The sequence below is a fragment of the Mustelus asterias genome, chromosome 22, assembly GCF_964213995.1.
Source record: "Mustelus asterias chromosome 22, sMusAst1.hap1.1, whole genome shotgun sequence".
NCBI classification, from domain to species: Eukaryota; Metazoa; Chordata; class Chondrichthyes; order Carcharhiniformes; family Triakidae; genus Mustelus; species Mustelus asterias.
This window is the reverse complement of record NC_135822.1, coordinates 5,327,135-5,471,313: the sequence shown is the minus strand read 5'-3', so window position 1 is coordinate 5,471,313 and position 144,179 is coordinate 5,327,135. Positions and strand designations below refer to the sequence as shown.

General features: G+C 47.3%; 4 protein-coding genes across 11 annotated transcripts in view; 3 read left to right on the top strand and 1 right to left on the bottom strand.

Moving 5' to 3' along the window:
• kif1b (kinesin family member 1B) overlaps positions 1-9,321 on the top strand; it is a 237,337-nt gene extending 228,016 nt beyond the window's left edge. For 6 of the 8 annotated variants that reach the window (XM_078238676.1, XM_078238673.1, XM_078238670.1 and 3 more), the window contains 4 exons: positions 1,695-1,844; positions 1,962-2,154; positions 4,349-4,467; positions 8,887-9,321. In XM_078238676.1, coding sequence (XP_078094802.1) covers positions 1,695-1,844; positions 1,962-2,154; positions 4,349-4,467; positions 8,887-8,929 — 505 coding nt within the window. In that variant the 3' untranslated portion in view covers positions 8,930-9,321. The remainder of the gene's footprint in view (positions 1-1,694; positions 1,845-1,961; positions 2,155-4,348; positions 4,468-8,886) is intronic. The other 2 variants (XM_078238671.1, XM_078238677.1) reach the window with 2 other exon arrangements.
• Positions 9,322-22,631: 13,310 nt separating this feature from the next.
• pgd (phosphogluconate dehydrogenase) lies at positions 22,632-55,516 on the top strand. Its single transcript, XM_078238680.1, has 13 exons — positions 22,632-22,706; positions 32,491-32,566; positions 33,954-34,133; positions 38,417-38,482; positions 39,526-39,644; positions 41,928-41,997; positions 43,575-43,709; positions 44,673-44,862; positions 48,147-48,277; positions 50,164-50,297; positions 51,744-51,843; positions 53,140-53,262; positions 55,157-55,516. The coding sequence occupies exons 1-13, from the start codon at positions 22,699-22,701 to the stop codon at positions 55,274-55,276; spliced, it is 1,452 nt and encodes a 483-aa protein (XP_078094806.1). The 5' UTR covers positions 22,632-22,698; the 3' UTR covers positions 55,277-55,516.
• A 7,545-nt stretch (positions 55,517-63,061) lies between these two features.
• LOC144509821 (tumor necrosis factor receptor superfamily member 3-like) lies at positions 63,062-130,121 on the bottom strand. Its single transcript, XM_078238681.1, has 10 exons — positions 129,914-130,121; positions 97,125-97,149; positions 93,695-93,820; positions 89,145-89,285; positions 83,655-83,748; positions 73,027-73,130; positions 70,177-70,281; positions 68,453-68,478; positions 66,001-66,229; positions 63,062-65,304 (listed from the first exon to the last, which is right to left on the bottom strand). Exons 1-10 carry the CDS (start codon positions 130,034-130,036, stop codon positions 65,147-65,149), a joined length of 1,131 nt encoding a protein of 376 aa, XP_078094807.1. The 5' UTR covers positions 130,037-130,121; the 3' UTR covers positions 63,062-65,146.
• A 5,954-nt stretch (positions 130,122-136,075) lies between these two features.
• Positions 136,076-144,179, top strand: part of cenps (centromere protein S) — a 54,811-nt gene continuing 46,707 nt past the window's right edge. The window contains exon 1 of the mRNA XM_078238683.1: positions 136,076-136,239. Coding sequence (XP_078094809.1) covers positions 136,213-136,239 — 27 coding nt within the window. The 5' untranslated portion in view covers positions 136,076-136,212. The remainder of the gene's footprint in view (positions 136,240-144,179) is intronic.

The window sequence follows — 144,179 nt, the reverse complement described above, 5'->3', positions numbered from 1 at the left end:
GTTTTTATTTTTTTTAAACTTGCAGCAATGTGCCTTAATCTTATTTTTAAAGTAGTATCCCCTGTACCAGTGTGTACTTTTCCACTGTCTTATCACCTTATACTTGTGGCCTTTGACTGGACGGCTGGTTAGTGATGCAGAGCGATGCCAACAGTGCAGGTTTGGGCCCCATATCTAAGGAAGGATATGCTGGCCTTGGAAAGGGTCCGGAGGAGGTTCAGAAGAATGATCCCTGGAATGAAGAGCTTGTCGTGTGAGAAACTGTTGAAGCAAATTATGGACTGTGTCCCCCACACCACAAAGAGCTGATTGAGACAATTGAAACTCATTTCAGACAATCCTTACAGCAGTAGGAATGAAACTTCCCAAAGTCCATTTTCCTCTTTTTTTTTTTTCCCCTCTCCCTGCCCCTAAATGTGGTCAGTTTGTTTTTGAGGGTTGACCTACATTCAAAGAATGGAGAGCAATGGTCACAAGTGCAATCTAAATGTTCAGCCCATTCATTGTATCCTGTTTGTTTTTAATGTAGATACAAAGATCATTGCTCCCTCCCCGACCCCAGCAGCTGAAGTCCAGTCTTTTTGTCTCCTTTCTGTCTGCACATGGCCTACATCCTGAACTGACAGTCATTGCAATTCATAGAATTATTGAATCCCTACAGTGCAGAAGGAGGCCATTTGGCTCATCGAGCCTGCACCAACAATAATCCCACCTAGGCCCTATCCCCGTTACCCCACATATTTACCCTGCTAATCCCCCTGACACTAAAGGGGAATTCAGCATGGCCAATCAACCTAATCCGCACATCTTTGGAGCATGGGAGGGAACCGGAGGAAACCCATGCAGATGTGGGGAGAACATGCAAATTCCAAACAGACAGTGACCCAAGGCTGCAATTGAACCCGGGTCCCTGGAGCTGTGAGACAGCAGTGCTAACCACTGTGCCACCGTGCCATTACAGTTTATGTATTGGTAATAATTGCCTTGCTCAAGATGTCAACATCCCAGGGCCAAGTAACAAAAAGACTGGAAATATAATTGGAGCATTTTTCTTTCTCTATAACTCGGATACCTAAATTATTTTCTGTAAATCTATTCCAACTTACAACTGTAGTCAATCTTCAATTTCATAGAATCATAGAATCCCTACAGTGCAGAAGGAGGCCGTTTGGCCCATCGAGTCTGCACTGATCACAATCCCACCCAGGTCCTTTCCCATAACACCACATATTTACCCTGCTAATCCCCCTGACACTCGGGTCAATTTAGCATGGCCAATCAACCTAACCCACACATTTTGGACTGTGGGAGGCACCCGGAGGAAACACACGCAGACACGGGGAGAATGTGCAGACTCCACACAGACAGTGACCTGAGGTCGGAATCGAACCCGAGTCCCTGGATTTTTGAGGCAGCAGTGCTAGCCGCTGTGCTGCCCTTGTGCGGAAAAGAAGCCCCAATGATTGCCAATGTGTTCCATGCCCTTTATTCTGAATTATCATTATTTGGGGCTCCTTTATTTGTTAATGCATCAATTGCGAAGAACTTTCATTCTTACATGACTGATTCAAACTCTTTCTCTTTCCCATGTCAGTGTTGTAATGATTAAGCTCCAGGGTGCAATGTGGACATTTTCAGTTGGGTATGTTTCAGCCCTTGCTTCTTTGTAAGCTAAGACTATGCTCATATTGCAGGACTCCTGAGGCCAACTCTAGGTCTTCTAGTCCGTGCATGGAGTTTGATGGCTTCCCCATGGTTTCTCGAGTAGAAACTTCATACCTAGCCAGAGCGGGAAAGCACGAATTCCTGAACCTGCTTCCTGACATTGAAGAGATTAGGACTGGGTAAGAGCTTCTTGCTAGATTCCCAAATGATTTCCTCCAACTTATTCCAAGTATTTGTAAATGCTGCAATTGTATTTGACTTTTTTAATGGTCTGTGCTTCTTTTCATGCGCTTTAGTCCTGTGGTGTCAAAGAAAGGATATCTGCATTTCATGGAGCCTCAGTCTAATTCTTGGGTGAAGCATTATGTTGCCATCCGGCGTCCGTATGTGTTTATCTACAATAGTGATAAAGACCCCGTGGAAAGAGGTATTCTCAACCTGTCCACAGCTCAGGTAGAATACAGTGAGGATCAACAGGCAATGCTAAAGGTCAGTAAGTTGTTGCGTTGTTTATTTGTGTATGTCTTCACCACAGGAAAACAAATTCATTAAGACATAATCTATAGAGTCACCATTCATGAGTCACATATCATTGAAATCCCTAACTATTACCTAGCCATATGGGTTCAACGCCAATCCTCTGATAATGCTGGCTGCTGATTTTCTGCATTACCTCACTCTATCTTTAGGCATCCACCTACTCTGGTAATCCAGTACTCCTCGTGTACCATTTATACTTGCATTCTCATATTTTATAATCTATTGAAATGCGTAATTAAATGGGCGACACAGTGGTTAGCGCTGCTGCCTCTCAGCGTCAGGGACCCGGGTTCAATTCCAGCCTCGGGTCACTGTCTGTGTGGAGTTTGCACATTCTCCCCGTGGGTTTCCTCCGGGTGCTCCGGTTTCCTCCCACAGTCCAAAGATGTGCAGGTTAGGTTGATTGGCCGTGCTAAATTGCCCCTTAGTGTCGGGGGACTAGCAGGATAAATACATTGGGTTACGGGGATAAGGCCTGGAAGAGATAGTTGTTGGTACAGGCTCAATGGGCTGAATGGCCTCCCTCTGCACTGTAGGGATTCTATGATTCTATTCTGTGACTCCACAGCTACATAAGATATTCCAGATAAAACCATTTTAAGACTCTTTCCATGGTTCGGTCGGTAAAGACAGCAAGTAAAGTTGTGATGTGGCCATATAGAGCTCTGGTTTAACCCCTCTGCTGTGCAGGGTTAGAGTTGATCTTGGCTATGGTGCCTATCAGAAATAACAGTCTGTCATCTAAGGGGGCCTGATTGCTAACCAATGACACATGCTAATAAGTGTGTTTGTATGGATGTCAGGTGAGGGCAGCGTCAGTTTATGTTTCTACAGTCAAATTGTCAAATCAAGATGGGAAAGTAAGTTGTGAAGAGGACATCAGGAGTCTGCAAAGGGACATAGACAGGTTAAGTAAATAGGCAAAGAACTTGGTGGATGGAGCATAATGTGGGAGATGTGAGCTTGACCACTTCAACAGGAAGCATAGAAAAGCAACATCTTATTTAAATAGAGAAAGATTACAGGATTCTTGAGGGGTCACGAATGTGGAGATGCCAGCGTTGGATTGGGGTGGGCACTGTAAGAAGTCTCACAACACCAGGTTAAATTCTAACAGCCTTATTTGGTAGCAAGAGCCTTTGGAGCATTGCTCCTTCATCTGGTGAGTGTACAGAGGGATCTGGGTGTCCTGGTACATGATCAGAAAAAGTTAGTATGCAGGTACAGCCAGTAATTCGGAAGGCAAATGGAATATTGTCGTCCTTTGCCAGGAGAATAGAATATAAAAGTAGGGATGTTTTGCTCCAATTGTACAGGACATTGGTGAGACAACATCTAAAGTACTGTGTACAGTTTCGGACTCATTATTTGAGAAGGATGTGAATGTGTTAGAAGCTGTTCAGAGCAGGTTCACTCAACTGATACCTACGATTGGAGTGTTTGGGATGAGGAAAGGCTGGACAGGGTGGGACTGTATCCACTGGAGTTTAGAAAAATGAGAGGTGGTCTCATTGAAACATTTAACATTCTGAGGGAACTTGACAGGGTGGATGCTAAAAAGAAGTTTCCCCTTGCAGGAGAGACTGGGGATGCAGTTTAAAAATAAGCAGTCCTCCTTTTAAGATGGAGATTAGGCAATTTTTTCCTGAGGGTCTTTGCAATTCTCTCATTAAGCGAGCGGTCAAGGCAGGATTATTGAATATTTTTATGGCCAAGGTAGATAGATTCTTGGCTAACAAGGGAGTGAAAGGTTATCGGGGGTAGGCGGAATGTGGAGTGGAGGCCACAATCAGATCAGCCATGATCTCATTGAATGGCGGAACAGGCTCGAGAGGCTGAATGGCCTCCTCCAGCTGTTCATATCTTAGTGTATAAATCCTCTGCCACATTGTCAAGGCTCATAAAGATTGGCCACTTAGCTGGGCAGCCACTACCTATTGGACTGCAGCTTAGTAATGGTTCAGTACCTTCTGGAGAGATGTAGGAAAGGTTAAAATTGGTAGTAAAGAAGCATCTTCGATGATCACATTAGGAATGCAACATTCTTAATTGATGGTTAGAAGCGAAAGGTGAATAAAGCTCTCTGGTCTCAAGAGGCCCAGTAAATAACCATTTGTTAATTTATTTTTCCGCACTATTACAGACAGCCAACACATTTGCAGTGTGCACAAAACATCGTGGAATACTTCTGCAGGCAAGCAATGACAAAGATATGTATGACTGGTTGTACGCCTTCAACCCACTGCTGGCTGGCTCAATCAGGTAAACCCCTCACTTACCTTCCGGCAAAACTTCCTCTCATCCTCGTTCCTGCTCCCAATATCCTGGAGCTTGCTCTTGGAAAAGTGGGAAGCATCATTCGAATTAACAAATTTTCATTTTAATTGAGAGAGATGCAATTTAGTCAATTCACACCTTCTAGAAGTCAAATCGTTACAAGAACGGTAATTAACTTAATCTTTTCTTCATCTTGTTGGTTATTGGTAATCTTGTTGAGCAGTGAGCAGGCTTGTGCTGAAAGAGATCTTTTTCATTCATTGGGATATGGGTGATGCAACCATTTGTTGCTGTTGAGAAGATGGTGGCCAGCCACCTTCCTGAATGGGTGGGTGCTGTTAGGAGAGAGGGGGGTCCCAGAATCTTAGCCCAGTGACAGCGGAAGTCGGGACGATGCGTGGCTGATTGAGATGAAATGTCAATCAAAGAACAAAGAAAATTACAGCACAGGAACAGGCCCTTCGGCCCTCCAAGCCAGCATCGACCATGCTGCCTGACTGAACTAAAACCCCCTACCCTTCCGGGGACCGTATCCCTCTATTCCCATCCTATTCATGTATTTGTTCAGATGCCCCTTAAAAGTCACTATCATATCTGCTTCCACTACCTCCCCGGCAGTCAGTTCCAGGCACCCACCACCCTCTGTGTAAAAAAAAACTTGCCTTGTACATCTCCTTTAAACCTTGCCCCTCGCACCTATGCCCCTTGTAATTGACTCTTCCACCCTGGGAAAAAGCTTGATGCTGAAAGAATGTTTCCCTGGGTTAATTTGTTATAACTGATGTTTGATCAGCTCACTCACCATGTTTCCTCCCATTTTCTCTTGGTTGGTCACCCAAAAAATGAATCTCAAATCATCAAATCAAACTGGGCTTGCCTGCACTTGACTCGTTGAGTCAGTGCATTGTCCTTTCAGCATTGGAATTGGATGACCCATACCAAGGCGATGAGCTCTGAAGGTTCGAGGTGTGGAATAGTCTTGGGCTTAGGTTCTGGTGGGCGTGGGTCCATCGAGCACCGTGCTGCAAACTAAGATTGAAATGGCAGAAATGCCTGAGAGGTTGTGAAGGATAGCAGGTAATGGTAAATTGATGCAGTTCTAGAGGTGGGATTAAACGCAATATTAAAACATCAAGGGGGCGACACGGCGGCACAGTGATTAGCACTGCTGCCTCTCAGCGCTAGGGACCTAGGTTCAATTCCGGCCTCGGGTCACTGTCTGTCTGTGTGGAGTTTGCACATTATCCCCGTGTCTGCGTGGGTTTCCTCCGGGTGCTCCGGTTTCCTCCCACAGTCCAAAGATGTGTGGGGTAGGTTGATTGGCCATGCTAAATTGCCCCATACTGTCATGGGGACTAGCTAGGGTAAATGAATGAGGTTATGGGGATAGGGCCTGGGTGGGATTGTGGTTGGTGCAGACTCTGGGCCAAATGCACTGTAGGGAATCTATGATTCTAACTAGACTCTTCCTCCATATGTGACATGAGAACTGTTGAGGGCTGTTACAATGGTTTTCTTGTTGTATTTAAAAACTATTGTTCGCCTCAAGTAGCCAAACAAAGGAACAGTGTGGTTTAAAGATGATCTTTACTATAAACAGCTATAGGATCCATTCCGAGTGAAAAATACAAAAACACAAAGGCAATTAAAGTCTCAGCTTTGGTTACAAGTAATTAGCATATACCAGTAACAGAACAGGAGTTATCTCAATCCAATCATAGTTATGGTTACATCATGCATAAGTAAGGAAAGTGTCCAATTATGAGTGGCACAGTGGTTAACACTGCTGCCTCACAGCGCCAGGGACCCGGGTTCAATTCCGGCCTCGGGTGACTGTGCAAACTCTGTACATTCTCCCCCGTCTGCGTGGGTTTCCTCCGGGTGTTCCAGTTTCCTCCCATACTCCAAAGATATGCGAGTTAGGTTGACTCGCCATGATAAACTGCCCCTAAATGTCAGAGGGATTAGGAGGGTAAATATGTGGGGTTATGGGGAAAGGACAGGACCTGGGTTGGATTGCTGTCGGTGCAGGCTCGATGGGGCAAATGGCGGCCTCCTGCACTGTAGATTCTATGATCTATGATGATTAAAACTTGTGCATGTTATATCAAAGAACAATACAGCACAGGAACAGGCCCTTCGGCCCTCCAAGCCTGCGCCGCTCCCTGGTCCAAACTAGACCATTCTTTTGTATCCCTCCATTCCCACTCCGTTCATGTGGCTATCTAGATAAGTCTTAAACGTTCCCAGTGTGTCCGCCTCAACCACCTTGCCCGGCAGCGCATTCCAGGCCCCCACCACCCTCTGTGTAAAATACGTCCTTCTGATATCCATGTTAAAACTCCCCCCCCCCCATTACCCCTCGTGAACGTCACCACCGACCTGGGAAAAAGCTTTCCACGGTTCACCCTATCTATGCCTTTCATAATGTTATACACCTCTATTAGGTCACCCCTCATCCTCCGTCTTTCCAGTGAGAGCAACCCCAGTTTACCCAATCTCTCCTCATAACTAAGCCCTTCCATACCAGGCAACATCCTGGTAAACCTCCTCTGCACTCTCTCTAAAGCCTCCACGTCCTTCTGGTAGTGTGGCGACCAGAACTGGGCGCAGTATTCCAAATGCGGCCGAACCAACGTTCGTTCTACCAAAATGCATCACTTCGCATTTATCTGGATTGAACTCCATCTGCCATTTCTTTGCCCAAATTTCCAGCCTATCTATATCCTTCTGTAGCCTCTGACAATGTTCCTCACTATCCGCAAGTCCAACCATTTTCGTGTCGTCCGCAAATTTACTGATCACCCCAGTTACACCTTTGTCCAGATCGTTTATATAAATCAAACAGCAGAGGTCCCAACACTGAGCCCTGCGGAACACCACTAGTCACAGGCATCCAGCCGGAAAAAGACCTTTCCACTACCACCCTCTGTCTTCTGTGACCAAGCCAGTTCTCCACCCATCTAGCCACCTCCCCCTTTATCCCATGAGATCCAACCTTTTGCACCAACCTACCATGTCGTCCAGAAATGATAGCTATATCTCTGACCAATGGCATCTCAACCTCCTTTTCCACTGTTCCTTGTTCTAATGGACAGACATGAACTGCATCATTCGATTAAATTGTCCTTGAGCCTTATCAGGGCTTACTTAAATCAAAACCTGTCATTTGCACATAGTTTTCACTGAGGTTCAGCTTACAGCTTATGTGATTTTTAAACTTGTGATTTTTAACCCTTTCAAGAACCTTTGATCCTGATGCTGAAATGTCCCATTTTCCCAGTGCCAGCATCCTCATTCCTCCTCCTTTAGGTACCATGCCCTTAGGGTATTAGTGACCATGAACTTCCATTGAAATGGTCCATCATTATGCTTGGCAAAGCACTGCAGTGGTTTGTTCTGCAGTATGGCTGACCAGGAAGCTCTCCCACTCTTACCGTCTGCCATCAGGCATGTTGAGGGGGAGGCGATAACCTATTGGTATTATCACTAGAGTATTAATCCAGGAACTCAGCTAATGTTCTGGGGACCCGGGTTCGAATCCCGCCACGGCAGATGGTGGAATTTGAGGGCAATAAAAAATATCTGGAATTAAGAATCTGATGACCATGAAACCATTGTCGATTGTCGGGAAAACCCATCTGGTTCACTAGTGTCAAATAGGGAAGGAAATCTGCCGTCCTTACCTGGTCTGGCCTACATGTGACTCCAGAGCCACAGCAATGTGGTTGACTCTCAACTGTCCTCAGGCGACTAGGGATGGGCAATAAATGTTGGCCAGCCAGCGACGCCCATGTCCCACAAATAAATGAAAAATGAAGGATCTACAGGCTGATGATCAACCTGTTTGGCCCTGTTGTCAACTCACCTTCTGTGGCCATCAAGTCCTGAAGTGTGACTTGAACCCGGAGCTTATGATGCAGAGGTAGGAAGGAACTCTACCAACTGCACCACAAGACCCTAAATATCACCAAAAGTACAAACTTTGAGTTGGTGAGTTACAGATGGGAGTAATTACATTTTAGTATTTTGAGGCCTGCCATTTATTGATTTTTTTAAAAAGTAATTAAATGCCTTCAAATTTCTAGCACCTTAGGTCTGGAATTCCCTCCCTAAACCTCTCCAACTCTCTCCCTGGCTTTCCGCCTGTAAGATGCTCCCTAATGCCTGCTGTTTGATTAAGTTTTGGTGTAAATTAACAAATCTTTTTCTATTTACATTATCCTTAATTTATCATCCACATTTAGTTATGTAAAGTATTATAAGGTTACATGGTGCAGTGTCAGATTCTGCTTGGTAATGTTCCTCTGCGATGTTTTACTGTTGCCTGTCACTTTGTCACTTTTACAATTGTCGTGCAGATCGGTGGCTTCCAGTTACAAACTCTTGTTTTTGCCTTTTTAGGTCAAAACTCGCTAGGAGACGTTCAGGGCAGCAAACGATGTAAAAGGAAACCTTTCACCGAAAGCAAGAAATGAAGTAGTAATTCTGACTTGCCCATCAAACGAGTACAATTGTTGCTCTTAACCTTTTGTGATTCTTGACGGTTTCTCATGTACACGTGGCTTAACTCTCTTATCCGAGCACCTTTCTTTTCTCCCAGTTACCAAAATACCGCTTTTTCTTTACACCCATTCCAGATCTCGTAGTAGCATGTTGTAAAATAGTCAAGTGTGTGCACGATTCTCAGCACCTCTTTTCCCCCATGTTCGCTTTCTTCTCGTGTCTGTGGGATGTCCTTGTCTGTGTTTCCTGTCGAGCTGTAGCTTTTAATTTGCAACCATAGGGTAACTGCAGTTGACCCTCGGGGACTCGTTGCTGTAAGATGATGGGGGTGGGGTGGGGTGGGGGGGGCATGGGGAAGGAAGAGAACTTCAGGCTACTCTTCTGACATGAGATAGCTTATAAGGAGAGTATATACCTTCAGGTATATACCTTCACCTGCGCGTTCTGGAACATCTTGCACGGTAATCTCCAGTATTCTAGAATGTCACAGCTGCCAGAAGATTTTTGGAGTGAAGGTTTTTGGTGATTGCAGCAGCCGTGAACTTTGTTGGATTGTTAAATGTGGGTTGCTGGGGTCAGAGTGAAGTTCGCTCTGAGGAGATGTACTCCTCCTCCTTATTCAGTTGGCAGGAAAACTAGTCGATCTAGAAAGCTGAACCCACTTGGAATGGTGGGTTCACCAGTAACAGGAAGACAGCAGAACCCGCTGGGGGGAGCAATCTGGGTAAGACACTGCTATTTAGCACAAATGGCAGTGTTTGGAGGACTGATCCCCTGAGCTAAATATCTATCTTCTGTTTGCACGCATGTTTGAAGGCAAAAGGTTGCTGTAGGTTCCTCCTCACCTTTGGGTAAGAAAGCAGAGATAATGGCAGACTTTCGCAAATAGTTATCCAGACTTGACTTCAGCAATGCATGCAGTGCTCACCTTCAAGTGGACATAACCAGATACCTGCATTATTTCAGTGATAAACGCTTCCTAGCAGCGTAATCATCATCAATCAAGGGCAACATCCAAGAATAATTGACCCGAGGTCCGGTAACTCCACATCGCTGCTGTGCCAGACAGAGGGGTGAAAATACTCCCCAAATCCCGCAATATGCTGTATTCCTGCCTTCAACTAGATGCATTAGAAATAAAATTGCCTTCTAATCTGATATGCCACAATGAGGTACTTGCTAACCCTTTTAGTTGCTGGCCTTTGCCCATCTGATAACCTGCAGCTGAAGTTGCTATTTTAAAACTGAAAGGTGCAACTTAGAAAGTAATGAAAATGAAACCCTTCTGACCAGTATTCACCCCCGTGGCTGTACCAGTGAGCTTGCTGCATACAGATGTTGAGGCAATCCTCCCAACATCTCATCATGAGATCATCTTTAACGTGTTTCAGTCTCAACAGTTGGAACGTAGTTTTTTGGAAGGGGCTAGGATTTATTTACACATTATTCCCCTGAAGTTACACACACTCAATTTTTGCAATCCATTTTTGTATCTTGGCTGTCACTGATGCGTTCCTAAAGGTGTGTGCTAACGTGTTCCTTGCCAAATGCTTTGTCCCTTCCAGCAAACGAGGTGTAACACAAGCTGATCACAACCCTGTTTACAGGCAATTGCATGTCAGTATTTCTCAGTAGTTTTGAGCTTATTGTCTTAATGTCACCTTCCAGCCAAAATGAAACATGTCAGTTTGCATAACTGCAGGTTGATTGGAATAAATGATATTGAGGAAATATTGATTAACTACACAGTAATATATAGAGTGAAAACAGAATGGTATGTGATGATAAGCAAACTGTTTATTGAAAGAAAAATTAATACACTTAGGATACGATTGGCACACATTTAGCATTTTGTCAAACCTGAGCACTGCGAAAACGTTTCAATAATTGTAGTTTTGTCCTTTGATCTATTCCACCCAGCCCCCGAGGATAACATAGGCCTGGATATCTCGGCAACCTCCATTCAATGTGGGGCTTTCCCCTCTATTTATTTTCACATGTTGCTACGCGGGAAACATGTATTTCTAATGCATTATAGCCGCCTAATAAAGCGTGTGGCGTGGAAAAACCTTTCCACTAATGCCGAACGGACGTAAAGTGGAATCCGATGATGCACACAGACCTCGTGGTCACAAGCGGTAGAGATTAGACCACACTTGGCAAACCAGCAGAGATAACTCGGCATCGCTGCAGATTTATTTTTACCGTACATATGCACTTTTTCTTACCAATAATGGATGACCATGATATGCATAAGTAAAGCTCGATCAGATGGGATCCTAGTGGGGTTATCTACTGGATATTCTGGCAGTTTGTCCGCTGAACAGTTACCAGGAGACGTTAAGCTGCTTTACGTGCTAATCAGCACTGATTCGTGGAGTGGAGCTGAGGGGCATTAATAGTCTTAACGCGACAGAGAACCATATTGATGCTTGAATTGTTTACTACAAGAGTTACCAGGATGAAAGCTGCCTCAGCAAATCAAAAGTGAGAATTTCAGTGATAATATTTGATTAGTGTACTGTTTACAGTTTAATTTTATTGCAGAAGGAGCAGTGCTTCGAAATGAGAGGGAAGAAATGTCTAATCTTTGCTTTGAACAACTTAAATCAAAGAAGCTAAAGTGCTGAAACTGGAATTTCAATCCTTAGTACGCATCCTATCCCTTAAAATCCCAACTCGATTTGCGCTACCCTCAACTGATTTTTGTTCTGAAGTTTAATTTGTACAAAAGGATCCGAGAGTTTCTGAAATTTGTGTGGAAACATATTGTAGATTTTAAGGTAAATTCATATTCATTTGTACACAAGATATGCCTAGTCTGTGACTATAACTTATCATTGCTTCTCACACTATCATAATATGGAGCAAGTAATATTGGATACAACCTAGCTTCTGCAAACCTAGGTGACCAAATAGCAAACAATATTTATTTAAATACGTAGATCCTTTTAGATATAACTATTTATAATTAAGGTGTAACTTTATTCTCTGGTGCATTTTTTAAAAAACTGTTCGCTGAAGAGAGCCATTTAAAAAGAATGGAGGACGTGACTGAGGCTAGCAAACCTACAGATCATGGTCTGTGCTGGTGTGAAAGTAGGAGGTGGCACGGCGGCACAGTGGTTGGCACTGCTGCCTCACAGTGCCAGGGACCCGGGTTGGATTCCCGGCTTGGGTCACTGTCTGTGCGGAGTCTGCACACTCTCCCCATGTCTGCGTGGGTTTTCTCCGGTTTCCTCCCACAGTCCGAAAGATGTGCTGGTTAGGTGCATTGGCCGTGCTAAATTCTCCCTCAGTGTACCCGAACAGGCGCCGGAGTGTAGCGGCTAGGGGATTTTCACAATAATTTCATTGCGGTGTTAATGTAAGCCTACACTAAAACTTAAACAATGTATAGCTTCATAGTGTAAGGTGCCCAGTATATTAGTCTACAGAGGTTGTAGCATGCATAATATAGTCAATTGCTTATAAATGACGGCAGATGATTTAACTTTGAATTAATCCCTTAGTGTTCTGCATGGCTTTTAATGATCATGGACTATGCACCATTTCTACTGAAACGTAACTCAGCTATGTTTTGTCACGTGACTTGCATTCTATTCGTCAAAGCTTGAATATTGTTAAAGTATCACTTTTATTTTTAAATTTGTTGGATATAAAAGCTGAATCTAAACTAAAAGCTGGTAGTTATTCAGTAAGTACACTCAAATATCCGACTACAGTAGGACCCACCACTATTTATTATCTGCAATTCACTTGTGATAAATTTTCAAGATACAGATCTTAGCTGTGAACATGTATGGATTTTGTATTGTAAAGAGTCAGGTTTAAGTATGTATGCTCGGTCGAACCAGTATGATGAGTACCCTGAAGTCAGCCAACTTCCAGAGCACATGGTGAGATGGGTCATGCCAAAGGCCAGACAACCTCTTGAGCATGGGCAATGTGTGGAATTTTGGGAGATCTGAGTGAACCATACTTTGGTCAGCTAATGCTTCCGTGTCTAAAAAAAGAGACTCGTTCATTTTTGTACACTTAAGCACCAGATATTTTAAATCAGTGCATTTAAGCTGGAACAAGATAGATACAGATTCTTGGATGAAGTTTACAACTAGATAAAGGTACAATGAAGGATGCTGTAGGAGTAAACTTGAAGTCTTTACTTTCCACATTAGATACCAAATGAAATTTGCACATCTTGCACTTTTAATATCACATTTCCAACTGCATCATACCATAAGCAGCACTGCTTATAAGAACAAAGAAAATTACAGCACAGGAACAGGTCCCTCGGCCCTCCAAGCCTGCACCGACCATGCTGCCCGACTGAACTAAAACCCCCTAGCCTTCCGCAGACCATATCCCTCTATTCCCATCCCATTCATATATTTGTCAAGATGCCTATCTTTTAATGCCAACCTAATATTGGACAAAACGAAACCCCAGATACCTTCAAAATGTATAATGTACAGTTTAGTACGATGAGGGTGAAACTGCTTTAACGTATCAATTGTAATCTGATTCTATTTCTCATTTTCTTGAACAAGGTAAATACTTGGGTCTAAACTGGTAAGGGAAGTAAGATTTGCCCTTTGCTTAAATCTCGAAACCTTGTACCCGATCCTTAAGGTATGAAACCACATGAAAACAGAGTGTTAATTCTATCTGAGAGTTGGCCGTCTGCGCAGCTGGGAGAAATAAAACTCGCATTTTTGTTACTGCTATCAAATCTCAAATAAATAAATAGAGTCTCAAAAGTTACCAACCTCTTAGCAAATCAGATAAAGGGCACACACGTACAGCAGAATTGCTTAAAGAAAAATTTACTTGGCCTTCCGTACTTATGAACTGTACAAGAAAAGAAATCCAGGTGGATCAGTAAATATTTGTTGACCTGAGTAAATAGAATTCACAGAATAAGTGCGCTGCAAATTTTTATTTAGTACTGACTTTTTTTAAATTAACATTGTAAGATTCCCGTGTTGCAATCCCTTTTATCAACTCTTCCAAATAGTAAATGCAGCTTCTACTGGAGAGCAGAGTCTGTTCACATGTTAAACGTATCACGGATTCATCAAAGCAAAGATTCTCCCACCACCTCTCATTTCTAGCTTCTGTGTAATTTTTAGCGGGTGCACAGTGGATGCACAATTTATTTTGTATGAATTGTTTGCAGTGAATTGCACACTTTTTTTTAAAGGAGTAATTGTTTAGGAAGGGATTTGAAAATTGCTGTGGGACGTTGTACATTTTCTCAGCATAAGAGCCCTTTCCCCAGTACTGCACATTGGGAAATGAAACATACAACCAGTTGTTTGAGAGAGACTGTACATCTTTTTATAAAGTTTAGAGTAGGGTTACTGTATTCTAACAGTTGGGCTTTTTGTTTTTCCGATAAGCCAGACTGTAAGTGCTCTAGTACCGGGCTATAGTACTTAATGTGATCATTTATTTGAGAGCATTTTTGCGTGAAAATTTGAAATCTGGCAAACCCAATGATCAAATCCACTCTTAATATTTCAGCCACACTGAAGCATCCTGTACATTTGGGAATCACTGCTGAGATCGAATTATTTTGTAGATTTGAATCCGTGAAGAACTTGTACATAAATTAATGAGTTGTACCGTCTCCCTCAAAATAAAAAACTTGTGGGTATTGCCATTAAAAGGGAAAGATACTGTAGCTGCTGTCCATAGGTTTACTGAGTGTGCTGATAATCAGGAATTTACCTGTGTGTTTTTTTTCTAATTTTAATTTTGTCTGTTGTGGCTGGTTAACCACAATCCATTGTAGTTTAAGGGTAGTTTTAGTTGCAATTTATTGTGCTTCCTATCAATGCCAGACCCTTCAGAGGAGTGCATCAACACTGTACATTATTTATTATATTTTGTCAGGGTGGCTACACATTCATAATTTTTATTTTGTAAATATGTGTTGAACCAAGCTTGAGGTATAAAGACTTAAAAATGTAAATATTTCATTTATTTGTACTAATTATAATCCATTCGCTGTATAGCATAGACGTGTAATGCAGATATCTAATTCTGTGTATGGTAACCTGCACCACTGAACTGTTAGTGAATAAGGTAACAATAAAGGTACAACCAGAGCATAAATAAACAAAATAAACTTGTCTTGTTTTTATTTTTACTTCATAAAACACTATAAAGCAAGTAAGGGGAGATCTTATTGAAACTTACAGGAGACTGCGAGGCCTGGAGAGGATGTTTCCACTAGTAGGAAAAACTAGAACCAGAGGGCACAACCTCAGGCTAAAGGGACGATCCTTTAAAACAGAGATGAGGAATTTCTTCAGCCAGAGAGTGATGAATCTGTGGAACTCTTTGCCGCAGAAGGCCAGGTCATTGAGTGTCTTTAAGACAAAGAAAGATGGGTTCTTGGCTGATAAGGGGATCAGGGGTTATGGGGAAAAGGCAGGAGAATGGAGATGAGAAAAATATCAGCCATGATTGAATAGCGGAGCAGACTCGATGGGCCGAGTGGCCTAATTCTGCTCCTATGTCTTATGGATCAAAGGATGTTTCAAGTCATTTTCATTCTACCTGATTAAAAGATTTTTACATTTAATAGTGCCTATGACCCAATTTTTCCTTCCTCTTGTCAGTCTCATTCTTCTCCTCCAGCCCCCTACCCTGTGCTGCACAACTGAAAATGCACATTCTTAGAGGACTCAGATAGTCATTTTGTCAAGTGGCACCAAACCTTGGCCCTTCCACAGTATAAATGACTTGCTTACCAGCTGGTCAGATTAAATCTTTCAAGATCCGAGGAGCAACAATTTGGGCCAATTTTAAGCCATCACACCCCTGTCGCAGCCTACAAGCCATCACTGAGCATTACTATCTAAATGAAAGAGTTACCTGTAAGGATGGGTTCTAGTTTTAAGGGCTCTTGTATGCATTATTATTTAGATTGTGTCACAAGCCTAATAATTAACCTTTTACCAGTCGATTAAGCACCAGATTATTTTGTACATTAACTTTTTTTTTCATTTGTGGGACACGGGCATCGTTGGCTGGCCAGCATTTATTGCCAATCCTTATTTGCCCGAGGATAGTTGAGAGTCAACCACATTGCTGTGGCTCTGGAGTCACATGTAGGCCAGACCAGACCAGGTAAGGACGGCAGATTTCCTTCCCTAAAGACATTAGTGAACCAGATGGGTTTTTTATGACAATTGACAATGGTTTCATGGTCATCAGTAGATTCTTAATTCCAGATTTTTTTTATTGAATTAAAATTCCATCATCTGCCATGGTGGGATTCGAACCCGGATCCCCAGAACATTAGCTGAATTTCTGGATTAATAGTCTAGCGATAATACCACTAGGCCATCGCCTCCCCCCCCACGCCCGCCCATGATTTTTTTTATTTGATTTATTATTGTCACATGTACTGGGATTCGGTGAAAAGTATTGTTTCTTGCATGATGTGCAGAGAAAACATACCATTCATAGAGTACATAGGGGAGAAGGAAAGGAGTGGGTGCAGAATATAGTGTTACAGTCATAGCTGGGTTTTGGAGAAAGATCAGCTTAATATATGGTAGGTCCATTCAAAAGTCTGATAGCAGCAGGGAAGAAGCAGTTCTTGATTCAGTTGGTACACGATCTCAGATTTTTGTATCTTTTTCCCAACAGAAGAAAGTGGAAGAGAGCATGTCCGGGTGCGTGTTGTCCTTGATTATACTGGCTGTTTTTCCAAGGCAGTCAGAGTCGATGATGGGAGGCTGGTTTGCATGATGGACTGAGCTACGTTCACAACCCTTTGTAGTTTCTTGCGGTCTTGGGCAGAGCAAGAGCCATACCGAGCTGTGATACATCCAGAAAGAATGCTTTCTATGGGGCATCTGTTAAATGTTGGTGAGAGTCGTAGCTGACGTGCTGAATTTCCTTAGTCTCCTGAGAAAGTAGAGGCATTGTTGGGCTTTCTTAACTATAGTGTCAGCATGGGGGGACCAGGACAGGTTGTTGGTGATCTAGACACCTAAAAACTTGAAGCTCTCGACCATTTCTACTTTGTCTCCACTGATGTAGACAGGGACATGTTCTCACTACGTTTCCTGAAGTCGATGACAATCTTCATCGTTTAACTGACATTGAGGGAGAGATTATTGTCATCACACCACTTCACCAGATTCGCTATCTCTTTCCTGTGCTCTGTCTCAATAAAAATGAGAACTATTCTCTAAGGCTGTCCTGTGGCCTGACTTTATTTTGCATTATACTATCTAGCTAAAGTCACAGAGCCTCCCATCACTGAGCTTTGACCTATCTTGGACAGGAGTTGACATTTGCAGACAAAGTTACATTTCAAAGTTTTAATTGTGGATTTAAAATTGAAAAGAATCAACTGGCTTGTTGCGATCCAATCAGTATAAACTTGAGATCATATTGAGATACCAAGGGCGGCACGGTAGCACAGTGGTTAGCACTGCTGCTTCACAGCTCCAGGGATCTGGGTTCGATTCCTGGCTTGGGTCACTGTCTGTGTGGAGTTTGCACATTCTCCTCGTGTCTGTGTGGGTTTCCTCCGGGTGCTCCAGTTTCCTCCGGGTGCTCCAGTTTCCTCCCACAGTCCAAAGATGTGTGGGTTAGGTTGATTGGCCATGGTAAAATTGCCCCTTTAGTGTCCTGAGATGCGTAGGTTAGAGGGATTAGTGGGTGGATATGGGGGTAGGGCCTGGGTGGGATTGTGGTCGGTGCAGACTCGATGGGCCGAATGGCCGCTTTCTGTGCTGTAGGATTTCTATGATTCTACGAATTGCATTTGGCAGAATGAGATAGAGGACAAGGTGGAACCAAGATGCAGTTTCAGATCTGATGAATGTGCAAGATTGGAGTTTGTAATCAATTGTAGATCACAAGCAGGGAGTAGAATGATCAGATTAAAGCAACAATTGGATTAGAGCAAAGCTGTCAAAAATTCCCCAACCGTTGCAGCCGGATGGTTTATAGTAAAGACTTATTTGATCTCATTGACTGGGTATGATTTAAAGTCGGATACCCTTGTGGGGGGGTGGGGACAAGGGTCGTGAAGCAGAGCATATTGGCAATGGTAACTTGATAAATTCTGGGCACCAATAGCAATGGCTATGCAGTGTTTAGTGTTGGTAGAGGAATTATTGGCCTTGGTATTGGACAACTGATGGAGTAAATCTGGAGCAAAGATAAAAAAAACTCTGGGCAGTGGCATCTGTGGAGAGAGAAATCGAGCTGGATTTTCCCTGTGGAAACCATCAGACTCACAAGCTCCAAGTGTGGGAAACAGCTACTCACCTGGAGGCAGGTTCTCCAAGGGGATAATTCAGAAGGTACAACATAAATTCATTCCAAGGGGAGGACGAGGCAACCATGGCTGACAAGGGAAGTTCGGGATAGCATAAAAGCAAAGGAAAGAGCATACCGTGAGACAAGGAATAGTGGAAAACCAGAGGATTGGGAAGCTTTTAAAAGCAAGCAGAGGACAATTTTTTTTAAAAAGGCTGGAGAAGATGAAAAATGGGGATAAGCAAGCTAGAAATATAAAAGAAGATTGCAAGAGTATTTTTAGATATATAAAAGGTAAGAGAGAGGCAGGAATGGACATTGGACTGCTGGAAAATGAGGCTGGAGAAGTAGTAATGGGGGACAAAGAAGCGACAGAGGAACTGAATGGGTACTTTGTATCAGTCTTCACGGTGGAAGACACCAGTAACATGCCAGAACTTCGAGAGAGTCAGGGGGCAGAGGTGAATATAGTGGCCATCATTAAGGAGAAAGTGCTAGGGAAGCTGAAAGATCGGAAGGTGGATAAATCACCTGGACCGGATGGACTACAGCTCAGGGTTCTGAAGGAGATAGCTGAGGAGATTGTGGAGGCATTGGTGGTGATCTTTCAGGAATTACTGGAGTCAGGGAGCTCCCAGAGGACTGGAAAAAGGCTGATGTAACACCCCTGTTTAAGAAGGGAGGGAGGCAGAAGGGAAATTTTAGGCCAGTTAGTCTGACCTTGGTCATGGATAAGATCTTGGAGTCCATTATTAAGGATGAAATTGCGGAGTACTTGGAAATGCATGGTAAAATAGGGCTGAGTCCGCACGGCTTCACCAAAGAGAGGTCATGTCTGACAAATCTGTTACAATTCTTTGAGGAGGTAAGTTAGACAAAGGAGAGCCAGTGGAAGTGATTTATTTGGATTTCCAGAAAGCCTTTGACAAGGTGCCTTACAGGAGACTGCTAAATAAGCTAAGAGCCAATGGTGTTAAGAGGAAGGTACTGGCATGGATAGAAAATTGGCTGACAGACAGAAGGCAGAGTGTGGGGATAAGGGGGTCCTTTTCAGGATGGCAACCGGTGACTAGTGGTGTTCCACAGGGGTTGGTCGGTTGGGACCACAACTTTTCACTATATACATTAATGATCTGGAAGATGGAAATAAGGGCATGGTTGCTAAATTAGCGGATGATACAAAGATATGTAGAGGGACAAGTAGTGTTGAGGAAGTGGGGAGGCCTCAGGATGACTTGGACAGGCTAGGAGAGTGGGCAAAGAAGTGGCAGATGGAATACAATGTGGGAAAGTATGAGGTTATGCACTTTGGTAGGAAGAATAGAGGCGTAGACTATTTTCTAAATGGGGAAAGGCTTTGGAAATCTGAAGCACAAAGTGACTTGGGAGTCCTGGTTCAGGATTCTCTTAAGGTTAACATGTAGGTTCAGTTGGCAGTTAGGAAGGCAAATTCAATGTTAGCGTTCATTTCTAGAGGGCTGGAATACAAGAGCAGGGATGTACTGCTGAGGCTGTATAAGGATCTGGTCAGACCCCATCTGGAGTATTGTGAGCAGTTCGGAGTCCCATACCTAAGGAAGGGTGTGCTGGCCTTGGAGGGGGTCCAGAGGAGGTTCATAAGAATGATCCCAGGAATGAAGGGTTTGTCATATGAGGGGCAGTTGAGGAGTCTGGGGGGGGCCTATACTCAATGGAACTTAGAAGGATGAGGGGGAATCTAATTGAAACTTACAGGATACCGAGAGGCCTAGATAGAGTGGACGTGGAGAGGATGTTTCCATTCGTGGGAGAGAGTAGAACAAGAGGGCATAAACTCAGAGTGAAGGGCATAAACTCAGAGTGAAGTCCTTTAAAATTGAGATGAGAAGGAATTTCTTCAGCCAGAGGGTGGTGAATCTGTGGAACTCATTGCCACATAGGGCTGTGGAGGCCAGCTCATAAAGACACTCAATGACCTGGCCTCTCTGTCTTAAAGACACTCAGAGACAGATAGGTTCTTGATTGGGAAGGGAATCAAGGGTTACTGGGAAAAGGCAGGAGAATGGGGATGAGAATCATATCAGCCATGATTGAATGGCAGAGCAGACTCGATGGGCCGAATGGTCTAATTCTGCTCCTATATCTTATGGTCCATAGGATGCCCTCCAGCTCCGAAGCAACAGGGTGCCACTGGCAGTTAAGGTGAGAAGGCACCTTTTCCCAACTTTTTAATACCTTTAATAAAAAATCCCCATGCTGGCCTGAGCACTGGTCCCAGAATGTGGTCAGGAGGTCATCCCCAGGCAATAACACTGCTTCCTTCCTGCAGGGACCTGCACACTGACTGGAGAACCCTCAAATGGATATTAACTACCTGGATTACCACCCTCACAACTAGAAAATGCCTTGGAGGGGGCGGGTGGCATGGTGATGGGAAACCAACATTTTGGCATGAAATTGCATGTCTGCTTGCCTCCCCACCCATCCCCCCATCAGCACCTAAAGGTTGAGCCCAAAGTTTAGGTTGATAACCTTTGATCCGTGTGAATCAGGCTCTGGCTGAACTGGTGACTGATGATATCAAGAAGGCCGATACTCATTGGTTAAATCTGACGTTCCGGATTGACTGGGCATTTTCCCTTCTGCAGTTCTGAATAAGTCAGGTTGGACGCACAACGTTCACTCTGCTTCTATCTCCACAGATGCTGCCAGACCTGCTGAGCACCGTGTGTTTCAATTCCCATTTCACGGTGCTTATCTCATACCAACGAACTTAACTGCTAGCTGTGATGAGAGATTTAGCTCCACGACTCCCCCCCCCCCCCCCCCCCCCGCCCCCCCGCCCCCCCGCCCCCGCCCCCGCCCCCCCGCCCCCCCGCCCCCGCCCCCGCCCCCCCGCCCCCCCGCCCCCGCCATTAGTATGCAGGGAGAAATTTGGTATTAAAGAGAATTCCAGCTGGCCCCAAACAGAGCACGGTGGTCACAGTGGTTAGCACTGCTGCCTTACTGTGCCAGAAACCCGTGTTCAATTCCCGGCTTGGGTCACTGTCTGTGTGGCGTTTGCATGTTTCCCATGTCTGCGTGGGTTTCCTCCGGGTGCTCCGGTTTCCTCCCACAATCCCAAGATAGGAACATGGGAACAAAAGGCAGGGTAGGCAAATTCAGTCCTTGGAGCCTGCTCCGCCATTCACTCAGATCATGGCTGATCTTTGACGAAGAGCCATCCAGACGCGAAACGTTGGCTCTATTCTCTCTCCACGGATGCTGTCAGATCTGCTGAGATTTTCCAGCATTTTCTGTTTTTGTTTCAGATTCCAGCATCCGCGGTCATTTGCTTTGATCTTATTATATGGCTGATCTCTCCCTGGTTTCCAATCCACCTCCCCGCCTGTTCCCCATATCCCCTTGTTTATTAGAAATATATCTATCACCTTCTTGAAATATTCAACGATTTTCAACTCCCTGCCAGTCACCCCGCACTCAGCTCCCTGCCAGTCACCCTATGATGTGGAGATGCCGGCGTTGGACTGGGGTAAGCACAGTAAGAAGTCTCACAACACCAGGTTAAAGTGCAACAGGTTTATTTGGTAGCAAATACCATAAGCTTTCGGAGCACAGCTCCTTCGTCACATGGGGTGGATATCCACCCCATCTGACAAAGGAGCTGTGCTCCGAAAGCTTATGGTATTTGCTACCAAATAAACCTGTTGGACTTTAACCTGGTGTTGTGAGACTTCTTACTGTAGTCACCCTATGCCCAGCTCCCTGTCAGTCAGCCCGCACCCAGCTCCCTGCCAGTTGCCCAGCTCCCTCTGCCAGTTGCCCAGCTCCCTGCCAGTCAGCCTGCAACAGTTTTAACAACACCAGGTTAAAGTCCAACAGGTTTATTTGGTAGCAAAAACTGTTACTGTGTTTACCCCAGTCCAACGCCGGCATCTCCACATCATGTCAGCCTGTGCCCAGCTCCCTGCCAGTCACCCTGTGCCCAAAATGTTAAGTCATGTTGACTTGCAAGAAATTGCAGCTCAGGCCATTCGCCCCAAGCAACCGAGTGAAGATTGAGTCGATTGGGCCTGTCCCTGGCTCAGCGCCCCGGGGTGGGGCTGAGGGAGCTGGAGCTCAGGCCTGGGTGTGTGCCCGGGGCTCAGGCTGGGCGCCCGGGGCTCAGGCTGGGCTGGGTGCCCGGGGCTCTGGCTGGGTTGGTCCCCGGACCCGGGTGCCTCTCCCCGGGGCCACAATCGATGCAGTTTCCGCTGCTCCGGCCGCGGAGTTTCCGGGTGGCTGTGATTGACAGGCCGCGTTGACCAATCAGAGCGCGGCTTCCGGGAACAGGCCATGTAGCAATCTGGGAACCGGCCAATGGGAGGCGGGGGCGGGACCTGAATGTAACAAACGCGCAGAAGCGGCTTCTTGTAGCAACTGAGCAGAGAGATCACCATGGCTGAGTGAGTATCACCCTCACTGTGGGAGTATTACCCTGAGTATCACCCTCACTGTGGGAGTATTACCCTGAGTATCACCCTCACTGTGGGAGTATTACCCTGGGTATCACCCTCACTGAGGAAGCATTACCCTGTGTATCACCCTCACTGAGGGAGTTTTACCCTGTGTGAGCATTACCCTCATTGAGAGAGTATCACCCTGTGTGAGCATCACCCTCATTGAGAGAGTATCACCCTCATTGAGGGAGTATCACCCTGTGTGAGCATCACCCTCATTGAGGGAGTATCACCCTGTGTGAGCATCACCCTCATTGAGGGAGTATCACCCTGTGTGAGCATCACCCTCATTGAGGGAGTATCACCCTGTGTGAGCATCACCCTCGTTGAGGGAGTATCACCCTGTGTGAGCATCACCCTCATTGAGGGGGTATCACCCTGTGTGAGCATCACCCTCATTGAGGGAGTATCACCCTGTGTGAGCATCACCCTCATTGAGGGAGTATCACCCTGTGTGAGCATCACCCTCATTGAGGGAGTATCACCCTGTGTGAGCATCACCCTCGTTGAGGGAGTATCACCCTGTGTGAGCATCACCCTCATTGAGGGGGTATCACCCTGTGTGAGCATCACCCTCATTGAGGGAGTATCACCCTGTGTGAGCATCACCCTCATTGAGGGAGCATCACCCTCATTGAGGGAGCATCACCCTCATTGAGGGAGCATCACCCTCATTGAGGGAGTATTTGCCCCTGCCTGAGTGAGTGTTACCCTCAATGAGTATTGCCCTGTGTGTGACTATTATCCTTGGCGAGTGGGTATTGCCCTCAGTACCAAGAGTCTGCTCAGCGCAGGCTCTGCTGTCTCTGTGTTATTCACGTTATTTTATTTGCTGCTTCGTTCACATTTTTGTGTTTGTCTTCCTGGCTGATTCTGTACATTTGAATGCAGAGTTTACTGAGAATCTAGACAACTTCCTTTTTCCTTCTTCCCATATTCCTTTCTCAAGCCACTTTCCTCCATTTCTCTCTGGGTTTCTGGGCTAGCTGTCTGTTCCTGGAAAGGAAATGAGAAGATTAACGAGCTGCTCGGCCTTGCCCAGTTCTTGCCCAAATGAAGAGTTTCACAGTAACAGTTCGATGGAGCCACCATCAGTTAGAAATGGCCACACAGAGAGGATTGTCAGAACACGGAGTACAGCGGTTGTGTATTTTAATGAAAAGTTGCCAGAATGTTTGAAATGTTAAAGTACACGATGGAGTGGATGCTGGACTCTGGGATTAGTTTTGTATTCAAGGCGTCGTGCTGCCAATTCCCATTGTTCTGCTGCACTGGGAACTTGCTGCATGGGGAGAATGATAACATTGTAGTGCAGAAGGAAGCCATTCAGCCCATCAAGCTCCTGTTTGTTGGTTCTGTTCCCTTTCTACTTTCACGTTATTTTTCTTTTCTATTTATCCACTTTTTTCATAAGTTCCATTGCTTTTCACCTGCCGTCTCTCTCAGATCATTTGCTGATAACTGAAGGTTACTCTCAAATCTCTGCCATTTCTCTTGACCACTTTGATCAGGTTTTTATAAAATGCTTTTCTGGGCTCCGCTGTCCACCTTTGGGACAATGATGCAAAAGCTACTTTCTCCAAAGTCTCTCCTCCCTGGGGTCTGCGGGATAAGGAGTTTCCAACCTCCAATATGAAAAATATCCAATTGAGCACTTCCGTTAGCTGTCATAGACTCATAGAGGTTTACAGCATGGAAACAGGCCCTTCGGCCCAACTTGTCCATGCCGCCCTTTTTTTTTAAACCCCTAAGCTAGTCCCAATTGCCCGCTTTTGGCCCATATCCCTCTATACCCATCTTACCCCATGTAACTATCTAAACGCTTTTTAAAAGACAAAGTTGTATCCACCTCTACTACTCCCTCTGGCAGCTTGTTCCGGACACTCACCACCCTCTGCGTGAAACAATTGCCCCTCTGAACCCTTTTGCATCTCTCCCCACTCACCTTAAACCTATGCCCTCTAGTTTTAGACTCCCCTACCTTTGGGAAAAGATGGTGACTATCTAGCTGATCTGTGCCCCTCATTATTTTATAGACCTCTATAAGATCACCCCTCAGACTTCTACGCTCCAGAGGAAAAAGTCCCAGTCTATCCAGCCTCTCCTTATAACTCAAACTGTCTTTCCATCGATTTCCAAATGGAAGCACAGATTCAGCCAAACGCAGACGATCAGAATAATTCTGCTCTGAAAGGGAACAAAAATAACTTTAAAACTCAAACCGCAAAGTTAAACGGTTCTAAAGAGCCCCAGTAAATCTCAACCTTTCAATTTAAGAAATTGGCTGACTTGGTGAAGAGATCGACTTTGGTTTGTGAGGCTTTGAAGGAACTATTTGTGTTTTGAAAGCTGAAGCAGGAACAGTAAAAAGGAAACTGGCCGTAAATTTCTCTGACCTCGAGTTAAAGCTGTCTGTGAGCTGGACGAAAGCGGTTTTCCCTGTCTGGTTTAGTTTCTTAAATGAGATGTTATGTTGACATGTGGATTATTTTGTATATTGGTGCAGATGCACCATTTGTAAAATCCCTTTGTCAAATGTTCCTGAATGTCACGCATGCTTTCATGGGGATGTGCGTGCCACTGGCAAGGCCAGCATTTATTGCCCTGAAACTGAGTGGCTTGCTAGGCCATTTCAGAGGACAGTTAAGCGTCAGCCACATTGCTGTGGGTCTGGAGTCACATGTAGGCCAGATCAGATAAGGATGGCAGATTTCCTTCTCTAAAGGATATTAGTGAACCAGATGGAACCATTGGGTCCCTACACTGCCGAAAGAAGTCATTTGGCTCATTGAGTCTGCACCAACTCACCAAAAGAGCATCTTGCACAGGCCCAACCCCCCACCCTATCCCTGTCACCCCATGCATGCACATTACACCTAACCTACACATCTTGGGGCACAAAGGGGCAATTTAGCATGGCCAATCCACCTAACCTACACATCTTTGGACTGTGGGAGGAAACCGGAGCATCCGGAGGAAACCCACACAGACACAGGGAGAACATGCAAACTCCTCATGGACAGTGACCCAAAGCTGGAATCAAACCCGGGTCCCAGGCGCTGTGAGGCAATATTGCTTGCCACTGTGCCACCCACTATTTTTGCAACAATCTGTGACGGCTTCATGATCACCGTTACTGAGACTAACTTTCAATTCCAGATTTTATTGACTGAATTTAAATTCCACCAGCTGCCATGGTGGGATTTGAACCCAGGTCCCCGGCTCCTTTAAAACTGAGATGAGGAGGAATTTCTTCAGCCAGAGGGTGGTGAATCTGTGGAACTCTTTGCCGCAGAAGGCTGTGGAGGCCAGGTCATTGAGTGTCTTTAAGACAGAGATAGATAGGTTCTTGATCAATAGGAGGATTAGAGGTTATGGGGAAAAGGCAGGAGAATGGGGATGAGAATCATATCAGCCATGATTGAATGGCGGAGCAGACTCGATGGGCCGAATGGCCTAATTCTGCTCTGATGTCTAATGGAGCAGTAACCCAGTCTTTGGTTTACTAATCTAGTAATGTTACCACTATCTCCCCAAAAATGTTAGAAATGCCCCACTCAGTGGGTTGGTCAGACAGATGCTGATCCTTTTTGAGCATTGAATAAACCTTTCTCAAAAGGTATCCCATATTGCAATCCCTGACAGCAGTAATTGTAATATATAGCACAGACACAGTGGGCCGAATGGCTTCCTACTGTGCTGTAATGTTCTGGTGTTTCAGTGGCAGATGTGCAGGGAATCACTAAAGTTGAATCTTTGAATAGTACTGCTTTTGCAGAAAGTTGAAAGACCTTTAGTTCCTGATTTGATAGGTGGGGTGGTACTAGGAAATTCCAGGTCATAAGCTAACCAAATGACTGTGTTATTGCCTCATTATCCTGAGGATCCTCGTACTGTGTTTAAAGCTCTTGAGCTGTTTTGCAATATTGTATTTTGGGTTTTGTAACGAGCGTTTGGTTGAATATAACATTGTTCTCTGACTAGGGGAAGTTGTGCAAACGAGGAAATGAACATGAATAATCGAATTGAACTTGCCTCCTAACTAAAGCTGTAACATTCAAGGAGGGGCAAGGCATTGCAGTTACACAAGAGTAAACCGGCAATACTGAGCTGGGACAGACTTCATTGCACCTTTTACAAAACAGTTTTGCAATGACTTTTATTTTCCTTCCAGTTTTTCCACAGGTATGAAGATTCGGGGCGGCACGGTGGCACAGTGGTTAGCACTGCTGCCTCACACCGCCAGGGACCCGGGTTCAATTCCCGACTTGGGTCACTCTGTGTGGAGTTTGCACATTCTCCCTGTGTCTGTGTGGGTTTCCTCTGGGTGCTCCAGTTTCCCCTCACAGTCCAAAGACGTGTTGGTTAGGTGGGATTGGCCATGCTAAAATTGCTCCTTAGTGTTAGGGGCATTAGTGTGATAAGTACATAGGGTTATGGGGATAGGGCTTGGGTGGGATTGTGGCCAGTGTGGACTTAATGGGTTGAATGGCCTCCTTCTGCATTGTAAGATTCTATGATAATTTCCATTTATGGAATTTGAGAGCAAGCGCGCTCTCTCTATCATCCCCTGTCCCACCGAGTTGATCACTTTTTTTCTCAAAATATTTGTTGCTCATAAAATTTATAATTACGTTACAACAGAATGCAATAACATTCAACTTGTCGTATGGTAATGTATGAGCGAGGGTGCTGAGTGTTGCTGCTGATTCAATCTGGTTCAGGGTGCTGGAGTTTTTCAAGCTCCAGGGAAGAGGAGGAGGGGTTTAAGATTCTGGTCGAGGGGCAGAGAGGGGAGAGGAGGAGGGTGAACGCGAGGGAGATTGAGTGATCCTGTCCTCGCAGTGTGGACAGCCAGAAACCCTATCCTTTCCCCATTGTTCCAGGACAATTGGGGACGATCTCCAGCTGCCCGGGTCAGGGAACTTGGTCACTTATTAACTCAAACAAAACATTTCTTTTATTCATTCTTGGCACCTGGGCACCGCTGGCGGGACCAGCATTTATTGTCCATCCCGAAAGTCCTCTGAGTGGTGGGAATGATCTGCCCCTTGGCCTACTGGCTCAACAGGTGCCTTTCATTGGAAAAAATGTCATTACTTTCTGCAGAATATCTACTGAAATCATCTGAATGGGATCGTTCTCTTTTCCATCCCTTTGTACGGGCCAGGTGCCTGTTGTTATGGAACAGTTCTCCAGCCCCTCGTACAGTCCCCAGGTTTACATGAAGGACAGAGTTTCCCTCTGCTGATGCACAATCACTCGTGCGTTTACGCAAACAGTTTGGCCGTAAGCCAGAAATTTTCAGCCATTTCTCGTCAGTTTCTCTTGGGGATTGTCCGAATCCTGCCCATGATCAGAGTGCAATGTCTCAGACCATCTGAAGAAGGTGTGCCATTGTGTAATGTAGTAGAATAGAGCTGGACACTGATACTGTGCTATTGATATATTTATATTTAAGGGGCATGTTTAAAAATTCAACATTTTCCTATAGGCGGTCGGTATGTTTGGAAGGAATACAGCTCAGATGCTGGGAGAGCAAGATAATTACTTGTTGTAGCCATGTAGTGTTTACTTAGGAGGGAGCTAATAGATTTTTATTTACTTAATTTCCGCTGGGATTCTGAGTAGAGTGATTGACAGGGTCATGTGGTGATGTGGATTATGTGCAGAGAGAAAAAGTTTTGGAATAAAGCAATTTGGTTTGCAGCTGAAGCCTGGTTGAAATTAGGAGGATTTTGCAGACTTCTGGAACTCCCTCTCTGAAAGCTCAAAGATTGTTAACAAATGTTAAAGTAAATATGCCAGCATTCGCTAGCTATTTGTTTAACAGTGAATTTGATTTATGCATGAATGGTGCTTATTTGGAACTGAAACAGTGATAAGTTGGAAATTGAAGTTGTTTCTCTTCATTTTTTAACCATTGTTCAACCTCTAAGAGTTAAGCTGGTTCATTTTGTTAGCGTTATACTTAAACTGTTATTAAATAGAGTTTATTTTACTATTAAAGATCCCTAGTTTTTCTGCTGAATTACTCCCAGAGTGAACTATTGTATTGCCACATTTATGTCAAGAAGAAAGATGGTTAGGGTCTAGTCTGGCTTCCTAATGTAATTTAGGATTCTGGTCCGGGTCCTTAGCAACGCACCAAGGCCTGAAAACAAAAAGCTCAAGTTTTGGAAAGACTGTTGCATCATTTAATGTACCAGCTGACTTCCTGTCTGCATCCAATGCTACGATAGGGAGTTCAGAAGAAATTTCTTTATCCCGAGAGTGATGAGAATGTGGAACTTGCTACCGCAGGGAGTGTTTGAAGCAAATTGTCTAGTTAAGTACATAGATACTCGTGTACGCGAATGAGGGTCCCCTGGGTTACCATGGTAGATATGAATGAGAAAAGTGGGAGGAAACTTGAATGGAGCATATTATGGGCTGGCTGGGCTAAATCGCCTGGTTCTGTGCTTACAATTCCGATGATAAGAACCAACAAGTGACTAACTGAAATTGGGAGTCCAGTTCACTCTGAAAGGTCTTTTATATTATCCACTCAACTATAAATACCCATTCCTTGTGTAGCCCTCCTAACAAAGCCTGTGGGCAAGGAGTGGTGGTGGCTCAGTGATTATGTCACTAGGCTAGCAGTCCAGAAGCCCAGGCTAATGCTCTGGGGGACATGGGTTCAAATCACACCCGGGCAGCTGATGAAATTTAAATTGCATTCATAATTTGATTCTGTCCAATTAAAAGCTAATCCCAGTAATGATGATCATGAAGCCATTCTGAAAAGGACACACCCAACCCCCTCAAACCTGCAAACTCATCCTTACTAACATCGGGGGGTTTTCCGAAATTGGGAAATCGACTAGCTGAGCATCAGAATGACATCGCCCAATTCAGAGTTGTACCTTATAGACTGACCTAGACACTGCCATCAGTATCCCTGGGTACGTCCTGTCCCACTGGCAGGACAGACCCACCAGAGATCACCGTGACGTACAGTCAGGAGGGAGTTAATGCCAGACCCCCATGAAGTCTTATGGCATCAGGTCAAAAATAGACAAGGAAACCCCCTGCTGATGACCACCCACTGCCCTGCTCTCAGTTGATGAATCGGTATCTTTCCAAGTTGAACAACAGTTGGAGGGTGGCAAGGGCACAATGCATTCTGGGTGGGGGACTTCGATAATCGTCACCAAGAGTGGCTCAGTAACATTTCTACACACCGAGTTAATTAAAAGAACAGAGGCACCAGGCTGGATCCGCGGCAGGTGGTGAGAGCACCAACAAGAGGGGAAAAACATACTTGACCTGGATGAGTACTTGGCACACAACATTCAAGGCTATGGGCCAAGTGCTGGTGAGCGGGATTAGGTGGGCAGATCAGAGTCTTTCATGCAGATTCAATGGGCTGAAGGGTCTCTTCTGCCCTGTAGTATTCCGTGACCTCGTCCTTACCAATCTACCTGTTGCCACATTTTCATCCTGACCGTATCGGTAGGAGTGACCACCGCACAGCTCTTGTGGGGACAAAGTCCTGCCTTTATGTTGAGGGTACCCTCCATGTTGTGTGGCCCTCCCACCATGCTAAATGAAACATTGAATATCTCTAAACTGGGCATCCTCGAGGCACAGCAGCGGAATTGTGCTCGGCCACGATCTGTAACCGCGTGGCCCGGCATTACTCCAATCCACAGTTATCACCAAGCCAGGGGATCAATCCTGGTTCAATGCAGGAGGACGTGTCAGGAGCAACACCAGGCATACTTGCAAACGAGGTGTCAACCTGGTGAGGCTACCAAGCAGGACTACTGCGTGCCAAACAGCATAAGCAGCAAGTGATAGGCAGAACAAAAAGTCATCCCACAATCGATGGATCCGATCTAAGTTCTGCAGTCCTGCCGGATCCAGCTGCAAATGGTGGTGGACAATTAAACAACTCACTGGAGGAGGAAGTTCCACAAATATCCCCATCCTCAGTGATGGAGGAGCCCAGCACATCAGTGCAGAAGATACGGCTGAAGTATTCGCAGCAATCTTCAGCATGATCCATCTCGGCCTCCTCCAGAGATCCCCAGCATCACAGATGTCAGTCTTCAGCCAATTCGCTTCACTCTACGTGATATCAAGCAATGGCTGACGACACGGGATACTGCAACGGCAATGGGCCCTGATAATATTCCAGCAATAGTGCTAAAGACTTGTGCTCCAGAACTTGCCGCTCCCCTAACCAAGCTCTTCCAGTTACAAGACTGGCATCTACGCGGCAATGTGGAAAATTGCCCAGGTATGTCCTGTATACAAGAAACAGGACAAATCCAACCCACCCCTATTTAAACCCCCCCATCAGTCTACCCTTGATCATCAGTAAAGTGATGGAAGGGGTCATCGACAGCGCTACCAAGCAGCACTTACTCAGCAATAACCTGCTCAGTGACGCCCAGTTTGGGTTCCGCCAGGGTCACTCAGCTCCTGACCTCATTACAGCCTTGGTTCAGATATGGACAAAAGAGTTGAACTCCAGAGGTGAGGTGAGAGTGACTGTTCTTGACATCAAGGCCGCATTAGACCGAGTGTGGCATCAAGGAGCCCTAGCAAAGCTGGTGGAACTGGACTCAAAATCCAGAGACCCAGCGTAATGTTCGAGGGGCCTGGGTTCGAATCCCAGGCAGGTGGTGAAATTGGATTTCAATAACAATCTAATGATCATGAAACCATTGTTTGACAATCTGCCATCCTTTTCTGGTCTGGCCTGATTCCAAATCTACAGCGATGAAATGACCTAGTGAGCCACGCAGTTAGGGATGGGCAACAAATGCTGCCCTTGCCAGCGACGCCCACATCGCATGAAAACCGTTAAAACAGGATTGAAGCATGAATGGGCCGGCCCGGTAGTTACAGAGTGGTGAGGGTTCTATCGAAGGGTTAATTTGCCACCTTGCTCCCGTCTTCAGCCATTTCTTGATATCATGTGGAGTGAATCAAGTTGGCTGAAGACTGAAATCTGAGATGCTGGAGACCTGTGGAGGAGGCTGAGATGGATCATGCTGAAGATTGTTGCGAGTACTTCAGCCGTATCTTTAGGTCTGATGTGCTGGGCTCCTCCATCACTGAGGCTGGGGATGTTTGTGGAGCCTCCTCCTCCAGTGAGTTGTTTAACTGTCCACCACCATTCGCGACTGGATGCGGCAGAACTGCAGAAGCTCAATCTGATCCGTCGATTGTGGAATCACTTTTTGTTCCATCACTTGCTGCTTATGCTGTTTGGCACGCAGTCGCTTGGTAGCCTCACCAGGTTGACACCCCGTTTGCAAGTATGCCTGGTGCTGCTCCTGACACGTCCTCCTGCGCTGAACCAGGACTGATCCCCTGGCTTGGTGATAACTGTAGATTGGAGTAACGCCGGGCCACGCGGTTACAGATTGTGGTCGAGTACAATTTTGCTGTTGCTAATGGCCCACAGAACCTCGTGGATGCCCAGTTTTTAGACACAATATAATCTCGAGGAACCCCACCTGCTTAAACTGAGTACGTTCCAGCCTCTGGACCCCACTCTGATTATAACCCTGAAGCTTTGTCCGTTTTGTTTCTTGTTTCCTTGGCTTTTTTTCTCGTTTCCTTTCCTTGGAGTTCAGACGACAGCGATGCTGGCCATTCACGCCTCCTGATTAGAGGATAAATCTAAGCAAGATTAAGAAATGACCATGTTTTTTTCTCTCTCTCCCCCTCGCAGAGCTGATATCGCCCTCATTGGACTGGCCGTGATGGGCCAGAACCTGATTTTAAATATGAATGACCATGGCTTTGTGGTAAGTGTGAACTGAACGATGATTCAATTGCGTTTACTGTCACCTTGCTGTGCTCTCACTGGCTGCCGTGTTCCCTTAAACCACTGAGTGTGTTCCAAACGTTGCTCACTGAATGCGGATTGGTTTGTGTGACACGGGGACCTGGTGACAGGCTGTAAAATGCAAAGTTTTGCTTGTTTTTGTCCTTCTGACTTTGTCTGCCTCTCTCTCTCTGCTAATTTACCATCGTCAGAACCTGGCTGGCAAGCAGGCCATTGGCTATCAGAGGGTAAATGGGTTGTGCCAATTCTGTTTGTGCTAATTTCAAGAAGAAATTAGATATCGCTCTTGGGGCTAAAGGGATCAAGGGATATGGGGAAAGGGGGGGAAATCTGGATATTGAATTCGATGATCAGCCATGATCATAATGAATGAATGTATTAGAACCAGAGGGCACAACCTCAGGCTAAAGGGACAATCCTTTAAAACAGAGATGAGGAGGAATTTCTTCAGCCAGAGAGTGGTGAATCTGTGGAACTCTTTTCCGCAGAAAGCTGTGGAGGCCGGGTCATCGAGTGTCTTTAAGACAGAGATAGATAGGTTCTTGATTAATAAGGGGATCAGGGGTTATGAGGAAAAGACAGGAGAATGGGGATGAGAAAAATATCAGCCATGATTGAATGATGGAGCAGACTCGATGGGCCGAGTGGCCTAATTCTGCTTTTGTGTCTTATGGTTTTATAAATCAGTGGATGTTTCAAATCATTTTCATTTTACCTGGTTAAAAAACATTTGCATTTATATAGTGTCTATGACCCAATTTTAGGCCGAGTGGCCTAATTCTGCTCCGATGTCTTATGGAATAGCGGAGCAGGCTCGAAGGGCCGAATGGCCTACTCCTTCTAGTTTCTATGTTTGTGGGAGATGGTCTGGTTTATCTCTCGCTATCTCACCAACACGCATGCTCAGCCCACTCTCTGTATCCTTGTGAGCTTCTGTTTTTGAATGAATGTGGTTTTTCTGAGGGATTTTCTGCGTAAAGAAGGATGAGTCTTAGCAAGAGTTTAATGATGTAGGTTTTTCTCACGGTGAGGTGAACGGGATTGAAACTTGCTGAGTTTATTTCTGCTGAGGCCTGACGTCAGGGGCCAGATACAGATCAACTCCAGGAGTCTAAACTGGTCCAAATGTAGACTCTCCATGAATGTGAAGGCTGTTGTCCTGATCGTGAACTTGTTCTGCATAATCCTGCCGCTTGCTGCTCCCAACACTCCTGTGAAATAGTTTTAATGTCCTCATGGTGCAGGTTTCATTGTGTATTCCGACAGGGGGTGCTAGCTGTACAGGGTTGCACTGTAGTAAGGATGCGGTGTTGGAGAGAGTTAAGTTATTGTTGCTGTTGTTGTAGGTCTGTGCCTTTAACAGAACCGTCGCCAAAGTGGACAGCTTCCTGCAAAACGAGGCCAAAGGGACCAAGGTGATTGGCGCTCACAGCCTGGAGGAGATGGTTTCCAAGTTGAAGACCCCTCGACGCATTGTCCTTCTGGTCAAGGCTGGCCAGGCAGTGGATGACTTCATCCAGAAGCTGGTACGTTGAGTCCAGCGCAGATTGTTCAAGTTTCCGTTTGGGATTATTGTGCAAAATGGGATGGAGGCGATGACCGGAACACACTGCTGGGCGAGGCAGAAAAGGAAAAGGGTGTTTTTGATCTTTTTTTTTTGAGGGCTGTGTGGGGAGCAGGGGAAGAGGAGTGGTCAAGGTACCCACCCCCGTACCAAAACGCGCAACCTTTCCCCTTCCTTATTTCCCCATTGAGGCCAATTCCCAGCCCGTGTCCCTATTGGTTGATGTGGCCTTTGTTACTCATTCTGAAAGTCAAGATGCCAAACTGCTTGCTTCATCTCCCCTCGCTTCCTGTCAGGCAGCGTAAGCGGTGCTGTTACTGGGCTAGTAACCCAGAGGCCCAGACTAATACTCTAGAGATGCTGGTTCCAATCCCACCATGGCAACTCGGGACAGTTTTATAGTTAATTTGGACTAAAATGCTGGACTTATTAATCCTGAAACTACCGGATTTTTGTTAAAAACCCATGGGTTCACTGATGACCTGCAAGGGAGGAAATTGCCACCCTTGCCTGGCCTGGCACAATGTGGCTGCCTCTTATCTGCCCTCTGAAATGACCACTTGTATCAGCCCAATACAGAAAAGAAGCAGCGCCGTGGCCTGCCCGCCATCTGGACTGCGGCGGCTCAAGATGGCAGCGACCCATCACCATCTCGAGGGCAATTATGGATGGGTAACACATCCTGACCTTGTCAGCGACACTCCAATCCCCGAAGCACATTTTTAAATGTATCTGCAGAATGGCCACCAGTGAGCAGCCTGGGGGAGTGTCTATTGTATCCCTCGCACGTAGACGCTAAATAGATTAGCGTTGCAAAGCAGCGAACGGTTAGCAGAGATTCTTTATCCACTCCTTGCTGCACAAACACCTAACTGTTACTGTGATCAACTGAAGATAACTCAAACTTTGAGGGTATAACATCCAGCCCCAAATCTAGCTTGTGCAACGTGACACGGTCTAATGGAAGAACTTGTTCATCTGCAAATAGATATTTTCTCCCTTTTACATTGATTCTTTTAACTGGATGTGGGTATCGCCGCCCAATGCCAACATTTATTGCCTATCCCTAATTGCCTTCGCGATGGCAGTGGGTGAGCTGCCTTCTTGCACCGCTCCATGTGGTGTAGGTACACCCACAGTGATGTTAGGGAGGGAGTTCCAGGATTTTGACCCAGCGACAGTGAAGGAACGGCGATATGTTTCCAAGTCATGATGGTGAGTGACTTGGAGGGGAATTTACATGTGGTGGTGTTCCCATGTATCTGCTACCCTTGTCCTTTTAGGTAGCAGAGGTCGTGGGATTTGAAGGTGTTGTCTAAGGAGTCTTGGTGAGTTCCTGTAGTTCATCTTGTGGATGGTTCACACGGCTGCCAATGTGCGTTTGTGCCAAGGAGAGAACTTGGTTACAATATAAACAAAGCTAACTGAAATCTTTCCTTTCTAAACACGTTCCAACCATCAGATAAAAAGATTATCATAGTCTGAAAAATTGCCCCCATATTAGAGACAAAATGTAATTTGTATATTTTGCATATTTTAGTATGTAGGAGAATCTGGAGCTAGGGGTACCTGCTTAAATTAAGAGGTGGCTCATTTAGGGCAGAGAGACGGCACGGTAGTTAGCACTGCTGCCCCACTGTGTGGAGTTTGCATGTTCTCCCTGTGTCTGCGTGGGTTTCCTCCGGGTGCTCTGGTTTCCTCGAACAGTCCAAAGATGTGCTGGTTAGGTTGATTGGCCATGCTAAATGGCCCCTAATGTCAGCAGGATTAGCAGCGTAAATGAGGGTTACAGGATTAGGGCCTGGATGGTATTGTGGTCGGTACAGACTCGATGGGCCAAATGGCCTCCTTCTGCACAGTAGGGATTCTATGAATTCTTTTGAGAGTCCCTGGAACTTTCTTCCTCAAAAGGCAGTGATAGCAGAGTCTTTGGATGTTTTTACGGCAGAGTTAGATAGATTCTTGATTAACACGGGAGTGAAAGATTATTGGGGGTTGGCAGAAATGTGGGGTTGAGGTTATAACCAGGCCAGATATGATCCTATTGAATGGCGGAGCAGATTTGAGGGGCTGAATGGCCTATTTGTATATTCGTTGGTTACTGGTGCATTTTAGGAATGCGTTTCAGGTTTTCAAATATTTTGAGAACTGTTTATTTGGCCGCTAGTTGATTATTTGATCTTCACCAATTACATCTTGCCCTTAATGCAGTACAATTCTGGAAGCTCGGAGTTGCTGTTCGTTGCTGCTCCCCCGGGAGGAATGTCACTGCCGGCTGTTCCCTCGGGTTTTAACTACAGCTGAGGGAATGTCTGTCCTTTCCTGTAAATTTACAGTTAGGGTTCCATTTGGTTTTCTCACTGATCTTCCGTGTTCCACCTCCTATATCTGCTTTAGGAAATCATTATTCCTTCAATCTCCTCTCGGGGCCCAGTGACGTTTTGTCTAAGCATTGTGCTCTGTCCTCAGTCGCACTCTGGCATTGTCAACCTGATCTTTACAGTTGAATTCTAGAATGATCTAGCACAGGACGAGGTCATTTGGTCCATCATGCCCGTGCAAGCCCTCTGGTGTAGCTACCGAATCAATCCCACCTCCCTTCTCTTCCTGAAGGTGAAGTTTTCTCTTCGAGTAGCAACCACTTTTCTTCAATCTGTTTCTGCGCCCTTTCCCAATCACAACAACTAGCGCTGTTTTTTTGGGGGAGAAGAATTGTTTTTTCGTTTCATTAGAAGTGGCGGGAATTGAACTCGGGTCCCTGGCGCTGTGAGACAGCCCTGTGCTGTGAGACAGCAGTGCTAACCACTGTGCCACCGTGCCACCCTCTCTGTCCTAAATGGACCACCTCTTAATTTAAGCAGGTATCCCTAATTCCAGATTCTCCTACATAATAAAATATATAAAATATACAAATTACATTTTGTCTCTAATATGGGGCAAATTTTTCAAACTATGATATTTTTATCTGATGGTTGGAATGTGTTTAGGAAGGAGACATTTCAGTTAGCTTTGTTTATATTGTAACCAAGTCTGCTTCTTGACACTGCACAGTGACAGAAAGAGGCCACTCGGCCCATCGAGTCTGCGCTGGCTGAAAAACAAGCCTCCCACCCTAATCTCACTCATTTGGCCTGTGGCCCTGCAGGTTACGGAACTTCAGGTTTTAAATGAGGTGAGGGTTTCTGTCCCTACCATCCTTCCAGGGCACTGAGTTCCGGACCCCAGCAGCCCTCTGGCTGAAAAAACTTCCCTCATCTTCCCTCTAATCTTTCTCCCAATCGCTTTAAATCTGTCACTGACCCCTCTGCCAAAGTAAACACGCCCTTCCCATCCACTCTATCTGGGCCCTGCATAATTTTGTATATCTCAATCAAATCTCTCCTCAGTCTCCTCTGTAACAGGAAGAACCCCAGCCTATCCAATCTTTACATACAACCGCAATTTTTCCAATCCTGGGTGGCAAAATCCTCATAAATCTCCTTTTATTTTATTCGCCATAAACCAGTGCTGTCTGGTTAATCGCCATCAAAATAACTTATTTCTTTCCCCTACTGAAACCACCCCTAATATTAAACCATTGTTGGGTTTTCCTCGATCCAATCGCTACAATAAAACCTCCTTTGCTCCGAGGAGGAGCCTGGCCTCTGAATCCCATTTCATAGAATCCCTACAGTGCAGAAGGAGGCCATTCGGCCCATCAAGTCTGCACTGACCACAATCCCACCCAGGCCCTATTCCCATAGCCCCACACATTTACCCTGCTAATCCCCTGACACTAAGGGTCAATTTAAGATGGCCAATCCACCTAACCCGCACATCTTTGGACTTTGGGAGGAAAAAAGTTTATTAGTCACAAGTAAGGCTGACATTAACACTGCAATGAAGTTACCGTGAAATTCCCCTAGTTGCCACAGTCCGGTGCCTGTTTGGGTCAATGCACCCTAACCAGCACGTCTTTCAGACTGTGGGAGGAAACCGGAGCACCCGGAGGGAACCCACACAGACACGGGGAGAATGTGCAAACTCCACAGTGACCCGAGGCCGGAATTGAACCCGGGTCCCTGGCGCTGTGAGGCAACAGTGATAACCACTGTGCCACCGTGCCACCCCCTTTCTCCAGGTTTCGGCTGTGACTCTGGTTATACTGGAGGGGTTAGGCCAATCTCTCCTCTGCATCAGTGGTCAGATCTTTCTAATTATATTCTACCTCTGCTAATGGAATCGTTTTGTCCCCCCTCTCGTCAGGTCCCGCTGCTGCAGAAGGGTGACATCATCATTGACGGTGGGAACTCTGAATACAACGACACAACAGTTAGTATCGGATCTTCCAGAACCATCCGGTTTAACACACAATTTTAATATCCCCATCTCTTGGTCGATGGTGGGGGAGGGGAGGGTTTAGCAGGAGGGGAGACTCGGCGAGGGAGGGAGGGAGGTAGAATTCAATCCCCACTTTTAAAGTTGTGCCTCCTGTTGTTGTTCCTGTTACAATGGCCAATGCCTGTATTTCTAATGGATTTGACTCAACTAAACATGTCACACCGTGTGAGACCCTGGAGTAAATGGTGCTGCAGCATTACTAGTGCTGGGAGGGTGTAATTACACCACAATCCATTTACATTGGTAATCTCCATGATCCGTGTGGATTATGGGAGTATTAAAACTGACACGCGTGTCACAAAACGTGACTGAGTAACTTGATGAAACTTCACTAATTATTGAAAGATTGTGGTGAAACTCCTCCCAGGTGTGCAGTATTTCTGAGAAACGTTTAATGGAGAACCTACAATCTCTCCCCACCCACCCCAATCTTCTGGCAATAGCTTGTAAATTTGTTTATTGGTTTAAGTTTTTCTCTCCTTTTTTTTAATAAACAGCGATCCCAAAACCTGTACAGTTATTAAACCCAAAAAATCTGCAGATAAACTGTGTGCAAACCTCCCCAAAAGATTGTTAAATGTTCTCATGTTTTGCCTGTGTGGAATCCCTACAGTGCAGAAGGAGGCCATTCGGCCCATCGAGTCTGCACTGACTCTCTGATAGATAATCTCCGCACCCCCCTCCCTCCCCTTCCCTTCCCTCCCTCCCTCCCAGTAATCTTGGGACACTAAGGAGAAATTTACCATGGCCAATCCACCTAACCTGTACACCTTTGGACTTCTCGACTAAATTGTACAACATGTTATGGAACCATTGCAATCTGCACTGTAAACTGGAACGGGACATCCCAGAGGCACTGGAAGGTTTGGTAAATGCTGTGCTGCCCCAGGACCCTTTAATAGTTGAACTAAACGGTGTGTCTGTTGGTGCTGAGATGTGAACAATGTTCTTTATTTCTTTCCCCCCCCGGCCAGAGGAGATGTAAAGAGCTGAAAGCCAAGGGCCTGTTGTTTGTTGGGAGTGGGGTTAGTGGTGGAGAAGACGGTGCCAGATACGGTCCTTCCCTAATGCCTGGTGGCCACAAAGAGGCTTGGTATGTCATCATCCGTTTAATTCCAATTGCTTCCTGTTATTTTTTAATAATCCACAAAAGTGCTAGTATTTCTGAAATGCTGTTAATATTTGGAACTGAACTCTCGCTATACTGATTAATCTGTGAAGTGTTTCTGATATAAAATATCATCTTTAGAGATTAGTCGCTTTTCTCCTATTCCTCTGTTTGTTAATGCTTTAGTTCAAGAAGATTTTCCAACTCCAATTGATTCTGTGACGGTGGAATCCGGCGCTGTCGCTTTCACTGGATAATGAGTTTCGTGTCCACACCTCGAGCAGTGACTAACCCAGAGTAACTTTGTCCTTATTCAAGCCCGATTGCCCAGTCTCGGTGTGTGGCCGGTGAGGGAGGGGATATCTCTGCTTATTTACTATGGCCACAGTGGGGGCTACAGCTTCAGTCACTCACTTGCCCAGGATGGGGGACGAATCTGTTCCCATCGAGAGGCAGGATGATTTGCTGCTGTTCAGAACCCATCACCTGACCAAAGGATGGAAGGATTGTGGGGAAGAAGAGGGGGGGGGGGGGGGCTGCTCACCTACCAGCCAATCACAGATTGACATCTGAAGAGATCCTGGGGAGGCTCTGTTGCCCCAGGTTGATGACCTGGCACTAATCTGGAGCTGGCGAGGTGAAAAGCTCCACAATCTGGGATTTGTAAATTGTAAACCCTTGCTGTAGAGGGAGTACAGCGAAGGTTTACCAGGCCGATTCCTGGGATGGCAGGTCTGTCATACGAGGAGAGACTAAATTGGTTAGGATTATATTGACTGGAGTTCAGAAGAGTGGGAGGGGATCTCATAAAATTCTAACAGGGTTAGACAGGGTAGATTCAGAAAGAATGTTCCCAATGGTGGGGGAGTCCAGAACTAGGGGTCATAGTTTGGGGATGAGGGGTAAACCTTTTAGAACTGAGGTGAGGAGAAATTTCTTCACCCAGAGGGTGGTTAATGTTTGGAATTCACTCCCACAGAATGTAGTTGAGGCTAAAGCATTCTGAATTCAAGAAGAAATTAGATATCGCTCTTGGGGCTAAGGGGATCAAGGGATATGGGGGAGAAGGGGGGAATCAGGATATTGAATTTGATGATCAGCCATGATCAAAATGAATGGCGGAGCAGGCTCGAAGGGCCGAATGGCCTACTCCTGCTTCTAGTTTCTATGAGACAGTGCATCCTAATCTCCTGTGTGTGGGACTGAACACTCCTTCAGCACTGATCAACTGTGTTCAGGTTAGAATGCTGTCAGCAAAATCCTAACCGATTTGTTGTTCTGAGAATTCTGAATGTGTTTTCAGTGGGATTGTACACAATCATGCGAATTGTCACCCTCTCTGTCCCAGTAGTGATGCAGTGGGAAGCTCTGAGCAGATGGGAGCAGAACAACCTCATTTCAGAATGGAGTTGGGGAGAGTGAGAGATGGCCATTTGAAATCTCAAATGTGATTGAAACAAAGATTGGGGGCAATGAAAAATACAGTTTAAAATTTTATTTATTATTGTCACATGTATTAACATACAGTGAAAAGTATTGTTTCTTGAGCGCTATGCAGACAAAGCATACCGTTCATGGAGAAGGAAAGGAGAGAGTGCAGAATGTAGTGTTACAGTCATAGCTAGGGTGTAGAGAAAGATCAACTTAGAGGTAGGTCCATTCAAAAGTCTGACAGCAGCAGGGAAGAAGCTGTTCTTGAGTCGGTTGGTACATGACCTCAGAGTTTTGTATCTTTTCCCGACGGAAGAAGGTGGAAGAGAGAATGTCCGGGGTGCGCTATGTGGAAAATAAAATAAAATGTGGGATTCTAATTTTTTTACAAGCGGTGTTTGACCTCAACCAAGATTTAACAAAATTCGGGAAGAGTTCGTTCACCCAGACTAGAAAAGGAAATTTAACACACAAAGTTTGGTTAATGATGAGGAAACTTTGCAGTAAATGCCAAGTGTGAACTGTGATGTCCGTAATGTATTACCTGATTCACCGTGCTGGAGGGTCCTTTTTTATAAAAAATCATGGTGCTCCCGTGTGATGATGGATGAATATAAAGTTTAAATCATGGATCTTCTGCCAATGTTCATCTTTTGTAGGAGGGATGTTTGTTTCATTTGCCTCGAGGTCTTCAGAGTCTTGGTGACAACTTCCAGTGATTTTTGTTGAATGATTTATGAGTCTTTCACTAGTTGTGCAATGCCGTGTTACCTGGGGGGGAGGGGTGGGTGGACAGATTAGTCAGGTTCACCTCTGCTTTCTATCTACCTCTCTCAGGCCTCACATCAAGGGCATCTTCCAGAGCATTGCTGCCAAGGTTGGAACTGGCGAGGCCTGTTGTGAATGGGTAAGTCTCAATTCGGAAATCCGGATGTTGCATAATAAATATCCTTGACTTGCACTCTTGAAACTTTACTGTCCGGAATAAACTGGTGAGTGTTTGCAGTGAGCACTTGGCCAGTCGGGCGTGTGGAAGAGTGAAGCTCAGTCTTTGGCTGGGACACTGATCAGGATGTTACTCCACTGTTCTCATTCTGATGAATCTGTTGGATACCTTCAGAATCTGGAACGTTTGATTTTTCTTTTATCAAACTTCTTTTAACCTCCCCCTGGCATTGATGTGAAGCTGGATCTGTAATGTTTTGTCATTTATTTTGCAATGTCTGTCTGAGCATTGCTGAAAAAACTTGTCAAAGTTTTTCACCTTGCGAAGGAAATCGCCAAATTTATACTGAAGATTCAAACTCCAAGATTCAAGAGTGTCCAACATGAGACATGTTTTGGTTCTGTGAAGGGACAACATTTTGCTAAATAATTCTCAGTGTGCTAAGAATCACCCTGATAGCCAATGTAAGATTGTCAGTCGGGCTTGGGCCGTGTACTGGACGCTACGCATATTAATACACGGACCTGTTCTTTGCAGACAAAGAGGTGTTGCACCTGTTTCTGATAAACAAAATGCATGACTGAAAGCCATTTACTGGTCAATCCCTCAGGGCAACGCCTTGACTAATCAGAGTCGAGCTGTCTGGTTTTAAATTTCTCACAATTTTCGGCAGTTAACTGTCAGTCACCATCAACTGGTGCATTCTTCACGGCAAAGCCTCCACTTGCCAACTAATCTGCGCACTCTTCTCGTACAATGTAACTTTGTCGATTTCCCTTGCATTGTATTCTTGTGAAATGTCCTGATGAGTGAAGGTGAAAAACTTTGGCAAAAATTGTCCTTTCTTCAGCAACTAAATTTCCATTTGTTTTTTGACGAATGTAATTGGATGTGTATGTGCAAAACATCAGCCTGTGAAGTGGAATTTTGTCATCCTGGTTTTTGTTTCCTCCTCTCATGGGATGTGGGTGTCGCTGACTGGGCCAGCATTTGTTACCCATCCATAATTGCCTTGAACTGTCTCGCTCGGCCATTTCAAAATGGCAGTTAAAGAATCAACCACATTGCTGTGTGTCTGGATTCACATGTAGGCCAGACTGGGTAGGGATGGCAGATTTCCTTCCCTAAAGGACACTAACAAACCAGGTGATTTCACAGTGACCATTACTGCCATTAGTTTTCAATTCCAGATTTTTATTAATTGATTTTTAATATCATCAGAGGCTGTGGTGGGATTTGAACCCGGGTCCCCAGAGCATTAGCCTGGGCCTCTGGATTCACTAGTGTAGTGACATTACCACTACTGGGTAATGTCTTTGGGTTTTTATTCATAACTCCAGCATTGCAGTAAGAGGTTAGACAATTTTGAAATTGACATGATCATTAATTACTGTTTTTTTTTAAATCTTGGGTTCTCTTTTCTTGCTGAATTTGATGGAGATTGCAGTGCTGGATATGTGGTTGTTAAATTGTAGTGGTGTCTTGTAGTTTAGTGAAACTCGATGGAAGTGGTTCTGATCTCTGTTCTACTTCTCCAGGTGGGTGATGACGGAGCGGGTCACTTTGTCAAGATGGTGCACAATGGCATTGAGTATGGGGACATGCAGTTAATCTGCGAGGCTTATCACCTGATGAAGGATATTCTCCACATGGACCATGACGAAATGGCGAAGGTTAGTATGCTGTGCCTGTGCTGTTATAGCTCTGATCCAAGGACACACGTCTGCATAATCCAGGCACCTCCAGGATCTGAAACATTGATTTCTCTTGGTCTAAATGCTACTTTGTCTCCGGCCTTGAGATAATAGTTGGAATTTCGGAGTTTGATCCAGTGTTATTCCGCATCTCAATTTTTTTGTTCTCTTTTTGCCTCACAGCGCCAGGGACCCGGGTTCAATACCGGCCTCGGGGTCACTGTCTTTGTGGAGTTTGCACGTTCTCCCCGTGTCTGCGTGGGTTTCCTCCGGGTGCTTCCAGAGTATTAGCCTGGCCTTTTGGATTGAGTCCAATGACACTCTGCCACCATCTCCCCTTAGTTTGAATAGAAAATCTCAGTTTCTTCTCGCGTGTCCAGAGTTCTGAATCATATTATTCGTTATCTTGTTTTCCATTATCTGGGCGACACGATGGCACAGTGGTTAGCACTGCTGCCTCACAGCTCCAAAGACTTGGGTTCGATTCCCGGCTTCGGTCACTGTCTGTGTGGAGTTTGCACATTCTCCCCGTGTCTGCATGGATTTCCTCCGGATGCTCCGGTTTCCTCCCACGTTCCAAAGGTGTGCGGGTTAGGTTGATTGGCCGTGCTAAATTGCCCCTTAGTGTCCTAGGGTGCGTATGTTAGAGGGATCAGCGGGGTAAATATGTGGGGTTACGGGGGTAGGGCCTGGGTGGGATTGTTGTTGGTGCAGCCTCGATGGGCTGAATGGCCTCCTTCTGCACTGTAAGGATTTTATGATTTCTTTGTTTCTAGTTTTAATGAACTATGGTGGCTTAAAATTCTTTAATTTTTACGTGTTATTTTTGAGATGTCGTTGTAGAATTAAGTTGGTGGCGAATGCTGATTGTTGTTGTTTGTGTGGCTGGTTATCAAAAAAAAGGGGGGAAAGAAATCAGTGTGTTGTTTTATTCCCCCTCAGGCATTTCAGGAATGGAACAAGACGGAGCTCGATTCATTCCTCATTGAAATCACGGCAAATATCCTGAAATTCCGGGCTTCCGACGGGAGTCCCCTGCTGCCCCAGATCAAAGACTCCGCTGGGCAAAAGGGCACCGGGAAATGGACTGCTATCTCTTCACTCGAATTTGGAGTGCCGGTTACACTCATTGGTAAGGAAGAGTTGGTTTGAGTGCCGCTAAGTCGTGGTACCTGTAACTACACCTGTCGTCACCACCTACTGAGGGTCACCTAGTTTAGGATAGGGTTTGTGTAACCTGGAAACCAAACACTGACAACCTGCCCCGACCTATCTAGGTTAGCGGGGTAAATACGTGAGGTTACAGGGTAATCCTGGGTAAGGGTCGGTGCAGACTTGATGACACGGTGGCGCAATGCTTAGCGCTGCTGCCTCACAGCGCCAGGGACCTGGGTTCGATTCTCTGGGTCACTGTCTGTCCGAAGTCTGCACGTTCTACCCGTGTCTGCGTGGGTTTCCTCTGGGTGCTCCGGTTTCCTCCCACAGTCTGAAAGACACGCTGGTTAGGGTGCATTGGCCACGCTAAATTCTCTCTGTGTAACCGAACAGGCGCTGGAATGCGGCGACTAGGGGGATTTTCACAATAACTGCATCGCAGTGTTAATGTAAGCCTACTGGTGACACTAATAAATAAACTTTAAAATGGCCTCCTGCACGGCCCTGGGGATTCTATGACCTGCCCATACGGGTCAGCAAGATCCCATATTTGATCCCTGGACCGAGCGGAGTTTCTGAGTGAAGGAGGTGAAAAGCTGCAGGCGCCTCTGTCCCACTAGATTGTAGGAGGGAGCAAGATCGACCAGTGTGTCCCTCCAGGGACCTCTGGAAAGTGTGTGCGGACATTTGGGTGAGATTAATGGTGTGTTAATTTTTTTGTTCCTTTTCCAACTCCCCACAAAGTTTGCGTTTATATAGCACCTTTCACCGTCTCAGCATCCCACAGTGCTTCACAACAATGATAACTATTTAAATCACAGTCGCTGTTACAATGGCGGAAATGTGGCAGCCGATTTGTGCACAGCAAGCTCCCACAAGCAATAATGTGATAAATGAGCAAATAGATTTTACTGATGTTGATTTGATGGATGAATCTTGGGCAGGAGACTGGGAGTCTCTCCTGCCCCCCCACCCCCAGTGTTAAAGCAAAATACCCCATAGATGCTGGAATCTGAAACCAAACCAAAAAAATTGCTGGAAATACTCAGCAGGTCTGGCAACATCTGCAGAGCGAGAAACAGAGTTAACGTTTTGAGTCCGTGTGACTCTTCAGAGCTAAAGAGAGGGAGAAATGTGATGGATTTGATCCAGTTCTAAGAGGCAGTGCAGCGTGTGGAGAAAGTACAAGGTCGGGAATAAATGGGAAATGAGGAGAGCTTTGACAAAGCTGTCATGGACACAAGGCTAAGGAAGTGTTAGTGTTAAAGACTAAAGGAGGTGCTGACGGTGGTGTGAAGGTAAAATGGCGGAAATTGTTAACGGAGCAAAGGTCCGCATTCTGAAAATAAAACTTAGGAGCAAGTAACAGCTGGCCTTGTGGGGGGCATTGGGATTCAAAAATAGGGATCGAGATGGAGGAGAGAATTCATTGTCCGAAGCTGGTGAACTCGGTGTTAAGGCCAGAAGTTTGTAAAGTGTCTTCTGTATGAAGGAATCTTTACTTCCACCTGAGGGGGTCTCGGTTTAATGTCACATCTGAAAGACGGCACCTTTGGCAGTGTAGTGATATCGTTCTCTGAACAGCATGCATTGTGGTGAGAAGCTTAAGCCCACATCTTTCTAACCCAGTAGACATGAAGATTTGAACTAATAAGCACAGCCAGTAGGATTAACTCCCATCCTCCTAGAATCATAGAATCCCTACAGTGCAGAAGGAGGCCATTCGGCCCATTGAACTTGCACCGAGAACAATCCCCAGGCCCTATCCCCGTAATCCCATGCATTTACCCTGCTGGTCCCCTTGACACTAAAGGGCAATTTAGCACGGCCAATGCACCTAACCCGCATATCTTTCAGACTGTGGGAGGAAACCGGAGCACCCGGAGGAAACCCACGCAGACATGGGGAGAACGTGCAGACTCCACACAGACAGTGACCCGAAGCTGGGAATCGAACCTGGGTCTCCGGCGCTGTGAGGCAGCAGTGCTAACCACTGTGCCGCCCAACATTTTGGAAGGGGAAAGAAGGAGTGAAATGGAGTAGAGAATGGAAAACGATACACACGTCACAAAAACTAACAACACTGCCAGTGTTCATTTGGAGAGAGAATTGAAATGGAGGGAAAATCCTGTCCTGAATCTTGGTTAGAGCACATTTGAGAGAGTTCTGGTCTCTGTATTTATTTTAAAAAAGGATAGAGAAAAATGGGAAATTTGTAAAAGATTTACAAGGTTGACTGCAAAGCTGAAAGGCTGATAGACATTTCTATAGACAAGACAAGGTTGCGAGGTGACCTGATGAAGGATTTTGATATGAAGGGGTACGGTGTGGTAGATGTAGAGATGATCCCAATTGTAGGGGGCTCAAAAACTAGGAGTCCTAAATATAAAATTCTCCTGGCCAAGAACCTCCATCGGATGGCTCCATGATGATGCTGGGCAAAGTACTGCGGCGCTTTGCCATTGCCTTCTGCAGTGTGGCTGACCGGGAAACTCTCGCACTGTCACCATCTGCCATTGGGCATTTTGGAAGGATTTACAGGCTGCTGTTTGGCCATGTTATGAATCCACCTCTTCTGGTGTCCCATCAAGTCTTGAAGCGGGACTTGGACCTGGAGCTTCTGGACTAGAGGCAGGAAGCCACCCACCGTGCCCCAAGACCTCACAAATATGGCACGGTCTTTAATAAATCCAATAGGGAACTTGGATGAAACCCCTACCCAGAGAGTGCTGAGAATCTGGAACCCAGGGAAGGTTCCGGATTCCACGAGGGAGTACAGAAAAAGGTTTACCAGGATGTTGCCTGGTATGGAGGGTATTAGCTACGAGGAGAGATTGAATAAACTGGGATTGTTCTTGGAAAGACGGAGGCTGAGGAGCGGCGACCTGATAGAAGTTCATAAAATTATGAGGGGCATAGATAAAGTGAACAGGTGGAAGCTTTTTTCCAGGGCAGAAATGACAATTACAAGGGGGCACAAGTTCAAGATAAGGTGAGGGAGCGGGGGGGAAGGTTCAGTGGAGATGTGCGGGGGAAATAGAGGGAAGCTCGATAGGTGCCTGAGGGAGGGGGGAACAGGAATACGCTGATGAGGTTTGATGAGAGTTGGACGGAGGCTTGACTGTAGGATTGGGCTATTTGACTCGAGTGGGCTCACGTGTAGGATAGGTTTGGGCTATTTGACTCGGGTTCCTGTGCCGCAGACTCTGTTAGTAACCAGCGTGGTTTATTGTTTAGTAACCAGCGTGGTTTATTGTTTAGGTGAGGCTGTCTTTGCCAGATGCCTGTCCTCTCTGAAAGATGAACGGTTGATAGCTGCCAAGAAGCTATCGGGACCTAAAGACCCGAAATTCTCTGGGGATAAGAAGAAGTTTCTGGAAGATATCCGCAAGGTGAGGTTAATGAAGAAGTGTTTGTGGTGCGCGCTGTATTTCAGGTCTACAATCTTGGTGCTAAAACCAGGCGAGGAAACTTGCAGACAGTTCATTCCCCCACAATCTCGGTAAGAATCCAGATGTTTTGGGGGGACAGTGGTGGGTTACGCGGACTCCTCCTGGTTTGTTTGCTCAGTTACTGACCGTGTAGAGGTTTAGGTCACGTGCCGATTTGACCAGCTGGTCTTTGAGAAGGGTTTTCCGGATGATTCCTCTGCTCTCGGCGGGCATGGAACCGTCCTGGGTTCCTGGTAACCATGGTAACCTGCTGGGGTGGATATCCAATGAGAATAGGGTTGGGCATTTGGTGGAATAATCTGCCCTCGCCCACAGGCCAATTGGGAGGGGGGTGCGGTGGGTGAGCAGCAAGGAAGAAAAAATATATTTTTTTTTTAAGTGAATAATCATCCCAACTGCTAAAGATCTTATTTTACATAAAATATTTTCATTTGAGTTTGACTTCCTGCAGTGCCAAGTCCCTGGTTGAGAGGCGAGTGTGATTATATCCCTCTGAATGTTATCGGTGGAATTTGCAGAGGGATTTTCAACCTCTGCCGATACGGGAATTGAACCCACGCTGCTGGCGTGCATCAGCCAGGACTGCGCAAACAATTGCATTTGGCCGGCACGGAGATCGAACTCATGACCTCACTGTTGTTAGCACCATGCTCTAACCATCTGAGCTAAGCAGCCTCACTCTACCTCAAAACCCCCCGCAGGGGAACTGAACCCCGGTCTCCAAGATGACCGGCTGCAGGAGAGCTGGCTCGCAATCATTTACAATACCGCTACACCAGCCGCTCCTTAAGGACGGCCTTGGATTCACTTCAAGGAAATTCACACAGCTGTGCTTGAGTCCAGAAGTGGAATCGATTCGGGTTGCCAAGCAACCTAACTTTTAAATGAGTTAAGGTGCTGCATTTTCAGCCTGTGTGTCTGTCTGGTGTTTGAAGATGAGTCATTACCCTGCGTCTATCTTGATGCGACTGTTATGAGCAGCACAGTAGCACAGAGGTTAGCACTGCTATCTCACAGCGCCAGGGACCTGGGTTCAATTCTGGCCTCGGGCCATTGTCTGTGTGGAGTTTGCACGTTCTCCCCGTGTCTGCGTGGGTTTCCTCCGGGTGCTCCGGCTTCCTCCCACACTCCAAAGCTGTGCAGGTTAGGTGGATTGACTGTGGTAAATTGACCCTTAGTATCCCAAGATGTGTAAGATGGATTAGCAATGGGAAATGCATGGGTTGAGGAATAGACCTGGGTAAGACGCTCTTTTGGAGAAGTGATGCAGACTCGATGGGCCAAATGGCCTCCTTCTGCACGGTAGGGATTCTATGGATGTCCTCTTCCCCACACACATGGGGCGGCATGGTGGCGCAGTGGTTAGCACTGCTGCCTCATAATACCAGGGACCTAGGTTCGATTCCCGGATGGGTCACTGTTTGTGTGGAGTCTGCATGTTCTCCCTGTGTCTGTGTGGGTTTCCTCCAGGTGCTCCAGTTTCCTCCCACAATCTGAAAGACGTGCTGGTTAGGGTGCATTGGCCGTGCTAAATTCTCCCTCCGTGTACCCGAACAGGTGCTGGAGTGTGGCGACTAGGGGGTTTTCACAGTAACTTCATTGCAGTGTTAATGTAAGCCTACTTGCGACACTAATAAATAAACTTTTAAACGTGATGTTCTTGTGTAAATTGTTTAGTTTAACAGCCCCAAGTACAGGTAAAAATTGCTCGTCTATAATCCAACTTCATAAGTCATTGTACAGGCGAGAGGAATTTATCAGTCTATAATGGTGTGGTCCATGTGTGTATATTTAAAGTGCTGAGTATCTTTTTGTCCTGCTTACAGGCTCTCTACGCTTCGAAGATTATCTCCTATGCCCAGGGATTCATGCTGTTGAGGCAAGCAGCTAAAGAGTTTAGCTGGTCTCTGAATTATGGTGGGATTGCCCTGATGTGGAGAGGTGGCTGTATCATCAGGAGGTGAGCGAAGCAACCTGCATTTATGTAGCGCCATTTGGATGGGAATTTAGGAGGCATGGTTCGTAAGTTTGCAGATGATACCAAGATTGGCACACTGAAGAAGATTATCTCGGATTGCAACGGGATCTTGTTCAATTGGGCCAGTGGGCTGATGAATAGCAAATGGAGTTTTATTTAGATAAATGCGAGGTGATGCATTTTGAGTAAGTCCTGCCATGGTTAAATCTACCAGTTAATGGCAGGGCGTTGGGGAGAGTTGTAGAACAAAGAGGTCTAGGAGTACAGGTTCATAGCTCCTTGAAAGTGGAGTCACAGGTGGACAGAGCGGTGCTTGGTTTCATTGGTGGGAACATTGAATACAGGAGTTGGGATGCCTTGTTGAAGTTGTACAAGACCATTGGTAAGGCAACACTTGGAATATAAAATAATGAGGGCATAGATAAGGTAGATAGTCAACACCTTTTTCCAAAGGTAGGGGAGTCTAAAACTAGAGGGTATAGGTTTAAGGTGAGAGGGGAGAGATACAAAAGGGTCCAGAGGGGCAGTTTTTTCATGCAGAGGGTGGTGAGTGTCTGGGACAAGCTGCCAGAGGTAGTAGTAGAGGCGGGTACAATTTTTTTTTAAAAAGCATTTAGACAGTTGCATGGGTAAGATGGGTTTAGATGGATATGGGCCAAATGTGGGCAATTGGGACTAGCTTAGTGGTTAAAAACTGGGCGGCATGGACAAGTTGGGCCGAAGGGCCTGTTTCCATGCTGTAAACCTCTATGACTCTCTGGCACAGTGAAAGATCCAGAGGGGCTTCACAGGACTGTTATTGAGTAAAGTTTTACAGTGAGGGGTATTAGTACGGTTGAGCAAAAGCTGTCGAATGGGTGGGAGCCAATGAATGAAATTGTACATAACTACCTGCTGTCAATTATCGTTCGCAATTTTAAACATTAGAATTCTTCCCAAATCTAATAGGAAAAGATTAGATTTTTCTTCAGTATGGGATTTGGAAGTTGTGAGCTTCATAAACTTTGGAAAGGTCTTCAAATGAAATTTGGGATTTCTAGATTTCAGTCGATCCTGCAGTCAGTACGAGAGGGAAATCGACTCAATTCAAACTCCCGTGTGTGTTTGTCATTTTCAGGTAGTGTTTCTGCAGTTATTGTGCTGTATTGGGGCGAATGGGATCAAAGGTTATGGGGAGGAAGCAGGATGAGGCTATTGAGTTGAACGATCAGCCATGATGGTGATGAATGGCGGAGCAGGCTCGAAGGGCCGAATGGCCTCCTCCTGCTCCTGTCTTTGGGTATCTGACACTGTATTGAGGCTCGGGTCACGGGTTCCTGGGGAACAGGATATCCTTTCCAGCTATTTTCATGCACACATGCCCATTCTTTTTAAAAGGAAGACCTTGTTACAGGAAAGTATCTGTAAGAATTGTTTCTCTCTCTTCAGTGTCTTTCTGGGAAAAATTAAAGACGCTTTTGATGCAAATCATGAACTGCAGAACCTGCTTCTAGATGACTTCTTCACCACGGCTGTTCAAGATTGTCAGGTATTTACACACTTAACTGAAGCAGTTTTAATGTTATAGAATTATTATTGAAATCTGAAACTTGTATAAATACATTGTGGCAATAAAAAAGTGAGAAGAATCTCAGAATCCCTGCAATGTAGAAGGCCATTCAGCCCATTGAGTCTGCACCAACTCTTACCCAGGCTTACGCTATGTTCCCATGTATTTATCTCGCTAATCCCCCTAACCTGCAAATCCTGGGACACTAAGAGGCAATTTAGCACGGCCAATCAACCTAACCCGCACATCTTTGAACTGTGGGAGGAAATCGGAGTACCCGGAGGAAACCCACGCAGACACGGGGAGAACGTGCCAACTTCACACAGTCACCTGAGGCTGGAATTGAACCCAGGTCCCTGGCGCTGTGAGGCAGCAGTGATAACCAATTTTGAAACAGTACTCACTATAAACCAGCATCTCTCTCACTGTGGCCAATGCTAAGTGATCCATTGGTGCATAATTTTTGAGATGAATCTGTCTCGCTTCATTGTGACCTGCTGACGTGTTACTAATTCCCTTGGACAAAGGAAGCATTAATGTGAAAAGGCTTTCCCTTTGCACAAAGTCAATGAGTGTAAACAGGCTTCGGAATGTTCTAGTACGTCTGGCTTCTCCAGCGCTTTGGACTGAGTTTGGTTTTGGATTTGGGCTGTGTTCACACAGCAGTGTTGGTGTGAGGCTGAGGCTCCTTTCGTAACTGACAAAAGGGTGCTATGGTGGCACAGTGTTCTATTCCAGCCTTGGGCCACTGTCTGTGTGGAATCTGCACGTTCTCCCCGTGTCTGCGTGGGTTCCCTCCGGGTGCTCCGGTTTCCTCCCACAGTCTGAAAGACGTGCTGGTTAGGGTGCATTGACCATGCTAAATTCTCCCCCCGTGTTACCCGAACAGGCACCAGTGTGGCAACTCGGGGATTTTCACAGTAACTTCATTGCAGTGTTAATGTAAGCCTACTTGTGACTAATAAATAAACTTTATCAACTTTAAAATAATGTCATATGGACAAAATTCTTAAACCTTCGGACAGCATCTGTCAGGAGAGAAATAGAGTTAACGTTTTGTCAGAACTAGTTGTTGACCTACAATGTTAACTCCCGTTTCTCTCTCCACAGTTGCTGCCTGACCTGCTGAGTATTTCCAGCATCTGAAAGCATTTTGCTTTTGTAAAATATCTCTGTCTCCCCCCCCTCCCCCCACCCTCTCGCTTGTCCTCCACCAATTCTCCGAGTTGTGCAGCGTGGATTTTTCCGGATTAACGCTGAATGTTGTGTCTGCAGGAATCCTGGCGCCGTGTTGTCAGCACTGGGGTACAGATGGGCATTCCAATGCCTTGTTTCAGCACAGCTCTGTCCTTCTATGACGGTTACAGACACGAGAAGCTGCCAGCGAACCTTTTACAGGTAAAGAAACGGCAGGTTGTGATATTTATAAATGCCCCCCCCCCTTTCCGTGTAGTATGGACATAATGGGCCGAAGGACCTCCTTCCGTGCGGTAAAACTCGATGGACGGTATTTTACCACTTTTAGTCCGTGTCGGGCGGGCGTGGAACTGGGAAGTGGGCGTGTTTTCAACCCCCTCCCACCCCCCCCCCACCGCCTCGCATTCTGGCTGCAAAATTCTGAGCCAGCCTGTTACTCGCTGCAGAAGACTTTAGGCGGGGCTTAACACGCCCAAAAGCCTGCAGAGGGAACTAGTGTGCACGTGCAGGCCTCTGATGCTGCACATGCGCATTAGCAGCAGCAGGGGCCTGACAGACAGAGTGGTCAGGCTCCTGCTACTGCCTGCAGGCAGCCTGAAGCAGCAATTGTGGGGGGGCCTATGGCCTTAGATGCAGCCCCTGCCGACCCCCTTCCTTCCCCCACCGATCGCGGCCCCGCTGCCCTCCCCCCACCAATCGCCGCAGAGTGGCAGCGGGCCCCCTCCCCCGCGCCCCCCCCCCCCCAATTAGTTACTGCCCAGTGGGCATCGCCCAGGTGCCAGGGTGGCATTGCCAGTCTGGCACTGCCTAAGGGGCACCCCCTTGCCCTCTGCCTCCCCAGGGGGGGCCTCAATGGCCTCCGGTTCCACCAGCGAGGCCCCGTCGACTGCTCCCCGTTCATGGGGAGAGTGTTTAATCCTCGCCGGCAAGAACCTTCCCCGGCGAGGGCATAGAGGGGACCGAGCCCAGACGATTGAGCGCCGGCCTTGCTAATGACATTTAAATGCTTATTTAAGTACATTTCAATAAATTAACCTGCCTCTCGCCCATTTCCGGCAAGAGGCCGACTGCACCGGAAATCCTATTGTCGTAAAATGGCACCGGTCGCAAAAACCGGCACCAATCACGCTAATCGCTTTGTGCCCCACTTTGCGACTGTGTCGCGTCCGAAAACAGGCGCAACACGATGGTAAATCCTGACTGATGACTTGAAGATGGAGGGGAGGGTCATCTAAAGTTGTTGAACTCAAGCCTTCACTAGTTGAATTGGCTAGTCTTTTGGCGTCTGATATTTCAGCACATCACAAACGTTGACGCTGCAAGATACTCGCACACTTTCCTGACAAAGGATGTTCTCCCTCTAGAGGAAGCGCAGAGGATGTTTACCAGACTGATACCTGGGATGTATGAGGAGAGATTGAGTCGTGTAGGATTGCATTCGCTGGAGTTCAGAAGAATGAGGAGGATCTCTTAGAAAACCATAAAATTCTAACAGATCTAGACAGGGAAGATGCAGGAAGGATGTTCCCGATGGTGGGGAAGTCCAGAACCAGGGGTCACAGTCTGAGGATACAGGGTGGACCATTTAGGACAGTGATGAGGAGAAATCTCTTCACCCAGAGTGGTGAGCCGCTGGAATTTCCTACCATACAAAGTTGTTGAAGCCAAAACATTGAATGTTTTCGAGGAGTTAGAGCACTTGAGGTGAAGGGAATTACAGGATATTGGGGGATGGGGGGTGGTGGGCTCATGCTCCTATTTTCTATGTTCCTATGTAAAGAAAAGACATGTTTCCCCCCCCAATCTGTGCTGTGACACAATGATGGCCATTGCTGCCACGACTTGTACGAGAAGTGAACCCTCTTTAGCTGCAGCATCACCACATTCCGCCTTTACTGGCACCTGAGGGCCCAGAGTGAACCCAGTATCTTAGCAACAAAAGCTTATACACTGAAACTGCCCAGGGTTTGACTGTTGTCTTTTTACTGGGGATTGGGTTAGGTTTGGAGTTTGATTTAATCTGTTGGGGAGGGGTTGAGGATTGAGTTTGTTGGCCCCACGGGGCCCATTAATCTGAACATTGTTTTGCCCCCAGGCGCAGAGGGATTACTTTGGTGCCCACACCTACGAGTTGCTGTGCAATCCGGGGACTTTCATCCACACAAACTGGACAGGTCACGGTGGAAATGTCTCCTCCTCTTCGTACAACGCGTGAGCTACAAACAGTTGGCACTAAAACGTTTTGGTAAAATAGCATTCCATGAGAGTAGATATTTTAAACAAACAGAAACTGTAATTTTGATTATTGTAACTTGAGGGAATTCCCTGCTATCTTGTGCTGGTGTCCCATTTAGAGCCACGGAAGTTAACTTACTGTAGGATTTTCAGTATGATCCAAGTCTTTGCGACTAATTGAAAAGTTTTGATGAATAATAAAAATCTGTCTAAACTGTGACTTTTGGCTTTCAATTAAAACCTAATTATTGCTTCTCTGCAGTAACTGTACAAGATAACATTTTTAAGAGTAAAAGTGTCACAGACAAGGCCCAGTATGTTTTGTCCAACCTTAATTGCCCCTTGAGAAGGTGGTGATGAGCTGCCATCTTGAACCGCTGCAGTCCATGTAGTGTAGGTACACCCACAGCGCTGTTAGGGAGGGAGTTCCAAAATTCTGACTCTGACAGTGAGGGAACGGCCGATTATAGTTCCAAATTCTGAGGGCAGTTGAAATGGACAATAAATGCTGGCCTTGCTAAGGACACTTATCCCAAGAATAAGTATATTTAAAAATAAAGGTCAAACTGGTGTGTGGCTTTAGAGGGAAACCCCCCACCCGCACCCCCATGTCATGCGTGTGCTGCCCTTGTCAAAGAATCCACTCATTCGCCCCATCGGGTCTGCACCAACTCTCTGACAGAGAATCTTACCCAGGCCCTATTCCCGTAAGCCCACACATTTACCATGACTAATCCGTCTAACTGAGCATCTTTGCCCTTCTAGACAACAGAGTGCGGGGATGAAAGGTGCTGTTAAGGGGAGTGTTAGTCATTTCCTTGTTGCAGTGCATCTTGTAGATGTTTGTCAGTGGAGAGGGTGCCTTGTCCTAGATCTGATGTTTTGCTTTTTCTGTAACCTTTACTGATTAATAAAATTCACCAAACTGCATGAAAGTTCTCATTTTGATTCATTCGTGAGCATCGTTGGCAAGGTTCGCATTTATTGCCCACCCCTAATTGCCCTCAAAGGTGGTCATTTGCTGCCCTCTGCGGGGATGGGGGGGGGGGGGGAGGAGAAAGCGCTCTTGGCGGGGACGGGCGGGGGGGGGAGCGCGCTCTGCGGGGACGGGCGGGGGAGGGCACACACTAGGGGAGGGCGCCCTCTGCGGGGAAGGGTGGTGGGGGGAGGGCGCCCTCTGCGGGGGACGGGCAGGGGAGGGCGCCCTCTGCGGGGAAGGGTGGTGGGGGGAGCGCCCTCTGTGGGGACGGGCGGGGGAGGGTGCACTCTGGGGGGAGGGCGCCCTCTGCGGGGAAGGGTGGTGGGGGGAGGGTGCCCTCTGCGGGGGGGGGGGGGGGAAGGCGCCCTCTGGTGGGGGGGTGCGCCCTCTGCGGGCGATTGGGGGGGGGGAAGGCGCCCTCTGTGGGGACGGGTGGGGGGGTGCGCCCTCTGCGGGCGATGGGGGGGGGGGATCGCCAACTGGAGATGTAGTTCTAGGATTAAAATGTGCACCAGAGGAGTAAAGGTTGGGGCCACTAATACCCGTACGTTATCGAGAGATTTGAATGATCAGAGCTGCAGGATATTTAACTTGGTGAAAATGGGGGCCGGCTGCCTTCGTGTAAGTGAGGAGAACATTGACATTTCAGGAATTTTTGGGAAGTTGGAAATTAATGAGTGCCATCACTTCTTGAGGTGAGGGCAGCCGTTCCACACCTTTACTTCTCAATCTCCGAGGAACCTGAATGAAGATTAGAATGTTGGGAACAGGCCCTGTTACAAAGTGACTGCAATGAAAGGGGGTCTGTTTGACCTTCCACCTCCCCTCCCCTCCACACAGCACCTTTCTAAGCTCACTGATGTACTGGAGACAAAACCTGCCTTAGGGAGAAAAATGAGGAAAAGATCAATGTGGCTCCCAGATAGTTTTCATAAATACATGTATATTTTAGGGGAAATCCTATTGAGGATAGGCGGTGTATAATTGTATATTCCATATACTATTTCTCAAAAGGAATTTGAATGTAGGAATCTAGCATTTCCACGGTGCTCGCTGCCTTCAGATAGATTTCCAAAGACTCCTGACAGGTCATTAGATATGAAATCTGAAGATTGACTGCACAGAGACCAGGGTGACGCCCTGGACCTCTCCTTGATAAAGCTTCTTGAAGCTGGGCTGTGGGGCTGTAATCTTCCCCGTGAATCAGTACTGCTACCTAGTGGCTGACAGTGGGAGAGGCGGCACCACTTCCTCCCATCCGGCTGACGCAACTGGTCAGCCATGTTGAGCTGTTCTATCCCCTTGAGTGACCAATAGAAAACCTGCAAATACTTTCCCAAAGCACCTTCAACATTCCAGTTGTGGTTATGGGTATTTTTTTTACAGACATGAGGGAGCCACACGCTGTGTGTTGAAGGATGGCGTAAGTGAGGCCAGAAGATTCGATGATATTTGGGGATTGGACTGTTTCTCTTTTGGTCTTTAATTGGGGAAACATATCTTCAACGCGCTCTGACAGTTTCCAGCCTGTCTCCCCTTAACTTCCTGTGGAAGTGAGTGTCCAGTAACACACTTCATAATGGCTCACTTCCAGAGACACAGTAAGAGTTTTAACAACGCCAGGTTAAAGTCCAACAGGTTTATTTGGTAGCAAATGCCATTAGCTACCAAATAAACCTGTTGGACTTTAACCTGGTGTTATTAAAACTCTTACTGTGTTTACCCCAGTCCAACGCCGGCATCTCCACATCATCACTTCCAGAGACCCAGACGGGCTTTAATAGTATCCCTACAGTGCTGAGAGGGGCCATTCAGCCCATCGAGTCTGCACTGGCTGTCTGAAAGAGCATCCCACCCAGGCTCTCCCCTCCACCCTCTCCCTGTAACCCCCGTAATCCCACACAGTTACCAAGACTAATCCACCTAACCTGCACATTTTTGTGCAGGAGTGTGGGAGGAAACTGGAGCACCCGGAGGAAACCCACACAGACACGGGGAGAACGTGCAGACTCCACACACACAGTCACCCAAGGCTAGAATTGAACCCGCTTCCCTGGCGCTGTGAGGCAGCACTGCTGTTAACTTTAGGATAGTAATGGACAAGGATGAGTGCTGTCCTACGGGCAGGGTGCTAAATTGGGGGAAGGCTGACTATAGCCGGATTAGGCAGGAATTGGTGGATGTTGATTGGGAGAGGATGTTCGAGGGTAAGTCCGCGTCTGGCATGTTGGAGTCTTTTAAGGAACTATTGATAAGGCTGCAGGATAGGCATGTGCCTGTAAAAAGGAAAGATAGGAAAGGTAGGATTCGAGAGCCGTGGATAACCAGGGAAATTGAGGATCTGATTAAAATGAAAAGGGAGGCGTACGTTAAGTCCAGGCAACTAAAAACAGATGGAGCTCTGGAGGAATACAGAGAGAGTAGGAAAGATCTCAAACGGGGAGTTAGAAGGGCAAAAAGAGGTCACGAGATGTTCTTGGCAGGCAGGATTAAGGAGAATCCTAAGGCATTCTATTCATACGTTAGGAACAAAAGAGTTGTCAGGGAGAAAATCGGACCTCTCAGGGACAAAGGAGGGGAATTATGCTTAGAACCCAAGGGAATAGGGGAGATCCTAAATGAATACTTTGCATCGGTATTCACGAAGGAGAGGGGCGTGTTAACCGGGAGTGTCTCGGAGGGAGGTGTTGACCCATTAGAGAAAATCTCCATTACAAGAGAGGAAGTGTTAGGTTTTTTAGGGAACATTAAAACTGACAAAGCCCCAGGGCCTGATGGCATCTATCCTCGACTGCTCAGGGAGACGAGAGGTGAAATTGCTGGGCCTCTGACGGAAATCTTTGTCGCTTCTTTGGACACGGGTGAGGTCCCTGAGGATTGGAGGATAGCGAATGTGGTCCCGTTGTTTAAGAAGGGTAGCAGGGATAACCCAGGAAATTATAGGCCGGTGAGCTTGACGTCCGTGGTAGGGAAGTTGTTGGAGAGGATTCTTAGAGACAGGATGTATGTGCATTTAGAACGGAACAATCTCATTAGTGACAGACAGCATGGTTTTGTAAGAGGGAGGTCGTGCCTTACAAATTTGGTGGAGTTTTTTGAGGAAGTGACAAAAACGGTTGATGAAGGAAGGGCCGTGGATGTCGTCTATATGGATTTCAGTAAGGCATTTGACAAAGTCCCACATGGCAGGTTGGTTAAGAAGGTTAAGGCTCATGGGATACAAGGAGAAGTGGCTCGATGGGTGGAGAACTGGCTTGGCCATAGGAGACAGAGGGTAGTGGTCGAACGGTCTTTTTCCGGCTGGAGATCTGTGACCAGTGGTGTTCCGCAGGGCTCTGTACTGGGACCTCTGCTATTTGTGATATACATAAATGATTTGGAAGAAGGTGTAACTGGTGTAATCAGCAAGTTTGCGGATGACACGAAGATGGCTGGAATTGCGGATAGCGAAGAGCATTGTCGGGCAATACAGCAGGATATAGATAGGCTGGAAAATTGGGCGGAGAGGTGGCAGATGGAATTTAATCCGGATAAATGCGAAGTGATGCATTTTGGAAGAAATAATGTAGGGAGGAGTTATACAATAAATGGCAGAGTCATCAGGAGTATAGAAACACAGAGGGACCTAGGTGTGCAAGTCCACAAATCCTTGAAGGTGGCAACACAGGTGGAGAAGGTGGTGAAGAAGGCATATGGTATGCTTGCCTTTATAGGACGGGGTATAGAGTATAAAAGCTGGAGTCTGATGATGCAGCTGTATAGAACGCTGGTTAGGCCACATTTGGAGTACTGCGTCCAGTTCTGGTCGCCGCACTACCAGAAGGACGTGGAGGCATTGGAGAGAGTGCAGAGAAGGTTTACCAGGATGTTGCCTGGTATGGAGGGTCTTAGCTATGAGGAGAGATTGGGTAGACTGGGGTTGTTCTCCTTGGAAAAACGGAGAATGAGGGGAGATCTAATAGAGGTATACAAGATTATGAAGGGTATAGATAGGGTGAACAGTGGGAAGCTTTTTCCCAGGTCGGAGGTGACGATCACGAGGGGTCACGGGCTCAAGCTGAGAGGGGCGAAGTATAACTCAGACATCAGAGGGACGTTTTTTACACAGAGGGTGGTGGGGGCCTGGAATGCGCTGCCAAGTAGGGTGGTGGAGGCAGGCACGCTGACATCGTTTAAGACTTACCTGGATAGTCACATGAGCAGCCTGGGAATGGAGGGATACAAACGATTGGTCTAGTTGGACCAAGGAGCGGCACAGGCTTGGAGGGCCGAAGGGCCTGTTTCCTGTGCTGTACTGTTCTTTGCTAACCATCGTGCCGTCCAAAATTGTTGATTAATACTTGGAGGACAAAGTTGGAAGGTTATGGTGGGTGGGGGTTGGAGAAGGAAGTGGGATTAAATGGGTTACCCTCTGAACGAGCTGGAGCCTGGGCTGAATGGCCTCCTGTATTATACTGTGCTACAGTTTGAGATGTCTCTGTCCCTGGCAGCTAATGTTATTAAGGGTGTGAGAGGTTGAATGCCACCATTTTTTTGCTGCAATTTATTGCACATGACAACAATAGCAAAAAGAGGTAGATATTTATGGGCTATTTTGTTTGAACTAATGTAATGCCTTTCCCCCCCCCCGCCCAGATATCCCCCTCTAATATCATGAGGCACGCACCTACTCACTGTTATATAAATGACTTGACCCCAGATGCCCTGATGGGATCAGGTCCAAGGTTACAAGTGGACAATGGTCCTGTAAAATGTGAGGAAATGTAACCTTTAACACAGTCATTCAGTGCCTAATGAGGGAGAATCTGGCAATTGTCTCTAATAGGGAGAGAATGTCTGTCCTGGTCATTCATCAGTGGCTCCAGAGGGTAAATTTGGAGCAAATCTCGCAGAGTCCTCTTGATTATCTCTCCCCCTATTTTGGGAACATCCCTGATCCGTTTGGTGCTTCCCTGTGGAGTGAAGATTGAACTCTGTTCTAACATCAAGCCCCGTTCATTTATCACTCCTGTTCTTGCACTGGCTCCTAATCCAAAGCCTCTGTTTTAAATTCCAATCCGTGTTCCATTGCCTTTGTGATCTCACTTTTCCCCATCTCTGTGACTTCCTCCAGTCCTACGACCCTTTTTAAAAACTGTACTTTGGCCTTTAGTACATTTCTCTCCCTTTTATCCACTTTGGTAGCAAAAACAGGAAGGCAGATTATTATCTGGCTATAAATTGAGAAAGGAGAATGTGAAACAAGACTTGGGTGTCCTCGTACACCAGTTGCTGAATGCAAGCATGCAGGTGCAGCAGGTGGTCAAGAAGGCAAATGGTATGTTGGCCTTCATAGCAAGAGGATTTGAGTACAGGAACAGGGATATCTTGCTGCAACTAAACAGGACCTTGGTGAGACCACAGCTGGAATATTGTGTGCAGTTTTGGCCGCCTCATTCATATCGAGAGGGCTAGAATTCAAGAGCAAGGATGTACTTCTGAGGCTTTATAAGGCTCTGGTCAAACCCCATTTGGAGTATTGTGAGCAGTTTTGGACCCCATATCTAAGGAAGGATGTGCTGGCTTTGGAAAGGGTCCAGAGGAGGTTCACAAGAATGACCCCTGGAATGAAGAGCTTGTCGTATGAGGAACGATTGAGGACTCTGGGTCTGTACTCGTTGGAGTTTAGAAGGATGAGGAGGGATCTTATTGAAACTTACAGGATACTGCGAGGCCTGGATAGAGTGGACATGGAGAGGATGTTTCCACTTGTAGGAAAAACTAGAACCAGAGGGCGCAACCTCAGGCTAAAGGGACGATCCTTTAAAACAGAGATGAGGAGGAATTTCTTCGAACAGAGAGTGGTGAATCTGTGGAACTCTTTGCTGCAGAAGGCTGTGGAGACCGGGTCATTGAGTGTCTTTGAGACAGAGATAGATAGATTCTGGTTCATGGATTATGGGGAAAAGGCAGGAAAATGGGGATGAGAAAAAAATTAGCTGTGGTTGAATGGCGGAGCAGACTCAATAGGCCGAGTGGCCTAATTCTGCTCCTATGTCTTATGGTCTTATCTGAGGAAAGATGTTCTCATTATAGAGGGAGTGCAGTGAAGGTTTGCCCAGATTACTGTAATTATATCGTCATTCATATAAGATTCCTTATTCGTATATACTGTAGAGTGAAGGGTGAATGGTTATGTTAATGACAGGGTTGATGCTGAGGTAAGCCTGATGTCGAGAGGCAGACCAGTCTGTCCTGAAAGTCAAGTCCTCGTCATGAAGTCTTTGGAAATAGTTATTAAATAGTTTCAAGAAAAGCTAAATACTGACTAACCCAAAGTCCTCTCATAGAATAGGCAAAACCTCAAGATATGGAGACACAGAATTTATAAAATGGGAAATGGGTTGATTGGATTAATCAGGCCCAATTGGTGAAAATCCTTCATATAATCAATAATCCTAATCCTGGTGCGCACTCTGTGCCCATTTCCTTTCCGTCAAGCACCTCTCAAGCCAATGCTGACATGAGTGCTACCTCAATAGTTTTCTAGTCAGGTGATCTACAATCTCACAACCTAAAACTCTGCCTGCTCTCTCTGCTAAATCTCCTGCATGTTTAAGCTTGTATCCACGCCCCCTTGTTTTTAAACTCTTCAGATACTGGTTAATAGTTGCTGTTCCTGATAAATCCCTCTATCAAATCACCCACCTCCGCAGCTCAGGAACGGCCTACACTTCCCCAGGTACCCTGGCTAACCCTGAAGAAGAAGCAACAATCCTGCCAGTCAGTCAGATGGTGAACAATATTGTGTGGAACAGAATAATACAATCAATTTTATTTATATTCAATGTACAGAAGTGATATTTCCAAATGCATAATTCTATATTTAAAAAATATCACTTGTTCTATACAACAAAGATCCAGTTGTTGCAATAACTGGATCTAAATTACACAAAACTAAAGGACAACATTTCTGGAGTTCCTACAAGGATCATTGAAAATTTCTACACTTGGTATTTACATCTCTAAAAATCCACATCTCTGAATATCCACATCCCACGCACAAATAGCTCTAAGGAGAAAATATTAATCTGCATTTATATAGCATCCTATTGTGTGTCTTGAATACCTGAGGGGGCTTCTGGTACGATGATTTATTTGGAACGGCAGCTACTATTGCGGAGCGTGCAACTACTAGCGACATTTTGTGCTCCAGGTTCTACAAATGAAATAAATAGCCATAAGGATCCCTAAGGTGCAGACGGAGGCCATTCGGCCCATCGAGGCTGCACCGACCACAATCCCACCCAGGGCCTATCCCCCATAACCCCATGCATTTACCCTAGCGAGTCCCCCATCTCAAGACACTAAGGGGCAATTTTAGCACGGCCAATCAACCTAACCTGCACATCTTTGGACTGTGGAAGGAAACGGGAGCACCCGGGAGGAAACCCACACAGACATGGGGAGAATGTGCAAACTCCACACAGACAGTGACCCAAGCCGGGAATCGAACCTGGGTCCCTGGCACTGTGAGGCAGCAGTGCTAACCACTGTGCCACCAAATGTAACTAATGAAATAAATAACCAATTGAATTGTGCCTGCTGATTTGCGCACAGCAAGATCCCACAGGCAGTGATTATGTTGCTGATCTGATTTGAAGATGACGTTCGAAGAACAACTAGGGACCAGGCCTCTGGGTAAAACTCCCCTTCTCTTTGCAGTTGTGCAGTGAAGTCCTTTACACCCATCCGAGGGGGCAGACCGGGTCATGGTTTAAGACCTCATCCAAACATGGTGCCTCTGACAGTGTAGCACTCCCTCAGAAGCCGTTTGGAAGCATCGCTTTAGATTTTGTGCTGAAGTGTGCCAGGGCAGTGTCCCGTTCCTCTGATGGTGGGATCCTTAGCGATGACCTGAACCACCAGTTCACAACATTCTCACTCTAACGTTTTGTTGAAAGGATAGAATCTCTGACAATGTGATTGGGAGATTCAGGGACGTAGAGATTGGAGGTAAGGAAGCCAATGCATCGATGTGAAAACTATACGAATGAGCTACTAATGCTCATGAGGGGAGAGTTTATCTGGTTTAATTGGTGAGTGTATGCATCTCATTTCATAGAATCATAGAATCCTACAGTGCAGAAGGAGGCCATTCGGCCCATCGAGTCTGCACCGACCACAATCCCACCCAAGCCCTATTCCCACAACCCCATGCATTTACCCTAGCTCGTCCCCCTGACACTAAGGGGCAATTTACCATGACCAATCCACCTAACCCGCACATCTTTGGACTGTGGGAGGAAACCCATGTAGATACGGGGAGAACGTGCAAGCTCCACATAGACAATTTCATAAACCGCATTCCATATGAAAAGGAATTTTCAAATTGTTTTAATTTTTAAAACGTCTCTCTGCTAACGTTCAGGAAGGCTAACAGATGTTTTTGTTACTATAATTTGAAACTGGAAAATCCTTGGAGATTTATTTTTAAGTCTGGTTCAAGCTGTAAACCGCAATGAAAGGAGCTTTCCATCACAGACGATGCCATCGGTCCATGTATTGAGTGGATGATTTGACCTCAGTAAAGATCCCTTGGTGAGATAAAAGATTCTGGTGTGTGTGTGTGTGCGTATGTGACGAGTATTCGCACTGATTTAGTTGTTTCCAGACAATCAAATTGCAAGAGCTACAGTTTTGAACAATCCTCAGACACGTCTCCTCGCTCTGATCCCGAATAGATTTCTAACAATAAAGACGCTAAACAGGTCAATAACGCAATGGAAGAGTCACCTCCAAACTGTCTCCCATTGACATTGTATCGACAATTTGTTCAGCAGGAAGCTGAAATTTAGACAGAAATGCAATGCGGTCGATATTTATTGCTATCTATAGACATGTTTGTTTCCTGTCTTTAGCCTCAATCATTATTGATTGGTTATACTGTTTTTGACTCTGCTCTTCAATGGGAAAAGAGGAACTCGAGTTTCTCCCATTTTCTTGCACTGGAAATGGAATGTTGTCCTCCGCATTGTCTTTTGGGTGAACTGAGGAGAGACAAATGAATGTTACAGTTACCATCTGTAATTTAAAGGTTATTTATTAGTGTCACAAGTAGGCTTACATTAGCACTGCAATGAAGTTACTGTGAAAATCCCCGAGTTGCCACACTCCGGCGCCTGTTCGGGTACACACAAATGTCATGGTCATGACCAGGTCACTTCTAGGCTGTTTTGATTGAGGAAGAATGTTGGCCCGGACACTGGCGATACATCTCCTACTCTTCCTCTAAATAGTGCTGCAGAGTGTGTGGGGGAGAAAAGGCGAGGACTTGATTTAACATCTTATTCGAAAGATGACACCCCTGAACTTGAAGCACTCTCTCAATACTGCACTGCAGCATCAGAGTGGACTTCTATGACCTTGGGTGGAATTTTCCCATCCCGCCCACCATGGGAATCGTAGCGGGCGGGACACGGACAATGTAAAGCTCCGTTGACCTCGGGCGGGATTTTCCGGTCTTGGGGCGAGCGCGGCCGGAAAATCCCGCCCCGAGTCCCTGGATGGGAGTTGAACCAAAACCTTCGGATTGAGAGGTAAGAATGCTACCCCTTGGATGACAACGAGAAGCAGCAGGACACAGATCATTCCTGTCTCAGTGACCCCGTTCCTGTGCGAGGTATTCAGCGAGAGCTGGCAAAAGAGAAAGAGAAACAGGATTAAGAAAAAAACCTCACACTCACCAACAGTTGACACAGCCTCATTGTCCCGAATTTCAGATTTGTATTCCAGCGTAGGAGCCTCGGTTTTTTTCTTGTCTATCAATGGGATCATCACTGCCGTGGGTTTCGATTCCAAGATCATGTCCTCCTCACAATGTTCCCCAATCTCTGGCACTGATGCCACACTGATCTCGGGTTCATTATCACGACCTTTATAAAGATCACTTTTAAAACCACAGATGCAAATAAACTGTTTTTAGACAAAAAGAGGAACATGAGATGTATTTTACAGAGAAGCATTTAATTAAACACACTTTATAAAATAATTGTTTGACTTTTCAACTCTTCCACTTTTTGAGAAAGTCTAAATATAGAATCATAGAATCCTATAGTGCAGGAAGGAGGCCATTCGGCCCATCGAGTCTGCACCAATCACAATCCCACCCGGGCCCTATCCCCATAACCCCATGCATTTACCCTACCTCGTCCCCTGACACTAAGGGACAATTTAGCATAGCCAATCAACCTAACCCATGCATCTTTGGACTATCACTTAGATTGGGGGTTGAAGATCTTTTTTTCATTTGTTCTGGTGATGTGGGCGGCACGGTGGCACAGTGGTTAGCACTGCTGCTTCACAGCTCCAGGGACCTGGGTTCGATTCCCGGCTTGGGTCACTGTCTGTGAGGAGTTTGCACATTCTCCTCGTGTCTGCGTGGGTTTCCTCCGGGTGCTCCGGTTTCCTCCCACAGTCCAAAGATGTGCGGGTTAGGTTGATCGGCCGTGCTAAAATTGCCCCTTAGTGTCTTGAGATGGGTAGGTTAGAGGGATTAGCGGGTAAAATATGTAGGGATATGGGGGTAGGGCCTGGGTGGGATTGTGGTCGGTGTAGACTTGAAGGGCCGAATGGCCTCTTTCTACACTGTAGGGTTTCTATGATTTCTATGGGTGTCGCTGGCAAGGCCAGCATTTATTGCCCATCTTTCATTACCCTTGCTGGTGAGCTGCCTGCTTGAGCCGCTGCAGTCCCTGTGGGGTAGGTACACCCCCAGTGCTGTCAGGGAGGGTGTCCCAGGATTTTGACCCAGTGACAGTGAAGGAACGGCAATATATTTCCAAGTCAGGATGGGGAGTGACTCGGAGGGAAGTCCAGGGATGAGGTTTCACAGACATTGTAGACCATCTCAAAATGGTCGTCTCTCCCAGCCTTGTTTTCCTGGCTGCAGGTGTACCTTCAAGCAGAGGGTAGTCAGCTCATAGGAACTAGGGGCAGGAGTAGGCCATTCAGCCCCTCGAGCCTGCTCCGCCAGTCAATACAATCATGGCTGATCTCATCTCCACCTTCCTGCCCACTCCCCATAACCCTTCAACTCACTTCTCATTAAAAGCCTATCAATCTCCTCCTTAAATTTGTTCAGTGTTATAAGTGACTTCATCATTGCCATTCCGACACCATTGAGCAGCACTCTCTACCTGTGTTAAAACACACTTTTGCAGACGATATCTTGCCCAAGTAGAGAGAGCGCAGAGGCTCCAGTATAACTCCCAGTTTGACAATCCTCTAAACCAGGTACTAATTTATAGCAAGTAAACGCACAGGCTGTGACAGCGCAACAAGATAGTAATCAATCTACTCACACCTCAGGTTATTATAGTAACACTAATCCAAAATCTGAAATGGACAAAAATAATTCCGACTTTTAAAAAATACACCGGGATGGCCTGGGCAAATGTTTTTGGATGCTAAAAATCAGAAGCTAGCTGCGCCTGTTTGGTCTAATCAATAGATTGATTTCAAGAAGAAATTAGGTATAGCTCTTGGGGCTAAAGGGATCAAGGGATATGGGGAGGAAGGGGGGATCAGGATATTGAATTTGATGATCAGCCATGATCAAAATGAATGGCGGAGCAGGCTCGAAGGGCCGAATGGCCTACTCCTGTGTTTCTGTGTTTCTCGATGCAGAAAAATGGGCGCCACAGGGCCCATGCTTGAAATAACCATTTTGAGTCAGAAGAAGCCCATAATGTCTGCACGGAGCTCCACCTGCGATCATGGGTTGTGCTGAGCCGGCCTCTCCATGTGAAAACCTCAGGTTAACGTGCGGACACAAAGGCGGGCCTTAAAGGGCCACTCCCAAAAAGTTTGTTAAAACTTCAGGCTTACCTGAATGTAGAGCCTGGGAGAGCAGGTAGCATTTCTCCTGGCTCCGCAGCCAAACCGTGCAGGATGCTGGTGGGTACTGGAGTGAAGGTCCCACCAAGCAGGAGATTTATCCCAATTCCACGATTGCGGAATTTTGGGGCAAATAAATTCAAGCACTTTCACTTTTCTTCTTGGTCAGGCCGTTCCCCAGCAAAGATATTTATATTAAAGTATTTTAAAATTTGTGACCCCAATTCACCTTTGATCAATGAACAATCAATAAATAAAACAGCGATTAAGCCACCAGATTCACTTGTGAAAGACATTTACCTTCAATTTCACCAGCATTCCAATTCCTAAAAGAGATAAACACAAAGAGAGACAAGAGGCAGAATCGGTTAAAGAGGCAGCGATGACCCTGGAATTTTGACGTAACAAACCATCTTGTTGCAATGTTTCCAAACATTCCAAGTCTATATTTTTTTACACCAAGCTTCACAAAGAGTATGCACCAATCCACTGCATCATATTGACCAATTTATAAAAAATGTTGGCAGCAGTCAGTAAAGGCGTTGTCTGGTATGAATTAGAAAAATTCAAATGAGCATTTTGCTCACTGTGCACATACCACAATGCTTAACAAGCCAACGGGACACCAGCATTGACTCCAGGTTTGCAGTTCCTATTAATTCAACTTATGGCAACTGGCGGGGGGGGGGAGGTGACACGGTGGCACAGTGGTTAGCACTGCTGCCTCACAGTGCCAGGGACCCGGGTTCAATTCCCGGCTTGGGTCACTGTCTGTGTGGAGTTTACACGTTCTCCCTGTGTCTGCGTGGGTTTCCTCCGGGTGCTCTGGTTTCCTCCCACAGGCCGAAGATGTGCGGGTTAGGTGGATTGGCCGTGCTAAATTGCCCCTGAATGTCAGGGGGATGAGTTAGGGTAAATGCATGGGGTTATGGGGATAGGGTGGGATTGTGGTAGGTGCAGACTCAATGGGCCAAATGGCTCCTTCAGCGCTGTAGGATTCTATGACCAGACTAAAACCTGAGGAAAGCTTCTGATTGGTCACAAAGCATTTTTGTCTGTCTTTACTGTCACTTTGCTAACCTTTCTCCCTGATCCCAAAGCGATTTCACCCCCACCTCCCCATGGTTGCCTCTATCTTTCCCCTCCTGCCTCCGATTTCTCCTTCCTTGTCAGCCTCTGGTTCTTACCTACTTGTGACAGAGCTGTCTTAAGGTTCCTTTGAAATAGAAAAATAGAGGAAAGGATAGTTCACTTTCTGATGAGGTTATAGAGCTGCAGATGAGGAAAATCAATTACACTCATTCACGAGAATTAAACACAAGTTGCATATCATTGAAATCCATAGAATCCCCACAGTGCAGAAGGAGGCCATTCGGCCCATCGAGTCTGCACTGACCACAATCCCACCCTGGCCCTATCCCCGTCACCCCACGTATTTACCCAACTAATCCCTCTAACTTACACATCCCGGGACACTAAGGGGCAATTCAGCACGGCCAATCAACCTAACCCGCACATCTTTGGAGTGTGGGAGGAAACCGGAGCACCCGGAGGAAACCCACGCAGACACGGGGAGAACGTGCAAACTCCACACCCGAGGCCAGAATTGAACCCGGGCCCCTGGTACTGTGAGGCAGCAGCACTAACCACTGTGCCAACGTGCTGCCCCTAATATATATTACTCATTTATTGAATTTTAAGTTTTACCAGCTGCCATGATAGGAATTGATCCCATGTGCCCAGATCATTAGCCTGGGTCTCTGGATTACTAGTCCCAGTGACATTACCGCTACGTCATCATTTATTGTCATCTTGGGACATCTTGGGACACTAAGGGGCAATTTAGCATGGTCAATCCACCTAACCCGCACATCTTCGGACTGTGGGAGGACAAGTGGCAGAACAAGGTGAAATAGTTGAATACGCCAGGTTTTGTTGGAAAGATTTACATTATCAAACACTAACACTCAGAATTCTAACCAGCGTGTATGATGAGTAGAAAGACAATTAGTCTTTATCCTTACCTTGCTTTTTGGGTATCCTGCAGAAAGATGATCTCACTATTACTATGATGCACAGAATGGACAAGGGGAACAGTATCCACATCATAAATGAAGTCAAAGGTCTTCCTGAAATAAAATCGGATTTTGGAATGTGAAAATATTGTTAAACAATTGAATAATTATGTGATATTTTTCCAACTTGCACTGACCTAGGACAACCTCCCCGATAAAGTTTTTAAGTTAATTTATTCGTCACAAGTCAGCTTACATTAACTCTGCAATGAAGTTACCGTGAAAATCCCCCAGTCGCCACACTCCGGCACCTGTTCGGGTAACACTGAGAGAGAATTTAGCACCTAAATAAACCAATGCACCCTAACCTGCACATCTTTGGACTGTGGGGGGAAACCGGAGCATCCGGAGGAAACCCACACAGACACAGGGAGAACGTGCAGACTCCACACGGATAGTGACCCAAGCCGGGAATTGAACCTGGGTCCCTGGCACTATGAGGCAGCAATGCTCACCACTGTGCCACCCCGGCTGGATAAGGTAATCCTTCATAAATCAGCCATGATTGGATTGAATGGCGGGGCAGGTTTGAAGGCCCTGGTGGCCTAATCCTGCTTCTGTTTCTTGTGTTCTTGTGTTCAGGCAGTTTTTTATATTTTTCAAATGCCTCTCTTGAGTCCAGGAACCTATAAAATAATGAGGGTATTGATAAGGTAGATAGTGAACATCTTTTCCCAAAGGTAGGGGCATAGGTTTAAGGTGAGAGGGGAGAGATATAAAAGGGTCCAGAGAGACGATTCTTTCACATAGAGGGTGGTGAGTGTCTGGAATGAGCTGCCAGAGCTAGTGGTAGAGGTGCGTACAATTTTGTCCTTTAAAAAGCATTTCGACAGTTACATGGGTAAGATGGGTGTAGGGAGTTATGGGCCAAATGTAGGCAATTGGGACTAGCTTAGTGGTTAAAAAAAGGGCGGCATGGACAAGTTGGGCTGAAGGGCCTATTTCCATGCTGGAAACTCTATGACTAATTTATCAGAGCCCTTTGAAAAAGTAGCAAGCAACATGGATAAGGGGAATCTGTGAATGTGCTGTGCTTAGATTTTTAGAAGCTATATAAATGCAAGGTCCTTCTCTCTTTTTGATTAGTAATCTCAGATTTTAACCCAACCTTTAGAGCCCTTATGAGTTGTCACGCTTCAAATTTAATGAATAAATGAAAAGGCAATGGCCGGAATTCTCCGGTCATTCACGCCGGTGGGATTCTCCGATCCCCCTGGCAGCGTATCCCTGCCCTTGGGTTTCCCGCCGGCATGGGGTGATGTCAGTGGGAATTCCCACTAACAGCTCCAGGAGCAGATAATCCCACCACGAGCAAACAACACGTCACCTCCCGCCGGCAGGAAACATGCGGCTGGGAGGACGGAGAATCGCGCCCAAGATCTTGGTTCAATACATCTAGAACAAAATCTGAGGGTCCCCGAATCAATTTGTTTAATTTCCCCTTAAGATAATGACTCAAACAGTTTGGAAAGGTACATTTCGGTCTATCTTATGAATCTGTGGAATTCCCTGCCCAGTGAAGCAGTTGAGGCTACCTCATTGAATGTTTTTAAGGCAAGGATAGATAGATTTTTGAACAGTAAAGGAATTAAGGGTTATGGCGAGCGGGCGGGTAAGTGGAGCTGAGTCCACAAAAAGATCAGCCATGATCTTATTGAATGGCAGAGCAGGCTCGAGGGGCCAGATGGCCTACTCCTGCTCCTAGTCCTTATGTACTTATGTACTTAGAGCGAAGCCTGGCTGATGTTGCCAGCTCTTCCTCATGAATTACAATGGGCATGTTCAGAAAAACAACTGAATTTGTGTCAAATTTCCGAAAACCAGGCTTAACCCTGGGTGCAGAGAATGAAAGAATTATATTTATATGGCATTTTTCAGAATCTCAGGACATCCCAGAGCAGTTTACAGACAAGTAAATTGCTTTGTAATGTAGTCATTGTTGCAGTGTTGGAGACACAGCAGCCAAGATGTACACAAGATCCCACAACAGCAATGCAATAACCACCAGGTGATCTGCTTCTATGATGTTGGTCAAGAGATAGATATGGGGCAGGACATTGGGTGATCTCCTCTGTCCTTCAAAATGCCATGGGATCTTTTACGCCCATCTGGGAGGGCAGATCGTGCCTCAGTTTACTGACTCATCTGGGCGACCGTGGGACTGGAGAACAGCACCGCCCACAGAGTGATATAAAGGTCACATGGCAAGGAATCTGGGGCATGGATCATAGAATCATAGAATCCTACAGTGCAGAAGGAGACCATTTGGCCCATCGAGTCTGCACTGACCACAATCCCGCCCAGGCCCTATCACCATAACCCTGTGCATTTACCCTAGCTAGTCCCCCTGATACTAAAGGGCAATTTAGCATGGCCAATCCACCTATGCCGCACGTCTTTGGATTGTGGGAGGAAACCAGAGCAGCCGGAGGAAACCCACGCAGACACGGGAAGAAAGTGCAAACTCCACACAGACAGTGACTCGAGGCTGGGAATCGAACCCAGGTCCCTGGTGCTGAGGCAGCAGTGCTAACCACTGTGTCACCGTGCCGCCATGCAGAGACCTGTGTAGAAGTCAGCATGGAGGTAGCTCCTAGATTGGGCTATACTGTGTACACACACACATTATATATAGTTATGTGTTACCAAGAAACACTATCCATTCTTACAAACCTCTGAACCTCTTTGCGAGAGCTACTGAACAAACCCTTACAACAAATTCAAAATGAAATCTTAAGTTACACAGACTAGACATTCAAGCATTATTTTGTTTTTATAAAAATTGCATTTAAAACCTACTTATTTCTTGTGGTTGATTTGGCAGCTGGGTAGGTAGAACGATACAATAGTTGTCAAATGTGCTGTTACCTTCTATGTGAAGCTTCATCCCCAACAGCGTACAACTATAAAATATATTGATCAGTCAGTGCATTCTACACAGTTACTGTACATTCAGTCTGTCTATTATTAAACAAGTCAATTGGCTTGACTATTTTCTTCACAATATTCATCTATAGACATCAGCTGTATAAACGTTCATTAGTAAAGTAAAGTTTATTTATTAGTTACAAGTAGGCTTACATTAACACTGCAATGAAGTTACTGTGAAAACCCCCAAATCACTACACTCCAGTGCCTGTTCGGGTACACTGAGGGTGAATTTAGCATGGCCAATGCACCCTAACCAGCACGTCCCTTGGACTGTGGGAGGAAACTGGAGCACCTGGAGGAAACCCACGCAGACACAGGGAGAACGTGCAAACTCCACACAGACAGTGACCCAAGCCGGGTTTCGAACCCGGGTCCCTGGCGCTGTGAGGCAGCAGTGCTAATCACTGTGCCACCATGCAGCCCCCAGATATAGATAATGGACACAGGAATAATTCAGGGTGGAAGCTATGCCCCAAATACTGCCATGTCAGTGTATTTTAAATAATGTTATAAGGGGGATTGAAGCTTTGTGCACCGACCTCATGTGCCGGTGTGAAGTGTGAGCACTGCACTCTATCAATGCAAGCTGTATTCAGGGGCAATCAATTTTTGATTTGATTTGATTTATTATTGTCACATGTATTAACATACAGTGAAAAGTATTGTTTCTTGCACGCTGTACAGGCAAAGCATACCATTCATAGAGAAGGAAACGAGAGAATGCAGAATGTAGTGTTACAGTCATAGCTAGGATGTAGAGAAAGATCAACTTAATGCGAGGTAGGTCCATTCAAAAGTCTGACAGCAGCAGGGAAGAAGCTGTTCTTGAGTCGGTTGGTACGTGACCTCAGACTTTTGTATCTTTTTCCCGACGGAAGAAGGTGGAAGAGGAATGTCCGGGGTGCGTGGGGTCCTAAATTTTGCCGGCTGCTTTGCCGAGGCAGCAGGAAGTGTAGACAGAGTCAATGGGTGGGAGGCTGGTTTGCGTGATGGATTGGGCTACATTTACGATCTTTTGTAGTTTCTTGCGGTCTTGGGCAGAGCAGGAGCCCATACCAAGCTGTGATACAGCCAGAAAGAATGCTTTCTATGAGGGAGATGGTGACATAATTTGGGGAGATGGTGGCATAATAGTAACATCACTGGCCTAGTAACCCAGGAACCCAGGTGAAAGGGTAAATAATCACATAAGCTGCTACAAGAAAATAAAAGGTCTTTATAAAAGTCTTCATTGATAAGCACCAAGGCCTTTAGTCTGAGAGAATTCATTTAATCAGACATCTGGAACTGGAGGAAGGGAGTGATATCCACAGACACAAACTGGGACATCAATGATAACTTACTGAGTGGCACGGTGGCACAGTGGTTAGCACTGCTGCCTCACAGCGCTAGGGACTTGGGTTCAATTCCCAGCTTGGGTCACTGTCTGTGTGGAGTTTGCACATTCTCCCCGTGTCTGCATGGGTTTCCTTTGGGTGCTCCGATTTCCTCCCACAGTCCAAAAGACGTGCTGGTTAGGGTGCACTGAACAGGCGCCGGAGTGTGGCGACTAGTGGAATTTCACAGTAACTTCATTGCAATTTTAATCAGATTGTGATTGTGATTAATAAATAAACTTTACTTTACAATGATGGATTATATCAGCTAACATGATTAAGTCTTCATGCTGATTGGATATTATAATTAAGCAGATATGAGGTGATTGTGATTGGTTTTAATATCTGTATCTTATGAATGATGTAACCCTAATCAATAGCTGTGAGTGGATAAAGATAACTCCTGTACCTTGATTGGTATATGTTAATTACTTGTAATTGAATTTGAAACTACTACTGCCTGTGTATTCCTGAATTCTGGGCTCTGGCTAGTTACCAGCACAGACCTATGACCTCGCTATAGAGCTTGATTAAAACAGCTGTTTAAAAGAACTTGAAGGGTAAAATTGTGATCAATTTAGATGCTGACATCAAAGCCTGCAATACTAGGCTAATGCCCTTGGGTCAGAGGGTTCAAATCCCACCACAACAGCCGGTAGAATTTAAATTCAATTCATAAATCTGGAATTGAAAGCTAGTCTCAGTAATTGTGACCATGAAACTCTCATCAATTCTCATTAAAACTTACCTGGCCCTTTAAGGAAAGAAATCTGCTGTCCATACCTGGTCTGGCCTACATGTGACTCCAGACCTATAGCGTAATATGGCTGACTCTTAACTGCCTCCTGAAATGGTCTAGCAAGCCACTCAGTTCAAGGGAGCTTTAGGGATGGGCAACACATGCTGGCCCAGCCAGCCTCACCCATGTCCCATGAATGAAAAAAACAAAAGACCTGAGAAAATTAGGAGAGCCCATTTGTGGGTGCAGGGGAGGTGTGGATTAGGGAAGGACACAATAAATGCCCTTTGTACGGAATGGTGAGGCCTGAGGAGACTCTGATATTGGGCCTTGGATCTCACTGTATTAGATCAAATGGCCGGAAAAGGATGGAGATGGCAGCAAAGAAATCAAACTGCTCCGAGCTGGCAGCCCCCTTCAGCTGAGTGGATCCAGTCTAGGGTGGGCTGAGTGAGGTGCTGAACATCACAAATGGGCCGCAAGTAGGGGTGAGGGGTCAGAGGCCTGGATTGAATAGGGGACATCTGGAGTTGCAGTAGTCAGGGAGGTTGGGGGTTATGGATCTTGAGTGTCATTGAGTGTCTTTAAGACAGAGATAGATGGGTTCTTGATTAATAAGGGGATCAGGGGTTATGGGGAAAAGGCAGGAGAATGGGGATAAGAAAAATATCAGCCATGATTGAATGGCGGAGCAGACTCGATGGGCCGAGTGGCCTAATTCTGCTCCTGTGTCTTACGGTTTTATGAAGCCAGGAACCAGGTGGGACCCTTTAATTTGGAGATGGAGCACTGTGCCTCTCTCCTGAAAGGCTCCTTATCGTATTCGCATTGCAAAGAACTTGAACGCCAGTTTCTCTGAAAACAGCTTTCCAAGGTTTCCAAGAAAACCAATGGTGGAGTAGGGACACCGAGCAAATGATAAACCAGTATTTGCCAATGCGAAGCCCTGTGGGAGCCCTGTGGGCTAAGGACACCTCTTTACCTCTTGTTTGCCCGCATTCAACATGGTGACAGCTCTAACCTGAAGGGCATGCAGGCTTCCTGTCCACCATTTTGGGGTCTAAGCTGTTCATATCACCCAGTCAGTCATTCTCAATAGCTAGAAATAAAATGGTTTCGGTTCTTGTGACTTAATGTGAACTGGCAGCATGAGGATGAGCCATTCACACTGCGATCACCAGCGCCTATTCTGGTCTGCCGAATGCAACGGGACTGCCAGTGGATGTCAGTACAATCTGTGTCATAGAATCATAGAATATCATAGAATCCTCCAGTGCAGAAGGAGGCCATCTGGCCCATCGAGTCTGCACCGACCACAATCCCACTCAGGCCCTATCTCCTTAACCCCATTTATTTACCCTGCTAGTCCCCCTGACAGTATGGGACAATTTAACATGGCCAATCCAGCTAACCCACACATCTTTGGACTGTGGGAGGAAACCGGAGCACCTGGAGAAAACCCACGCAGACACGGGGAGAACGTGCAGACTCCACACAGACAGTCATCCGAGGCTGGAATTGAACCTGGGTCCCTGGTGCTGTGAAGCAGCAGTACTAATCACTGTGCCACTGTGTTGCCCACTCGTGGGGGCAAGTGAGTCAGTTTTTGCGCTTCCTGATGACTGTGCTGGAATGTGGATGGTTGGGTGCGGACAGGACTGAGCTCACAAACCCTCTCCTGCTGCTGAAAGAACCACTGGTACCCACTGCCCAAGACCACCAGCGAATAAATGGCCAGTTGAGCAAAGATAGACTGAGGATTGCATTCCAGCTGACAACACCTGCAGTAAGATGGTGCAGTGCAGTACCACATTGCCAGTGACCGTTTAGTGGAAATGTGAGTTACAGGAATGTCCTCAGAAGGCAATAGTCTTGAAATGATTATTTTGTATGGTATTGGAATCAGAAAAGTGAAATAAAAATCTGCAGAAGTTGAAATCTGTTGCCAAAGATAAATGAAAATGCTGGAAGTGTTCAGGCAGTGCCTTTGGAATGAATAGAATTTCTGACTTACACAAACCTCGTCAACATATTCGCCGGAGTTCTACCACCTCGCCCACCATAGAGTCGGAGCGGGCAGGGCGGACAACGGAAATGTCCATTGACCTCGGGTGGGAGTTTCCGGTCTTGCTCGAGCGAGGCTGGAAAATTCCACCCATTGTTTATATTGTTGTCTGAAAGTCACTCCTATGAATTCAAAAGCAGCACGGTGGCACAGTGGTTAGCACTGCTCTCTCACAGCACCAGGAACCCGGGTTCGATTCCAGCCTTGGGTCACTGTCTGTGTGGAGTTTGTACGTTCTCCCCGTATCTGAGTGGGTTTCCTCCGGGTGCTCCGGTTTCCTCCCACAGTCCAAAAATGTGCGGATTACGTGGATTGGCCATGCTAAAATTGCCCCTTGGTGTCAGGGGGATTAGCTAGGGTAAATAGGTGGGGTTACAGGGATAGGGCTTGGGTGGGATTGCTGTCGGTGCAGACTAGATGGGCCTAATGGCCTCCTTCTGCACTGTAGGGATTCTATTCTATTCTATAAATCCTTCCAGATGATTATTCTGTATATTTCCACCTGAAATTATGGGTGGCACGGTGGCTAGCATTGCTACCTCACAGTGCCAGGGACCCAGGTTTGATTCCTGGCTTGGGTCACTGTCTGTGTGGAGTTTCCCTGTTGTACCCCGTGTCTGCGTGGGTTTCCTCCGGGTGCTCCGGTTTCCTCCCACAGTATGAAAGACGTGCTGGTCAGGGTGCATTGACCCGAACAGTGCCAGAATGTGGCTGCTAGGGGAATTTCACAGTAACTTAATTGCATGTTAATGTAAGCCTTACTTGTGACTAATAAATAAACTTTAACTTTTATTTCACATTGCATTTTAAACCGCAGGCTGTAACCTCGTTGCAAATGGAAAGCAAAGCACCTTATCTCCCACCTCTTGACGCTGTACAATCTCTGTTGCCCATCAAGTGCAAAGGTTTCAGCAATGAGTTGATAAGAGAGATAGGGTCTGACAACAGAAGTGACCCAGTTCTCAAATAGGCCCTCACTTTGTGCATAACCTGCTTTCATAGCGTCAGTGTTTGGTAACGTAAATCTTTCTAACAATCCTGGTGTATTCAACCATTTTCAGTCTGTCCTCCACATGCCCCTGAGGTTTCATCAACTGCCTTTCACTACACAGTAAAAGCTGCAGTCTGGGTTGTTCCCACAGAAAGCTGCTCTCTGTAAGCAATCCTTCCGCAGATACCCTGGAAACTGAAGTTTATGAATTTAATGGTGTTTTAATTCAAACGTTTTAGATGATTTGTGACAGCAACGAAGGCCTGAGGAAGGAAAAGGAGGTGGAGTAGCTCCGTTAATTAAAGATAACATCAGGGCGGGAGTGAGAGACAATATAGGCTCTAAGGAGCAGAATGTGGAATCGTTGTGGGTGGAGATAAGGAATAGTAAGGGGAAAAAGTCACTGGTGGGCGTGGTCTGTAGGCCCCCAAATAATAACTTTGAGGTGGGTCGGGCTATAAACAAGCAAATAATGGATGCATGCAAAAACAGAACAGCAATAATCATGGGGGATTTTAACCTGCATATTGATTGGTTGACTCAAGTCGGACGCGGTGGACTTGAGGAAGAGTTCTTAGAATGCTGTCGGGATAGTTTCCTCGAACAGTATGTTACAGAACCTACGAGGGAGCGAGCTATCTTGGATCTGGTCCTGTGTAATGAGACAGGTAAAATTAATGATCTTCTTGTGAGGGATCCTCTTGGAATGAGTGATCCCAATATAGTTGAATTTCTAATACAAATGGAGGGTGAGAAAGTAGGGTCCCAAACCAGTGTCTTCTGCTTGAACAGAGGGGAGTACAATAGGATGAGGGCAGAATTGGCTAATGTAGACTGGGAGCGCAGACTAGTTGGTAGGACAGCTGAGCAACTGTGGCGGATTTTTAAGGAGATTTTTCTTGGTACTCAGCAAAAATATATTCCTGTGATAAAAAAGGAATGTAAGAAAAGGGATAACCAGCCGTGGATAACTAAGGAAATAAAGGAGAGTATTAAATTAAGAACCGATGCGTACAGAGTGGCCAAAACTAGTGGGGAATTAGAAGATTGGGAAAGCCTTAAAAAACAACAAAGAACTACTAAGAAAGCGATAAAGAAAGGAAAGATAGATTATGAAACTAAACTAGCACAAAATATAAAAACTGATAGTAAAAGTTTTTACAAATATATAAAAAGGAAAAGAGTAGCTAAAGTAAACGTTGGACCCTTAGAAGATGAGAAGGGGGATTTAATAATGGGAAACGAGGAAATGGCTGAGGCCTTAAACAAGTTTTTTGTGTCGGTCTTCACAGTAGAGGACACAAATAGCTTACCGAAAATTGATGGTCGTGGGACTGTAGGGGGTGAGGTCCTAAAAACGATTACTATTACTAAAGAGGTAGTGCTTGGTAGGCTAATGGGACTAAAGGTAGACAAGTCCCCGGGCCCGGATGGAATGCATCCCAGGGTACTGAAAGAAATGGCAGAAGTAATAGCGGAACTGTTGGTTGTAATTTATCAAAATTCGCTGGACTCTGGGGAAGCCGGCTGATTGGAAAACATCTAATGTGACGCCACTGTTTAAAAAAGGAGGTAGACAAAAGGCGGGTAACTACAGGCCGGTTAGCTTAATGTCCGTAGTTGAGAAATTGCTGGAATCCATCATTAAAGAAGAAATAGCAGGACACCTGGAAAAAAATGGTTTGATCAAGCAGACGCAGCATGGATTCATGAAGGGAAAGTCGTGTTTGACGAATTTACTGGATTTTTATGAAGATGTAACGAGTGCAGTTGACAGAGGGGAGCTGGTGGATGTGGTGTTTTTGGATTTCCAGAAGGCGTTCGATAAGGTGCCTCACAAAAGGTTGCTGCAGAAGATTAGGGAACACGGAGTTGGGGGTAAAGTGTTAGCGTGGATTGAGGATTGGCTATCTAACAGGAAGCAGAGAGGTGGAATAAATGGGTGCTTTTCTGGTTGGCAGTTGGTGACTAGTGGCGTGCTGCAGGGATCGGTGCTGGGGCCTCAACTATTTACCATATACATAGACGATTTGGAGGAGGGGACCGAGTGTAGGGTAACAAAGTTTGTGGATGATACAAAGATGAGTGGGAAAGCGAATTCCGTGGAGGATGCGGAAAGTCTGCAGAGAGATTTGGATAGGCTAAGTGAGCGGGCGAGGATCTGGCAAATGGAGTATAACGTTGACAAGTGTGAGGTTATCCACTTTGGAAGGAATAATAGTAAAATGGACTATTATTTAAATGGTGAAAAATTACAACATGCTACTTTGCAGAGGGACCTGGGGGTCCTTGTGGATGAATCGTAAAAACTCAGTTTGCAGGTGCAGCAGGTGATCAAGAAGGCAAATGGAATGTTGGCCTTTATTGCGAAGGGGATGGAGTATAAAAGCAGGGAGGTCTTGCTGCAATTGTACAGGGTACTGGTGAGGCCGCAACTGGAGTAGTGTGTGCAATTTTGGGCCCCTTATTTGCGGAAGGATGTATTGACCTTGGAGGGAGTACAGAGAAGGTTCACCAGGTTGATACCGGAGATGAGGGGGTTAGCTTATGAGGAGAGATTGAGTAGATTGGGCCTGTACTCGTTGGAGTTTAGAAGGCTGAGGGGAGATCTTATAGAGACATATAAGATAATGAAGGGGCTAGACAGGGTAGAGGCAGAGAGATTCTTTCCACTTAGAAAGGAAACAAGAACTAGAGGACACAGCCTCAAAATAAGGGGGAGTCAGTTTAGGACAGAGTTGAGGAGGAACTTCTTCTCTCAGAGGGTAGTGAATCTCTGGAATTCTCTGCCCATTGAAGCAGTGGAGGCTACCTCGTTAAATATGTTTAAGTCACAGGTAGATAGATTTCTGATCAATAAGGGAATTAAGGGTTATGGGGAGCGGGCGGGTAAGTGGATCTAAACCTCTATCAGATCAGCCATGATCTTATTGAATGGCGGGGCAGGCTCAAGGGGCTAGATGGCCTACTCCTGCTCCTATTTCTTATGTTCTTATTTAAGCTGGCTCAGATTTCGTGTTAAATTAAGTCCTGCCTTGCTTGCCAATGATGGCACCAGTCAGTGGGATGTCCCTAAATCACTCCTGTACAAATTCATGTTCAGACAACTCCGTCTAATTCTGCAGCACTGCCAGTAAATGAAAGGCATATTCTGAACAGAGTGTCTGTCTGATCCTGGTGCCAGTTTTATTACAGTCCTGGCTGAACTTTCAACATTCTTCAATATTTGGGAGATGTCAATGAGCACAGCTCCATTCCCTCTAACTCACCATTCCAGAGAATCATACACTGCAGTATAGAACAAGAGGTCACAGGTATAGGCTGCAAGGCAGTGGATTTAAAACTGAGATGAGGAGGAACTATTTCTCATAGAGGGTGGTGAATTTGTGGAACTCATTGCCCCATGGAGTCTGAATCGTTGAATGGTTTCAAGAAGGAGATAGATATATTTCTGATAAAACCCGGGTTAAAGTGATATGGGGAGGAACAGGTGGGGGGGGGGGGGGTGGGGGGGGGGGGGGGGGTGGGGGGGGGTGGGGGGTGGATTTGAGACCAGGGAGAGATCAGCCATGGCGGAGCAAGTTCGGAGGGCTGAATTGCCTCCTTCTGCTCCTAATTCCTATGTTCCAATGTTCCAGAGGGAGACGAGTCTGTGCCTGCTCTTTACAAAGGCTATCCCATTAGCTTAACTCCCTCTGCACTGATCCTACCACCTTGCATATTTTTAACTATAGAGCCCATTCTGTTTGAGAGATACTCGAGAATCTGCCCCTCACACCCTTTCTTGGCTTGGCTCTCAGTACAGCCCTGACATTTGGTAAACACAGCTGCAAGAAGACCCACTTGTTTGGAATAAGATGCACATTTCCTGGTTTAAAAACTGCAACCTGATTCGAGGGTCTCTCATGCTTGAAAGTTAACCAACTGCGACATAAGTCAAGCAAAACCACAAAAGCTGTCGAAGCTTTTTGTCTTGCACTCATCAGGACAGGTTCACAAGAATACCAAATCCCAAAGGGAACACAATTTATACTTTTTTAACAGTTTATGTAATTTTTAATCAGCGGTCTCTTCTCATGCAGTATAAATTGTTGTTCCCTTGGAAATTTGATATTCATAATTGTGTTCCTGATAATAGTAAATGTCCTCCTTCTGTGCTGTAAACAGTTCATGATTTTATACGCTAGGAATTCACAGATGTGGGGAGGGGGGAGAGTGTAATGCAAATTAGGAGGAACGGTGGGGGAAGGGAAGATCAGAGATGCATGGACTAAAGAAAATAAGGATCATTGGATAACTCAGTGAAACTAGATAAATATTTGAATAGGAAAAATTGCAGGGATATGGGGAAGAGCAGGGCAGGAGGACTAACTGGACTAACTCTTCAAAAGACCAGTTGCAGCGTCAATGGGCTGAATGGCCTCCTTCTGTGTTGTACAATTCTACGATCACGTACTGCACTGGCTTCTGTCTGCTTTACAGAGATGAGATGAGATCTGTGCATCGGCCCGAGAATATAAAATATTCCACATCTAAGTTTGATCAGGTGAAGAATGTTGGGGACAAAAGCACTTTCCAAAGTTATGTGTTAAGTGTGTATTATCAAGGCCGTGCATCAACACAACACACTGGTGATCAGCTTGTCAATAGACCCCATAGGGCCAATAAACCCTTCCCGGTGTGTGGTGTGGAACACAGAGCTCCAGACTAGATTAATCCAGAATTTTGTATAACTATAACTTAACATGTCTTTGTCTTTCACTGTACACTAATACATGTGACAATAATAAATCATATCAAATCAAATTTAACCCATTTGAGATAAAGGCCAATGCTCCGTTAGCCTTTCAAGTGCCTATCCAGTAACTTTTAGACCCCTAAATCTCTCAGTGCCACCACAGCTCCAAGCAAGAAATACCCTGGTCTATCTTTCTTAGGTCTAAGTTCCATGACCTCGCACATTCTCACATTAAATGTTGTCTGCCCCAGATTTGCCCACTGAACCTTTCAGTGTCTCTTTCTAACCTTCTGCCCCTATTTACACGATTTCCTAACTCAGCAACCCTGTAATGTTTCTCTCCATCCCTTTCTCGAAGTCACTGATGACCAAGTTATAATTGATCCTTGGACTTCTTGGCTTGGGTGCGGTGCAGCCCAAGCATTGCCCAGCCGAGGTCCAATCTAATTCCAACCCCAGTCGTTCCACAGAGTTAACGAGGTGCAATGAGCAGCAACATGACTCATGGTCAGTCAGTCAGCCACACTGGAAACATTCTCCATTCGCTGTAGATGCCAAAGAACTCGGAATTCAAGAGAATGACTTACTTGGTGTGAGGTTGACATTTCAATGCTTCCATGGTATCCAGGAAGGTACCCAGGGGACACGGCTGGCATGCTTGTTTGTAGTATTCTTGTTTATCTTAAAAGGACAGCATTGAATCATAAACAAAAGCTTTTAAATCTTTTAACAAGAACAGCGTCTTGGCACTTGTCCCCGTCACTTCCACCGGCACCTCCCATTCCCCCCACTGCCTCTCCCCTTTCTGCCCTCGCACAGCTTCAGCCTCTGCCCTCCCCCTTCTGCTCAGCAATAATACAGAGTGAACACTCCTTCTGCTCTACGATAAGAAATGATGTGGAGATGCCGGCGTTGGACTGGGGTAAGCACAGTAAGAAGTCTCACAACACCAGGTTAAAGTCCAACAGGTTTATTTGGTAGCAAATACCATAAGCTTTCGGAGCACAGCTCCTTCGTCAGATGGAGTGGATATCTGTTCTCAAACAGTGCAAACAGACACAGAAATCAAATTACAGAATACTGATTAGAATGCAAATCTCTACAGCCAGCCAGGTCTTAAATGTACAGACAATATGGGTGGAGGGGGCATTCAACACAGGTTAAAGAGATGTGTATTGTCTCCAGACAGAACAGATAGTGAAATTCTGCAACCCTGCCACAGCAACCGCTGCAAGACGTGCCGGATCATCGACACGGATGCCATCATCTCACGTGAGAACACCATCTACCAGGTACACGGTACATACTCTTGCAACTCGGCCAACGTTGTCTACCTGATACGCTGCAAGAAAGGATGTCCCGAGGCATGGTACATTAGGGAAACCATGCAGACACTACGACAACGGATGAATGAACACCGCTCAACAATCACCAGGCAAGACTGTTCTCTTTCTGTGGGGGAGCACTTCAGCAGTCACGGGCATTCAGCCTTGGATCTTCAGGTAAGCGTTCTCCAAGGCGGCCTTCACGACACACGACAGCGCAGAGTCGGTGAGCAGAAACTGATAGCCAGGTTCCGCACACATGAGGACGGCCTAAACCGGGATGTTGGATTTATGTCACATTATCAGTAACCCCCACAGCTTGCCTCCTGGACTTGCAGAATTTCACGAGCTGTTCTGTCTGGAGACAATACACATCTCTTTAACCTGTGTTGAATGCTCCCTCCACCCACATTGTCTGTACATTTAAGATCTGGCTGGCTGTAGAGATTTGCATTCTAATCAGTATTCTGTAATTTGATTTCTGTGTCTGTTTGCACTGTTTGAGAACAGATATCCACTCCATCTGACGAAGGAGCTGTGCTCCGAAAGCTTATGGTATTTGCTACCAAATAAACCTGTTGGACTTTAACCTGGTGTTGTGAGACTTCTTACTGTACGATAAGAAAAGCATCTTAATCTCACACCGTAAGAGATAAGACCCAGAGTGTATCCTTCCCTGGCTTTGTGACAATATCAAGCATGCAATGAATCAAACTGATTTCCCCATCCATTAACAGCTGAGTCATGCTGCAAAAGGACTTTTTCAACAATCTCTCTGGCCTGACCAAAAAAAGGTGTGTGCTCGATTGTCTTTGAGCAACGGTACTTACAGGTGCAACATTCCAAGCCAATCTGTTGTGCTGTAATGTGTCTTTGTAATGCATTACCCAAGAAGCTGACATCCACACAGACACAACAGATTGATTTCAGACTAGTGTGCACTGATTGATTTTATATCGGTGTACACTGATTGATTTTATATTGGGGTACACTGCTTGATTTTATATTGGGGTACACTGATTGATTTTATATTGGTGTATACTGATTGACTTTATATTGGTGTACACTGATTGATTTTACATCGGTATACACTGATTGATTTTATATTGGTGTATACTGATTGACTTTATATTGGTGTCCACTGATTGATTTTATATCGGTGTACACTGATTGATTTTATATCGCTGTACACTGATTGACTTTATATTGGTGTACACTGATTGATTTTATATCGGTGTACACTGATTGATTTTATATCGGTGTACACTGATTGATTTTATATTGGGGTACACTGATTGATTTTATATCGGTGTACATTGATTGATTTTATATCGGTGTACACTGATTGACTTTCTATTGGTATACACTGATTGATTTTATATTGGTGTACATTGATTGATTTTATATCAGTGTACACTGATTGATTTTATATTGGTATACACTGATTGATTTTATATTGGTGTACATTGATTGATTTTATATCGGTGTACGCTGATTGATTTTATATTGGGGTACACTAATTGATTTTATATCGGTGTACATTGATTGATTTTATATCGGTGTACACTGATTGATTTTATATCGGTGTACACTGATTGATTTTATATTGGTGTACACTGATTGATTTTATATCAGTGTACACTGATTGATTTTATATTGGTGTACACTGATTGATTTCATATTGGGGTACACTAATTGATTTTATATCGGTGTACATTGATTGATTTTCTATCGGTGTACATTGATTGATTTTATATCGGTGTACACTGATTGACTTTATATTGGTATACACTGATTGATTTTATATTGGTGTACATTGATTGATTTTATATCAGTGTACACTGATTGATTTTATATCGGTGTACACTGATTGATTTTATATCGGTGTACACTGATTGATTTTATATTGGTGTACACTGATTGATTTTACATCGGTATACACTGATTGATTTTATATTGGTGTACACTGATTGATTTTACATTGGGGTACACTGATTGATTTTATATTGGGGTACACTGCTTGATTTTATATTGGGGTACACTGCTTGATTTTATATTGGGGCACACTAATTGATTTTATATTGGTGTACACGGATTGATTTTATATTGGTGTACACTGATTGATTTTACATCGGTGTACACTGATTGATTTTATATTGGGGTACACTAATTGATTTTATAGCGGTGTACATTGATTGATTTTATATCGGTGTACACTGATTGATTTTATATTGGTGTACACTGATTGATTTTACATCGGTATACACTGATTGATTTTATATTGGTGTACACTGATTGATTTTACATTGGGGTACACGGATTGATTTTATATTGGGGTACACTGCTTGATTTTATATTGGGGTACACTGCTTGATTTTATATTGGGGTACACTAATTGATTTTATATTGGTGTACACTGATTGATTTTATATTGGTGTACACTGATTGATTTTACATCGGTGTACACTGATTGATTTTATATTGGGGTACACTAATTGATTTTATAGCGGTGTACATTGATTGATTTTATATCGGTGTACACTGATTGACTTTATATTGGTATACACTGATTGATTTTATATTGGTGTACATTGATTGATTTTATATCAGTGTACACTGATTGATTTTATATTGGCGTACACTGCTTGATTTTATATCGGTGTACACTGATTGATTTTATATTGGTGTACACTGATTGATTTTACATCGGTATACACTGATTGATTTTATATTGGTGTACACTGATTGATTTTACGTTGGGGTACACTGATTGATTTTATATTGGGGTACACTGCTTGATTTTATATTGGGGTACACTAATTGATTTTATATTGGTGTACACTGATTGATTTTACATCGGTGTACACTGATTGATTTTATATTGGTGTACACTGATTGATTTTACATCGGTATACACTGATTGATTTTATATCGGTGTACACTGATTGATTTTATATTGGTGTACACTGATTGATTTTACATCGGTGTACACTGATTGATTTTATATTGGTGTACACTGATTGATTTTGCATCGGTGTACACTGATTGATTTTATATCGGTGTACACTGATTGATTTTATATTGGTGTACACTGATTGATTTTACATTGGGGTACACTGATTGATTTTATATTGGGGTACACTGCTTGATTTTATATTGGGGTACACTGCTTGATTTTATATTGGGGTACACTGATTGATTTTATATTGGTGTACACTGATTGATTTTACATTGGGGTACACTGATTGATTTTATATCGGTGTACACTGATTGATTTTATATTGGGGTACACTGCTTGATTTTATATTGGGGTACACTAATTGATTTTATATTGGTGTACACTGATTGATTTTATATCGGTGTACACTGATTGATTTTACATTGGGGTACACTGATTGATTTTATATTGGGGTACACTGCTTGATTTTATATTGGGGTACACTGCTTGATTTTATATTGGGGTACACTGATTGATTTTACTCTGGTGTACACTGATTTGACTCTGGGATACACTGTTCTCGTTATGAGATTGCGATCTGCAGAAACTAATTTCTTGTCTTTGGAAGTTCTTTACATTTTGATGAAAATTGTTCAGCATGGTCTAAGCACAGCTGCCAACATAGGTTTGAAAAATGACATTCAAGTCAACAGCCCCAATGAACACGGTGCCACAGAAGTGATTGGAAGGGAAATTCCAGCTTTTAAAAATGATTTTGATGTTTGTGATCTGCTGCCAAGCTGCAAACCCACATCAAGAGGGGTGTGGGTAGGGGAAACCAGCACCCAGCAACTCTGCACCCTCACTAATGGTTCCCAGTAGCTAGTTGCACCAAACAACCGGAACCCCAGAATTTGAACTTGGCAGCCTCGAGCAGCCCATCAGCTTCAGCTGATTCACACATTCTGATCACTTAATGGACACTTTTAACACCTTTCTCAGCCTTAGAGTCATAGAATCCTGACAGTGCAGAAGGAGGCCGTTCAGTCCATCGAGTCTGTACTGACCACAATCCCACCCAGGACCTATCCCCATAACCCAACGTATTTACCCTGCTAATCCACCTGACACCAGGGGCAATTTAGCATGGCCAATCCGCCTAACCCGCACATCTTTGTAGTGCGGGAGGAAACCGGAGCACCCGGAGGAAACCCACACAGACACGGGGAGAACGTGCAAACTCCACACAGACAGTGACCCGAAGCTGGAGTCAAACCCGGCTCCCTGGCGCTGTGAGGCAGCAGCGCTAACCACTGTGCCACCGTGTCGCCTTCTTCATCCTCATTTACATTCCCTTTGTCTAATTATAGCCCCCTCCCCACACTCATAGTATAAATCTCTGCTGAGTCTCTTTGCTCTCAGCTCTGACGAAGGGTCATCCAGACTCAAAACATTGGGTCTATTCTCCCTCCACGGATGCTGTCAGGCTTGCTTAGATTTTCGAGCACTTTCTGTTTTAGCTTCAGCTGGCGTGTTATGGAGGCATTGCCCCAATCTAATAGGCACAAAGTCTGGGGACAGATGAGGCAGAAGATTAGCAAGCCAATGGCTCAGACTGCAGAGACTTGCAAGGCGTGTGGCATACCCAAGGGCAGGGTCATGATACTTATCTTGCCAATCACGTGAAGAGTCTGCTCTCTCACACAGTGTAAATCCCATTGTCATAGAAATAGCAAATCTGCTGCTGGGAGTAGCTACAAGCAGGCCAGTAGGAGGAGGGAGAAAATCAGACATTTCAGTGAAGCGGACCATACCTGGAGAGATTAACTTCTTATCATCACATTTCTTGCAATGTTCACACTTGGTTGGGTCTTCAGTACTGCAGTAATGATGGGGAGGACATTCACATTTCCGGTTTGTTGTGGGGGTGCATTGGACAGTCTGGACACTGTTACCTGTCGAGGAAAAGGAAAACAGGATTTAAAGTTTATTTATTATTGTCACAAGTAGGCTTACATTAACATCGCAATGAAGTTACTGTGAAAATCCCCTAGTCGCCACACTCCGGCGCCTGTTCGGGTACACTGAGGGAGAATTTAGGATGATCAATGCACCTAACCAGCACATCTTTCGGATTGTGGGAGGAAACCGGGGCACCCGGAGGAAACCCACGCAGATACAGGGAGAATGAGCAGATTCCACACAGACAGTGACCCAATCCAGGAATCGAACCCGGGTCCCTGGAGCTGTGATACCGCACCGATTTGGGGAGGGAAGTGATTAGTGATGGAAAATAATGTACTCTATGGCTGTGGCCTGTTCTTGCATTCAAATACCACAGTATTCCATCCAAAATTGCTTTATTAGGAAAGAACAGGTGCAGATTTGGGCTGTGTGACGTCAAAGGTATGATGGCCTTGAGGGAGCATCATGAGTGGGTCATGGACACAAACATCAGGAACAGGATAAGGCCATTCAGCCCCTCCAAATAGTTTCATCATCCAATCCGATCATATCCCTCGAGATGCTATCTTGGAAATTCTAGAAGCTACAGATTGCTCCTTTCCTTCACTCATCTCCTCAATTCTTCTGTTTTACCAGCAGCAAGTAAGCCCAGCTGGTTCCTTAATCCTGAAGAAGGACTTCAGGATTACGGAACCTGAGCGGTGCGGTGGCATGGTGGTTAGCACTGCTGCCTCACAGCGCCAGGGACCCGGGTTCGAATCCCGGCTTGGGTCACTGTCTGTGTGGAGTTTGCATGTTCTCCCCGTGTCTGCGTGGGTTTCCTCCGGGTGCTCCGGTTTCCTCCCACAGTCTAAAGATGTGCAGGTTAGGTGGATTGGCCATGATAAATTGACCCTTAGCGTCAGGGGGCCTAGCAGGGTAAGTGCAAAAGGGTTTTGGGGACAGGGCCTGGGTGGGATTGTGGTCGGTGCAGACTCGATGGGCCGAATCCCCTCCTTCTGCACTGTAGGATTCTATGATTCTATGATTCTAAGGACACCTCTGTTGCCTGATTCAAAAGCAGCAGCATGAAAAATGCACTGCAGCCCCTCACCAAACCTTCTCCGACAACACCTTCACAACCTGTGATCTTTACCATCTAGAAGCACAAGGGCAGCAGGTACACGGGAACACCACCATCTGCAGGCTCCTTTCCCCAAGCCACTCACCATCCTGACTTGGAAATATATCGCCGTTCCTTCATTGCTGCTGGGTCAAAATCCAGGAACTCCCTCCCTAACAGCACTGCGGGTGTACCTACACCACACAGACTGCAGCATTTCAAGAAGGCAGCTCACCAACACCTTCTCGAGGGCAAAAGGAATGGGCAATAAATGCTGGCCAGCCAGCGACACCCACATGAATGAATTTAAAAAACGTCAAATAGATCTCAATTGTAATCGCCTCATCCTGATACAATGATGTACTGCCCTAAAGCCACATCACTCTTGCTGAGAGTCGTCTTATCTAAGTCAATGCTTAATTTTTCTTTCGTTCGTCAGACATGGGTGTCACTGGCTGTGCCAGTATTTATTGCCCATTCCTAGTTGCCCTTGTTCAGAGCGCAGTTGAGAGTCAACCACATTGCTGTGGCTCTGGAGTCATACGTAGGCCAGACCGGGTAAGGACGGCAGATTTCCTTCCCTAAAGAACATTAGTGAAGCAGATGGGTTTTTCCGACAACCGACAATGGTTTCATGGTCATCGGTAGATTCTTAATTCCAGATATTTTTTATTGAATTAAAAATCCACCATCTGCCGTGGCGGGATTCGAACCCGGGTCCGCGGAACATTATCCGAGTTTCTAGATTAATATTCTAGCGATAATACCACTTGCCCATCGCCTCCCCTTATTTCAGCCGAGGCTCCACTACAGGGAGACAGGGCCTACTTTAAGTTGAACAGCCGCAGCCTGATGATGTCTTCAGATCATGCACAAACATGTTGGGGGACCCCCTGCACTGTCTGCAGTCTGGCAGCAAAACAATAGCAGGAGGTGTTAACGGGCCAGTAGCAGTTATGATATGTCCAACAACACTACTTGTCAGAATTCCTTGTGGACCCTGAGGCAGGTCAGGATTGTTCCCCCCACACCTCGGATCATAGAACCCCTACAGTGCAAAAGGAGGCCATTTGACCATCGAACCCGCACTGACAACAGTCCCACCCAGGCCTTATTGCCGCAACCCCACATAATTAACCCATTAATCCCTCTAACCTATGCATCCCAGGACACTAAGGGGCAATTTAGCATGGCCAATCCACCTAATCTGCACATTTTTCGGACTGTGGGAGGAAACCGGAGCACCCGGAGAAAACCCACGCAGACATGGGGAGAACGTGCAAACTCCGCACAGACAGTGACCCAAGCCAGGAATCGAAACCTGGGTCCCTGGCGCTGTGAGGCAGCAGTGCAAACCGCTGTGCCACCGTGTCGCCCATAGCGGGGAGGTGATGTCCTAGTGGTATTATTGCTAGGCTACTAATCCAGAAACCCAGCTAATGTTCTGGGGACCCGGGTTCAAATCCCGCCACGGCAGATGGTGGAATTTGAATTCAATAAAAAAAATCTGGAATTAAGAATCTACTGGTGACCATGAAACCATTGTCGATTGTTGGAAAAACCCATCTGGTTCACTAATGTCCTTTAGGGAAGGAAATCTACCGTCCTTACTTGGTCTGGCCTACATGTGACTCCAGAGCCACAGCAATGTGGTTGATTCTCAATGTCCTCCGAAATGGCCAAGCAAGCTACTCAGTTCAAGGGCAATTGGGAATGGGCAATAAATGCTGGCCCAGCCAGCGACACCCATGTCCCACGAATGAATTTTTCAAAAATCCAATTTACCACAAGGAGTTCTTGGACCACCCAGGCCCGGCCTCCCCACCTTGATCACTGTGGAACGCTCAGTCCTTCCATCCCCCCCATCATCGATCTCTAAATGCCCCCAGGTATCACCTCCAGTGTCGGGTACTTTTCCCACATGCAGGCCAGCTATTGGAACTCATCAAGCGTCGAGTGGAAATTCAGGAACTGTTACACTAACGACGCCATGACATTAAGGTCGGGAAGGTCACATTCCCCAGCTTCTCTATCCCATTCCCGACATTCTGTGCACTATTCACATCCCCCTTTCAAACTCCCAGTCAAAGAATCGCAATCTTAGAAACCAGCAATACAGGAACAAGACAATGAACCCACGAGTCTGTGCTGCTGTTCCCAACATTAGCCAATCACAATAATCCCACTCTCTTCTTCATTCCCCTTAACCCATATCCCCAATTTTCAAGAAAGTGAAGTTAACGTTTATTTATTAGTGTCACAAGTAGGCTTACATTAACACTGCAATGAAGTTACTATGAAAGTCCCCTAGTTGCCACACTCCGGCGCCTGTTTGGGTACACTGAGGGAGAATTTAGCCCGGCCAATGCACCTAATCATACAGCTTTATAGAACCTTAGTTAGGCCGCACTTGGAATATAGTGTTCAATTCTGGTCACCACATTACCAGAAAGATGTTAAGGCTTTGGAGAGGGTACAGAAAAGATTTACCAGGATGTTGCCTGGTATGGAGGGCATCAGCTATGAGGAGAGGTTGGAGAAACTTGGTTTGTTCTCGCTGGAACGACGGAGGTTGAGGGGCAACCTGATAGAAGTCTACAAGATTATGAGGGGCATGGACAGAGTGGATCGTCAGAAGCTTTTTCCCAGCGTGGAAGAGTCAATTACTAGGGGACATAGGTTTAAGGCGCGAGCGGCAAGGTTTAAACAAGATGTACGAGGCAAGTATTTTACACAGAGGGTGGTGGGTGCCTGGAACTCACTGCCGGAGGAGGTAGTGGAAGTGGATACGACAGAGACTTTTAGGGGAGTCTGGACAAATACATGAATAGGATGGGAACAGAGGGATATGGTCCCCGGAAGGGTAGGGGGTTTTAGTTCAGTCGGGCAGCATAGTCGGTGCAGGCAGGCTTGGAGCTGTAATTCCTGTGCTGTAATTTTCTTTGTTCTTTGTCTTTCGGATTGTGGGAGGAAACCGGAGCGCCCGGGGGAAACCCACACACAGACATGGGGAGAATGTGCAGACTCCGCACAGAGAGTGCCCCAAGCCGGGAATTGAACCCAGGTCCCTGGCGCTGTGAGGTCGCAGTGCTAACCACTGTGCCACCGTAACAACCTAAATTACTTTCAAAAGAAATTGTGGACTCCACCTTAATCAACATACTATAGATATCGTTTCTCCTTGCCTACACAATGTCATCGAGGAGAGGTGAGCATGTTTGTATTGGAATAAGCTATCTTCAGCTTCAAGAGGATAGTGAAGAATTAAAGCAGCTACTTGAGGGTTTCAGTGTTTACCTGTGCAGCGCCCATAACATTTGCGACATTTGTTCACGAAATTCTCCTTCTCGGTGTACGTTCCTTCCTCACAGGAGGCACATTTCGTTTGATTTTTGCTTGAGCGTGATGAAGCAACGTATTTACCTTCCACCAGAAGAAGAAGTAGGTAAATAGCCAAATATTATATAACGCCAGAGCCATAATGCCTCAAAATATTTCTTCAGGTGCACTCATTGCAATTAGCATGGCCAATCCACTTAACCAACACGTCTTTCAGGCTGTGGGAGGAAACTGGAGCACCCGGAGGAAACCCACGCAGACACGGGGAGAACGTGAGGTCCAATAAAACGGCAGTGGCCAGTTAATCCAACCTTGGTTGGTGTTGCCTTGGAAATGAATGTTGGTCAAAGATCCTGGAGAGTGCTGGCCCTTTGTAAAGCGGCACGGCGGCACAGTGGTTAGCACTGATGCCTCACGGCACCAGGGACCCAGGTTCAATTCCGGCCTTGGGTCACTGTCTGTGTGGAGTTTGCACGTTCTCCCCGTGTCTGCGTGGGTTTCCTCCGGGTGCTCCAGTTTCCTCCCACGGTCCAAAGATGTGCGGGTTAGGTGGATTGGACGTGCTAAATTGCCCCTTAGTGTCAGGGTAAATACGTGGGGTTACGGGGATAGGGGCTGGGTGGGATTATTGTCGGTGAAGGGTCAATTGGTTGAATGACCTCTTACTCCACTGTAGGGATTCTATGAAAATGCTGTTAGATTTTGTTATTAGTTTCTGCTGGACTGGTTAGGACCTGTGAGTGGGACTTGAACCTTCCAAACAAACTGGCACTGATAAAATACTCTGAATTAAAGGAAGAAATTAAATAGATTGTGTTAGCACACAAAACAAAAATGATGCGACGATGATTCAAAGGTTAAAAGGTCAGGGGAAGATGTTCATTTTCACAACTTTAGTTACGATTACTTTTATCACTGAAAACTAAACCCACATCACTCAGTACACTGTGGTCCACACTGCTAAAATAGTCAAATTAAAATAGTTTATTTACATGCCTACTAATAATAACCAAAGGTTTGACAGGCTAGGAAAGGAGTATATCATAGAATCCCTACACTGCAGAAAGATGCCATTCAGCCCATCGAGTCTGCACTGACTCTCCAAAAGAGCATCTTACTCAGGCCACCTCACCCCATGGTCAATCCATCTACCCTGTACCTACCTTTCTCTACACCCTAGCTATGACTGTAACACTACATTCTGCACTCTCTCCTTTCCTTCTCCTCTATGTACACCATGAATGGTATGCTTTGTCTGTAGAGCTTGCAAGAAACAATACTTTTCACTGTATCCCAATACTTGTGACAAAATAAATCAAATCAAATCAAAACCCTGCACATCTTTGGACACTAAGGGGCAATTTACAATGGCCAATCCACCTATCCCACACATCTTTGGATTACATAGAATGGGAACAGGCCATTCAGCCCAAACGGTCCATGCTGGTGTTTATGTTCCACATGAGCCCACTCAAGTAGAACATAGAACATAGAACATTACAGCGCAGAACAGGCCCTTCGGCCCACGATGTTGCACCGACCAGTTAAAAAAAAAAACTGTGACCCTCCAACCTAAACCAATTTCTTTTCGTCCATGAACCTATCTACGGATCTCTTAAACGCCCCCAAACTAGGCGCATTTACTACTGATGCTGGCAGGGCATTCCAATCCCTCACCACCCTCTGGGTAAAGAACCTACCCCTGACATCGGTTCTATAACTACCCCCCCTCAATTTAAAGCCATGCCCCCTCGTGCTGGATTTCTCCATCAGAGGAAAAAGGCTATCACTATCCACCCTATCTAAACCTCTAATCATCTTATATGTTTCAATAAGATCCCCTCTTAGCCGCCGCCTTTCCAGCGAAAACAATCCCAAATCCCTCAGCCTCTCCTCATAGGATCTCCCCTCCATACCAGGCAACATCCTGGTAAACCTCCTCTGCACCCTCTCCAAAGCCTCCACATCCTTCCTGTAATGTGGGGACCAGAACTGCACACAGTACTCCAAGTGCGGCCGCACCAGAGTTGTGTACAGTTGCAACATAACGCTACGACTCCTAAATTCAATCCCCCTACCAATAAACGCCAAGACACCATATGCCTTCTTAACAACCTTATCTACTTGATTCCCAACTTTCAGGGATCTATGCACACATACACCTAGATCCCTCTGCTCCTCCACACTATTCAAAGTCCTCCCGTTAGCCCTATACTCAACACATCTGTTATTCCTACCAAAGTGAATTACCTCACACTTCTCCGCATTAAACTCCATCCGCCACCTCTCGGCCCAACTTTGCAACCTGTCTAAGTCTTCCTGCAAACTACGACACCCTCGTAGTAGAACATCCCAACCATTTCTCGGGCTGCAGTGGATTAGATGAGCGCAGACAAGGAGGGAAACCAGAGACATTTGGGCCTGCGCAATAATTAATGCTTTTATTTATATAAGACTTGCATTTATATAATGCTTTTCACAACCCATGATGTCTCTAAGCCAAGGAAGCATTTTTTGAAGTGTAGTCACTGTTGTAAAGCAGGGAACACAGTTGCCAATTTGTGCACAGCAAGCTCCCACAAACAGCAATATGATAATGACCAGATAATCTGCTTTTGTGAGGTTGATTGAGGGATAGAAGTCACCAGAATAACTCCCCCGCTCTTTGGATAATATTATCGAATCTTTTGGATCCACTTGAGATGGTTTGGTATCCCATCCAAAAGACAGCAAGCTCAACAGTGCTGCACTCTCTCAGTCTTGGGGTGGCACGGTGGCACAGTGGTTAGCACTGCTGCCTCACAGCGCCAGGGACCCGGGTTCAATTCCAGCCTCAGGTCACTGTCTGTGTGGAGTTTGCACATTCTCCCCATGTCGGCGTGGGTTTCCTCCGGGTACTCCGGTTTCCTCCCACACTCCAAAGATGTACTGGTTAGGTGCATTGGCTATGCTAAATTAACCCTAGTGTCAGGGTAAATATGAGGGGTTACGGGAATAGGGCCTGGGTGGGATTGTGGTTGGTGCAGTCTCAATGGGCCGAATGGCCTCCTTCTTGTACAGTAGGAATTCTATGAATCTATGATTCTATAAAGCAACAGCCTCGACTATGTGCTCAAATTTCTGAAGCATGGTTTGAACCCACAACCTTTCTGCCAGAGTGCTACCACTATGATAAGCCAATTATACGAAGATGGTATCTTGTGGATATGCTGCCCTCAGACTGAGGTCAAGTTCGAGCAGCAGAAATTTCTCCTCAGATGATATTTGCTTTCTGATATCTGTCCGTTTTCACAGCAATAAATTTTCTTATGTCATCAAACACTAAATGCAAAGCAAGAACAAACACAGAAAGACAACCAATAGTCTCAGAACAAAATGGTTCTTTTACCTGGAGGACACTTTTGCAAAGTCACCTGAAAAATACCAAGAAGATGACACAAGTTAGAACTTCAGACAGTGAGAGTGGACTGACCATCACACAAAGTGCAATAACATTCAGGTTTTCTACATTGATCAGGTTGCACTCTGAGGTGCTGCAATACAGTCAAGGTGATGGCGCAGTGATATTGTCACTGGACTAGTAACCCAGCGGCCCAGGATGATACTTACAGACCTGCGTTCAAATCCCATCGTGGCAGATGGTGGAATTTAATCTCAGTAAACATCAGAATTAAAGGCTAATGATGACCATGAAACCATTGTCATAAAAACCCATCATAATGTCCTTTACAGAAGGAAATCTGATGTCCTTCCCTTGTCTGGTCTAAAGCAATGTGGTTGACTTACAAATGGCCTAGCAAGCCATTCAGTTTTAAGTTTATTTATTAGCGTCACAAGTCGGCTTACATTAACAGTGTTAATGTAAGTGTATGTAAATCCCTTAGTCGCCACACTCCAGCGCCTGTTCAGGTACACTAAGGCAGAATTTAGCATGGTCTATGTACCTAACCAGCACATCTTTCAGACTGTGGGAGGAAACCGGGGCACCCGGAGGAAACCCATGCAGACAGAAAGAGAACATGCAAACTCCGCACAGTGAGCCAAGCTTGGAATCAAACCCGGGTCCCTGGTGCTGTGAGGCAGTAGTGCTAACCACTGTGGAACTGTGCTGCCCACATTACAAAATCACTACAAAAGGAATGAAACCAAATGGACCACCCCACATTGACCTAGGAGCCAGAAACAAGAACGGCAAACCTGGCTCTGTCGACCCTGCTAAATCCTCCTTACTAACATCTGGGGGCTTGCGCCAAAATTGGGAGAGCTGTCACACAGACTAGTCAAGCAACAGCCTGACATACTCATGCTCACAGAATCATACCTCATGGATAATGTCTCAGACGCCACCATCACCATCCCTCAATATGTCCTGCCCCACCAGCAGGACATACCTTGCAGAAGTGGCGGGCGCCACAGTGGTATACAGTCGGGAGGGAGTTGCCCTGGGAATCTTGAACATTGACTCTGGACCCCATGAAGTCAGAAGGCACCACGACAAATATGGGCAAAGAAACCGCCTGTTGATGACCACGTACGGTTTCCCTCTCAGCTGATGAATCAGTACTCCTCCATGTTGAACAACACTTGGAGGAAGCACTGAGGGTGGCGAGGGCACAGAATATACCGTGGCTGGGGGGCTTCAATATCCATCGCCAAGAGTGGCTCGGTGGTACCACCGCAGACTGAGCTGGCCAGGTCCTAAAGAACACAGGCTGCTAGACTGAGTCTGCAACAGGTGGTGAGGGAACCAACAAGAGGGAAAAACAGACTTGACCTCATCCTTACCAACCTGCCTGCCACAGATGCAGCTGTCCATGACAGTATTGGTGGGAATGACCACCGCACAGTCCACGTGGGGACAAAGTCCCGTCTCCACATTGTGGATGCCATCCATCATGTTGTTTGGCACTACCACCGTGCTAAAGCAGCACCTTCCAAACCCAGGGTCACTACCATCTAGAGCAGCAGATAACCTGGGAAATGGCTGCAGTAGGGGGTCTTCTGCAAATTGGGGCGAATGGGATCAAAGGTTATGGGGAGAAAGCAGGATTAGGCTATTGAGTTGGATGATCAGCCATGATCGTAATGAATGGCGGAGCAGGCTCGAAGGGCCGAATGGCCTCCTCTTGCTCCTATCTTCTATGTTTCTATGCAAATTGTTGATGGTCAGATATTTACGACTTTTTGGTAAACATTTGCCTCTAAGCACTAGAGGGCACTGTAGTATGCTAATATTAAAAGAAATAAACAGCCTTAGACTTTAGCTTCATCAGTAATAGAAGTAACACGTCCTCGTTAACTTGACTTGGCAACAATAGATGAGCGGTTCTATATAAAATCCAGCCCTTCACCACATTGGTCTAGCATTCAGCCTCTCTCTGTGAAAACATTCACAGGACTGTGCATTAATTTGTGGTGTCTTATTGGCAGCTCGTAAAACACACTCCATCGATGAATTTTTAACTCGCCGTTTACCCAGGAATATTCAGATGTGTGGAAATATGTGCAAATTAAATCTGCGTTGAAGTTGGTACCAATTTTTCACAACAATTTGATGTTAAAGGTGCTGTTGGTAGCAGGTTTGCCTGTTTAATATTAAGAACCAGCAAATTGTAAATTTGAAGCCAGGCTTTGTGTAAGACTCTCACACGTCCTTCCCAAGTGAGACTGAAGTGAAGTGAAGGCCAGATCCTAATTTGCATTGTGCAACGCCAAGAATGGAGCTGAGGGGTGGGGTGGGGCGTTGCAGTGGAAAAACAAGTGAAAACAAGTGAAAAAATAGTGACTGGTATGACGGCAATCTCAGGTTTTAAGAGTTTCAATCCTCTGAAGTCTTGAATTTTTTTTGTTCATTTGTGAGGCATGGGCGTCGCTGGCTGGCCAGCGTTTATTGCCCATCCCTAGTTGCCCTTGGAGGGCAGTTGAGAGTCAACCACATTTCTCTGGATTCACATGTAGGCCAGACTGGGTAAGGACGGCAGATTTCCTTCCCTATAGAACATTAGTGAACCATTTCCGACAATAGAACATAGAATATAGAAAAGCGACAGCACAAACAGGCCCTTTGGCCCACAAGTTGCACCGAACAATTTCCTTACCTTCTAGGCTCATCTATAACCCTCTATCTTACTAACCTCCATGAACCTATCCAAAAGTCTCTTAAAAGACTCAATCGAATCCGCTTCCACCACCACTACCGGCAGCCGATTCCACGCACCCACCACCCTCTGAGTGAAAAACTTACCCCTAACATCTCCTCTATACCTACTCCCCAGCACCCTAAACCTGTGGCCTCTCGTGACAACCATTTCAGCCCTGGGTAAAAGCCTCTGAGAACCCACTCTATCAATATCTCTCAACATCTTATACACCTCTATCAGGTCACCTCTCATCCTTCGCCTCTCCAAGGAGAATAGACCTAGCTCTCTTAACCTATCCTCATAAGGCATACCACTTAATCCCAGCAACATCCTCGTAAATCTCCTCTGCACCCGTTCTATGGCTTCCACATCCTTTCTGTAATGGGGCGACCAGAACTGGGCACAGTACTCCAGGTGCAGCATCATCTCCCAATTTCTAAACTCAATTCCTCTATTGATGAAGGCCAGTATTCCATATGCCTTCTTAACCACAGCCTCTACCTGCGACGTCGCTTTGAGCATCCTATGAACCCGGACCCCAAGATCCCTCTGTTCTTCCACACTCGACAATGGTTTCATGGTCATCAGTAGATTCTTACAGATGTTTGTTACTGAATTCAAATTCCACCATCTGCCGTGGCGGGATTCGAACCCTGGTCCTCAGAACATTAGCTGAGTTTCTGGATTAATAGTCTAGCGATAATACCACTAGGCCATCGCCTCCTCTGTTGGGGAATTGGAGTAAGGAAACTGACCGTGATGCTGCATGGCTGGAGTCATGCCCAAATCCTGCAGACCAATGCCAGGAAGTGGATTGAGGCTCTTTGTTGCAAATAGTTAGCTCAGACATAATCGGGCCTGGATTGGGAGTGATGTAGAAATGTGAATGCCGCCTGGCTGACTGGCTCATGAACCAAGCCCAAAAGCGAATGGGCAATGTAAAATTTAGGACAATTGCGTGTTTAATGGGCTTAATTTCCCATTAATCTTATTCCCTTGTTCTTACTTCTATTTTTCCACTTCTCCAATCTCGCTCTCCATTAAGTCTCCAAACCACCCCCTCCCCCCGCCCCCCTTTTCTGGGCAACTGCCCCGTTCTCAGGTGGTCCTTAACCATCTGTACCTCTGTTCTGCCATTCACACATTCAGATCACTTAATGGACGCTCTTCACACCTTTCTTTGTCCTATAACAGCCTCACCGCACCCTCACAGTATAAATCTCATTTGATTTTCTTTGCTCTCAGCTCTGACGAAGGGTCATCCAGTCTCGAAACGTTGGCTCTATTCTCTCCCCACGGGTGCTGTCAGACCTGCTGATGTTTTCCAGCATTTTCTGATATTTGTTTCAGATTCCAGCATCCGCAGTGATTTGCTTTTATCTTAACTGCCCTTTAGATTGTCGGCGGGCATTGTTCCGATTCCCACACATGCTGCTGACTGTAATACCACGTGAAGGTTCCATGACATCAGGGTGTGTGCCCAAAGTCCTCTCGCATAATTTGACACGAGTTCGGGGTCAGGCCCCCTCAAGCTCTGTAAAATCCTGACCAAGCACGGCTGTAACTTACGCATCGTAATACATGAACCTAAATTGGGCGGCACGGTAGCACAGTGGTTAGCACTGCTGCTTCACAGCTCCAGGGACCTGGGTTCAAATCCCGGCTCGGGTCACTGTCTGTGTGGAGTTTGCACATTCTCCCTGTGTCTGCGTGGGTTTCCTCCGGGTGCTCCGGTTTCCTCCCACAGTCCAAAGATGTGCGGGCTAGGTTGATTGGCCATGCTAAATTGCCCCTTAGTGTCCCGGGATGCATAGGTTAGAGGGATTAGTGGGTAAATATGTAGGGATATGTGGATAGGGCCTGGGTGGGATTGTGGTTGGTGCAGACTCGATGGGCCGAATGGCCTCTTTCTGCACTGTAGGATTCTATGATGATCTAATCTTAAATCTGACCCCAATATCAAAGCTAATCAAATTATCAGTTATATTCTGAAATGATTCCATGTCACACGTGCCCATTAAGGCAATCTGCGATCACTGATCCTGAAACTGGAGGAAAACATTGGTAGAAATGTGTGAGTGCCATTGTGTATCATGACATCCCTGTCAGTTGTGACTCCTGACTGACGTATAAGACACCACAACTCACATTGGCATCAATAGAAATAGAATTCCCAACTTGAACCAAGTCTTTTGATTACTGATCTACATTAGCTCCCAGACAATCATTACCTAAAATTCTTATCCTCACGCTGCACCTCTTCCTGGCTCTGTAACCACCTCCAGCTCACCAATTCCTCCAATTCGAATTACTTCATTCATTCATTTCCAAATTCCTTTGTCCCATTATTGGCAGCTGCCTGGACCCTAACCCTAATTCAATCCCAGACTTCCCGTCACAACATTCTCCTTCAAAACGCTCCTCAATATCTTAAAGTTTATTTCTTACTTATTAGTCACAAGTAGGTTTACATTAACACTGCAATGAAGTTACTGTGAAAATCTCCTAGTCGCCACACTCCGGAGCCTGTTTGGGTTACACTGAGGGAGAACTTAGGGTGGCCAATGCACCTAACCGGCACGTCTTTCGGACTGCGGGAGGAAACTGGAGCACCCGGAGGAAGCCCACACAGACATGGGGAGAATGTGCAGACTCCACACAGACAGTGACCCAACCTGGGAATCGAACCCGGGTCCCTGGCGCTGTGAGGCAGCGCAGTGCTAACCACTGTGCCACCTCTTTGACTGTGCATTCAGTCACCAGATCGAATATATCCTTCTCTGGCTTGCTACCAATGCTTATCTCCTTGTGAACCACCTTGGAATGTTTTACTGCTTTAATGGCGCTATACAAATTAAAGTTTGTTGTTAATTTCTTTGATCTGTTTTTTTTTTCTGGTTTCTGAATAAGCAATTTCATAGCAGAGCCCAGAAATTACAAAATGGTGTGGTTTTACTATTTCACAAATAAATGCAAATGGCAGTATTAATAACACTTCTGTGAAATGGAAAATGTCATTCATATGTTTGGTGTGATGTAGACCTTTGATAAAACCACCCCCACTGTTCTGTCGTTGTTGATAATGTCATCAAAAACCTGCTATAATTTACATTCCTTTAACCCAGTACAGCCCGTGCGTCACCAAATGCATCTCCCCCTCTACTCCCCTTCCAGCATTCCAAATAGACTGTTCACCTCCCCCCCTATCCCGCCATGACACTTTGTCCCACTTCTCAATTACTCCCACCACCCCCCCACGGCGGACTGCACCCATCCCTCAGTTTCTTTGTGATGTGGAGGTGCCGGCGTTGGACTGGGGTGGACACAGTAAGTAGTCTCACAACACCAGGTTAAAGTCCAACAGGTTTATTTGGTAGCATGAGTTTTCTGATTTTTTTGATTTGATTTATCATTGTCCCATGTATTAACATACAGTGAAAAGTGTTGTTTCTTGCGCGCTTTACAGACAAAACATACCGTTCACAGAGAAGGAAACGAGAGAGTGCAGAATGTAGTGTTACAGTCAGAGCTAGGGTGTAGAGAAAGATCAACTTAATACAAGGTAGGTCCATTCAAAAGTCTGACAGCAGCAGGGAAGAAGCTGTTCTTGAGTCGGTTGGTACATGACCTCAGACTTTTGTAACTTTTTCCGAAGGAAGAAGGTGGAAGAGAGAATGTCTAGGGTACGTGGGGTCCTTAATTATGCTGGCTTTGCTGAGGCAGCGGGAAGTGTGACAGAGTCAATGGATGAGAGGCTGGTTTGCGTGATGGATTGGGCTATATTCACAACCTTTTGTAGTTCCTTGCGGTTTTGGGCAGAGTGGGAGCCATTCCGAGCTGTGATACAACTGATAAAGGAGCAGCACTCCGAAAGCTTATGCTACCAAATAAACCTGTTGGACTTTAACCTGGTGTTGTCAGTTTCTTTGTGTTCTCTCACCTCCCCATTTATCCATCCAGCATTGTCACTCGCCCCAATTCTTATACAATGTGATGCATCACCCGGATCCATTGGCTAACTATATGGGACAAGTGACACATCAACATCCTCAGATAGAGATGCTGAGACTGGAAACTTGCGGATCAAAGAAGAACAAAGAAAATTACAGCACAGGAACAGGCCCTTCGGCCCTCCAAGCCTGCACTGACCATGCTGCCCGACTGAACTGAAACCCCCTACCCTTCCGGGGACCGTATCCCTCCATTCCCATCCTTTTCATGCATTTGTCAAGACGCCCCTTAAAAGTCACTATCGTATCTGCTTTCACTACCTCCCCCGGCAACGGGTTCCAGGCACCCACCACCCTCTGCATAAAAAATCTGCCTTGTACATCTCCTTTAAACATTGCCCCTCGCACCTTAAACCTATGCCCCCCAGTAATTGACTCTTCCACCCTGGGGCAAAAGCTTCTGACTATCCACTCTGTCCATGCCTCTCATAATCTTGTAGACTTCTATCAGGTCGCCCCTCAACCTCCATTGTTCCAGTGAGAACAAACCAAGTTTCTCCAACTTCTCCTCATAGCTGATGCCCTCCCTACCTGGCAACATCCTGGTAAATCTTTTCTGTAGCCTCTCCAAAGCCTCCACATCCTTCTGGTAGTGTGACGACCAGAATTGAACTCTATATTCCAAGTGCGGCCTAACTAAGGTTCTATAAAGCTGTAACATGACTTGCCAATTTTTAAACTCAATGCCCTGGCCGATGAAGGCAAACATGCCGTATGCCTTCTTGACTACCTTCTTCAGCTGCATTGCCACTTTCAGTGACCTGTGTACCTGTACACCCAGATCCCTCTGCCTATCAATACTCTTAAGGGTTCTGCCATTTACTGTATATTTCCTATTTGTATTAGACTTTCCAAAATCCTGGTGACACAATGACAAATTTCTCTGACCCATGTTGCCTTTAATTCATCAATGACTGATCCGTGAGAAGCCTGACCTGGTGATTGTTCTGACTGTTACTTAGTTACATGGGTAAGATTGGTATAGAGAGATATGGGCCAAAACGCGGACAATTGTTTTATTCATTCGTGGGACATGGGTGTCACTGGCTGGCCAGCATTTATTGCCCATCCCTAGTTGCCCTTGTTCAGAGAGCAGTTGAGAGTCAACCACATTGCTGTGGGTCTGGAGTCACGTGTAGGCCAGACCGGATAAGGATGGCAGATTTCCTTCCCTAAAGCACATTAGTGAACCAGATGGGTTTTTCCGACAATTGACAATGGTTTCATGGTCATCAGTAGATTCTTAATTCCAGATTTTTTTATTGAATTCAAATTCCACCACCTGCCGTGGCGAGATTCGAACCTGGATCCCCAGAACATTAGCTGAGTTTCTGGATTAATAGTCTAGAGATAATACCATCAGGTCATCGCCTCCCCCTAAATTGGGACTAGCTTAATGTAAAAACTGGGCGGCATGGACAGGTTGGGCCGAAGGGCCTGTTTCCATTCTGTAAACCTCTATGATTCTATTTTCATTTTCCTATGGCTGATTCATGTCCCTTTCTTTTGCATTCAAGGGTCTTAAGCAGCAGTCTGTGACCATACCTGGTCCTCAGAGGACCTCATTCCTTCTGAGGGTGCACCATTATAGGTTATACAGTCAGGCACCGTCCAGCAAAGGGCCGAGCTGGACTGACGGGTATCCACTGGTGATTCACAATTCACAAGAGAGAACACAGTGGCACAGTGGTTAGCACTGCTGCCTCACAGTGCCAGGGACCCGGGTTCAATTCCCAGCTTGGGTCAACTGTCTGTGCAGAGTTGCATGTTCTCCCTGTGTCTGTGTGGGTTTCCTCCGGGTGCTCCGGTTTCCTCCCACAGCCCGAGGGATGTGCTGGCTAGGTGCAGTGACCCGAACAGGCGCCAGAGTGTGGCGACTAAAGAAAATTCACAGTAACTTCATTGGAGTATTAATGTAGGCCTTACTTGTGACTAATAAATTAACTTTAACTTAACTGTTTTGTGCAAAGGGGATTGGGTGTGGAGGGGTGAGGGTTTTGCAGGGGAGGGGTGTGGAGGGGTGGGGGCTTTGCGGGGGAGGGGTGTGGAGGGGTGGGGGTTTTGCAGGGGAGGGGTGTGGAGTGGTGGGGGAGGGGTGTGGAGGGGTGGGAGTTTTGCGGGAGAGGAGTGTGGAGGGGTGGGGGTTTTGCGGGAGAGGTGTGGAGGGGTGGGGGTTTTGCATGGGAGGGGTGTGGAGGGGTGGGAGCTTTGCGGGGAATGATGTGGAGGGGAGAGGGGTTTGCAGGGGAGGGGTGGGGGTTTTGCAGGAGAGGAGTGTGGAGGGGTGGGGGTTTTGCAGGAGAGGAGTGTGGAGGGGTGGGGGTTTTGCAGGGGAGGGGTGTGGAGGGGTGGGGGTTTTGCAGGGGAGGGGTGTGGAGGGGTGGGGGCTTTGCAGGAGAGGAGTGTGGAGAGGTGGGGGTTTTGCAGGGGAGGGGAGAAGCTGCTGGAGGAAGTGGGTTGCTGGTTTCCATTTTTTATATTATTTCTAGTCTGAGTCACACTTCTCAGGTTCAAGAGCCACATCGCTCCCAGCTTGAAGGTGTGCTTCAGGTGCCAATGTCTTCTTAATTACATCGTTACGGTGTATGGCAATGACATTGTTAAACAGGTGATTGTTTTTTATACGCCTATAAATGGGGATATCTGGGACACTTGTGTGTTGGAGTAGTGTTGACTGCGAACTAAGCCAATAAACTCTCTCTCCGGCAAAGAGAGCTGCTGTATCTTTGTTTTAATTTCACCACATGGTGTGAATCCAGTTAATATCAGATGTCCGGATAGATCTGGTGGTGACTTCCAATACCCTGGGATCCTGGCATCATCTGAGCTTGGAGGAAGCCCCATGTGATTGAAGTTTCCACTTTTATTTTGAGTATTCTTCAATGTTCTCATTACCAGAAGACACTTCAACACCTTGGCCAAGCTCCACCTCTGGTACTCTCTCCTGCACTGTGTTGTGTAGGACACAGCACAACATTCTCGATATCCAGGCACGTGAAGCACACCTTCAACCTGGTGGCCATGTAGCTCTTGCTGTAGCAGTTGTGAGCCTCACTGGTGGGTGGCATGAACAGGTTTGCAGTCGGTCTCCCAGCAGCCAGCCTTTTCTGCTCCCTGATACAACGAGGTTTGAAATTTTGGACTTCTGTCAAGTAAAAGCACTGTGACAACTCCAGAGGAATTCAGCACAGCTGCATGAACCTCTTCCTGCGGCAGCCACCAGTTGTACACTGATGGAATGAATCATCATAGAATCCCTACGATGCAGAAAGAGACCATTCGGCCCACCAAAAGTCTGTACTGAAAGAGTCATAGAATGTCATAGAATCCCTACAATGCAGAAGGAGATCATTCGGCCATCAATTCTGTACCGACTCTCTGAAAGAGTATCTTACCCAGGCCCATCCTCACATCCCTGTAACCCAGCATATTTACCATGACTAATCTACCCAACCTACACACCCTTGAACATTAAGGGGAGATTTAGCATGGCCAATTCACCTCCTTCAAGACCTGGTGGCCAGACATTGCCCATCGATGTGTAAGTCACCATTGCTCTTAATTTCTTTGACTCCGGCTCCCACCAATGAACCATCAATTCAGGAGCCTGTCTGTGGTGGACCTCAGTTGTGCCTTTGTCCTATATGGCCCACCGTTGTGTGTTTGTCATGCCTGGACACATCCCCTCCCGGTTCGGTTCCTCCCCTCGGCACCTAGTATAAAGGTGGCTGTCTCCTCCCCCTTGTTCAGTCCAGGTTGGTTATTTGTTGGGATGTGCTCCTGATTCTGTTGTGAATAAAAGCCTACAGTTGTATTGGCACACAAGTAGTCTTTCGCCTTATTGATAGCGCATCACTGTCAATCAGCTGCACTATTGTGTAAGGGAGGTCACAGGTGAGTTGTTTGCCAAAGCTTCAACCGATGTTCATCTTCCCCTGCAATGACTGTGGGGAGCACCCGGAGGAAACCCACGCAGACATGGGGAGAACGTGCAAATTCCACACAGACAGTGACCCAAGGCTGGAATCGAACCTGGGTCCCTGGTGCTGTGCGGCAGCAGTGCTAACCACTGTGCCGCCCAATGATACCCCTTGCAGTTGGGAAAAACTTCTGGTTCATCTGGTGGTCCTCGAATTAGCACGTGTGTCACGCGTGTACTTATGAGAAGCTGGAGACACAAATCTGACTGCCTGCTCAGCCTGGCTGTTAGATTGCAGGGGAAGATGAACATCGGTTGAAGCTTGGCAAACAACTCACCTGTGACCTCCCTTACACAATAGTGCAGCTGGTTGACAGGCTCCTGAATTGGTGGCTCATTGGTGGGAGCCGGAGTCAAAGAAATTAAGAGTAATGGTGACTTACACATCAATGGGCAATGTCTGGCACCAGGTCCTGAAGGAGGCTGATGGAGTCTGTGACCACTTGCGGTGTCAGTCTGAATCTGCAGAAACACTACTCTGCCCATAAGCAAGAAAACTGAATCTCTCTCTCTCAACCTCCCACAGGAGTAGTTCCCCCAAGCCTCAGCACCACTCTTCTTCGCTCCTCTCCACTCTATTCTGCTCTCTGCTGTTCTTCAGATCTGCGTTAAATACCTTTCTGCCATGTACCACTTCCATGCTCACTTGCAGATCCCACCAAGGTATGACCTTGCTGTCATGGCTTCTGATTGTCTTCCTTGTTCTATGTCCTACAGGAAACATCCATCCCGCTGTCCAACACACCAATCAACCTCCGCCACATCCTGATGTCGTTCATTTGAAACTCATGAAATGTGGTTATGATCACAAGGATTCACTGCAAAACTGGCAAGACAGCTATAGGGACTCAAGCCTTTATTCACATCAGACAATCAGAACTTCAAACACCCTCACAAAGTGCCACTCAACCTCAACTCACTTTCACTGCTGTGTTTCCTTACCCTTCGGAAACCCATGGTGGAGGCAAGTCCAGACCTCAACTGATATCTCATCAAGCACTCTGTATTGCCAGGTGATAATGATCAGTTCAGGCAAGATAATGGAAGAAGCCAGAGAGTGGTTGTGGAGGATTGCTTCTCTGAGTGGAGGCCTGTGACTAGTGGTGTGCCACAGGGATCGGTGTTGGGTCCATTGTTGTTTGTCATCTATATCAATGATCTGGATGATAATGTGGTAAATTGGATCAGCAAGTTTGCTGATGATACAAAGATTGGAGGTGTAGTGGACAGTGAGGAAGGTTTTCAAAGCTTGCAGAGGGATTTGGACCAACTAGAAAAATGGGCTGAAAAATGGCAAATGGAATTTAACGCAGACAAGTGTGAGATATTGCACTTTGGAAGGACAAACCAAAGAAGAACGTACAGGGTAAATGGTAGGACTCTGAAGAGTGCAGTTGAACAGAGGGATCTGGGAATACAGGTACAGAATTCCCTAAAAGTGACGTCACAGGTGGATAGGGTCGTAAAGAGTGCCTTTGGTACATTGGCCTTTATAAATCGGAGTATCGAGTATAAAAGTTGGAGTGTTATGGTAAGGTTATATAAGGCATTGGTGAGGCCGAATTTGGAGTATTGTGTACAGTTTTGGTCACCTAGTTACAGGAAGGATGTAAATAAGATTGAAAGAGTGCAGAGAAGGTTCACAAGGATGTTTCCGGGACTTGAGAAGCTGAGTTACAGAGAGAGATTGAATAGGTTGGGACTTTATTCCCTGGAGCGTAGAAGATTGAGGGGAGATTTGATAGAGGTGTATAAGATTTTGATGGGTATAGATAGAGTGAATGCAAGCAGGCTTTTTCCGCTGAGGCTAGGGGAGAAAAAAACCAGAGGGCATGGGTTAAGATTGAAAGGAGAAAAGTTTAAAGGGAATATTAGGGGGGGCTTCTTCACGCAGAGAGTGGTGGGAGTGTGGAATGAACTGCCGGATAAAGTGGTAAATGCGGGGTCACTTTTAACATTTAAGAAAAACTTGGACGGGTTCATGGATGAGAGGGGTGTGGAGGGATATGGTCCAAGTGCAGGTCAGTGGGACTAGGCATAAAATGGTTCGGCACAGACAAGAAGGGCCAAAAGGCCTGTTTCTGAGCTGTAATTTTCTATGGTTCTATAATGATTAACACCAGAAAGTTACCCTCGAACAACTCTGTTAAATTCAGAATTGGGCACTTTGGACGTGGGATGGTGTTGGGTGTGAGAATTTTGAATTTTTCACCTTGTTGCCTATTGCTCTGGAGTCACATGTAGGCCAGACCGGGTAAGGATGGCAGATTTCCCACCAGTTCTCGTGAGTTAAGACATTCCCTGATTACATTCTGTCCACTGTCTTAACAGTGATGTTAATTCACTCAAAATAAACAGGTTTACCTCCCAGTAGCACAGTGAGGGACGTTACTCAAGTGAGTTAGATCATTTTTTATTCTTTCCTGGGATGTGGACAAGACCAACATTTGTTGCCCAACCCTAATTGCCCTTGAGAAGCTGATGGTGGGCCACCATTGGAGTCCATGTGGTAAATGTACATCTATAGTGCTGTTAGGGAGGGAAGGAGTTCCAGGATTTTGACCCAGCAACAGTGAAGGAACGGTGATACGTTTCCAAGCCATGATGTTATTTGGCTTGGAGGGAAACTTGCATGTGGCGATGTTCCCACGTGTCTGCTGCCCTTGTCTGTCTAGGTGGTAGAGGTTACGGGTTTGGAAGCAGCTGCCTTGGTAAGTTGCTGCAGTGCATTTTATAGATGGTACACACTGCTGCCACTGTGTGTGAAGGGAGTGAATGTTTAAGGTGATGGATGGGGTACCGGTCAAATGGGCTGCTTTGTCCTGAACGCTGTTGAGCTTCTTGAGTGTTGGAGCTGCACTCATCCAAGCAAGCGGAGAGTATTCCAACACACTCCTGACTTGTGTCTTCATTCATTAATATCATGAACATTAATTTCCAGGCATTTACATAGAGATGGATATATAAAATCATAAACAGCTTTTCAGCAGCACGGTGGCAGAATGGCATTGCTGCTCATTGCGCCAGGGACCTGGGTTCGATTCACCGCTTGGGTCACTGTCTGTGTGGAGTTTGCACGTTCTCCCTGTGTCTGTGTGGGTTTCCTCCGGGTGCTCCAGTTTCTTCCCACAGTCCAAAGATGTGTGGGTTAGGTGGATTGGCCATGCTAAATTGCTCCTTAATGTCAGGGTGACTAGCTAGGGTAAATGCATGGGGTTATGGGGATAGAGCCAGGGTTGGATTGTGGTTGGTGCAGACTCAATGGGCTGAATGGCCTCCTTCTGCACTGTAGGACTGTAGGATTCTAGGATTGTATGATTCTATGAACTGTAGCCACAAAATACTAGAGCAAAGCCAATATCTTCCCTCAACAATTTTTTTTATTCACTCGTAGGAAATAGGTGTCGGTGGCTGGCCAGCATTTATTGCCCATCCCTAGTTGCCTGTGGCTCTGGAGTCATATGTAGGGTACACTGGGTAAGGATGGCAGATTTCCTTTCCTAAAGGACATTAGTGAAACGGTTGGGTTTTTCTGACAATCGACAATGGTTTCATGGTCATCAGTAGATTCTTAATTCTAGATACATTGCGGCCCCGTTATAACGCGATGGTTGGGGTCCATAAAATGTTATCGCGAAAAAAGCAGGGTCGCGCTAAATCGAGGTTCAAGAAAATCATCGTTCAAACTTACCCAATGTTGACCTAACATTCTAAAACGCCCCTATTATTGCCCTATTTGACCCGTTTTTTTGCACGTTGCTACAGTAGAAATTAAAACACAAATTAATTTTTAGTAAAGCTTTTTAATAAACAAAACAACAACAGTTACGTTACGGACGATCTCGGCGTCCGTCAGATGCTCATATGTTGGGCATTCGTCGTCGGCAGAGTGCCACTGGTGTAGCTCTTCTTTGCTGCATTCAGACAGCTTCTCTGCCTCACGCACATCTTCCTCTGTGAAGCCGTACAAATCTGGCTCGTCATCATCTTCCATGGTGGATTGGCGTGATGAAAAGGCCCTTTCCCCAGCATTTCTCTACACATGACGAGCTGACTGGTGGAGCGTGGTGGGAACAGCGGGGCGAGCGAGATTTGCCAATCATGAGCGGAAAAAAAAGTGTCCAATGATTCATCACGTTATATCCGAATTCACGCTAAATCGGGGCGCGTAAAATCAGGGTTCCACTGTACTTTCTTTTTATTTAATTCAAATTCCCCATCTGCCGTGGCGGGATTCGAGCCGAGTTCTCAGGTCATTAGCTGAGTTTCTGGGTTAATAGTCTAGCGATAATACCACTAGACCATTGGCTTCCCCTATTCAGTTGCCTTGTGATTATAGTCTAACGGAATAACAACCATCTTCTTCCTGATTCTGAGTTTCACATTTTGCCTTGCACCCACTGGGCGAGTAGTTGCTGACTTCTGTAAAATTTCTGTCCAAATTTTAGCATCAGGAGACAGGGCAGACTCCCAAATCGAGGCAGCACAAATTAGGAGTTTTTATTTACCGTCTAGCATTCCTATAATCAGGAATACACTGTTTGAAAAAGCAAGGAATTCAACATGGAATTTAATATGTACTTAAAAAGTAGAAATTAACAGGGCTATTGGGAAAGGTCAAGGGAATAGGACTGATCATAGAGTCATACAGTACAGAAGAGGCCCTTCAGCCCATCGGGTTTGTATCAACAAAACTACACTAATCCCACATGCCTTGGCTCATAGCCTTGAGTGTTATGACATTTCAAATGCTCTTCCACGTACTTTGTAAAGATTGTGAGGTTTCCTGCCTCCACTACTCTCCCGGGCATTTCATTCCAGACTCCTACCATCCTCTGGGTGAAAAGGTTTTTCCTCAAATCCCCTCTGAACCTCCTGCCCCTCACCTTAAAATTATGCCCTCCCATTATTGACCCTTCAACTAAGGGGAACAGCTGTTTCCTATCCGCACTGTCCATACCCCTCATAATTTTATACACCTCAATCAGGTCCCCCTTCAGCCTTCTCTGCTCTAAAGAAAATAGCCCAACCCTATCCAGCCTCTCCCCATACCTCAAAGATTCCATCCAGTGCCAGATTTAGGCATAAGCTAAACAAGCTACAGCTTAGGGCCTCACAATCCGCAGGGGCCTCACAAAATTTCAGAAGGTTGCTCATTGATCCACTGGGCAATAATAGGTTGCTCATTGATCCACTGGAGCAAGCTGAGAGGGGTGATTGAAAAGCAGCAGTGCTGGTAAGAGATTAATTGGATTAATTGAATTGTTTATTTATTTAATTAGTCAGCTAGTGTGTGTATTTTTTTGGCCTTTACTTTAACAGCAGTTTTTCAAGTTTAAAGTGAAAACTAGAAGTAGGCAGCAAAGGAGTCTGGGAAGGGTTTTTATTTTAACTTTAAAAGTCAGTTACCTGGGTGGTTCCCCCTCATTGATCCACTGGAGCAAGCTGAGAGGGGTGATTGAAAAGCAGCAGTGCTGGTAAGAGATTAATTGGATTAATTGAATTGTTTATTTATTTAATTAGTCAGCTAGTGTGTGTATTTTTTTGGCCTTTACTTTAACAGCAGTTTTTCAAGTTTAAAGTGAAAACTAGAAGTGGGCAGCAAAGGAGTCTGGGAAGGGTTTTTATTTTAACTTTAAAAGTCAGTTACCTGGGTGGTTCCCCCTCATTGATCCACTGGAGCAAGCTGAGAGGGGTGATTGAAAAGCAGCAGTGCTGGTAAGAGATTAATTGGATTAATTGAATTGTTTATTTATTTAATTAGTCAGCTAGTGTGTGTATTTTTTTGGCCTTTACTTTAACAGCAGTTTTTCAAGTTTAAAGTGAAAACTAGAAGTGGGCAGCAAAGGAGTCTGGGAAGGGTTTTTATTTTAACTTTAAAAGTCAGTTACCTGGGTGGTTCCCCCTCATTGATCCACTGGAGCAAGCTGAGAGGGGTGATTGAAAAGCAGCAGTGCTGGTAAGAGATTAATTGGATTAATTGAATTGTTTATTTATTTAATTAGTCAGCTAGTGTGTGTATTTTTTTGGCCTTTACTTTAACAGCAGTTTTTCAAGTTTAAAGTGAAAACTAGAAGTGGGCAGCAAAGGAGTCTGGGAAGGGTTTTTATTTTAACTTTAAAAGTCAGTTACCTGGATGGTTCCCCCTCATTGATCCACTGGAGCAAGCTGAGAGGGGTGATTGAAAAGCAGCAGTGCTGGTAAGAGATTAATTGGATTAATTGAATTGTTTATTTATTTAATTAGTCAGCTAGTGTGTGTATTTTTTTGGCCTTTACTTTAACAGCAGTTTTTCAAGTTTAAAGTGAAAACTAGAAGTGGGCAGCAAAGGAGTCTGGGAAGGGTTTTTATTTTAACTTTAAAAGTCAGTTACCTGGGTGGTTCCCCCTCATTGATCCACTGGAGCAAGCTGAGAGGGGTGATTGAAAAGCAGCAGTGCTGGTAAGAGATTAATTGGATTAATTGAATTGTTTATTTATTTAATTAGTCAGCTAGTGTGTGTATTTTTTTGGCCTTTACTTTAACAGCAGTTTTTCAAGTTTAAAGTGAAAACTAGAAGTGGGCAGCAAAGGAGTCTGGGAAGGGTTTTTATTTTAACTTTAAAAGTCAGTTACCTGGGTGGTTCCCCCTCATTGATCCACTGGAGCAAGCTGAGAGGGGTGATTGAAAAGCAGCAGTGCTGGTAAGAGATTAATTGGATTAATTGAATTGTTTATTTATTTAATTAGTCAGCTAGTGTGTGTATTTTTTTGGCCTTTACTTTAACAGCAGTTTTTCAAGTTTAAAGTGAAAACTAGAAGTGGGCAGCAAAGGAGTCTGGGAAGGGTTTTTATTTTAACTTTAAAAGTCAGTTACCTGGGTGGTTCCCCCTCATTGATCCACTGGAGCAAGCTGAGAGGGGTGATTGAAAAGCAGCAGTGCTGGTAAGAGATTAATTGGATTAATTGAATTGTTTATTTATTTAATTAGTCAGCTAGTGTGTGTATTTTTTTGGCCTTTACTTTAACAGCAGTTTTTCAAGTTTAAAGTGAAAACTAGAAGTGGGCAGCAAAGGAGTCTGGGAAGGGTTTTTATTTTAACTTTAAAAGTCAGTTACCTGGGTGGTTCCCCCTCATTGATCCACTGGAGCAAGCTGAGAGGGGTGATTGAAAAGCAGCAGTGCTGGTAAGAGATTAATTGGATTAATTGAATTGTTTATTTATTTAATTAGTCAGCTAGTGTGTGTATTTTTTTGGCCTTTACTTTAACAGCAGTTTTTCAAGTTTAAAGTGAAAACTAGAAGTGGGCAGCAAAGGAGTCTGGGAAGGGTTTTTATTTTAACTTTAAAAGTCAGTTACCTGGGTGGTTCCCCCTCATTGATCCACTGGAGCAAGCTGAGAGGGGTGATTGAAAAGCAGCAGTGCTGGTAAGAGATTAATTGGATTAATTGAATTGTTTATTTATTTAATTAGTCAGCTAGTGTGTGTATTTTTTTGGCCTTTACTTTAACAGCAGTTTTTCAAGTTTAAAGTGAAAACTAGAAGTGGGCAGCAAAGGAGTCTGGGAAGGGTTTTTATTTTAACTTTAAAAGTCAGTTACCTGGGTGGTTCCCCCTCATTGATCCACTGGAGCAAGCTGAGAGGGGTGATTGAAAAGCAGCAGTGCTGGTAAGAGATTAATTGGATTAATTGAATTGTTTATTTATTTAATTAGTCAGCTAGTGTGTGTATTTTTTTGGCCTTTACTTTAACAGCAGTTTTTCAAGTTTAAAGTGAAAACTAGAAGTGGGCAGCAAAGGAGTCTGGGAAGGGTTTTTATTTTAACTTTAAAAGTCAGTTACCTGGGTGGTTCCCCCTCATTGATCCACTGGAGCAAGCTGAGAGGGGTGATTGAAAAGCAGCAGTGCTGGTAAGAGATTAATTGGATTAATTGAATTGTTTATTTATTTAATTAGTCAGCTAGTGTGTGTATTTTTTTGGCCTTTACTTTAACAGCAGTTTTTCAAGTTTAAAGTGAAAACTAGAAGTGGGCAGCAAAGGAGTCTGGGAAGGGTTTTTATTTTAACTTTAAAAGTCAGTTACCTGGGTGGTTCCCCCTCATTGATCCACTGGAGCAAGCTGAGAGGGGTGATTGAAAAGCAGCAGTGCTGGTAAGAGATTAATTGGATTAATTGAATTGTTTATTTATTTAATTAGTCAGCTAGTGTGTGTATTTTTTTGGCCTTTACTTTAACAGCAGTTTTTCAAGTTTAAAGTGAAAACTAGAAGTGGGCAGCAAAGGAGTCTGGGAAGGGTTTTTATTTTAACTTTAAAAGTCAGTTACCTGGGTGGTTCCCCCTCATTGATCCACTGGAGCAAGCTGAGAGGGGTGATTGAAAAGCAGCAGTGCTGGTAAGAGATTAATTGGATTAATTGAATTGTTTATTTATTTAATTAGTCAGCTAGTGTGTGTATTTTTTTGGCCTTTACTTTAACAGCAGTTTTTCAAGTTTAAAGTGAAAACTAGAAGTGGGCAGCAAAGGAGTCTGGGAAGGGTTTTTATTTTAACTTTAAAAGTCAGTTACCTGGGTGGTTCCCCCTCATTGATCCACTGGAGCAAGCTGAGAGGGGTGATTGAAAAGCAGCAGTGCTGGTAAGAGATTAATTGGATTAATTGAATTGTTTATTTATTTAATTAGTCAGCTAGTGTGTGTATTTTTTTGGCCTTTACTTTAACAGCAGTTTTTCAAGTTTAAAGTGAAAACTAGAAGTGGGCAGCAAAGGAGTCTGGGAAGGGTTTTTATTTTAACTTTAAAAGTCAGTTACCTGGGTGGTTCCCCCTCATTGATCCACTGGAGCAAGCTGAGAGGGGTGATTGAAAAGCAGCAGTGCTGGTAAGAGATTAATTGGATTAATTGAATTGTTTATTTATTTAATTAGTCAGCTAGTGTGTGTATTTTTTTGGCCTTTACTTTAACAGCAGTTTTTCAAGTTTAAAGTGAAAACTAGAAGTGGGCAGCAAAGGAGTCTGGGAAGGGTTTTTATTTTAACTTTAAAAGTCAGTTACCTGGGTGGTTCCCCCTCATTGATCCACTGGAGCAAGCTGAGAGGGGTGATTGAAAAGCAGCAGTGCTGGTAAGAGATTAATTGGATTAATTGAATTATTTATTTAATTAGTCAGCTAGTGTGTGTATTTTTTTGGCCTTTACTTTAACAGCAGTTTTTCAAGTTTAAAGTGAAAACTAGAAGTGGGCAGCAAAGGAGTCTGGGAAGGGTTTTTATTTTAACTTTAAAAGTCAGTTACCTGGGTGGTTCCCCCTCAGTAGTAGTTTTTTTTTTCTCTCGGGCCCCTAGCCCTATAAATTGGTGCAGAGGAGATACCCGATCCTCTACACTGGTAGAGGATCCCACCCTTCCATCCTCCTCTAACCTAATTATAAGTGTGGGGAAGTTTTTTGTTTTCTTTTTTTCTTGCTGGTAATGGCTTCAGGGATGGCAGTTCAGGCAGTATGCTGCATCTCCTGTGGGATGTATGTGGTGAGGAAATCCAGTAGTGTTTCAGGAGATTTTAGTTGTAAGAAGTGCATTAGATTGCAGCTTCTGGAGGAGCGTGTAAAGGAGCTGGAGGGGGAGGTAGAGGAACTCCGCATAATTCGGGAGGCGGAGGTGGAAGTTGATAAGAGTTATAGAGAAATAGTAACTCCTAGAAATGAGGCTTGGGTCAATGCCAGGAGGAGGGGTAAGAAGCAATCGGGAAGACAATCCCCTGGGGCGGTTCCCCTCCATAATAGGTTTTCGGTGCTGGAGGCTACAGTTGAGGAGGAATCAACTGAGCATAGAGAGCAGATCTCTGGGGGTGAGCCGAGTGAGAAAGCTCAGGTGGTTAGGGGCTGTAAAAGACTGGGCCTTGTGATTGGAGACTCCACAATTAAGGGGACAGATAGGAGGGTCGGAACTAAAGGTAGGGACTCAGGGTTGGTGTGTTGCCTACCAGGGGCTGGGGTCCGGGATGTGTCTGACAGGGTATTCAGGACTCTTAGGGGGGAGGGAGATAAACCACAAGTTATTGTACATGTGGGGACACACGACATAGGGAGGATAGGGGAAGGGGATATTAGGCAGGGATTTATGGAGTTGGGGTGGAAACTAAAGGCCAAGACTGACAGAGTGGTTATCTCTGGACTCTTGCCTGTACCACGGGATAGTTTAGAGAGGAATAGGGAGAGGGAAGGTTTGAATTCATGGCTGAGGGGATGGTGCAGGAGGGAGGGGTTCAGGTACTTAAGCAATTGGGGCTCGTACTGGGGAAGGTGTGACCTCTATGAGAAGGATGGTCTACACCTTAATCAGAAGGGGACCAATATCCTGGGGGGTAAATTTGCTAAGGCCATGCAGGGAGGTTTAAACTGATTCGGGGGGGGGGAGGGATCCTGAGTAGTGGGGCTGAAAGTGAGGGATGCATGGATGGGGACTGCAATGCACGGCATTGCAGAGGTGGGGTGGAGCAGGGTTTGAAATGTGTATACTTCAATGCCAGGAGTATTCGCAATAAAGTGGGTGAACTTGCAGCGTGGATCAGTACCTGGGACTTCGATGTTGTGGCTATTTCAGAGACATGGATAGAGCAGGGGCAGGAATGGATGCTGCAGGTCCCGGGGTTCAAATGTTTTAGTCGAAGTAGGGAAGGAGGTAGAAGAGGGGGAGGGGTAGCATTATTGGTCAGAGATTGTATCACAGTGTCAGAGAGGAGGTTTGATGAGGACTTATCTGTTGAGGTAGTATGGGCGGAGATTAGAAATAGGAGAGGAGAGGTCACCCTGTTGGGAGTCTTTTATAGACCTCCTAAAAGTTCTAGAGAGGTTGAGGAAAGGATTGCGGAGTCAATCCTGCTTAGGAGTGAAAGTAATAGGGCAATTGTTATGGGGGATTTTAACTTGACTAATATTGACTGGAATTGTTATAGCTCTAGCTCGTTAGAGGGGTCAGTTTTTGTTCAAAGCGTGCAGGAAGGTTTTTTGACTCAGTATGTAGACAGGCCAACTAGAGGTGAGGCTATATTGGATCTGGTGCTGGGAAATGAGCCAGACCAGGTGCTAGACTTGGAAGTTGGTGTGCATTTTGGTGATAGTGACCACAATTCGGTTACGTTCACCTTAGTGATGGAAAGGGATAGGCATGAACCTCGGGCCAGTGGTTTTAGCTGGGGGAAGGGTAATTATGAGGCTATTAGGAGAGAATTAGGAAACATAGGTTGGACTAGGAGATTACAGGGACTGGGAACGTCCGACATGTGGAGTTTTTTCAAGGAGCAGCTACTGCGAGTCTGTGATAGGTATGTCCCTGTCAGGCAAGGAGGAATTGGTAGGGCTAGGGAACCGTGGTGCACCAAAAAAGTTTCTTTGTTGGTTAAAAAGAAAAAGGAGGCTTATGTTCGGATGAGACGTGAGCACTCGGGTAGTGCACTAGAAAGCTTTAGATTGGCTAAGAGGGAGTTGAAGAGCGAGCTTAGAAGGGCTAAAAGGGGACATGAGAAGACTTTGGCGGATAGGGTTAAAGAGAATCCTAAGGCGTTCTATAGGTATGTCAAGAACAGAAGGTTGGTTAGGGCAAGTTTAGGGCCAGTTATAGATGGCAGAGGGAAGTTATGTGTGGAACCGGAGGAGATTGGTGAAGCATTGAACCAATATTTCTCTTCGGTGTTCACGCAAGGGGACATGAATATAGCTGAGGAGGACACTGGGTTGCAAGGGAGTAGAATAGACAGTATTACAGTTGATAAGGAGGATGTGCAGGATATTCTGGAGGGTCTGAAAATAGATAAATCCCCTGGTCCGGATGGGATTTATCCAAGGATTCTCTGGGAGGCAAGAGAAGTGATTGCAGAGCCTCTGGCTCTGATCTTCAGGTCGTCGTTGGCCTCTGGTATAGTACCAGAAGATTGGAGGTTAGCGAATGTTGTCCCATTGTTTAAGAAGGGGAACAGAGACTTCCCCGGGAATTATAGACCGGTGAGTCTCACTTCTGTTGTCGGCAAGATGTTGGAAAAAATTATAAGGGATAGGATTTATAGTTATTTGGAGAGTAATGAATTGATAGGTGATAGTCAGCATGGTTTTGTGGCAGGTAGGTCGTGCCTTACTAACCTTATTGAGTTTTTTGAGAAAGTGACCAAGGAGGTGGATGGGGGCAAGGCAGTGGACGTGGTATATATGGATTTTAGTAAGGCGTTTGATAAGGTTCACCATGGTAGGCTTCTGCAGAAAATGCAGATGTATGGGATTGGGGGTGATCTAGGAAATTGGATCAGGAATTGGCTAGCGGATAGGAAACAGAGGGTGGTGGTTGATAGTAAATATTCATCATGGAGTGCGGTTACAAGTGGTGTACCTCAGGGATCTGTTTTGGGGCCACTGCTGTTTGTAATATTTATTAATGATCTGGATGAGGGTATAGTTGGGTGGATTAGCAAATTTGCTGATGACACCAAAGTCGGTGGTGTGGTAGACAGTGAGGAAGGGTGTCGTAGTTTGCAGGAAGACTTAGACAGGTTGCAAAGTTGGGCCGAGAGGTGGCGGATGGAGTTTAATGCGGAGAAGTGTGAGGTAATTCACTTTGGTAGGAATAACAGATGTGTTGAGTATAGGGCTAACGGGAGGACTTTGAATAGTGTGGAGGAGCAGAGGGATCTAGGTGTATGTGTGCATAGATCCCTGAAAGTTGGGAATCAAGTAGATAAGGTTGTTAAGAAGGCATATGGTGTCTTGGCGTTTATTGGTAGGGGGATTGAATTTAGGAGTCGTAGCGTTATGTTGCAACTGTACACAACTCTGGTGCGGCCGCACTTGGAGTACTGTGTGCAGTTCTGGTCCCCACATTACAGGAAGGATGTGGAGGCTTTGGAGAGGGTGCAGAGGAGGTTTACCAGGATGTTGCCTGGTATGGAGGGGAGATCCTATGAGGAGAGGCTGAGGGATTTGGGATTGTTTTCGCTGGAAAGGCGGCGGCTAAGAGGGGATCTTATTGAAACATATAAGATGATTAGAGGTTTAGATAGGGTGGATAGTGATAGCCTTTTTCCTCTGATGGAGAAATCCAGCACGAGGGGGCATGGCTTTAAATTGAGGGGGGGTAGTTATAGAACCGATGTCAGGGGTAGGTTCTTTACCCAGAGGGTGGTGAGGGATTGGAATGCCCTGCCAGCATCAGTAGTAAATGCGCCTAGTTTGGGGGCGTTTAAGAGATCCGTAGATAGGTTCATGGACGAAAAGAAATTCGTTTAGGTTGGAGGGTCACAGTTTTTTTTTTTAACTGGTCGGTGCAACATCGTGGGCCGAAGGGCCTGTTCTGCGCTGTAATGTTCTATGTTCTATGTTCTATGTTTACAATGAAGAGAACATTTAAGAGCGGATACCAGAAAAGAAAAAGAAAGCACCAGCTTGAAGAGCAACTCAAAAAATTACCAAAAGTTGACTGTTACTTTACTCCAAAACAACCACAGCCTAGTGCCTCTGCTACTGAGACAATAGAGTCTGAAAAATTTGGCTAAGATCAAGTGTAGTATGGATCACCTGCACTTGGTTGAGGTCATTAGGTTACACTGAGGCTTCATGTGTTTCATATGAAGCAATTTTTAAAAGCGGCATCTCGGCCTTTTGGCTAAGATGCAAATGAGCTCAAGTCTTGGAGGAGGATCCTCCCCCTTCTCCAATCAGCTTGACTCATGTAGATCAGGCCCAGGACAGGGTGGTTTTGGTCTCCCGTCCTGTCTTGTCAGCCTGGATCTGAAATGTCTCAACTTGTTGAGACTCTGAATTGGATTTGATTTGATTGAATTGGAAAAGTATTTTTAAAAAAAATAGAGTCTGGAATCTCAGCTGAGGAAAACACTGGAAGTGATGCAAATGTGAGCATTGCAGAGCCGACATCCACAGTTGAAACAACAAAATTCACGAAACTCAATGATGTAGGTCAACGGGTGTCTTAACCGAGGATGAACTCTCATATTGGATCCTTAAGGGTCCTTTAGAGTGTCAACACCGGAACGGCCCATTTGAAAACTCAAAGCGGTCATTCAAAAATCAAGATAGATATTGTTCAAAAGGTCTTTTTCAGTCCAGAAAAGTTCATGGTGAAATATACGATCGGGAATGGCTAGTGCACTCTCCAACAACTGGCTGTGTTTACTGCTTTGTCTGCAAGCTCTTTTCAACATCAACTGCAGCACTAGCTTCTGGTGGGTTTTCTGACTGGCGAAATCTCATTGCAATTAAACGTCATGAAAACTCTGAAGAGCATAGAACAGCTTTGTTGACATACTTGACAAGAAAGCGTGGTTCAACCTTCAACTCAAGACTAGCAGATCAAATAAAAACAGAGCAACAGTACTGTAGACATGTGCTTGAGCGTGTTGTTACGGTGATATGCGCATTAGCAGAACGTGGGCTAGCTTTTAGGGGAGACAATAAAACTTTTGGATCACCAAATAATGGCAACTGCCTTGGCCTGTTAGAATTAGTTGCTAAGTTTGATCCATTTCTTTCCAACCACATAAAACAATATGGAAACAGAGGATCTGGGTCTGCTTCATATTTGTCTAAGACAATATGTGATGAACTTATTCAGCTTATGGGTAATAGAGTAAGAGAATCAGTTTTGGATGATTTGAGAAAAGCAGGCTACTTCAGTTTGTCTGTGGACTCTACACCAGATCTTTCCCACGTGGATCAACTAAATGTTATAGTAAGACATGTATCACCTGATGATGGTTTACCTGTTGAACGCTTTCTAACTTTCCTAGAGTTGGAAAATCACAGTGGTGAAAGTATGGCGGATATGGTGGTGGACTATCTAAGTAAAGATTGCAAAGTTGATTTCAGTAAGTGCCGAGGACAGTCATATGACAATGCAGCAAATATGGCTGGTAAATACAAAGGAATGCAGCAAAAATTCTAGAGAAAAACAAGCATGCTATGTATATTCCCTGTGCCGGACATTCACTAAATCTTGTTGGCCATGCTGCAGTAGATTGCTGTTTAGATGCAGTAAACCTTTTTGCTGTTGTGCAAGAAATATACACTTTCTTTTCATCTTCTACAAAGAGGTCGGCTGTGTTGTCATCATTCTTGAACGCAAACTCCAGAGTACCAAAGTATGTTAAGTATCTGTCCGACACTAGGTGGGAAGCACATGCCAAAGCTGTGTCTGCCATAAATGAGAGTTACAGGTCAATCACCGATGCTCTAAAGTAATCTCCATACTAATGAGAATGAAAAGGGTGATACAAGAAGACAAGCTCTTCTGGAAAAAATGGAGGAACTGGAGTTTGTTTTTATGCTACACGTATGGACTCGTTTGCTGGAGGAGTTTCACAAAACCAGTAAGGCGCTCCAGGATCCACAGATCGCACTTACCGCATGTGCGAATCTGTACACATCACTTTTCCACCTTGTGAAAAATATTCGAGAAAATTTTGATGATATTGAACAAGAAGCTAAATCCAAACTGCCTGATGTAGATTACAAGTGTGCAGAGAAAAGGAGGAGGGTGAGGAAAAAAACAAGCCGACGATGGACCTGCACCTGATCCTGATGAAGAGCTTTCTCCAAGAGATAAATTTCGAGTGAAATCCTTCACTCCTATAATCGATGTCCTTGAAGCAAACTTGAGAAGAAGAGCAACAGTCTACAATTATGCTGCAAACAAATTTTCATTTTTAGTTGATTTAGAAGCTTCAGAGGCACAGCCGCGTGAGGCAGTAGAAACTTTGATGAAAGAGTATCCAAACGATGTTGATGTTAACCTTACGGGGGAACTGAAGCACTTCCATGCTCATGTCAAGCAGAATTATCCAGGAAAAGAACAAATTTGCCACAAAGATCTGTATCAAATCATCTTCCAGGACAAGATTCATTTAGTTTTCCCTAATGTGGAAGCAATATTACAACTATTCTTATGTCTGATGGTAACAAATTGTTCAGGAGAAAGGTCATTTTCACAGCTATAGAGAATCAAAAATGAACTGAGAGCAACCATGTCTCAAGACAAACTGTCTGCACTTAGCATCATGTGCATAGAAAGCGATAAGCTGCGTAGCATATCATTTGAGGACATAATTCATGATGTTGCTTTTGAGAAATCAAGAAAGAAAATGTTTTAAGTTGTATCTGATATCAGTTTTCTGATTTTGCAAACAATTTCATTATTACTTATATTAATAAAAGTGATCCTGATTACTTATTTTGTCAGCATTTTGTATATATATTAATGTATCTTAAAATTATTTTTAAAATTACATTTAAGTATTGTTTCCAGGGATTATAATCTATGAGAGAGATCAAGCCAGCCAAATGATAAATATGTAATCAGTAAATGCATTCATTTGAAAATAATTTGTATTTTTCACTTTAAATACCTTGCTATTAAATAATTAAAAGGCATAATTATGTTTTCAATTTTTTGTGGCGACCCAAGGTCCTGTTTTGGTACGCACCTTTGTGAGACCTTTTGGTGTAACTTTTTAACAAGGGGCCTCCAAGGTTTATATAGCTTAGGGCCTCACCAAGTCTAAATCCAGCACTGGTTCCAGCCCAGGCAACACCCTGGTGAATCTCCTCTGCACCCTCCTCAGTGCAATCACATCCTTCCTATAGTGAGCTGACCAGAACTTTACACAGTACACCAGCCTAACCAAAGTTTTGCACAGCTCCATCATGACCTCCCTGCTCTTATAATCTAAGGGCAAGTGCTAGGTCCTTATTGTATGTGATATGCCTTCTTAACCTCACCTATTAACCTGTCCTGCCACCTTCAGAGATCTGTAGACCAGCACCAAAGATCCCTCTATTCCTCTGAGCTTCCTAATGTCCTGCCATTCACTGAGTGCTCCCTTGTCTTGTTACTCTTTCCAAAGTACATCACCTCACACTTTTAAGGGTAAAATTCCATCAGCTACGGATCTGCCCATCTGACCAAGACCTTCTTTTTCACTATTAACCAGCCTGCCAATCTTTGTGTGATCTGCAAGCTTATCATCCCCCCCACATTCTCATCTGTATCATTTATATATATATATCACACATAATAAGAGACCTAGCACTGATTCTTGTGGTACGCCACTGGACACCGGCCTCCAGTCACACAAACAGCCTTCTACACCACACTTTGTCCCCTATCACTAAGATAGTTTTGGATCCAACTTATCCTGTATCCTATGGACAATTTTCCATGTGGCACCTTGTCAAAGGCTTTGCTGAAATCCATATAAAGTATTTCAACTGCACTACCCTCATCTACACACCCGATCACTGCCTTGAAAAATTCAATCAAATTTGTTAAGCATGACCTCCCTCTGACAAAGTCATGCTGACTATCCTGAACTAACCCATGCCTCTCCAAGCGGAGATTAATTCTCACCTTCAGAATTTTCTCCAATAGTTTTCCTACCACTGGTGTGAGACTCACTGGACTGTAATTTATCTCTACCACCCTTCTTTCAATGGGCTGGCACAGGCAAGATGGGCTGAATGACCTCCATCTGTGCCATATGACTTGACTTTGAAATTAGTGCTGGATGCACCGAGTTTTGAAATACTGTATTTAAAACACTAGGGCGGCACAGTGACACAGTGGTTAGCACAGCTGCCTCACAGCGCCAGGGATTCGGATTCAATTCTGGCCTTGGGTCACGAGCTGTGTGGAGTTTGCACATTCTCCCCATGTCAAAGAACAAAGAAAATTACAACACTGGGACAGGCCCTTTGGCCCTCCAAGACTCAGCGTGGGTTTCCTCCGAGTGCTCCGGTTTCCCCCCACAGTCCAAAGATGTGCGGGTTAGGTTGACTGGCCATGCTTAAATTGACCCTAGTATCAGGGGGATTAGCAGAGTAAATATGTGGGTTATGGGAATAGGGCCTGGATGGGCCGAATGGCCTCCTTCTGCACTGTAGGGATTCTATGAAAACAAGAGGTTTAAAACTGTTCATGTATTTTGTAAGGCTGAGCAATACTTTTAAATGTGGAAGGAGGCTCCTACACCTGCAGAACTTAGCACACTCTCAATATTCTGATGTGTGTGGACTTGACAGTGACATTCCTCCCAGCAATAGTGCCATGCCTGATCCAGTTTCTCCCATTCTCCGAGGGATAGTCATGCACTGAGAACTACTCAGTGTTATTTCATCAATGATCAAAATTGGCATCACAGCTCTCACTGAGAAATAAAACTTGTTTCTCATCAATACTGAAAGGAATTAATGACCACAATTGAATATGTGAGGTTGATTTTTAGATAGGAAGGCCAACAACTAGAATCAGATACTGCGAGCAATTCTCTGAAAAATGAGGCACTTAATTATCTCCACGTTGATTGAAGCGTTCAGTAGGATTAGCAAATACTTTCAAATTGACTTTATGCTGCCATTAGATTTTGGGATCACTCAGCCCTCCTGTCCCTTCAAAGTGCGAGCAGGAAAATGTTTATTTAAAGATTTTGCATAAAACCAGAGATGGTTTCAGCACAGAATCAGATGCTTGTCCCATCAATCCTACACCAGTGCTTTTCTCTGAATAAACGGCCTATCCTAATCCAAAATCCCTTTAAAGTTATTTTTTTCAAGCAATATCTAATTCTCTTGTCAAAGAATTGAACTTCTTCACCCAAAGGGTTGTGAATCTGAGGAATTCCCTGCCCAGTGAAGCAGTTGAAGCTACCTCATTGAATGTTTTTAAGGCAAGGATAGATAAATATTTGAACAGTAAAGGAATTAAGGGTTATGGTGAGCGGGCGGGTAAGTGGAGCTGAGTCCACGAAAAGATCAGCCATGATCTTATTGAATGGCGGAGCAGGTTTGAGAGGCCAGATGGCCTACTCCTGCTCCTAGTTCTCATGTTCTTATGGATCTTGCCTCAATAGCAGCTTGAGCAGAGATTATCACATTCCATGCTTTAAGTTTCAATGGCCTATCTGGAAGGCCACCCCGATATTAATTCCACAATGAAGTACTTACTGCTATCGATCAGAATCTGCTTTGGGTGGCATGGTAGTTAGCACTGTTGCCTCACAGCGCCAGGGTTCAATTCTGGCCTTGGGTCACTGTCTGTGTGGAATTTGCACATTCTTCCCCATGTTTGCCCCTATTTCCTCCCACAGTCCAAAGATGTGCAGGTTAGGTGGATTGGCCATGCTACATTGCCCCTTAGTGTCAGGGGAATTGGCAGGGTAAATTCATGGGGTTACGGGAATAGGGCCTGGGTGGGTTTGTTGTTAGTGCAGGCTCAATGGGCTGAATGATCGTCTGCACTGTAGGGATTCTATTTTGCTATTATTTCTGCTTATTGATAGCTTACCTTGTGTCTGCTTGTCCTGCAGTTGAGGCTTAACTTAAAATTGAGGCTTAGAGCTTCTAATTTATCACTTCCTACACTGCTTAAAGTTTATTTGTTATTTATTAGTCACAAGTAGGCTTACATTCACACTGAAATGAAGTTACTGTGAAAATCCCCTAGTCGCCACACTCCGACGCCTGTTCGGGTATACTGAGGGGGAATTTAGCACGGCCAGTTTACCTAACTAGCACATCTTTGAACTGTGGGAGGAAACCAGAGCACCTGGAAGAAACCCATGCAGCCACGGGGAGAATGTGCAAACTCCACACAGACAGCGACCCAAGCGGGGAATCGAACCTGGGTCCCTGGCGCTGTGAGGCAGCAGTGCTAACCACTGTCCCACCGTGCCACCCCAAGGGTGCTTGCAAGGATCTCTACGAGAGCTTGCTCTCTGGCCCCCTTTCGAGGATGAAGAGCCCAGAATTTCCAGCCTTTCCTCCTGATTCAGTTCTAGGGCATCAATATCCTGCCCTGTATGTTAATCAAAAACCAGAAAATAATTAGAAAAGCTATGGATCGTCATCGGAATATAAAAGAGAAAGTGAGGCTCCTGTTTTGTGACCCTCAATTAGAAAGGATCAGACTTGAATCATTTACCTATCTTCCTCTTTCAGCTGTTGACCGATCTGCTACATATCTGAAGAATTTTCAGTTTTATTCCAAATCTCTAGCCATGCTTATTTTCATTTTCAATTTTCAGATTTTTCTTTTTGGGTCTGAGTTGCATTGCAAAATGTGCTAATGGAAAGTTTTTTAATAGAAAGTAGAAATAGGCGCCTGAAAACATAGAATCATAGAATCCCTACAGTGCAGAAAGAGGTCATTCGGCCCATCGAGCCTGCACTGACAACAATCCCACCCACGCCCTATCCCTGTAACTTCATGTATTTATCCTGCTAATCTTACATACTTTGCGTGTTGTGATAAGAAATGAATCCCTGAGCTGTGGCCAACTGAAATGATTCAATTACTTAACCAGTCACCTCACTAAACACATTCATGTATATACAGCACACTCCTGTTAATTCTATAACTAAACTGCAACAACTTTGTTTCTGCTTATCATGTCAGCACAATTGACTCTAAGTGTTATAGGTATCATACAGGTAGTCATGTATTCACTATGACTACGGGACACTTTCAAAACATGCATGTATTTCTGGCCATTGAAGATTTGATGCACAGGAGGCTATAGTGTACAATAGTTGCACTATCCTGTTCCAATGTGCCAATCTGCGTAAGTGTTGATTCATTCAAATGTAAATTAGACAAGAGTTATTTTCAAAAATAAAGCATTGACATGTAGCACATGAGTAACCCAAGACCTGACATGTCATTTTGCATCAAATGTTGGAGGAATAGATAACATTGGACTCACAGACCTCAAAGCTCTCCAATATTGAATTGTTTCTTGTGGCTTGTCTGCGTTTAGACCATAAGGTATAGGAGCAGAATTAGACCATTTGGCCCAAGGAGTCTGTTCCACCCGCCATTCAGTCATGGCTGATAGGTTTCTCAACCCCATTCTCCTGCCTTTTCCACGTAACCTTTGATCCCTTACCAATCAGGAACCTATCTATCTCTGTCTTAAATACACTCACTGACCCGGCCTCCACAGCCTTCTGTGACAATGAATTCCACAGATTCACCACCCTCTGGCTGAAGAAATTTTTCCTCATCTTGGTTCTGAAGGGTCATCCCTTTATTCTGAGGCTGTGCCCTCGGGTCCTAGTCTCTCCGACTAATGTTTGATGTAGAGTAACTGATAGAGGTTGATTCGATTGCTGTGATTAGTAGCTAAGTTAATTATGAAGCTCCAATGTCATTATACCAGGTGACTATCAAGATTGTGGTTAGTGAACTAGAAACAATCTTTGCCTTTTTTGGTTCAGCAATCCCTAAGTTATATTTCTTAAATTTTTTTTTATTAGTGTCACAAATAGGCTTACATTAACACTGCAATGAAGTTACTGTGAAAATCCCCAGTCGCCACACTCTGGCGCCTGTTCGGGTACACTGAGGGAGAATTTAGCATGGCCAATGCACCCTAACCAGCATGTCTTTTGGACTACGGGGAGAAACCGGAGCACCCGGAGGAAACCCACGCAAACATGGGGAGAACGTGCAGACTCCCATACAGTGACCCAAGCCGGGAATTGAACCTGGCAGCGGTGAGGCAGCAGTGCTAACTAACCACTGTGTCCCATATACAGAATGTTCATAAAGTTCTTGTGCAAATTCAAACATTCATAACTTACACTTGATAGAAACAAATTGTGACTGAGATACAAAAGTGTAATTCTTAAAGTTTTAGGGTAATACAGTTAAAATTTCTCAGCTTTGATATAATTACCATCTTTTATGATAAATCATCCAATCCAATTTTCCAACTTGTTGGAAACATTGTCCAACTGCTTTTGAATAGTTTCATGAATATTAACATTCAAAAATACAATTAATCATGCTTTAATTTGTTGTTTCTAGCTTGCTTCTATTGTGTGTACATCCAAAGTTATTGAAGCTTAAGGTTGCACAAGGGCACCCGGTATATAGTGGAACAACTATGGTAACATCGAACAACATTTGTGCCCAACTAATCAGTGTATTAAGATCTTCTGTTGATAGCATTTTAACATTAAATCCCTTGATTGTTAAATCCTCACAGTAAACACCATGGAGAAAATTCAGATAAGAAAGATAGTACTTACTTGGCGCTTAAAACGCTGATGCTCAGGGGTGAGTTTGGGTAGTCCAGTTGTTGCCTTAATTAAGTCCACAAGTATTAAGATCAGGAAAGCAATTATTGTTGGTTTTCTTTTGAAACATAGCATGATTTAGAAGATCTGTCTGAGATCTATGAGCACTGCTACAGAAACTTGATTAACTGACTTGTACTTTTGCTGATAAAAGTACAATGCGTGCTTTCCTGCAAGTGAAAAGGGAAGTCAAAGCCTTCTTCTGCTGAGATCTAATCTTTGCAGCTCTCGACAGTGTACCTTCATTCTTGTGCAATCCCAACCTGCCTTTTTATATTATATTTTAATGCTTATTGTGAGTGCAACTTTGCTAAGTAACAGTGTTACTGTTCCCGTCAAGTGATACTACCATTAAATAACAATAGATTTGCTCAAATATTTTTTCAAAAGGAAACCTCGAAAGGCAACTTCCTTGCAACAAAATGGCTAATGGGAGCAGATTTGCTGTTGCAGTTTTGTGCAGTTCAGTTCTGCATTGTGTGTTTCGGAACATCAGAGTACTAGCATGTAGGTGTGGTGAGGAAACAACAAAAACAGATAAAAAAAGACTTGCATTTGCACGGCTCCTGAGATGATCTCAGGACTTCCCTAAGTGCTCTACACTAAATGAGTACTTTTGAGGTAGAACATAGACCATAGAACATAGAAAGCCACAGCACAAACAGGCCCTTCGGCCCACAAGTTGCGCCGATCATATCCCTACCTCTAGGCCTATCATAGCCCTCAATCCCATTAAATCCCATGTACTCATCCAGAAGTCTCTTAAAAGACCCCAACGAGTTTGCCTCCACCACCACCGACGTCAGTCGATTCCACTCACCCACCACCCTCTGAGTGAAAAACTTACCCCTGACATCTCCTCTGTACCTACCCCCCAGCACCTTAAACCTGTGTCCTCTCGTAGCAACCATTTCAGCCCTTGGAAATAGCCTCTGAGAGTCTACCCTATCCAGACCTCTCAACATCTTGTAAACCTCTATCAGGTCACCTCTCATCCTTCGTCTCTCCAGGGAGAAGAGACCAAGCTCCCTCAACCTATCCTCATAAGGCATGCCCCCCAATCCAGGCAACATCCTTGTAAATCTCCTCTGCACCCTTTCAATGGCTTCAACATCTTTCCTGTAATGAGGTGACCAGAACTGCGCGCAGTACTCCAAGTGGGGTCTAACCAGGGTCCTATAAAGCTGCAGCATTATCTCCCGACTCCTAAACTCAATCCCTCGATTAATGAAGGCTAGTACTCCGTACGCCTTCTTGACCGCATCCTCCACCTGCGAGGCCGATTTAAGAGTCCTATGGACCCGGACCCCAAGGTCCTTCTGATCCTCTACACTGCTAAGAATGGTACCCTTCATATTATACTGCTGCTTCATCCCATTGGATCTGCCAAAATGGATCACTACACACTTATCCGGGTTGAAGTCCATCTGCCACTTCTCCGCCCAGTCTTGCATTCTATCTATGTCTCCCTGCAACTTCTGACATCCCTCCAAACTATCCACAACACCACCTACCTTGATGTCGTCAGCAAACTTACCAACCCATCCCTCCACTTCCTCATCCAGGTCATTTATGAAAATGTGTGAATGTAGGAAAGCTAGCAACCAAATTACTCAAAGCAAGCTCCTACAACACTCCCCACTTGCCTGGATGGATGCAGTTCTAACACTCAAGAAGCTTGACACCATCCAGGACAAAGCAGCCCCGCTTAATTGGCATCCCATCCACAAACATCCACCCCCTCCACCATCGACGCTCAGTATTAGCAGTGTGTACTATCTACAAGACACACCGCAGTAATTCACCAAAGATCCTTAGACAGCACCTTCCAAACCCATGACACACCACCACTTCCAAGTTCCCCTCCAAGCCACTCACCATCCTGACTTGGAAATATATCACCGTTCCTTTGCAGTCGCTGAGTCAAAATCCTGGAATTCCCTCCCTAATGGCATTGTGAGTCAACCCACAGCACATGGACTGCAACGTTTCAAGAAGGCAGTTCATCATCACCTTCTCAAAGGCAATTAGGAATGGGCAATAAACGCTGGCCAGCAAGCGACGCCCATGTCCCACGAATAAATAAAAACTCAACAATGACCAAATTATTTGTTTTTGTGATGTTGACTGAGAGATACATACGGACCAGGAAGAACTCCACTGCTTTTAAATTAGTGCCACACGATATTTTACGTACAGCTGAGAGAGCTGACAGGGCCTTGAGGTAAAATTTTGGGCAGGATTTTCCGGCTACGCTTGCCCCAAAGCTGAAAATCTCGCCCAAGGTCAATGGACATTTCCATGGTCTGCCCCTCGCCTGCTATGATTCCCATGGGAAAATTCGCCCCCTTACCTGAAATATTGCACCTCTGGTAGTGCAGCACTCCTTCAGTACTGCACTAAGTGTCAGCCTTGTTTCCTGTGCTCAAGTCCTATAGTGGAACTTGAAGCTACAACCTTCTGACTCAGAAATGAGAGTGTTCGCAACTGAGCCATGGTAGGGTAGGCTGTCAGTGTTGGCAATGGAAGGATGGATTTTTGAAGTGAAGATGAGTGGCCAGCCAGGAATGTGGTCATAAAAGGATGAGGTTTTCAGCAGCAGATGGATTAAGCCAAGTAGGCATGGTAAGAAAGCAGAGAATGGTGCTCATGGGATTATGTTAAGATAAGGATTGTAGGACCTTTTTGTACAGGAATTTATTTGGAGATGTTAGAAAATGATCCTTCAATGAATAATTGACTCATCTTGCTCCCTGGTTGCATTTTGTACATAGAGTGTCATCTTTGGCAAGTCTTACATTAATTCTAAACCTTGTAGAATTGATTTAGCCATTACACAGAGAATAGTCCATATGTGATGTGGGTGATTTAGGTGATGAGAAGTGAGTAGTTTGGGAGATAGAGTCACAGAGGTTTACAGCATGGAAACAGGCCCTTCGGCCCAATTTGTCTATGCCACCCTTTTTTTTAAGCACGAAGCTAGTCCCAAATGCCCGCATTTGGCCCATATCCCTCTATACCCATCTTATCCATGTAACTGTCTAAATGCTTTTTAAAAGACAAAATTGTACCCGCTTCTACTACTACCTCTGGCAGCTGGTTCCGGACACTCACCACAATTGCCCCTCTGGGCCCTTTTGTATCTCTCCCTCTCACCTTAAACCTATGCCCTCTAGTTTTAGATTCCCCTACCTTTATGAAAAGATATTGACTATCTACCTTATCTATGCCCCTCATTATTTTATCGACCTCTATAAGATCACCCCTAAGCCTCCTACGCTCTAGGGAAAGAAGTCCCAGTCTATCCAACTTCACCTTATAAGACAAACCACCAAGTCCTGGTGGCATCCTAGTAAATCTTTTCTACACTCTTTCTAGTTTAATAATGTCCTTTCTATAATAGGGTGACCAGAACTGCACACAGTATTCCAAGTGTGGCCTTACTAATGTGTTGTACAACTTCAACAAGACATCGCAACTCCTGCATTCAATGTTCTGATGAATGAACCACGCTCTCAAGACCAACCGCAACATTGTCATCAAACCAGCAGACAAAGGAGGGGCCATCGTCATACTGAACAGAATGGATTACTGCAAAGAACTGTACCGACAACTGAACGAGGAACAGACAGTTACCCACAGATCCGACCAAAGAACACACCCGTCAACTCAACACTCTGATCAAGACCTTTGATCCAGATCTTCAAAGCACCCTCCGTGCTCTCATCCCACGTACTCCCCGCGTTGGAGATCTCTACTGCCTCCCAAAGATACACAAGGCAAACACACCCGGCCGTCCCATCGTATTGGGCAATGGGACCCTGTACGAGAACCTCTCCGGCTATGTCGAGGGCATCCTGAAACCCATTGTACAAAGAACCCCCAGCTTTTGTCGCGACACTACGGACTTCCTACAGAAACTCAACACACATGGAGCGGTTGAACCAGGAGCACTCCTCGTCACAATGGATGTCTCAGCATTCTACACCAGCATCCCCCTCGATGATGGCATTGCTGCAACGGCCTCAGTACTCAACGCCGACAACTGCCAGTTTCCAGATGCAATTTTACAACTCACCCGTTTCATCCTGGACCACAATGTCTTCACCTTCAACAACCAGTTCTTCATCCAGACACACGGAACAGCCATGGGGACCAGATTCGCACCTCAATATGCCAACATCTTCATGCACAGGTTCGAACAAGACTTCTTCACTGCACAGGCCCTTCAACCGATGCTATACACTAGATACATCAATGACATTTTCTTCCTTTGGAGTCAGGGTGAACAATCACTGAAACAACTATATGATGACATCAACAAGTTCCATCCCATCATCAGACTCACCATGGACTACTCTCCGGAATCGGATGCATTCTTGGACACACGTATCTCCATTAAGGACAGTCACCTCAGCACCTCACTGTACCGCAAGCCCACGGATAACCTCACGATGCTCCACTTCTCCAGCTTCCACCCTAAACACGTTAAAGAAGCCATCCCCTACGGACAAGCCCTCCGTATACACAGGATCTGCTCGGATGAGGAGGATCGCAACAGACACCTCCAGATGCTGAAAGATGCCCTCATAAGAACAGGATGTGGCGCTCGACTCATCGATCAACAGTTCCGATGCGCCACAGCGAAAAACCGCACCGACCTCCTCAGAAGACAAACACGGGACATGGTGGTCAGAGTACCCTTCGTCGTCCAGTACTTCCCCGGAGCAGAGAAGCTACGGCATCTCCTCCGGAGCCTTCAACATGTCATTGATGAAGACGAACATCTCGCCAAGGCCATTCCCACACCCCCACTTCTTGCCTTCAAACAACCGCACAACCTCAAACAGACCATTGTCCGCAGCAAACTACCCAGCCTTCAGGAGAACAGTGACCACGACACCACACAACTCTGCCACAGCAACCTCTGCAAGACGTTCCAGATCATCGACACGGATGCCATCATCTCACGTGAGAACACCATCTACCAGATACATGGTACCTACTCTTGCAACTCGGCCAACATTGTCTACCTGATACGCTGCAGGAAAGGATGTCCCGAGGCATGGTAGATTGGGGAAACCATGCAGACGCTACGACAATGGATGAATGAACACCGCTCGACAATCACCAGGCAAGACTGTTCTCTTCCTGTGGGGAGCACTTCAGCGGTCACGGACATTCAGTCTCTGATCTTCGGGTAAGCGTTCTCCAAGGTGGCCCTCACGACACATGACAGCGTAGAGTCGCTGAGCAGAAACGGATAGCCAAGTTCCGCACACATGAGGACAGCCTAAACTGGGATGTTGGGTTTATGTCACACTATCAGTAACCCTCACAGCTTGCCTCCTGGACTCGCAGAATCTCACTGGCTGTCCTGTCTGGAGACAATACACATCTCTGTAACCTGTGCTTAATGCTCCCTCCACTCACATTGTCTGTATCTTTAAGACCTGGCTGGTTGTAGAGATTCGCATTCTAATCAGCATTCTGTAACTTGATTTTGTGTCTCTGTGCCCTGTTTGAGAGCAGATTTCCACTCCATCTGACGAAGGAGCAGCGCTCCGAAAGCTAATGGTATTTGCTACCAAATAAACCCGTTGGACTTTAACCTGGTGTTGTTAAAACTCTTACTGACGAATGAAACCAAGCATGCTGAATGCCTTCTTCACCACACTATCCACCTGTGACTCCACTTTCAAGGAGCTATGAACATGTACCCCTAGATCTCTTTGTCCTGTAAGTCTCCCCAACACCCGACCATTAACTATCTGCAAAGACTCTGGACTTACATCAAGAAATGCTGGTGCTCTGGGGAATCTCATCTTTGAAACCATGGTTTCATTGGTCAGAATGGTTGAGGATTATATGTTTCCCAAAAGGCTGAAAATGAAGTAATTAGTGCCTGGAGCAGATGATAAAAAAATGAATAGTCAGAAATATATACAGAATACAGTGAAGCAACTGGAGACAGTGAGGCAGCAGGAAGGAAAATTGTCTGAAAAGGTAAAAGGCAGCAAAATGTTTTCCTGGGGATATATTAGTGAGAGGATGTTAGGAGAGGGTTAGGAAGAGATTTAGATGTGAAATCAATGCCGGGGGGGAGGGGACTCAGTGAAGCTGCGAGTGTCCGCGCGCGCTTTCTGTTCGAGCGGGAAAGGCAAACCGCTCGAGCGCCGCAGCCCGAGGCTGAGAGAGAGCCCGGGACCCGGGGCACACACAGCGGCTTCAGTCAGTACGCGGGCCCGGGGATGGAGGCCGAGGCGGCGCAGTCTGAGGTAGCGGAATCACCCCCCCCCCCCCGCCAATTCCCCCGTTCCCCCCCCCCCCGCCAATCCCCCCCACCCCCCCCCCCGCCAATCCCCCCACCCCCCCCCCCGCCAATCCCCCCACCCCCCCCCCCCCCGCCAATCCCCCCCCACCCCCCCCCCCCCCGCCAATCCCCCCCAGCCCCCCCCCGCCAATCCCCCCCACCCCCCCCCCCCGCCAATCCCCCCCACCCCCCCCCCCCCGCCAATCCCCCCCACACCCCCCCCGCCAATCGCCCCCACACCCCCCCGCAAATCCCCCCACACCACCCCCCCCCCCCCGCCAATCCCCCCCACACCACCCCCCCCCCCGCCAATCCCCCCCACACCACCCCCCCCCGCCAATCCCCACCACACCCCCCCCCCCCGCCAATCCCCCCCACACCACCCCCCCCCCGCCAATCCCCACCACACCCCCCCCCCGCCAATCCCCCCCACACCCCCCCCCCCGCCAATCCCCCCCACACCCCCCCCCCCCGCCAATCCCCCCCACACCCCCCGCCAATCCCCCCCACACCCCCCCGCCAATCCCCCCCACACCCCCCCGCCAATCCCCCCACACCCCCCCCCGCCAATCCCCCCACACCCCCCCCGCCAATCCCCCCACACCCCCCCCCGCCAATCCCCCCCACACCACCCCCCCGCCAATCCCCCCCACACCACCCCCCGCCAATCCCACCCACACCCCCCCCCGCCAATCCCCCCCACACCCCCCCCGCCAATCCCCCCACACCCCCCCCGCCAATCCCCCCCACACTCCCCCCCAATCCCCCCCACATCCCCCCCGCCAATCCCCCCCACACCCCCCCGCCAATCCCCCCACACCCCTCCCCGCCAATCCCCCCCACACCCCCCCCGCCAATCCCCCCACACCCCCCCCCGCCAATCGCCCCCCACCCCCCCCCCCGCAAATCCCCCCCACACCACCCCCCCCCCGCCAATCCCCCCCACACCACCCCCCGCCAATCCCCCCCACACCACCCCCCCGCCAATCCCCCCCACACCCCCCCCCCGCCAATCACCCCCACACCCCCCCCCCGCCAATCCCCCCCACACCCCCCCCCGCCAATCCCCCCCACACCCCCCCGCCAATCCCCCCCACACCCCCCCCGCCAATCCCCCCCACACTCCCCCCGCCAATCCCCCCCACATCCCCCCCGCCAATCCCCCCCACACCCCCCGCCAATCCCCCCACACCCCCCCCCCCCCCAATCCCCCACACCCCCCCCGCCAATCCCCCCACACACCCCCCGCCAATCCCCCCCACCCTCCCCGCCAATCCCCCCCACAGCCATCCCCCCCACACCCCCCCGCCAATCCCCCCCACACCCCCCCCCGCCCAATCCCCCAACACGGCCCCCCCCCGCAAATCCCCCCCACACCACACCCCCCCCCGCCAATCCCCCCCACACCCCCCCCCCCGCCAATCCCCCCACACCCCCCCCGCCAATCCCCCCACAACCCCCCCGCCAATCCCCCCCACACCCCCCCCCCGCCAATCCCCCCCACACCCCCCCCGCCAATCCCCCCCACACCCCCCCCGCCAATCGCCCCCACACTCCCCCCCCCGCAAATCCCCCCCACACTCCCCCCCCCCGCAAATCCCCCCACACCACCCCCCCCCCGCCAATCCCCCCCACACCTCCCCCCCCGCCAATCCCCCCCACACCCCCCCCGCCAATCCCCCCCACACCCCCCCCCGCCAATCCCCCCCACACCCCCCCCGCCAATCCCCCCCACACCACCCCCGCCAATCCCCCCACACCCCCCCGCCAATCCCCCCCACACCCCCCCCCCGCCAATCCTCCCCACACCCCCCCCCGCCAATCCCCCCCACACCCCCCCCGCCAATCCCCCCCACACCCCCCCCGCCAATACCCCCCACACACCCCCCGCCAATCCCCCCCACACACCCCCGCCGCCAATCCCCCCCACACACCCCCGCCGCCAATCCCCCCACACACCCCCGCCGCCAATCCCCCCCACACCCCCCCCCGCCAATCCCCCCCACACCCCCCCCGCCAATCCCCCCCACACCCCCCCCGCCAATCCCCCCCACACCCCCCCGCCAAACCCCCCCACACCCCCCCCCGCCAATCCCCCCCACACCCCCCCCCCGCCAATCCCCCCCACACCCCCCCGCCAATCCCCCCCACACCCCCCCGCCAATCCCCCCCACACCCCCCCGCCAATCCCCCCCACACCCCCCCCGCGAATCCCCCCCCACACCCCCCGCCAATCCCCCCACACCCCCCCCGCCTATCCCCTCCACACCCCCCCCGCCAATCCCCTCCACACCCCCCCGCCAATCCCCCCACACCCCCCCGCCAATCCCCCCCACACACCCCCCGCCAATCCCCCCACACCCCCCCCGCCAATCCCCCCACACCCCCGCCAATCCCCCCCCACACCCCCCCCGCCAACCCCCCACTCCCCCTCCCCCGTTCCCCCCTCCCCGTTCCCCCCTCCCGTTCCCCCCTCCCCGTTCCCCCTCCCCGTTCCCCCCTCCCCCGTTCCCCCCTCCCCCGTTCCCCCTCCCCCGTTCCCCCCTCCCCCGTTCCCCCCTCCCCCGTTCCCCCCTCCCCCGTTCCCCCCTCCCCCGTTCCCCCCTCCCCCGTTCCCCCCTCCCCCGTTCCCCCCTCCCCCGTTCCCCCCTCCCCCGTTCCCCCCTCCCCCGTTCCCCCCTCCCCCGTTCCCCCCTCCCCCGTTCCCCCCTCCCCCGTTCCCCCCTCCCCCGTTCCCCCCTCCCCCGTTCCCCCCTCCCCCGTTCCCCCCTCCCCCGTTCCCCCCTCCCCCGTTCCCCCCTCCCCCCGTTCCCCCCTCCCCGTTCCCCCCTCCCCCCTCCCCCGTTCCCCCCTCCCCCCTCCCCCGTTCCCCCCTCCCCTCCCCCGTTCCCCCTCCCCCGTTCCCCCCTCCCCCGTTCCCCCCTCCCCCCTCCCCCGTTCCCCCCTCCCCCGTTCCCCCCTCCCCCTCCCCGTTCCCCCCTCCCCCTCCCCGTTCCCCCCTCCCCCGTTCCGTTTCCCCCTTCCCCCTCCCCCGTTTCCCCTTCCCCCTCCCCCGTTTCCCCTTGCCCCCTCCCCCGTTCCCCCTCCCCCACCCCGTTCCCCCTCCCCCTCCCCGTTCCCCCCTCCCCCTCCCCGTTCCCCCCTCCCCCTCCCCGTTCCCCCCTCCCCCTCCCCGTTCCCCCCTCCCCCGTTCCCCCCTCCCCCTCCCCCGTTCCCCCTCCCCGTTCCCCCCTCCCCGTTCCCCCCTCCCCCTCCCCCGTTCCCCCCTCCCCCGTTCCCCCCTCCCCGTTCCCCCCTCCCCCGTTCCCCCCTCCCCCGTTCCCCCTCCCCGTTCCCCCCTCCCCCGTTCCCCCCTCCCCCGTTCCCCCTCCCTCCCCCGTTCCCCCCTCCCCCGTTCCCCCCTCCCCGTTCCCCCCTCCCCCGTTCCCCCCTCCCCCTACCCGTTCCCCCCTCCCCCTCCCCGTTCCCCCCTCCCTGTTCCCCCCTCCCCCTCCCCCGTTCCCCCTCCCCCGTTCCCCCTCCCCCGTTCCCCCTCCCCCGTTCCCCCCTCCCCCGTTCCCCCCTCCCCCGTTCCCCCCTCCCCCGTTCCCCCCTCCCCCGTTCCCCCTCCCCCGTTCCCCCCTCCCCCGTTCCCCCCTCCCCCGTTCCCCCCTCCCCCGTTCCCCCTCCCCCGTTCCCCCCTCCCCCGTTCCCCCCTCCCCCGTTCCCCCCTCCCCCGTTCCCCCCTCCCCCGTTCCCCCCTTCCCCGTTCCACCCTTCCCCGTTCCACCCTCCCCCGTTCCCCCCTCCCCCGTTCCCCCCCTCCCCCGTTCCCCCCCTCCCCGTTCCCCCCCTCCCCGTTCCCCGTTCCCCCCTCCCCGTTCCCCCCCTCCCCCGTTCCCCCCCTCCCCCGTTCCCCCCCTCCCCCGTTCCCCCCCTCCCCGTTCCCCCCCTCCCCGTTCCCCCCCTCCCCCGTTCCCCCCTCCCCCGTTCCCCCCCTCCCCCGTTCCCCCCCTCCCCCGTTCCCCCCCTCCCCCGTTCCCCCCACACCCCCCCCCCGCCAATCCCCCCAACACGGCCCCCCCCGCAAATCCCCCCCACACCACACCCCCCCCGCCAATCCCCCCACACCCCCCCGCCAATCCCCCCCATACCCCCCCCGCCAATCCCCCCCACACCCCCCCCCGCCAATCCCCCCACACCCCCCCCCGCCAATCCCCCCCACACCCCCCCCGCCAATCCCCCCCACACCCCCCCCGCCAATCCCCCCCACACCCCCCCCCCGCCAATCCCCCCCCACCCCCCCCCGCCAATCGCCCCCACACCCCCCCCCCCCGCAAATCCCCCCCACACCACCCCCCCCCGCCAATCCCCCCCACACCTCCCCCCCCGCCAATCCCCCCCACACACCCCCCGCCAATCCCCCCCACACCCCCCCCCGCCAATCCCCCCACACCCCCCCCGCCAATCCCCCCCACACCACCCCCCCGCCAATCCCCCCCACACCCCCCCCGCCAATCCCCCCACACCCCCCCCCCCCCGCCAATCCCCCCCACACCCCCCCCCCCCGCCAATCCCCCCCACACCCCCCCCGCCAATCCCCCCCACACCCCCCCCCCGCCAATCCCCCCCACACCCCCCCCCCGCCAATCCCCCCACACACCCCCCCGCCAATCCCCCCCACACCCCCCCGCCGCCAATCCCCCCCACACACCCCCGCCGCCAATCCCCCCCACACACCCCCGCCGCCAATCCCCCCCACACCCCACCCCGCCAATCCCCCCACACCCCCCCCCGCCAATCCCCCCCACACCCCCCCCGCCAATCCCCCCACACCCCCCCCGCCAAACCCCCCCACACCCCCCCCCCCGCCAATCCCCCCCACACCCCCCCCCCCCGCCAATCCCCCCCACACCCCCCCCCCGCCAATCCCCCCCACACCCCCCCGCCAATCCCCCCCACAACCCCCCCGCCAATCCCCCCCACACCCCCCCGCCAATCCCCCCACACCCCCCCGCCAATCCCCTCCACACCCCCCCCCCGCCAATCCACTCCACACCCCCCCGCCAATCCCCCCCACCCCCCCCGCCAATCCCCCCACACACCCCCCGCCAATCCCCCCCACACCCCCCCCGCCAATCCCCCCCACACCCCCCCGCCAATCCCCCCCCACACCCCCCCCTGCCAACCCCCCCACTCCCCCTCCCCCGTTCCCCCCTCCCCCGTTCCCCCCTCCCCCGTTCCCCCCTCCCCCGTTCCCCCCTCCCCCGTTCCCCCCTCCCCCGTTCCCCCCTCCCCCGTTCCCCCCTCCCCCGTTCCCCCCTCCCCCGTTCCGCCCTCCCCCGTTCCCCCCTCCCCCGTTCCCCCCTCCCCCGTTCCCCCCTCCCCCGTTCCCCCCTCCCCCGGTTCCCCCCTCCCCCGTTCCCCCCTCCCCCGTTCCCCCCTCCCCCGTTCCCCCCTCCCCCGTTCCCCCCTCCCCCCGTTCCCCCCTCCCCCGTTCCCCCCTCCCCCGTTCCCCCCTCCCCCGTTCCCCCCTCCCCCGTTCCCCCCTCCCCCGTTCCCCCCTCCCCCGTTCCCCCCTCCCCCGTTCCCCCTCCCCCGTTCCCCCCTCCCCCGTTCCCCCCTCCCCCGTTCCCCCCTCCCCCGTTCCCCCCTCCCCCGTTCCCCCCTCCCCCGTTCCCACCTCCCCCGTTCCCACCTCCCCCGTTCCCCCCTCCCCCGTTCCCCCCTCCCCGTTCCCCCCTCCCCCCGTTCCCCCCTCCCCGTTCCCCCCTCCCCCGTTCCCCCTCCCCGTTCCCCCCTCCCCCGTTCCCCCGTCCCCCCTCCCCCGTTCTCCCCCTCCCCCGTTCCCCCCTCCCCCGTTCCCCCCTCCCCCCTCCCCCGTTCCCCCCTCCCCGTTCCCCCCTCCCCCGTTCCCCCCTCCCCCGTTCCCCCCTCCCCCCCTCCCCCGTTCCCCCCTCCCCTCCCCGTTCCCCCCTCCCCCGTTCCGTTTCCCCTTCCCCCTCCCCCGTTTCCCCTTCCCCCTCCCCCGTTTCCCTTCCCCCTCCCCGTTTCCCCTTGCCCCCACCCGTTCCCCCCTCCCCCTCCCCGTTCCCCCCTCCCCCTCCCCGTTCCCCCCTCCCCCTCCCCGTTCCCCCCTCCCCCTCCCCGTTCCCCCTCCCCCTCCCCCGTTCCCCCCTCCCCCGTTCCCCCTCCCCCGTTCCCCCCTCCCCCGTTCCCCCCTCCCCCTCCCCCGTTCCCCCCTCCCCCGTTCCCCCCTCCCCCTACCCGTTCCCCCCTCCCCCGTTCCCCCCTCCCCGTTCCCCCCTCCCCCGTTCCCCCCTCCCCCGTTTCCCCCTCCCCCGTTCCCCCCTCCCCCGTTCCCCCCTCCCCCTACCCGTTCCCCCCTCCCCCTCCCCGTTCCCCCCTCCCCCTCCCTGTTCCCCCCTCCCCCGTTCCCCCTCCCCCGTTCCCCCTCCCCCGTTCCCCCCTCCCCCGTTCCCCCCTCCCCCCCTTCCCCCCCCTCCCCCGTTCCCCCTCCCCCGTTCCCCCTCCCCCGTTCCCCCCTCCCCCGTTCCCCCGTTCCCCTTCCCGTTCCCCCCTTCCCCGTTCCCCCCTTCCCGTTCCCCCTTCCCGTTCCCCCCTTCCCCGTTCCCCCCTTCCCCGTTCCCCCTTCCCCGTTCCACCCTCCCCCGTTCCCCCCCTCCCCCGTTCCCCCCCTCCCCCGTTCCCCCCTCCCCCGTTCCCCCCTCCCCCGTTCCCCCCCTCCCCGTTCCCCCCTCCCCCGTTCCCCCCTCCCCGTTCCCCCCCTCCCCGTTCCCCCTCCCCCGTTCCCCCCCTCCCCGTTCCCCCCCCGTTCCCCCTCCCCCCCGTTCCCCCCCTCCCCCGTTCCCCCTCCCCCCCCTCCCCCGTTCCCCCCCCTCCCCCGTTCCCCCCCTCCCCCGTTCCCCCCCCTCCCCCGTTCCCCCCCCTCCCCCGTTCCCTCCCCCGTTCCCCGTCCCCTCCCCCGTTCCCCGTCCCCTCCCCCGTTCCCCCCTCCCCCGTTCCCCCCCCTCCCCCGTTCCCCCCCCTCCCCCGTTCCCCCCCCCCCCGTTCCCCCCCCTCCCCCGTTCCCCCCTCCCCCGTTCCCCCCCCCCCCCCGTTCCCCCCCTCCCCCGTTCCCCCCTCCCCCGTTTCCCCCCCTCCCCCGTTTCCCCCCCCTCCCCCGTTTCCCCCCTCCCCCGTTCCCCCCCCTCCCCCGTTCCCCCCCCTCCCCCGTTCCCCCCCCTCCCCCGTTCCCCCCTCCCCCGTTCCCCCCCTCCCCCGTTCCCCCCCTCCCCCGTTCCCCCCCCTCCCCCGTTCCCCCCTCCCCCGTTCCCCCCCTCCCCGTTCCCCCCTCCCCCGTTCCCCCCCTCCCCCGTTCCCCCCCTCCCCCGTTCCCCCCCTCCCCCGTTCCCCCCCCTCCCCCGTTCCCCCCCTCCCCCGTTCTCCCCCGTTCCCCCCCTCCCCCGTTCCCCCCCTCCCCCCGTTCCCCCCCTCCCCCGTTCCCCCCCCTCCCCCCCTCCCCCGTTTCCCCCCCTCCCCCGTTCCCCCCTCCCCCGTTCCCCCCCCTCCCCCGTTCCCCCCCTCCCCCGTTCCCCCCCCTCCCCCGTTCCCCCCCGTTCCCCCCCTCCCCCGTTCCCCCCCTCCCCCGTTCCCCCCCCTCCCCCGTTCCCCCCCTCCCCCGTTCCCCCCCCTCCCCCGTTCCCCCCCTCCCCCGTTCCCCCCCCTCCCCCGTTCCCCCCCCTCCCCCGTTCCCCCCCCTCCCCCGTTCCCCCCCTCCCCCGTTCCCCCCCTCCCCCGTTCCCCCCTCCCCCGTTCCCCCCCCTCCCCGTTCCCCCCCTCCCCGTTCCCCCCCTCCCCCCGTTCCCCCCTCCCCCGTTCCCCCTCCCCGTTCCCCCCTCCCCCGTTCCCCCCCTCCCCCGTTCC

Bases quoted from the DNA above. Each gene is read 5' to 3' on its own strand.
- pgd (XM_078238680.1), top strand. The intron at 32,567-33,953 runs GTAAGTGTGAAC...CTGTTGTTGTAG, and splicing joins TGAATGACCATGGCTTTGTG to GTCTGTGCCTTTAACAGAAC. The intron at 41,998-43,574 runs GTAAGTCTCAAT...CTACTTCTCCAG, and splicing joins GCGAGGCCTGTTGTGAATGG to GTGGGTGATGACGGAGCGGG.
- LOC144509821 (XM_078238681.1), bottom strand. From the start codon at position 130,036: ATGCTATGTTTCAAAAGAAAACCAACAATAATTGCTTTCCTGATCTTA. The intron at 93,821-97,124 runs GTAAAAGAACCA...TTCTGGTGGAAG, and splicing joins TTTGCAAAAGTGTCCTCCAG to GTAAATACGTTGCTTCATCA. The intron at 66,230-68,452 runs GTAAATGTCTTT...GTCTAAAAACAG, and splicing joins GAATGCTGGTGAAATTGAAG to TTTATTTGCATCTGTGGTTT.